A 144,179-nucleotide genomic window follows, 5' to 3' on the forward strand; every position below is an offset into this window, starting at 1 on the left:
AAGATCACTGTGCGCAATCCTTACCCGTTGCCGCTAATTCCAGATTTGTTTAACCAACTAACCGGAGCGAAGTGGTTCTCTAAGATTGACCTTCGTGGGGCATATAATTTGATGCGGGTGAAGGAGGGCGATGAATGGGAGACAGCCTTTAATACCCCAGAAGGTCATTTTGAGTGTCTGGTGTTGCCTTTTGGCCTTACCAATGCGCCTGCGTTTTTTCAAAATTTCATTAATGACATTCTGAGGTCATTGATCGGTAGGAGTGTTATTGTTTATTTGGATGATATTTTGATCTATTCACCTGATCTGGAATCGCATTGGCAGAGAGTCTGCAAAGTTCTACAGATTTTGAGCGAAAACTCACTCTTTGCTAAATTGGAGAAGTGCGAGTTTGCAGTACAGAAAATGAGTTTTTTAGGGTACCTTGTCTCCTGTGATGGGTTTAAGTTGGACCCGGTGAAGGTTCAGGCAGTGCTGGAGTGGCCTAGGCCTGAATGTTTGAAGTTGGTTCAGAGATTTTGAGGGTTTGCTAATTATTACAGAAAATTCATAAATAATTTTTCTGTGATCGCTAAACCTATAACTGATCTCACCAAGAAGGGTTCTAATACTGTCCAACGGTCCTCTGAGGCTGTTAAGGCTTTTGAGCATCTCAAGGTTTAGCTCTGCTCCTGTTTTGATCCAGACGGATGAGACAAGCCATTTCTGGTAGAGGTTGATGCCTCTTCAGTAGGGGTGGGGGCAGTTCTGTCCCAGGAGGGAGAGGATGGGGTGCATCTCTGTGCTTTCTTTCTAAAAAATTTTCGGAGACTGAGCTCAGCTATGATGTTGGGAACAGAGAGTTGCTGGCTATTAAACGCACGTTTGAGCATTGGTGACATTTTTTGGAGGGGGCTAGACATTCTATACGGGTTTTTACTGATCATAAGAATGTGATATATCTGGATGCTGCTAAACGTTTGAATGCCTGTCAAGCTTGGTGGGCACTGTTTTTTGCCCGGTTTCATTTCTCCGTAACATATATCCCTGGGACAAAGAATGTCTCATAGTCTCTCTCGAGCAGTTAATACTGAGAAGGAGGAATGTGTTTTGCAGAAAGGGGTGGTGGTGGCAGCATTAGGTTCTGAGTTGGAGAGTAGCATCCTAGAGGCCCAGAATGCTGCACCAACTAACACTCCGTATGGTAAATTATTTGTGCCTAGAACCTTGCAGAGAGCTTTGTTTGCTGAATGTCATGAGTCTTGGTTGGCTGGTCATCCAGGGATTTCAGAAACTAGAAAGTCGATAGGTCTAAGTTTCTGGTGGCCAGGGTGGCAAAGAGAAATCATCAAGTGGGTGCGTCAGGTACTGTGTGCCCTAGGTCGAAGGCCTCACATGCCCCGGCTGCAGGGTTGCTGTGCCCTTTGGAGGTTCCTAGTTCGCCATGGTTACATCTTGCTATGGATTTTATCACCGAACTGCCGGTCTCTGAGGCTTTTTCTGTCATCTGGGTTGTTGTGGACCGGTTTAGTAAGATATTTCATCTGGTCCCGTTCAATAAATTACCCTGCGCCAAGACTCCAGCTAAGGCATTTGTGAAAGAGATTGTCAGGCTCCATTACGTTCCCATGGACATTGTTTCCGATAGAGGACCATAGTTTGTGGCTCACTTTTGGCGTGCTTTTTTGACAGATTAAAGGATCATTTGTCACAAGTTATCATCCAGAGTCCAATAGACAGACCGAAAGGAAGAACCAGGACGTCGAGCGGTTTTTGAGATGTTTTGTAGCAGACAATCAGGAGATGTGGTCGGAATATCTACCACTAGCTGAGTTTGCTCTTAATAATCATACGTCTTCCTCGGCTGGGTGTTCTCCTTTTTTTTTGCTGTACAGGGAGTCATCCATCTTTCGGTCCATTTTCAAAGATTGGGGCAGCGGTGCCTGAGGAGGAGAGTTTTTCTGGAAATTTGGACAGGGTTTGGACCAATGTATGCCATAATCTGAATGAGGCAAATAGGAGGTCAAAGAAATATTTTGACAAGAAAAGAAGGGAGGCATTGTTTGCAGTTGGGGACATATTCTGGTTGTCCTCTAGGAATCTGCGTTTGAAGATTCCTTCTAAAAAACTGGGGCCTAAGTTTGTTGGACCCTTCAAAGTGGTTCAGGTTCAGGTTGTCAACTCAGCAGCGGTGAGATTAGACATCCCCTCGTCCTGGAGAATTAATTCAGTTTTTCATGTATCTTTACTGAAGAAAGCTGACACACCAGATAAGGAGGCGATGCCGACTGTTCCTCCAGTTGATAAGGATGGCGAGTTTGAGATTTCACGCATTCCAGGCGGCACAGAGGAAGGTTGCAGTATCTCGTGTCCTGGAGGAGTTTCGGTCCTGAGGATAATTCCTGGGTGAAAGCTGAGGACGTCTCGGCCTCAAGGCTGATTAAGGATTTTCACAGGAGATTTCCGAATAAGGCTCGGCCAAGAGGATCAGGAGGATCCTCGTAAAAGGGGAGGTACTGTTAGAATCTGTTTTGTTTTTGACCATCCGCCATCTTGTTGTGGTTTTCTGGCTGCTGGTCTTTTTCCCCTGGTGCTGGCTTGTCTTAGGTCAGGTGATTGTATCACCCTTTATTACCCAGCACCTGCCTCCAAGTCCTTGCTGGACAACGGTGTTAATCCGCAAGAGTTCTGGCTAGGTGCTTTGATAGCTTTCAGTGTTTGATATTGTGCAGTTTTGGTACCCCCTTTTCTGCTATCCTTAGTTTCTGTTTTCTGTTGGTTTCTGCAGTCTTCTCTGCATTTTCTATTAGGAAGTGACCTGTTTTTATACCCAGTCCTTAGATCTTTTAGGGACCTCCTTCCCCCTATCTATAGGTCTTCGCTTGAGATTAACCTAGGATCGTCGGTGGGTCTATTCGCAAGGAATGGGTCGCCCACTCCATCGTAGGGTATCAGCTTAGTCTCAGTGCAGGGTCAGTTTTCCCTGTTCTATCCTAGTTCTGTGTTGCAGTTCCGTAACACTGCAAAACCATAAGTAAGACACTAGGTGAGAAGGAGACAACTGTTGGTACAATAGTAAGAAAATGGAATAAATACAAAATGACTGTCAATCGACATTGATCTGGGGCACCATGAAATATCTCACCTCGTGTGGTATCCTTGATCATAACGAAGATGAGAGATCAGCCTAAAACTACACAGGGGGAACTTGTTAATGATCTCTGTTATGAACTATACTTTTGGGGCTCCCTCTTGTGGTCACTCGCGGTATGGTTCTTGGATCTCTTTCCCCAGGTTTGTAGTCACCTGCTTCGTTAAGACTCTGGGTGTTTCTATTTAAACTTCCTGGAGTCTTAGTCCATTGCCTGGCATCCATGTAATCAGTCCTTGTCTGGTTGCTCTTGTCTACTGGTCCTGATTTTTGCATCATAAGCTAAGTCCTGCTTTCTTGTTTTTTGTTTATTTGTATTATTCTGTTTTTGTCCAGCTTGTTCATAATGTGATTCCTGATTTTGCTGGAAGCTCTTAGGGGTGCTGATATTCTCCCCCCATACCGTTAGTCGGTACGGGGGTTCTTGGATATTCAGCGTGGATATTTTAGTAGGGTTTTTCGCTGACCACATAAGTCCGCTTTCTATATTTCTGCTATTATTTAGTGGGCCTCTCTTTGCTGAATCTAGTTCATACTTACGTTTGTCTTTTCCTCTTACCTCACCGTTATTATTTGTTGGGGACCTGTATCTACTTTGGGGTATTTCTCTGGAGGCAAGTGAGGTCTGTATTTTCTCTGAAAGGGTTAGTTAGATCTCCGGCTGGCGCGAGACGTCTAGAACCAACGTAGGCACGTTCCCCGGCTGCTATTATTTGTGGGCTAGGATCAGGTATGTGGTCAGCTCAGTTACCACCTCCCTAAGAGCTAGTTTTTATGTTTGCAGACTTTGCTGTAGACCCTGCGATCCTCTGCCATTGGGATCACAACAGTATGCCAGGCCATGAATAGTTAATGCATTGCAAGTGGGATTAAAAGAAAAAGAGAAGTTCTGAGTTTTTTTTTTTCTTCCTTCCCCTTTACCTCTGAATGGCTTGAAACTTTGCTGCAGACATGAATGTGCAAACTCTGATTACTGGTGTGGATCAGCTTGCTGCTCGTGTGCAGAGCATTCAGGATTTTGTTATTGGCAGTCTTATGTCAGAGCCTAAGATTCCTATTCCTGAGCTGTTCTCTGGAGATCGATTTAAATTTAGGAATTTTAGGAATAATTGTAAATTGTTTCTATCTTTGAGACCTCGTTCATCTGGAGACTCAGCTCAGCAAGTTAAAATTGTTATCTCCTTCTTGCGGGGCGACCCTCAGGATTGGGCTTTCTCATTGGCGCCAGGAGGCGAATATTGATGCGTTTTTTCTGGCGCTCGGATTGCTTTATGAGGAGCCCAATCTTGAAATTCAGGCAGAGAAGACTTTGCTGGCTATTTCTCAGGGCCAGGATGAAGCCGAAGTGTATTGCCAAAAATTTCGGAAATGGTCCGTGCTTACTCAGTGGAATGAGTGTGCTCTGGCCGCAAATTTCAGAAATGGCCTTTCTGAAACTATTAAGAATGTGATGGTGGGCTTTCCCATTCCTACAAGTCTGAATGATTCTATGACGCTGGCCATTCAGATTGATCGGCGTTTGCGGGAGCGCAAATCCGCTAATCCTTTGGCGGTGTTGTCTGAACAGACGCCTGATTTGATGCAATGTGATAGAATTCAGACAAGAACTGAACCGCAAAATCATAGACGTCTGAATGGGTTGTGTTTTTACTGTGGTGATTCTACACATGTTATATCAGCATGCTCTAAACGCCTAACAAGGTTTGTTAGTCCTGTCGCCGTTGGTAACCTGCAGCCTAAATTTATTTTGTCTGTGACTTTAATTTGCTCATTGTCTTCCTACCCTGTTATGGCGTATGTGGATTCAGGTGCTGTCCTGAGTCTTATGGACTTGTCGTTTGCCAGGCGCTGTGGTTTTGTCCTGGAGCCTTTGGAAAATCCTATTCCTCTTAGAGGAATTGATGCTACGCCATTGGCGGAGAATAAACCGCAGTATTGGACACAAGTGACCATGTGCATGACTCCTGAACATCGGGAGGTGATTCGTTTTCTTGTTCTGCATAAAATACATGATTTGGTCGTTTTGGGTCTGCCATGGTTACAGGCTCATAATCCTGTTCTGGATTGGAGGGCTATGTCTGTGTCAAGTTGGGGTTGTCAGGGAATTCATTGCGATTCCCCGTCGGTGTCTATTGCTTCCTCCACTCCTTCAGAAGTTCCTGAGTTTTTGCTTGACTATCAGGATGTGTTCAGTGAGTCCAGGTCCAGTGCTCTTCCTCCTCATAGGGACTGTGACTGCGCTATAGATTTGATTCCTGGTAGCAAGTTTCCTAAGGGACGATTATTTAATCTGTCGGTACCTGAGCATGCCGCGATGCGTTCTTATATAAAGGAGTCTTTGGAGAAAGGACATATTCGTCCATCCTCTTCCCCTCTTGGTGCGGGATTCTTCTTTGTGGCCAAGAAAGACGGATCTTTGAGACCTTGTATAGACTATCGGCTTCTGAATAAAATCACGGTTAAATTTCAGTACCCTCTGCCACTATTGTCGGACCTGTTTGCTCGGATTAAGGGTGCCTGTTGGTTCACCAAGATAGATCTTCGTGGTGCGTACAACCTTGTGCGCATTAGGCAGGGAGATGAATGGAAAACTGCATTTAATACGCCCGAAGGTCATTTTGAGTACTTGGTGATGCCTTTTGGGCTCTCTAATGCCCCTTCAGTGTTTCAGTCCTTTATGCATGACATCTTCCGGAAGTATCTAGATAAATTTGTGATTGTTTATCTGGATGACATTTTAGTTTTTTCTGATGATTGGGATTCTCATGTAAAACAGGTCAGGATGGTGTTTCAGGTTCTGCGTGATAATGCTTTGTTTGTGAAGGGCTCAAAGTGTCTCTTTGGAGTGCAGAAGGTTTCCTTTTTGGGTTTTATCTTTTCCCCTTCTGCTGTGGAGATGGACCCAGTCAAGGTCCGAGCTACTCATGATTGGACTCAACCCACGTCTGTTAAGAGTCTTCAGAAGTTTTTGGGTTTTGCTAATTTCTACCGTCGTTTTATTGCTAACTTTTCTAGCGTTGTTAAACCTCTGACGGATATGACCAAGAAAGGTTCTGATGTCGCTAATTGGGCTCCTGCGGCCATTGAGGCCTTCCGGGAGCTGAAGCGCCGGTTTACCTCGGCGCCTGTTTTGTGCCAGCCTGATGTCTCACTTCCCTTTCAGGTTGAAGTGGATGCTTCTGAAATTGGTGCAGGAGCTGTTTTGTCGCAGAGAGGCTCTGGTGACTCTATAATGAAACCATGTGCTTTCTTTTCCAGGAAGTTTTCGCCGGCTGAGCGGAACTATGATGTTGGTAATCGGGAGTTGTTGGCCATGAAGTGGGCATTTGAGGAGTGGCGTCATTGGCTCGAGGGAGCTAAGCATCATGTGGTGGTCTTGACTGATCACAAGAACCTGATGTATCTCGAGTCTGCTAAACGCCTGAATCCTAGACAGGCTCGTTGGTCATTGTTTTTCTCCCGTTTTGACTTTGTGGTCTCATACCTGCCTGGTTCGAAAAATGTGAAGGCTGATGCTCTCTCTAGGAGCTTTGTGCCCGATTCTCCTGGAGTCTCAGAGCCGGCTGGTATTCTTAAAGAGGGAGTGATTTTGTCGGCCATTTCTCCTGATTTGCGACGTGTGTTGCAGAGATTTCAGGCTGGTAGACCTGACTCTTGTCCACCTGATAGACTGTTTGTTCCTGATAAATGGACCAGCAGAGTTATTTCCGAGGTTCATTCCTCGGTGTTGGCGGGGCATCCTGGAATTTTTGGTACCAGAGATTTGGTGGCTAGGTCCTTTTGGTGGCCTTCCTTGTCACGGGATGTGCGTGCTTTGGTGCAGTCCTGTGGGACTTGTGCTCGGGCTAAGCCTTGCTGTTCTCGTGCCAGCGGGTTGCTTTTGCCCTTGCCCGTCCCGAAGAGGCCTTGGACACACATTTCCATGGATTTCATTTCAGATCTTCCGGTGTCTCAGGGAATGTCTGTCATCTGGGTGGTGTGTGATCGTTTTTCCAAGATGGTCCATTTAGTGCCCTTGCCTAAGTTGCCTTCCTCTTCCGATCTGGTTCCTTTGTTTTTTCAGAATGTGGTTCGTTTGCACGGCATTCCTGAGAATATCGTGTCTGACAGAGGATCCCAGTTTGTGTCCAGATTCTGGCGATCTTTTTGTGCTAAGATGGGCATTGATTTGTCGTTCTCGTCTGCCTTTCATCCTCAGACTAATGGCCAAACGGAGCGAACTAATCAGACGCTGGAGGTTTATTTGAGATGTTTTGTTTCTGCGGATCAGGATGATTGGGTGACCTTCTTGCCATTGGCTGAGTTTGCCCTCAATAATCGGGCTAGTTCCGCTACTTTGGTTTCGCCATTTTTCTGCAACTCTGGTTTTCATCCTCGTTTCTCCTCGGGTCATGTTGAGCCTTCTGACTGTCCTGGGGTGGATTCTGTGGTTGATAGGTTGCAGCGGACTTGGAATCATGTTGTGGATAACTTGAAGTTGTCACAGGAGAAGGCTCAGCGTTTTGCCAACCGCCGCCGCGGTGTGGGTCCCCGACTTCGTGTTGGGGATTTGGTTTGGTTGTCTTCTCGGTTTGTCCCTCTGAAGGTTTCCTCTCCTAAGTTTAAGCCTCGCTTTATTAGTCCTTATAGAATTTTGGAGGTCCTTAATCCGGTGTCTTTTCGTTTGGATCTTCCTGCGTCGTTTGCCATTCACAATGTGTTCCATAGGTCTTTGTTGCGGCGGTACATTGTGCCTGTGGTTCCTGCTGTTGACCCTCCTGCTCCGGTCTTGGTTGAGGGCGAGTTGGAGTATGTGGTGGAGAAGATCTTAGATTCTCGTCTCTCTAGACGGAGGCTTCAGTATCTGGTCAAATGGAAGGGCTATGGTCAGGAGGATAATTCCTGGGTGGTCGCCTCTGATGTTCATGCGGCCGATTTGGTTCGTGCCTTTCACGCTGCCCATCCTGATCGCCCTGGTGGTCGTGGTGAGGGTTCGGTGACCCCTCCTTAAAGGGGGGGTACTGTTATGAACTATACTTTTGGGGCTCCCTCTTGTGGTCACTCGCGGTATGGTTCTTGGATCTCTTTTCCCAGGTTTGTAGTCACCTGCTTCGTTAAGACTCTGGGTGTTTCTATTTAAACTTCCTGGAGTCTTAGTCCATTGCCTGACATCCATGTAATCAGTCCTTGTCTGGTTGCTCTTGTCTACTGGTCCTGATTTTTGCATCATAAGCTAAGTCCTGCTTTCTTCTTTTTTGTTTATTTGTATTATTCTGTTTTTGTCCAGCTTGTTCATAATGTGATTCCTGATTTTGCTGGAAGCTCTTAGGGGTGCTGATATTCTCCCCCCATACCGTTAGTCGGTACGGGGGTTCTTGGATATTCAGCGTGGATATTTTAGTAGGGTTTTTCGCTGACCACATAAGTCCGCTTTCTATATTTCTGCTATTATTTAGTGGGCCTCTCTTTGCTGAATCTAGTTCATACTTACGTTTGTCTTTTCCTCTTACCTCACCGTTATTATTTGTTGGGGGCCTGTATCTACTTTGGGGTATTTCTCTGGAGGCAAGTGAGGTCTGTATTTTCTCTGAAAGGGTTAGTTAGATCTCCGGCTGGCGCGAGACGTCTAGAACCAATGTAGGCACGTTCCCCGGCTGCTATTATTTGTGGGCTAGGATCAGGTATGTGGTCAGCTCAGTTACCACCTCCCTAAGAGCTAGTTTTTATGTTTGCAGACTTTGCTGTAGACCCTGCGATCCTCTGCCATTGGGATCACAACAGATCTCAAGGCAGCTGGGACCACAGTCACCACGAAAACCATTGGAAATACATTACGCCGTAAAGGTTTAAAATCCTGCAGTGCCAGTAAGGTCCCCCTACTCAAGAAGGCACATGTGCAGGCCCGTCTGAAGTTTGCCAATGAACACCTGGATGATTCTGTGAGTGATTGGGAGATGGTGCTGTGGTCAGATGAGACAAAAATTGAGATCTTTGGCATTAAGTCAACTCACCATGTTTGGAGGAAGAGAAATGCTGCATATGACCCAAAATACACCGTCCCCACTGTCAAGAATGGAGGTGGAAACATTACGTTTTGGGGGTGTTTCTCTGCTAAGGGCACAGGACTACTTCACCGCATCAATGGGAGAATGGATGGAGCCATGCACCATAAAATCCTGAGTGACAACCTTCTTCCCTCCGCTAGGACATTAAAAATGGGTCGTGGCTAGGTCTTCAGCAAGACAATATCCGAAACATACAGCCAAGGCAAAAAAAGGAGTGGCTCAAAAAGAAGCACATTACAGTCATGGAGTGGCCTAGCCAGTCTCCGGACCTTAATCAAATAGAAAACCTATGGAGGGAGTTGATGCTCTGAGTTGCCAAGCAACAGCCTCAAAATCGTAATGATTTAGAGATGATATGCAAAGAGGAGTGGACCAAAATTACTACAAAAACGTCTGACTGCTGTGCTTGCCAACAAGGGTCTTGCCAAAAGGAATAAGTCTTGTTTGCCAGAGGGATCAAATATTTATTTCTCACTGCAAAATGCAAATAAATGTATAGAATGTATACAATGTTATTTTCTGGATTGTATTTTTCATATTCCATCTCTCAATGTTATAATTAACCTACACTTAAAATTATATACTGTTCATGTCTTTGTCAGTGGGCAAACTTACTAAATCAGCAAGGGATCATAGATTTGTTTCCCCCACTGTATGTGTGTGTCACTGACATCTATATAGTTATGTATTCTATGTGTATATATCTATTCTATTATAACCTGTCACGCTGTCATTTTACTGTACACGGCACATGGTGCGTGTGTTTGTGTGTGTTGAAGAATATTTCCTTTGAAAACAATGTGTAAATGACAGAATTGCTGTATGTAAAAACTCATGTTAAAATCGCATCACAGTCAGATAGCAATCACACTGCATTCGGATGTAAATCGGTTTAGGCATGGTTTAATTAAGATCTATTAAGGGTACTGTCTCACAGTGGCACTTTGATCGCTATGACGGTATGATCTGTGACGTTCCAGCGATATCCATACGATATTGCTGTGTCTGACACGCAGCAGCGATCAGGGACCCTGCTGAGAATCGTACGTCGTAGCAGATCATTTGGAACTTTATTTCGTCGCTGGATCTCCCGCTGTCATCGCTGGATCGTTGTGTGTGACAGCGATCCAGCGATGCGTTCGCTTGTAACCAGGGTAAACATCGGGTTACTAAACGCAGGGCCGTGCTTAGTAACCCGATGTTTACCCTGGTTACCAGCGTAAACGTTAAAAAAAACAAACAGTACATACTCACATTCCGGTGTCCTTCAGGTCCCTTGCCGTCTGCTTCCCGCACTGACTGACTGCCGGCCGTAAGGCAGTGGCACAGCACAGCAGTGACGTCACCGCTGTGCTCTGCTTTCACTTTACGGCGGAACTCAGTCAGTGCAGGAAGCAGACGGCAAAGGACCTGAAGGACACCGGAATGTGAGTATGTACTGTTTGTTTTTTTTTTACTTTTACGCTGGTAACCACGGTAAACATCGGGTTACTAAGCGCGGCCCTGCGCTTAGTAACCCGATGTTTACCCTGGTTACCCAGGGCCTTCGGCATCGTTGGTCGCTGGAGAGCTGTCTGTGTGACAGCTCCCCAGCGACCACACAACGACTTTCCAACGATCACAGCCAGGTCGTATCGCTGGTCGTGATCGTTGGAAAGTTGCAGAGTGTGACAGTACCCTAAAGGAGTCTGTGTCATTATTTCAAACAAAATACTATATTCTGGCTGTGTCTTTATTTACCATATAACTATAGGATTAGTAATGGATACAGATGGGAAAAAAGTATTTAGTCAGCCACCAATTGTGTATGTTCTCCCACTTAAAAAGATGAGAGAGGCCTGTAATTGACATCATAGGTAGGCCACAACTATGAGAGTCAAAATGAGAAAACAAATCCAGAAAATCGATTTGTTTTGGCAAGATTTATTTTGTAAATTACAGTGGAAAATAAGTATTTGGACATTAACCCCTTTACCCCCAAGGGTGGTTTGCACGTTAATGACTGGGCCAATTTTTACAATTCTGACCACTGTCCCTTTATGAGGTTATAACTCTGGAACGCTTCAACGAATCCTGATGATTCTGACATTGTTTTTTTCGTGACATATTATACTTCATGATAGTAACAAAATTTCTTTGATATTACTTGCATTTATTTGTGGAAAAAAATGGAAATTTGGCGAAAATTTTGAAAATTTTGCAATTTTCCAACTTTGAATTTTTATGCCCTTAAATAACAGAGATATGTCACACAAAATACTTAATAAGTAACATTTCCTACATGTCTACTTTACATCAGCACAATTTTGGAACCAAAATTTCTCGTTTTTACGCCACCATTTGACTGGAATTGAGATGGGACACCATGTCGCGTTTGGAGAGCCACTGATGTGCCTAAACATTGAAACCCCCCACAAGTGACACCATTTTGGAAAGTAGACCCCTAAGGAACTTGTCTTGATGTGTTGTGAGAGCTTTGAACCCCCAAGTGTTTCACTACAGTTTATAACGCAGAGCCGTGATAATAAAAATTCTTTTTTTTTTCACAAAAATTATTTTTTAGCCCCAGTTTTGAATTTTTCCAAGGGTAACAGGAGAAATTGGAACCCAAAAGTTGTTGTCCAATTTGTCCTGAGTACGCTGATACCCCAAATGTGGGGGGAACCATTGTTTGGGCACATGGCAGAGCTCGGAAGGGAAGGAGCACCGTTTGGAATGCAGACTTAGATGGATTAGTCTGCAGGCATCACATTGCATTTGCAGAGCCCCTAATGTACCTAAACAGTAGAAACCCCCACAAGTGACCCCATATTGGAAACTAGACCCCCCAAGGAACTTATCTGGATGTGTTGTAAGAGCTTTGAACCCCCAAGTGTTTCACTACAGTTTATAACGCAGAGCTGTGAAAATAATTTTTTTTTTCACAAAAATTATTATTTAGCCCCCAGTTTTAAATTTTCCCAAGGGTAACAGGAGAAACTGGACCCCAATAGTTGTCCAATTTGTCCTGAGTATGCTGATACCCCATATGTGGGGGGGACCACAGTTTGGGCGCATGGCAGAGCTCGGAAAGGAAGGAGCACCGTTTGGAATGCAGACTTAGATGGATTGGTCTGCAGGCATCACATTGCATTTGCAGAGCCCCTGATATACCTAAACAGTAGAAACCCCCAAGTGACCCCATATTGGAAACTAGACCCCCCATGGAACTTATCTAGATGTATTGTGAGAACTTTGAACCCCCAAGTGTTTCACTACAGTTTTTAACGCAGAGCTGTGAAAATAAAAAATCATTTTTTCCCACAAAAAGGGTATTTTAGCCCCCCAAATTTTTATTTTCCCAAGGGTAACAAGAGAAATTGGACCCGAAAAGTTGTTGCCCAATTTGTCCTGACTACGCTGATACCCCATATGTTGGGGTAAACCCCTGTTTGGGCGCACGGGAGAGCTTGGAAGGGAAGGAGCACGGTTTTACTTTTTCAACGCAGAATTGGCTGGAATTGAGATCGGACGCCATGTCGCGTTTGGAGAGCCCCTGATGTGCCTAAACAGTGGAAACCCCCAATTCTAACTGAAACCCTAACCCAAACACACCCCTAATCCTAATCCCAACCGTAAATGTAATCCAAACCCTAACCCTAACTTTAGCCCCAACCCTAACCCTAACTTTAGCCCCTACCCTAACCCTAAATTTAGCCCCAACCCTAACTTTAGTCCCAACCCTAACTGTAGCCCCAACCTTAGCCCTAACCCTGGCCCTAACCCTAACCCCAACCCTAACCCTAGCCCTAACCCCAACCCTAGCCCTAACCCTAGCCCCAACACTAACCCCAACCCTTGCCCCAACCCTAACCCTAGCCCTAACCCTAATGGGAAAATAGAAATATATACATTTTTTTTAATTTTATTATTTTTCCCTAACTAAGAGGGTGATGAAGGGGGGGGGGTTTGATTTACTTTTATAGCTTTTTTTAGCGGATTTTTATGATTCGCAGCTGTCACACACTAAAAGACGCTTTTTATTCCAAAAAATACGGTAGTTTTTGCGTCTCCACATTTTGAGAGCTATAATTTTTCCATACTTTGGTCCACAGAGTCATGTTAGGTCTTGTTTTTTGCGGGACGAGTTGACGTTTTTATTGGTACCATTTTTGGGCATGTGACTTTTTTAATCGCTTTTTATTCCGATTTTTGTGAGGCAGAATGACCAAAAACCAGCTATTCAAGAATTTCTTTTGGGGAGGCGTTTATAACGTTCCGCGTTTCGTAAAATTGATAAAGCAGTTTTATTCTTCGGGTCAGTACAATTACAGCGATACCTCATTTATATCATTTTTTTATGTTTTGACGCTTTTATACTATTTTATATAAAAAATAATTATTTTTGCATCACTTTATTCTGAGGACTATAACTTTTTTATTTTTTCTTTGATGACGCTGTATGGCGGCTCGTTTTTTGCGGGACAAGATGACGTTTTCAGCGGTACAATGTTTATTTATATCCGTATTTTTGATCGCGTGTTATTCCACTTTTTGTTTGGCAGTATGATAATAAAGCGTTGTTTTTTGCCTCGTTTTTTTTTTTTTTTTTTTTACCGCGCTCACTGAAGGGGTTATCTAGCAGGACACTTTTATAGGTGGGGTCGTTACAGACGCGGCAATACTAAATATGTGTACTTTTCTTTTTTTAGATAAAGAAATGTATTTATGGGAACAATATTTTTTTTTTCTTTATTTAGTTTTTTTTTTTTACACATCTGAATATTTTTTTTTTTACACTATAACATTGCCCCATTGAGGCATCATGTTATAGTGTCAGATCGCTGATCTAACTCTTTGCACAGCACTGTGTCAGATCAGCGATCTGACATGCAGGGCTGCAGGCTTACCAGCGCTTGCTCTGAGCAGGCGCTGGTAAGCCACCTCCCTGCAGGACCCGGATGTAGCCCCGCCCCGTGAGCGCGGCCTATCACATATGACATACTATCCCTTCGGTGGTCATACGGGCCCACCCCACCTCGACGGGATAGTACGTCATATGTCAGAAAGGGGTTAACAAAAGTTCATCTGAATATTTTGTTATATATCCTTGATTGTCAATGACAGAGGTCAAACGTTTTCTGTAAGTATTCACAAGGGTGGCACACACTGTTGGTGGTAAGTTGGCCCGTTTCTCCATGCAGATCGCCTCTAGAGCAGTGATGTTTTGCGCCTGTCGCTGGGTAAAACGGTGTTAGGGTTGGCGGAACTCACCGAGTATAAATATATGTAATAATAGGTGCGTTCGCAACCCGGGGTCCACCGTGCAGGAGAGGAACCTGCCGCTAGCAATTGGCGGCACTATATAACGGTATTAGCGAACTCTGTTACTTCACAGAATCGCTAGGATAGGCAAACGCTGTGCCCTGTTAACCTCACAGAGGAACACAGCTACCAAACAGAGCAAAACTGTGGTCATGCAGTCAGCATAGCACACAAACAACTTCTCACTGGAGGTGCCGGTATTCTAGGGGCTTATTTCAGCCAAGATCTGAATCCAAACACACAAAACTCCTCAGCAGTGGTGCCGGTATTCTAGGGGCTTATTTCAGCCAACCCTGACCACATGCAAACATGACCACACAGTAGCAAGGCTCAAAACATAGGTTGATACTAGTGTATGGTCGTGCAGCCATGCAAACCTTTTATTGCTGTAGCAGACAAGGACCTTCCTGGTGGTCCAATAGGAGCTGCTACAGGACCTGAGCATGTGACCCCAGACCTCCAATGGGAGGTCATCCCGTGGGCATGATCAGTATGGGAAAAGCGGGACTTAGTCCCAGAAAGACTTCCTCACTGCTGAACATTGCTGGCTACAATGACAGAGCCTGGAAGGGCAGGAGTAACCAGTCGTCCAGTATCAGCCTGAGCCAGACGCTGGGACCGACGTCTCCGCTGAGCAGGCTCCACTGCAGCTGGAGAAGAATGGGAGAGCAGCAGACATGGTTCAAGATTCCCCCTGTGCAGCGGCGGGAACTCAACACCTAAGGCTACTTTCACACTAGCGTCGGGCCGAGGTTCCCAACGCTAGTGTTGTCTCCGCCGCACAACAGGGGCAGCGAATGCATTTTTCCAGCGCATCCGCTGCCCCATTGTGAGGTGCAGGGAAGTGGGGGCGAAGTTCCGGCCGCGCATGCGCGGTCGGAAAAAGCGGACCGTCGTGAGCAAAAAACGTTACATGTAGCGTTTTTTGGTCCCGACGGTCCGCCACAACACGGCGCAACCGTCGCACGACGGTTGCGACGTGTGGCAACCGTCACAATGCGTCGCGTAATGTTAGTCTATGGGGAAAAAACGCATCCTGCAAGCACTTTTGCAGGATGCTTTTTTTCGGCAAAACGACGCATTGTGGCGGATTGCAGTTAATGCTAGTGTGAAAGTAGCCTAACACACAGACTTTCAACTCCCTCCAAAGGTTTTCTATGGGGTTGAGATCTGGAGACTGGTTAGGCCACTCCAGGACCTTCATATGCTTCTTAGGAAGCCACTCCTTTGTTGTCCTGGTGGTGTGCTTGGGATTAATATCATGCTTAAAGACCCATCCACGTTTCATCTTCAATGCCCTTGCTGATGGAAGGAGGTTTGCACTCAAAATCTCACGATACATGGCCCCATTCATTCTTTCATGTACACAGATCAGTCGTCCTGGTCCCTTTGCAGAGAAACAGCCTCAAAACATGATGTTGCCACCCCCAAGCTTCACAGTAGGTATGGTGTTCTTTGGATGCAACTCAGCATTCTGTCTCCTCCAAACATGACGAGTTTTGTTTCTACTAAACAGTTCAACTTTGGTTTCATCAGACCATATGACACTCTCCAAATACTCTTCTGGATAATACAAATGCTATCTAGCAAACTTCAGACGGGCCCGGACATGTACTGGCTTAAAGGGAACCTGTCACTCCCTCAGGCGTTTATAACTAAAAGAGCCACCTTGTGCAGCACTAATGCTGCATTCTGACAAGGTGGCTCTTTTAGTTATGATGCCTGCACACGCTGAAATAAACCTTTATAAAATGTGCCCCCTCATACCCTGAGGCCGTCCCAGGGGGCGGGACTTTCCTTCCTAATCAGACGCAGCACAGCCGTCACTCCGGGCCTGTGCGCGACGGGCGCCGCCTCCTCTATGTTGCATTATCGTCCCCAGCTCCTGCGCTGTAAGTACGAAGGGCAGCGCAACTGCGCATGTCCGAAAAAAAAACTTATTGCGCAGGCGCCGAGGACGATAATGCAACAAGAGGAGGCGGCGCCCGACGCGCGCAGGCCCGGAGTGACGGCTGTGCTGCGTCTGATTAGGAAGGAAAGTCCCGCCCCCTGGGGCGGCCTCAGGGTATGAGGGGGCACATTTTATAAACGTTTATTTCAGCGTGTGCAGGGAGCATAACTAAAAGAGCCACCTTGTCAGAATGCAGCATTTGTGCTGCACAAGGTGGCTCTTTTAGTTACAAATGCCTGAGGGGGTCTGGCCCTGCAGGATCTGAGTCCCTGGTGGTGTAGTGTGTTACTGATGGTAGCATTTGTTATCTCTATGCAGGTCATTCACTAGGTCCCCCCGCGTGGTTCTGGGATTTTTGCTCACCGTTCTTGTGATCATGTTGACCCCACGGAGTGAGATCTTGTGTGGAGCCCCAGATCGAGGGAGATTATCAGTGGTCTTGAATGTCTTCCATTTTCTAATTATTGCTCCCACTGTTGATTTCTTCACTCCAAGCTGGTTGGCTATTGCAGATTCAGTCTTCCCAGCCTGGTGCAGGGCTACAATTTTGTTTCTGGTGTCCTTCGACAGCTCTTTGGTCTTCACTATAATGGAGTTTGGAGTCAGACTGTTTGAGGTTGGGGATAGGTGTCTTCTATACTGATAAGTTCAAACAGGTGCCTCAAAAATGCATAAAAAACGCAGGTGACTTGCATCAAATCCTGAACAAACACTGGGCAATTCCTGATCGTGTGCACATACCCTAAGGCTACTTTCACACTAGCGTTGTTTGCTGTACGTCGGAATGCGTCGTTTTGGAGAAAAACGCATCCTGCAAAGTTGCCCGCAGGATGTGTTTTTTCCCCATAGACTTGCATTAGCGACGTATGGCCACACGTCGCATTCGTCGTGCGACGGATGCGTCGTGTTTTGGCGGACTGTTGGCACAAAAAAAGTTGCATGTAACTTTTTTGTGCGTCGTGTCTGCCATTTCCGACCGCGCTTGCGTGGCAGAAACTCCGCCTCCTCCCCGGAACTCACAATGGGCAACGGATGCGTTGTAAAACTGCATCCGCTGCCCCCGTTGTGCTTAATTAACACACTGTCTGTCGGGCCGACGGTTTGCGACGGCCCGTACCGACGGACTACTGTGAAAGTAGCCAAAGACTAGACAGCGAGTCTGGGACAGTTGCCCATGGCAACCAGCAACAGCTGCTGTCAATTTCCAATAGCAGCTGTGACAGCCCAGTGGTTGTTATGGACAACGGCGCAGACGAGAACACAGAAAGTCTCTTCCCATAACCAGACAGAAGCCTTCCTCAGCTTCCACCCCGTCACGTCTGACGTTATACACCCATGTTGTTCGTCTCCGTCCCTGCTGCTCGCTCCTGACCAGCCACTACCTCATACAGGTGTCCGCTTGTGATAGACAGCTGAAAAGACCAATCAGCAGGCAGCTGGCAGAGCAGCGCGCCAATCAGCGAAAGGTAAACGCTGTGGTGGAATGATAAGCCGCGGGAGCGGGCGGCAGCTGGCAGTGCGGGCGCGTTGTCCGGCCGCGGATCATTCAGCATTACCTGCGTCTGATCAATGAACCTGGTGACCGGCAACGCTAGGGGGCGCTGTGCCCTTATTTAATTAGCCCCCTCCCCGGTACTCGCGTGCTAGGGTCTCTGGTACAAGAAGCTGCAGAGAATACAGCCATGGCGAGGAGAGCGGTCACCGGGGAGGATTTCTCCTTCGTCAGTCCTGTGGTGAAGTATCTCCTCTTCTTCTTCAACACGCTCTTCTGGGTGAGTTGTTGTTATTCTGCTCTGGACGTGTGTATGGCCCCACATGCCATGGGAGTACCCACATTCCTGGGCACAGCTCGGGCACTACAAGTCCTAGAAAAGCTCTGCCGTGTGACTGTGTCCAGGGCTGTGGGCAGTGGGGTGGCCACTGTCTATTCACAGTGACACTGCTGCCAGTTCCCAGGAGAGCTGTCCATAATGTACGATCTGTCTGTACTAAATCTGCCTGTAATCTACAATATCTCTACTGTACGATCTGCCTGCACTGTACGATCTGCCTGCACTGTACCATCTGCCTATACTGTACCATCTGCCTGTACTGTACCATCTGCCTGCACTGTACCATCTGCCTGTACTAAATCTGCCTGTAATCTACAATATCTCTACTGTACGATCTGCCTGCACTGTACCATCTGCCTGTACTGTACCATCTGCCTGTACTAAATCTGCCTGTAATCTACAATATCTGTACTGTACCATCTGCCTGCACTGTACCATCTGCCTGTACTGTACCATCTGCCTGTACTAAATCTGCCTGTAATCTACAATATCTGTACTGTACCATCTGCCTGCACTGTACCATCCGCCTGTACTAAATCTGCCTGTAATCTACAATATCTCTACTGTACGATCTGTCTGTACTAAATCTGCCTGTAATCTACAATATCTCTACTGTACGATCTGTCTGTACTAAATCTGCCTGTAATCTACAATATCTGTACTGTACGATCTGCCTGTACTAAATCTGCCTGTAATCTACAATATCTGTACTGTACCATCTGCCTGTACTAAATCTGCCTGTAATCTACAATATCTGTACTGTACCATCTGCCTGTACTGTACCATCTGCCTGTAATCTACAATATCTGCACTGTACCATCTGCCTGTACTAAATCTGCCTGTAATCTACAATATCTCTACTGTACGATCTGCCTGTACTAAATCTGCCTGTAATCTACAATATCTGTACTGTACCATCTGCCTGTACTGTACCATCTGCCTGTACTAAATCTGCCTGTAATCCACAATATCTCTACTGTACGATCTGCCTGCACTGTACCATCCGCCTGTACTAAATCTGCCTGTAATCTACAATATCTCTACTGTACGATCTGCCTGTACTAAATCTGCCTGTAATCTACAATATCTGTACTGTACCATCTGCCTGTACTGTACCATCTGCCTGTACTGTACCATCTGCCTGTACTAAATCTGCCTGTAATCTACAATATCTCTACTGTACAATCTGCCTGTACTAAATCTGCCTGTAATCTACAATATCTGTACTGTACCATCTGCCTGTACTGTACCATCTGCCTGTACTGTACCATCTGCCTGTACTAAATCTGCCTGTAATCCACAATATCTCTACTGTACGATCTGCCTGCACTGTACCATCCGCCTGTACTAAATCTGCCTGTAATCTACAATATCTCTACTGTACGATCTGCCTGTACTAAATCTGCCTGTAATCTACAATATCTGTACTGTACCATCTGCCTGTACTGTACCATCTGCCTGTACTGTACCATCTGCCTGTACTAAATCTGCCTGTAATCTACAATATCTCTACTGTACAATCTGCCTGTACTAAATCTGCCTGTAATCTACAATATCTGTACTGTACCATCTGCCTGTACTGTACCATCTGCCTGTACTGTACCATCTGCCTGTACTAAATCTGCCTGTAATCCACAATATCTCTACTGTACGATCTGCCTGCACTGTACCATCCGCCTGTACTAAATCTGCCTGTAATCTACAATATCTCTACTGTACGATCTGCCTGTACTAAATCTGCCTGTAATCTACAATATCTCTACTGTACGATCTGCCTGCACTAAATCTGCCTGTAATCTACAATATCTCTACTGTACGATCTGCCTGTACTAAATCTGCCTGTAATCTACAATATCTGTACTGTACCATCTGCCTGTACTGTACCATCTGCCTGTACTAAATCTGCCTGTAATCCACAATATCTCTACTGTACGATCTGCCTGCACTGTACCATCCGCCTGTACTAAATCTGCCTGTAATCTACAATATCTCTACTGTACGATCTGCCTGTACTAAATCTGCCTGTAATCTACAATATCTGTACTGTACCATCTGCCTGTACTGTACCATCTGCCTGTACTGTACCATCTGCCTGTACTAAATCTGCCTGTAATCTACAATATCTCTACTGTACAATCTGCCTGTACTAAATCTGCCTGTAATCTACAATATCTGTACTGTACCATCTGCCTGTACTGTACCATCTGCCTGTACTGTACCATCTGCCTGTACTAAATCTGCCTGTAATCCACAATATCTCTACTGTACGATCTGCCTGCACTGTACCATCCGCCTGTACTAAATCTGCCTGTAATCTACAATATCTCTACTGTACGATCTGCCTGCACTAAATCTGCCTGTAATCTACAATATCTCTACTGTACGATCTGCCTGTACTAAATCTGCCTGTAATCTACAATATCTGTACTGTACCATCTGCCTGTACTAAATCTGCCTGTAATCTACAATATCTGTACTGTACCATCTGCCTGTACTGTACCATCTGCCTGTACTAAATCTGCCTGTAATCTACAATATCTCTACTGTACGATCTGCCTGTACTAAATCTGCCTGTAATCTACAATATCTGTACTGTACCATCTGACCTGTACTAAATCTGCCTGTAATCTACAATATCTCTACTGTACCATCTGCCTGTACTAAATCTGCCTGTAATCTACAATATCTCTACTGTACCATCTGCCTGTACTGTACCATCTGCCTGTACTAAATCTGCCTGTAATCCACAATATCTCTACTGTACGATCTGCCTGCACTGTACCATCCGCCTGTACTAAATCTGCCTGTAATCTACAATATCTCTACTGTACGATCTGTCTGTACTAAATCTGCCTGTAATCTACAATATCTGTACTGTACGATCTGTCTGTACTAAATCTGCCTGTAATCTACAATATCTCTACTGTACGATCTGTCTGTACTAAATCTGCCTGTAATCTACAATATCTGTACTGTACCATCTGCCTGTACTGTACCATCTGCCTGTACTAAATCTGCCTGTAATCCACAATATCTCTACTGTATGATCTGCCTGTACTGGACGATTATGTCTCTGTACAAAATCTGCCTCTAATCTACAATCTATCTGTATTGTACAATCTCTGTATATGTATGATCTGTCTGTATGATCTGCCTGCAGTGCATAATATGTCTGTATGATCTGCCTGTACTGTGCGATCTGTCTGTATCATCTGTCAGACTCCACTTTGTGAGCACATACCCTCAGAGGATATCCACATATGGCTCAAGAATGACAAAATCTGTCTGTATTACATGCAGTATTCAGACCTTGTCACGAATTTGCCCCATATGTTCACCCAGTTATCTTATAGCTTCTCATAAAGCACCTAATTATTTCTCGCTTACAATTCACCTGTAATTATGAGATATGGAGTTTATTAGCTCAGATCACTTAAATGCAATCTAATTGCTAATAAGAAACTGTTCCTAAAGGTACCGTCACACTGAGCAACTTTCCAACAAGAACGACAGCGATCCGTGACGTTGCAGCGTCCTGGTTAGCGATCTCGTTGTGTTTGACACACAGCAGCGATCAGGATCCCGCTGTGACATCGCTGGTCAGAGCTAGAAGTCCAGAACTTTCTTTCGTCGCTGGATCACCCGCTGTCATCGCTGGATCGGTGTGTGTGACACCGGTCCAGCGATGTGTTCGCTTGTAACCAGGGTAAACATCGGGTTACTAAGCGCAGGGCCGCGCTTAGTTACCTGATGTTTACCCTGGTTACCATTGTAAATGTAAAAAAAAAAACCAGTACATACTTACATTCCCTTGTCTGTCACGTCCCTCGCCGTCAGCTTCCCGCACTGACTGTGAGCGCCGGCCGTAAAGTAAAAGCAGAGCACAGCGGTGACGTCACCGCTGTGCTGTGCTTTACGGCCAGCACTGACACAGTCAGTGCGGGAAGCTGACGGCGAGGGACGTGACAGACACCAGAATGTAAGTATGTAGTGTTTTTTTTTTTTTTTAACATTTACAATGGTAACCAGGGTAAACATCGGGTTACTAAGCGCGGCCCTGCGCTTAGTAACCCGATGTTTACCCTGGTTACCCGGGGACTTCGGCATCGTTGGTCGCTGGAAAGCTGTCTGTGTGACAGCTCCCCAGCGACCACACAACGACTTACCAACGATCACGGCCAGGTCGTATCGCTGGTCGTGATCGTTGGTAAATCGTTTAGTGTAACGGTACCTTAAGATGGGAGTGCACCCACTGACCTCTCCGGGCTCCATCCTATGGCATGTCCCCCACTGTGCCCAGGGTCGCCGGTGATGAGCATGTGTGACAGATGGACTGCATGCAACTCTGACTATCCTTTCACAATGGAACCTGATGGACCTCAATGTAATCCAGTGGGTCTATTGGGCACTAGTTATATGTGTCATCCAAGTCTTACCTTAGAATTCCTTTTGCAGATTCTCACAAGTATGCTTGTTGTAATTTTTCCAATCTTATTACTGGAAATATCATATACTATCCTTTAGTTATAAAGTGTGTAGTATTACTATAGTGTTCAACACTGACATATAGCAATACTATACTCTTCAGTTCATGAAGGAATGTGCAGAGAGTTTGTAGTTTTCAAACAGCTTTTACCTCTACTCCAGAGAGACAGCTCGTCTGCCCGTCATCCTCGGCACCTCTTAGGCCTGTCCCACACGTCCAGATATTTCCGGTACCGGAGAAATTGGTACCGGAGTTATCCGTGTCCGTGTGCTCACGTAGGCCATCTGTGTGGCACACGTGCGGCAGCCGTGTGCCGCCCGTGTGCCGACTGGGTACCACACGGACCGTGCAAGAGACAGCGCTAGAGATAAGCGCTGTCCCCTGCATCTGGTGCTGAAGCCGGTATTCATTCCTTCTTCCCAGCAGCGTTCGCTGGAGAGAAGGAATGAAAAATCATTGTTTTTTTTTTTTTTTTTTGTGTTTAAAATAAAGATCCTTGTCACCACCCCCCTCCCACCCCCGGTGCGCCCGCTGGAAATAAAATACTCACCCAGCTCCCTCGATGCTTCCTCTCAGTTGCGCAGCTTCTTCCTGTATGAGCGGTCACGTGGTACCGCTCATTACAGTGATGAATATGCGGCTCCACCCCTATGGGAGGTGGAGCCGCATATTCATCACTGTAATGAGCGGCACCACGTGACCGCTCATACAGGACAAGCTGCGACGCTGAGAGGAAGCATCGAGGGAGCCGGGTGAGTATTTTATTTCCAGCGGGCGGCAGCACATGGGGTGGGAGGGGGCTGGTGACAAGGATCTTTATTTTAAACACAAAAAAAAAATAAAAAAACAATGATTTTTCATTCCTTCTCTCCAGCGAATGCTGATGGAGAGAAGAAATGAATGGCGGCTTCAGCACCACAAGCTGGGGGCACAGCGCTTACTGTAGCGCTGTCTCCTGCACGGCACACGGACAGCATCCGTGTGCGGTACGTGTTTTACATGGACCCATTGACTTTAATGGGTCCGTGTGATACGTGCGCTCCCACGAACACTGACATGTCTCCGTGTTTTTCAAACGGACACACGGTCCGTGAAAACACGCTGACATGTGCAGAGACACATTGATTTTAATGTGTCTATGTGAATCAGTGTCTCCGGTACGTGAGAAAACTGACACCTCACGTACCGGAGCCACTGACGTGTGAAACCGGCCTCAGGATTAGTAGACCCAGTGTCATCGTTATGGCATGACACACACATGACACTGTGCCAGGCCTAATGACCAGAAGAGGTGCCAAGAAAGCTGGCCGGCAGTAGGAGGGCTCTGGTCCAGCAGTCACGGATTATTGACATGGCCACTGAACTCGACTCTAGGGGTAAGTTTACACAGGGCGTTTTTGCTGCTTTTTTGCTGTGTTTTTATGCTAATTTTCAGCTGCTTTTTACAATACCAGCAGAGCCTATGAGATTTTAGAAATCTCATGCACACACATTGGTTTTTTGTGTGATCAGTATTTTGTGCTTTGCTGTGTTTTTTAGACATAGAGCATGTCACTTCTTTCAGCGTTTTTGCTGCGTTTTTTCACCCATTGACTTGAATGGGTGTTGAAAAAAACAAAGCAAAAACGCAGGTATCATTTGCTGAGTTTTTGCTGCTGAAAATCCAAGGATATTAGCCTGGACAAAGAGAAAGAAAAACGCAACAAAAAAACTCACCTAAACCTGCATTTTTGACGCGGCTTCTTTCCTGCCAAGAAGATCAGGTTTTGCTGCAGAAAAAAAAAGCAATAAAAATGTCCTGTGTGAACTTACCCTAGTATTCAACCATACAGTTATACTTCAGTAAGGCTCAAATAGCCGAGCGGTCCTCCTGGAAAGGTATAAGGGTGTGAGTCTTTAGTTAGAACAGGGCAATGTAGAGGATCCCTGGAGTAGTCACTTTGCCTTTAGAGGGAATCTGTAAGAAGGCTTAGGCTAGGTTCACATTGCGTTAATGGGTGATCGCTAACGGACAGCGTTGCACGGCAAAAATGTTGCAATTAACGCCGTGCAACGGGTCCGTTAGCGCACCCATTGACAGCAATGTAAATTTCGCCTGCAGCGCATCACTAGCGCGTGCCTTTTTCGGCTCGCGCTAGTGATGTGCCGTTCTTCTGTGACGCGCCTCGGACGCTGCTTGCAGCGTCCGCGGCGCGCCCGAGGTCCGTTCCCCGCTCTCGCAGATCGGGGATCTGCGAGAGCTGGGACGTTAACGTGACCCCTGAACGCGGCCCCTAAATAAACATTGCGTTAGCGCAATCCGCTAGCGCTAAACGGATTGCCCTAACGCAATGTGAACCTAGCCTTAGGCCTTGTTCACACGATCCTTTTTTTTGCTGCGGATTTTTCAGGTCCTGATTTTGAGAACCCGCAGTGAAAATCCGCGGTGGTTTTCCACTGCGGTTTTTTGTCCTGTTTCTACTGCGGATTCCACTGTGGGTTTCCAACTGCAGTTTCCTATTGGGGCAGGTGGAAACCTGCTGCGGAATCCGCAGAAAGAAGTGACATGCTACTTCTTTTTTTCCGCAGAAAATCAGCGCGGATTTTCGAGCGGAAAAAAGGATCGTGGGCACAGCGGATTTTGTTTTCCATAGGGTAACATTGGACTGTACCCTGCATGGAAAACGTCTGCGGATCCGCAGCTGCAAATCCGCTGCGGATCCGCAGCAAAAACCGCAGCGTGTGAACATAGCCTTAACCCTCCTAAGCCATCTATATGGGCATGGAGGTCCTAACACATTGAAAAAATGATACTTTTATATCAGCGATCTGATGTCTTATTCCAGAGAAATCCATGTTGATCCTTTTGATTCTCTTTAATGCCATTACATATGGTTACATATCAACGCGCTGGAATAATTTTTGTGGCATTTCCCTTCTATATTGTGTGAGGAGATTCCTTCCAAATGGCCTCATGAACATCATGCTGGAAGCCTCTATTCTCCACCTTCCAAGGAAGCATCCTGCTCATTGCAGGTACAACTCCATTTTCTGCCATCACTGTAGTTGGACTTCGATTTGCTGGAAGGTCTGCCAGAGGAAAGCACATGTATATCAAGTGCTACTTCTTAGGCCAGGGTGACAGTAGCGTATAGCATCCAATACGAAATGCTAATGACCCTCAGCACCAGCCCTGCTACGAGCGTGAGCCGAGTGTCAGTGCTCTGTGCTCCGATCCTCAAATGCAACACAGATGCGAAGGAGACAGAGAAAGCAATTTCTCCATCTCCTCCATTGCTGGCATCTGCGGTAATCACACTGCACTTGGATGACATCTGAGTGCAGTCTGATGTTTCACGAGTTCCCATAGACTTGAGTAAGTGCAGTCCGATTCTCGGAAGCACTCGCAGCATTCGTCGATTGTTTTCTCATGCCAAATCGCAGATCTGAGCTGCCCCATAGAATAACACTGATCTGAGTGGTATGCAATGTTTTATCACATAGCACTAGGCCATGTTCTATGCTCGTGTGAGCCAGCCCTTAGAGTAGGTGCCCATGAATGTTTTCTCTCCATCTGAGAAAACAACTCCAATTATTCTGATCAGAGTGGCATCAATTTTTCTTGGAGGTGTATACAAAAAAACAGGTTCTCCACTTTCTCCATTCTGTCAGTCAGTGAAAATGGGGACTGCACTTGTATGTCATCCGAGTGCGGTCCAGTGTTTTTCACTGACCCATAGACTTGCATGGATCTAACCTAAAATGCCTAAGTTCCCACCATTTCAGAAGGCCTGTGCCAGAAGCCCCCCACAACATGTCACCCATCTAATAGGACAATACTAGACGGCCACTTACAGATGAAAGCAGCAAAGTAATAATCACATATTAACAAATGTGCACATATCTGCATAACTTGCCATGGCGGTGACAGTGACACAACAGGGGGAGGACGGCTGACTTCCACACTATACAAGGTCACGGACGGTATTTTGTTTCTCCCCAAACTTTCGGTCAGGATTACATATTGGCCCAGAGGTTACAGTAATGCCATGGAATATACCAGTGGTGCCGAGAACAGCCAGCGTGTGCAATTAAAATATCAGTGTGACCCAAACCTATCCCCTATAATTAGGCCTCTCTCTAATGACATGCTAATACTGGGGGCTCCAGGCCTGTCCCTGCAGGTGGGAGAACAGAATGACCCTTGTGTGCATTCCGGAAGCACTACTAGGTGTCTCTGCCCTCCTCCGGCCTCTGTCTCTGTCATTCACTTTTCATTTTTCCTTTTTTGACAACAAATTGCTCTAAAATAGAAGAACTCCGCTCACTTCTTCCAACCCCCTCCGGCGATCGTGCCGTCTTCCCTTGAGGGCTATCTGTGGTTTTTACTGGAAACACTCGTACCTATGATATTGTATGGAGCTGTGCACATGTCCAGTTTTTATTAGTCTTCAGAAAAAATTGGAGACCTGTCCGATTTTAGATCCGAGTGTCGGATCGAAATCAGCAATTGAATCTATTGGATTCTCACCAACTGACACAACAGAGAGAGTGGAGAATTTTTTTATTCATCTCCACCTCCGAGAAAAATATGCAACTCAGACCAGAGTCTGATCAGAATAACTGTACTGTTTATCTCAGATGGAGAGAAAGCGGTCGTGTGTACCAACCCTTAGTCTACGAGCAGTCAGCGTGTGACCACCGCAACAAGCACTAGCAGAAAAATACTGGCATAATGTCTCCCATCTCCGAGCGGACGAGCCGGTAGTGCCGATGACACTGATTGGCTGCAGTGGTCCTGTGTAATCTGCTTGTAAGCAAAGGCTGGAAGACCCTTTGGGGCACCAGAACAGGAATACCAGGAGAAGAGGTGTGTAGTCTTTATTTGTAATCTTGTATTATTCTCAGCTATGTTTTTTCTATTGAAAGCTGGATTACTCTTTTAACCCCTTCATGACCCAGCCTATTTTGGCCTTAATGACCTTGCCGTTTTTTGCAATTCTGACCAGTGTCCCTTTATGAGGTAATAACTCCGGAACGCTTCAACGGATCCTAGCGATTCTGAGATTGTTTTTTCGTGACATATTGGGCTTCATGTTAGTGGTAAATTTAGGTCGATAATTTCTGAGTTTATTTGTGAAAAAAAATGGAAATTTGGCGAAAATTTAGAAAACTTCGCAATTTTCACATTTTGAATTTTTATTCTGTTAAACCAGAGAGTTATGTGACACAAAATAGTTAATAAATAACATTTCCCACATGTCTACTTTACATCAGCACAATTTTGGAAAGAAATTTTTTTTTTGCTAGGAAGTTATAAGGGTTAAAATTTGACCAGTGATTTCTCATTTTTACAACAAAATTTACAAAACCATTTTTTTTAGGGACCACCTCACATTTGAAGTCAGTTTGAGGGTTCTATATGGCTGAAAATACCCAAAAGTGACACCATTCTAAAAACTGCACCCCTCAAGGTGCTCAAAACCACATTCAAGAAGTTTATTAACCCTTCAGGTGTTTCACAGCAGCAGAAGCAACATGGAAGTAAAAAATGAACATTTAACTTTTTAGTCACAAAAATGATCTTTTAGCAACAATTTTTTTATTTTCCCAAGGGTAAAAGGAGAAACTGGACCACGGATGTTGTTGTCCAATTTGTCCTGAGTACGCTGATACCTCATATGTGGGGGTAAACCACTGTTTGGGCGCACGGCAGGGCTTGGAAGGGAAGGAGCGCCATTTGACTTTTTGAATGAAAGATTGGCTCCAATCTTTAGCGGACACCATGTCGCGTTTGGAGAGCCCCCGTGTGCCTAAACATTGGAGCTCCTCCACAAGTGACCCCATTTTGGAAACTAGACCCCCCAAGGAACTTATCTAGAGGCATAGTGAGCACTTTAAACCCCCAGGTACTTCACAAATTGATCCGCAAAAATGAAAAAGTACTTTTTTTTCACACAAAATTTCTTTTAGCCTCAATTCTTTCATTTTCACATGGGCAACAGGATAAAATGGATCCTAAAATTTGTTGGGCAATTTCTCCTGAGTACGCCGATACCTCATATGTGGGGGTAAACCACTGTTTGGGTGCACGGCAAGGCTCGGAAGGGGAGGCGTGCCATTTGACTTTTTGAATGGAAAATTAGCTCCAATCGTTAGCGGACACCATGTCGCGTTTGGAGAGCCCCTGTTTGCCTAAACATTGGAGCTCCCCTACAAGTGACCCCATTTTGGAAACTAGACCCCCCAAGGAACTTATCTAGATGCATAGTGAGCACTTATAACCCCCAGGTGCTTCACAGAAGTTTATAACGCAGAGCCGTGAAAATAAAAAATAATTTTTCTTTCCTCAAAAATGATTTTTAGCCCAGAATTTTTTTTTTTCCCAAGGGTAATAGGAGAAATTGGACCCCAAATGTTGTTGTCCAGTTTGTCCTGAGTACGATGATACCCCATATGTGGGGGTAAACCACTGTTTGGGCGCACGGCAGGGCTCGGAAGGGAAGGCACGCCATTTGGCTTTTTGAATGGAAAATTAGCTCCAATCATTAGCGGACACCATGTCGCGTTTGGAGAGCCCCTGTGTGCCTAAACATTGGAGCTCCCGCACAAGTGACCCCATTTTGGAAACTAGACCTCCCAAGGAACTTATCTAGATGTGTGGTGAGCACTTTGAACCCCCAAGTGCTTCACAGAAGTTTATAACGCAGAGCCGTGAAAATAATAAATGTGTTTCCTTTCCTCAAAAATATTTTTTAGCCCAGAATTTTTTATTTTTGCAAGAGTAACAGGAGAAATTGGACCCCAAAAGTTGTTGTCCAGTTTCTCCTGAGTACGCTGATACCCCATATGTGGGGGTAAACCACTGTTTGGGCATATGCCGGGGCTCAGAATGGAAGTAGTGACGTTTTGGAATGCAGACTTTGATGGAATGGTCTGCGGGCATCATGTTACGTGTGCAGAGCCCCTGATATGCCTAAACAGTAGAAACCCCCCACAATTGACCCCATTTTGGAAACTAGACCCCACAAGGAACTTATCTAGATGTGTGGTGAGCACGTTCAACCCCCAAGTGCTTCACAGAAGTTTACAACGCAGAGCCGTGAAAATAAAAAATCATTTTTCTTTCCTCAAAAAAGATGTTTTAGCAAGCACTTTTTTATTTTCACAAGGGTAACAGGAGAAATTGGACCCCAATATTTGTTGCCCAGTTTGTTGTGAGTATGCTGATACCCCATATGTGGGGGTAGACCACTGTTTGGGCATATGCCGGGGCTCGGAAGGGAAGTAGTGGCATTTGAAATGCAGACTTTGATGGAATGGTCTGCGGACGTCACATTGCATTTGCAGAGCCCCTGATGTGCCTAAACATTAGAAACACCCCACAAGTGACCCCATTTTGGAAACTAGACCCCCCAAGGAACTTATCTAGATGTGTGATGAGCACGTTCAACCCCCAAGTGCTTCACAGAAGTTTACAACGCAGAGCCGTGAAAATAAAAAATCATTTTTCTTTCCTCAAAAAAGATGTTTAGCAAGCAATTTTTTATTGAGCCCCTGATATGCCTAAACAGTAGAAACACCCCACAAGTGACCCCATTTTGGAAACTAGACCCCCCAAGGAACTTATCTAGATGTGTGGTGAGCACTTTCAACCCCCAAGTGCTTCACAGAAGTTTATAACGCAGAGCCGTGAAAATAAAAAATAATTGTTCTTTCCTCAAAAATTATGTTTTAGCAAGTAATTTTTTATTTTTGCAAGGGTAACAGGAGAAATTGGACCCCAACAGTTGTTGCCCAGTTTGTCCTGAGTACGCTGGTACCCCAAATGTGGGGGTAAACCACTGTTTGGGCGCACGTTGGGGCTTGGAAGGGAGGGAGCACCATTTGACTTTTTGAACGCAAGATTGGCTGGAATCAATGGTGGCGCCATGTTGCGTTTGGAGACCCCTGATGTGCCTAAACAGTGGAAACCCCTCAATTCTAACTTCAACACTAACCCCAACACACCCCTAATCCTAATCCCAACTGTAGCCATAACCCTAATCACAACCCTATCCCCAACACACCCCTAACCACAACCCTAACCGCAACACACCCGTAACCCTAATTCCAACCCTAACCCTAATCCCAACCCTAACCCTAATCCCAACCCTAACCACAACTGTAACCCCAACACACCCCTAACCCTATCCGTAACCCTAACCACAAGCCTAATCTTAACCCTATTTCCAACCCTAGCCCTATTTCCAACCCTAACTCTAATTCCAACCCTAACCCTAAGGCTATGTGCCCACGTTGCAGATTCGTGTGAGATTTTTCCGCACGATTTTTGAAAAATCTGCAGGTAAAAGGCACTGCGTTTTACCTGCAGATTTACAGCAGATTTCCAGTGTTTTTTTGTGCGGATTTCACCTGCGGATTCCTATTGAGGAACAGGTGTAAAGCGCTGCGGAATCCGCACAAAGAATTGACATGCTGCGGAAAATACAACGCAGCGTTTCTGCACGGAATTTTCCGCACCATGGACACAGTGGATTTGGTTTTCCATAGGTGTACATGGTACTGTAAACCTGATGGAAAACTGCTACGAATTTGCAGCGGCCAATCCGCTACGGATCCGCGGCCAATCCGCTGCGGATCCGCGGCCAATCCGCTGCGGATCCGCGGCCAATCCGCTGCGGATCCGCGGCCAATCCGCTGCGGATCCGCGGCAATCCGCTGCGGATCCGCAGCCAAATCCGCACTGTGTGCACATGCCATAACCCTACCCCTAACCCTAACCCTACCCGTAACCCTACCCCTAGTTCTAACCCTAGTTCTAACCCTAACCCTAGTGGAAAACGAAAAAAAAAAAAAAAAAAAATTTCTTTATTTTATTATTGTCCCTACCTATGGGGGTGATAAAGGGGGGGGGTTTATTTATTATTTTTTTTATTTTGATCGCTGTGATAGAACCTACCACAGCGATCAAAATGTACTTGTAAGGAATCTGCCGGCTGGCAGATTCGGCGGGCGCACTGAGCATGCGCCCGCCATTTTGGAAGATGGCGGCGCCCAGCGAGGAGACGTACGGACACCGGGAGGATCGGTAAGTATGAAGGGGTGGTGGGGGGGTGGATCGGAGCACAGGGGGGGTAATCGGAGCACAGGGGGGGTGAATCCGAACAAGGAGGGAGCGGACAGGAGGACGGGGGAGCCGGCAGGTGGACGGAGGGGACCGGACCCCATAACGGAGGACTGGGGGGGGCGATCGGTGGGTGTGGGGGGGGGTCACTTCAGTATTTCCAGCCATGGCCGATGATATTGCAGCATCGGCCATGGCTGGATTGTAATATTTCACCAGTTTTTTAGGTGAAATATTACAAATTGCTCTGATTGGCAGTTTCACTTTCAACAGCCAATCAGAGCGATCGTAGCCACGGGGGGGTGAAGCCACCCCCCCTGGGCTGAAGCAGCACTCCCCCTGTCTCTGCAGATCGGGTGAGATTGGAGTTAACCCTTTCACCCGATCTGCAGGGACGCGATCATTCCATGACGCATACGCTGCGTCATAGGTCGGATTGGCACAGACTTTCATGACGCAGCGTATGCGTCAAAGGTTGGGAAGGGGTTAATATTGTTTTTACATTGTAATAATAATAAACGTGTCATGGATGTAGATACATTACCGGTATATGTAGAAAGTAATGAGAAATACATGGGTACTGTATCATTTGGTCACACTTGGGGGTGGGTATTTCTGAACAAGTAAATGCAGTTGATAGCACAAATTCATTGAAGAATTGAGAAATTCATATTTTTTTTTCAAATATTTATTACATTTTCAGACCATGGAAATGAATTGTGTAATGAAGATAAAATGCAGAGTCCATGAAATCCAAAATAATAATAAAAAAGGCAGATAAGGGACCGTCACCCTACGTTGTCCGCTAACCTCATCCCTACCTGTCAGCGGAGGTTAGTACCCTCTTGAAATGCGCCCCCGCTCCCCATCCTCTACTGAATGGGGTTTGGGAGCCTAAGGCTAGGTTCACATTGCGTTAGGGCAATCCGTTTAGCGCTAGCGCTTGCGGATTGCGCTAACGCAATGTTTTTGTAGGGGCCGCGTTTAGGGGTCGCGCTAACGTCCCTGCTCTCGCAGATCCCCGATCTGCGAGAGCTGTGAACGGACCTCGGGCGCGCCGCGGACGCTGCAAGCAGCGTCCGCGGCGCGCTACAAAAGAACGGCACATCGCTAGCGCGAGCCGAAAAAGGCACGCGCTAGTGATGCGCTACAGGCAAAATTTACATTGCTGTCAATGGGTGCGCTAATGGACCCGTTGCACGGCGTTAATTGCGACATTTTTGCCGTGCAACGCTGTCCGTTAGCGATCACCCACTAACGCAATGTGAACCTAGCCTAACACATGACATGCTGCATGGAGGGGGCTGAATCATTCATTGCCACTGGGCGAGACCTCCACCCATAACTGGACATTGTATCCAGAGCATGCACCAGGCACTTTATCAATAAGACCGGTTTGACATTTGCGGTTGTGTCCGCAGCATTTTGGACTCATACATCCACATGCGTCTTGATTTCATATCTTTAACATTGTAGACGCAGGTGCATACGTTCGCCTGCATTCGCTTACACATTCGTCTTTTTGCGGCCGGGCACGGCTAACGCGCCATGTTGCAATTATTGAGGCGGCAAATTTCCATCAAATATGTGCAGGCATGCTCATGCGGATGAGTGCATTAAAAACCGCATTACTGTCTATGGGAACGCATGCACGCGCATGTCTTTGCGTATGCATGCGTTCGATGCGCTTGCGTACTTTGGACTGCGCATGTCCAGGAACTGATTTAGACACGCCCGTTGAGACACGCCCTACTGGAAATGTCAAACGCATGCGCATAAAAAGCATGTAAAAGCGCATTCAACCGCTGCGGGTTTTTTGCCGTCATGCGTAAGCTGGTGCAGATAAAAAAAACCGCTGCGTTATCATGCGTTTGCAGTTGCGGACGATACGCTGCGGACTCAACCGCAAATGTGAACCTAGCCTAAGAACACCACTATTTTCATGAGCTATGTGACCTAATGTGTTCATATATTCTATGCTTAATGAACTTGTATAGTATGTACTCCTGATGAGCCAATTGTGAAGAAAACCGCGTAGCATGCTTCATACATGTCTTGTGAGTTTAGTGTAATTTGCTCATCTATTGTGGATCTATTGTGTTTTATTAAGAGATGTCACTTTGTGATACCTATCTCAAACAATATAGTTCTACCAGTGTTCTTTTTTCAGCACATCTATTACTTTGCAACAAGATGATTTTGGTATTGTTACCTTAGTATAACTTGCTACATCATTGAATACTGAATAACCGGTATATAGAAAAACCTATGGTTACCAGCCTTCTGGGGTATGCCATTCAACGCTGCATATCTAATGTAGCTTTGCTGCAATTGTTTTACCACCAGCTGTATACATACCGTACATTTTGTATAGTGGCATGATTTTGGTGCTGAATTTTAGTCTGTCTATCTAGATCATTGTCCAGAATCAATGTTTGGCTATTTAGCATCCCCATATAACATGTATACAAGTTTTTTTACTCTCCCTGATGTGTCATCCTATTAGGGTCTCATAGTATCCTTCAGGGAGAGGGGGCGCCATTTCCTTTTCAAGAGGGTACTAACCTCCGCTGACAGGTAGGTCGAGGTTAGTGGACAGTATAGGGTGACGGCCCCTCTCGAACTACTTGCCTTTTTTATCATCACTTTGCATTTGGTCACATTTTTGGGGGGATTTTTGTATTTCTGTATATTTTTATATTGATACCAATAAATAGTGATTTTATGTGTACGATCTGTGAACATATCAATGTTTCTCTATAACGGCCCCTGGATGGGTCCTAGCACTGTTGATTCTTCTTTCCTCGGAGGTGAGAACAATATCAGATGACCATGTATTCTAGCTGTGTAAGTGATACCCATGGGATCATTGGGTTTTGGCCTCATTTTTTGTCATTGCATTGTTCTTATGTACCAGTTACTACGGTAAATATTTTAAATGAAGTTTACTCCATCATCATATTCCTAAGAAGTAGCCTTAGGCCGGGGTCACATTGGCCTGTGTGAGAGAATCGGGGATGACTATGCAAATGACTCTTGGCTCATGCTCTGTCAGAATCTGATCCGAGTGTCAGTGCTCTGTGCGCCGACCCTCTCGCATGAGAGAATTGCAGCACAGGTGGGGAGAAGACGAAGAAAGTAATTTCTCCATCTCCTCCACTGTCGGCATCCACGGTAATCTGACCACTCAGATAACATCCAAGTGCAGTCCAATGTGTCACTCACACCCATAGACTTGCATGGGTGCCTGTGATCCAATTCTCGGAGGCAAGCACAGCATGAGAAAATAATCACAAATCTGAGCTTCCCCATAGAATAACACTGGTCTGCGTGCTATCCAACAAAACATCTCATAGCACTCAATACCCTTATGTGAGCGAGCCCTTAAACTGTAAATTATTTAAGGTAAATCCAGAGAGTTAAATTCCCCTAATTATAATGGCGATCTATATCTCTTGAATGTAAATGGTGTTTCTGCAACAGGAAAATTCTGGGCAAATATTTGACCTAGTCACAAATCAAAAATAGATGCAACTTACAGTGTTTTGAAAAAGTATTCATACTAGTGATGAGTGAGTGTACTCGTTGCTCAGGTTTTCCGGAGCACGCTTGGGTGATCTCCAAGTATTTATGACTGCTCAGAGATTTCGTTTTTTTGTTGATTTCAGCTGCTTCATTTACAGCTATTAGCCAGCCTGAGTACATGTGGGGGTTGCCAGGGAATCCCCACATCTAATCAAGCTGGCTAGTAGTCGCAAATCATATAGCTGCGGCAAGGAAAACAAAATCTCCGAACACTAACAAATACTCAGAGACCACTGAGCGTGCTCGGGAAAACCCGAGCAACGAGTACCGTATATTCGCTCATCACTAATTCATACCCTTTGAACCTTTTCAATTTTTTTTTCACTTTACACCGACAAAGTTAAATGTATTTTATTGGGATTTTATGAGAAATACCAACACAAAGGAGTGAGTATTTGTGAAGTGTAGAGGAAATGATACATGGGTTTTCTAATGCATTTGTATCTAGCCCCCTGTAGTTTGATACCCCTAAATAGTGACCTTTTGCCTCCAGAAGTCACATAATTAGTAAATTGAGTCCCACTGTGTGTCGTTTGTTCTCTGTATAACTACAGCTTGCCTGCAAAATGCCTACGAGGTTTGTTTGAGAACATTAGGGGTCTTACCAATACATGGCCATCCTCCTAAACTTACATCCCAAGCAAGAAGAACACTAATTAGAGAAGCAAATGAGAGGTCCATGGTCAGTCTGGAGGAGCTGCAGAGATCCACAGTTCAGGAGGTAGTATCTGGACAAGATAACTATCATGTTCCCCACAAATCTGATCTTTATGGAAGAATGGCAAAAAGAAAACTGATTTTAAAAGTAAGCTATAAGCATTTGCAGTTTGTAAAAAGCCAGCTAGCATGTGCAAGAAAGTGCTCTGGTCACATGAGACCAAAGTAGATCTTTTTGGTCTAAATGCAAAATGCTGTATGTGCGTAGGAAAATTAACCATGGAAACAACATCCCCACAGTCAGACATGGTGGCAGCATCATGCTGTTGGGTGCTTTTCTACAAAAGGGACAGAGAAGCTGATATGAGGTAATGGGAAGATGGAGCAAAATACTGACAATCCTGGAAGAATACCTGTTAGAGGCTTCAAAAGACTTAAGATTGGAGTGTAGGTTCACTTCCACCATGACTATGACCCTAGATATACTGCTCGAGCTACAGTATAATGGAAGGGTTTGTATTAAAGCATATTCATGTGTTTGAATGGGCCAGTCACAGTCTAGAACTAAATCCCGTTGAGAATCTGAGCTCAGACGGTCCAATAAAGTATTGACTCTGAAGAGGGGGAGTGGACAGAAAGGGGAACGGAATAAAAATGCATGTCACAATTTTCAGATATATATATATATATATATTTTTATCAAATTTAGAAAACCATGTATCATATAATTTACACTTCACAAATACTTGCTACTTTTTGTTGGTTTATCACATAAAATCCCAATAAAATACATTTACGTTTGTGGGTTTAACATGAAAAAATGTGGAAAAGTTCACTATATGATATGATATACGATATGAATACTTTCTCAAAGCAATGTATTTGCACTGGTTCTTCTCAGAAATATTGAAGGTTACAAAAACATGGCAGTAGTTTTAGGTAACTTTTCAGAATGGGAGGGGATAGAGGTTTTGCATCCATGTCTGCTGAAACTGAAAACTGCAGTGTTAAGCTTATTCTGAACAGTGTTGTCTGTAAGAATTGATTAAACTATACCGTAGGTCTGCTGCCTATAAAGAGGACCTTTCACCAAATTGTACAGGCTGAACAGGATACATAATGTTGTATTGGCTGCAAAGCGGAATAAAATGTGTTAGTAGAAAAAACAATGTCACATCTCCGCTAAGGAGATATTAGCAGTCAAGTATTTGGCACCTAATGAATTAACTTTAATTAAAGTGTAACTGCTGTTTTGATTTATATATCATAATTCAATGACACGTGAAAATAAGCAACTTTGTAATATATGTTATCAGAGAAATCTGCTTCTTTATCTACCAGAATTGATCAGTTATTATCAAAATTAGCAATTTTGAGGTACAGGATAAATATATCTTTGTACCATGTTAGCCAGTAGATAAAACAAAAAAAAAAAAAAATTAACATTGGAAAGTATTCAGTGGTTTATAACTTTTTTTTTTTTTAAAGAGAACCGGTCTCCAGAAAAAATGACATTAACCTGCAGATATGGGGTAATCTGCAGGTTAATAACCTGCCCGGTGTCTGCACTTAGACAAACGCTGGGGGGAGAAAATTAACTTTATTCATTTCGGCAGCGTTTGGGTTTCAATCAGGGGGGCGATGCAAGCGCTAGTTCATTCACTGCTTGGTGGCTGGGGCTGAAACGCTGCCCGGGGGAATAAAGTTTATTTTCTCCCGCATTTGGGTAACCCGCAGATTATCTCTATATCTGCCGGTAAATGGTGTTTTGTTTTGTTTTTCTGGTGACATCCAAGAAGTATCTTTTCTACTTGCGGAGACTGATGCTAAGTATGCCGAGATGAGGAGACTTATAGCCGCAATGCTCCTCTGGGAAATATGCAAACTGTATCTTCTGAGAGGGAGAGAACTAGAAGTCCTCAAGGCTTAGTATAACGCCAAATCTGAAGAGTACAACATTTATACACAACAGGACCTCTATGACACTGCCACTCAGAAACATTATATAAACATTTCATCTTATAAATATTTGTCTCAGAAAAGTCGAAAATGATCTTGCTCAATGTCACAGGATTAAAAAAAACTGGCTGTACCTTCAATAAGGACTAGAATTAATGCAGAGACCTCTGTGTACGTGGGCTGAATGCTAATTAACTTTAGTAGTTACAGAGGGTTCTATCACATTTGGGAAGTAGGCTAAAGGTTTGGAAACATCCAGCCCCAAGTCACAAGTCCCTGGTTAATGATTTGCAGCTTGGTCTGTGCTTTGGTGCGGTTGATGCATTGCTGAGCTCTGGATTCTGCTCAAAAATCTATATTAAACGGGTATTCTGACGTTGTCCCTTGAGCTGCTCAGAACTATCCAGTCTCCTTAGTGTTTCTTTTAGGTTCTAGCAGGGCGGGCACTCCTCCTCGAGTGACAGTTTTGGTGAATAGTAATACTGTAATATTAGTAGAACTGTAGAGCTCCGCACAAGTTGTTCTGTAACACATGCAGCTGGCAGTGGTTTGTTCGTATTCTATCACTGTATTTCCGTATGTAGCAGTGCAGGTAAACAAGCACACATCTCCGGACAGTGAGAGCAGTGATGCCGTAGGGTGCTGGGATCACAATTCTACACTGGATTGATAAGGGCAAAATTTATAAGAGCAGCTCAGTTAGCGGAGGGGGATGGAGGTGAGCAGCTAACTACTGTATATAAATCCATGTCTTGGAGAGCTGATGGAGATATTAAAAGTTAAAGGAAACCTGACAGCTGATACACACTGTGTGACCAACCCGCAGTGTGTATCAGACACTGTATGATTTCCGCCAGATATGTTTCACTCTGAAAAACATAATTAGCTGCTGAGGACCTAGCGGTCATATTGGATGGAAGGTCCTTGAAAGGATTTTAAGGATCTAAGCTGTTAGTTGAAGGACAGTTAAGTTAGTAGTCACTAAAATATTACCTTTGCTACACCAGAAAGAAAGCAAGAGATAAGGGAGAAAAAGAAGTGTCTCCGGAATATATAAATATAAAGAATAATAAAATACTGATTGGGGCTTGATGTAAGTCTCCAAATATAATAGAAGTGACAGAAAATATCCTCAGAAAGCAAATACTGTAGATGAGGGATCAAATCAGGTAGAATCTATTATTATGGGGGACTTAAACTACCATGGTATAAATTGAGAAGCAGAAACCTGCAGGTCCATCAAATGAAACAGGCTATTGATAATAATAGAACCTGTGCTCAATATACACCCTATGGGAATAAGAAAAGCTAGAAATAGGAGGAAAATGATGTGGAAAAGTAGAGCAGTAAAGGGCGCAATAAATGACAGAAAGAAAGCCTTTACCGTAGATAAGTATAGCAAGAGGTTAGTGGCGGAGTATTAAATAAGTATATAGACAAGAATAAATTGTGTATAAAAAATAAAAAAAATCAAGGCAGCAAATATTGAGACAGAGAGACTCATTGCCAAAGAAAGTAAAAAGAATAACAAAATATTCTTGAGGGGACTCAATAAGTATAGTGTTGTGGCCCCCTCAAAAATATGGGTAACATGGTGGAAGAGTATGACGGAAAGAGTGTTTAAGAGATGCTATCCAGGAGTATTTCACTAAAAATAGCCTCATATCCCAGCATCAACATGGGTTTATGAGGGAATGGGTTCTGTCAAACTAATCTCATAAGGTAGGACCAGGTTTAAGCTGTTTATGTTGTCTATCGGAGAATTTTCAAAGGCATTTGATACAGTGCTGCATAAGAGGCTGGTATATAAACTGAGAATAATGGGAAATGGGGGAAAATGTGTAATTAAGTTAACAACTGGCTAAGTGATATAAAATGGAGGATGGTTATTAATGGAGCACACCCTGATTGGGTAACATTTAACAGTGCAGTACCTAAGGGTCTGCATTGGGACCTCTTCATTTCATTAATGACCTTGTAGAGGGCATACAAGGTAATATTTCAGTATTTGCTGATGATACTAAACTTACTAATAACACACTGAGGAGGATAATTTAATATTACAGAGGGATTTATGCAAGCTGGATAGTTGAGCTGCAATTGGAGTTTAAAGGGAACCTGTCAACCCCGCAACCCCCTTCCCCAGGCGTTTTTAACTAAAAGAGCCACCTTGTGCAGGACTAATGCTGCATTCTGTCAAGGTGGCTCTTTTGGTTTGGGTCCCTGCCAACGCTGCAATAATCGCTTTTATAATTTGTCCCTGATACCTTGAAATAGACCTGGGGGCATGTATTTTACCCCGGACAGAAACGCCTTCCAGCCGTCACTCAGGGCCTCTGCGCGTCGGGCTCCGCCTCCTCTGCCTTCATTAACGTCTCACACGGGGGCTCCCGGATTTACCGCCTTGTCAGTGACCACCACGGTGCGTCCCTCGCTTGCCAGACGACCTTCCGCGATCGGAGCAGCAGCCGCAACAGCGACCACTTTGAGGAAGTGAACACGCAGCAGTCGCCCGTGTGTTCTGCTGCGGCCCCGGTGCATGCGCTGTAAGTTTGTTGTTTTTTTTTTCGGGCATGCGCAGTCTGCGCTGCCCTTCGAACTTTCAGCGCCGGGGCCTCAGCAGAACACACGGAGTGGTCGCTGTTGCGGCTGCTGCTTCAACCGCGGAAGGTCATCTTGGAAGCGAGGGACGCACCGCGGTGGTCACTGACAAGGCGGTAAATCCGGGAGCCCCAGTGGGACGTTAATGAAGGCAGAGGAGGCGGAGCCCGACGCGCAGAGGTTCTGAGTGACGGCTGGGAGGCGTTTCTGTCCAGGAGAAAAGACATGCCCCCAGGTCTATATCAAGGCATCAGGGACAAATTATAAAAGTGAATATTTCATCAGTGGCAGGGACCCGAACTAAAAGAGCCACCTTGACAAAATGCAGCATTAGTCCTGCACAAGGTGTCTCTTTTAGTTAAAAACGCCTGGGGGGGTGACGGGTTCCCTTTAATGTAGATATATGTAAAGTTACGCACTAGGTGCAATTAAATAAAATACATAATCATGTAGTAAATTGTAAAACTCTGGGTAAAACTGACCCTGAAAAAGCCTAGGGTTATACTGGTTTACAGTAAACTCAACTTCAGTGACCAGTACCAGACCAGCATATGTAATCATGAGACGCGTTAGAAGAGGCATAGATGCTACTGACAAAAATATAGTTTTATGGAGCTCTCTACCACATGAAGTTGTAATGATTGATGTACTGAAAAAGTACAAGTTGGGCTGGAAAATACGTTTGTCAAAAAGTAGAATATTAAGCGTTATGGGTACTATATTCTGTGATTGGACATTGATCTTAATCCAGGAAACTAGTCTGATTGCCACATGTACAGTCATGAAGTAATGTTTCGCTTAATTTGGGGCAATTATCTTTCTCACAGGGCTTTTGCTTTCCTCTGGATCAATATGTTAGGAATAGATTATACTCGATGGCCTTCTGTCTCATTTCAACCTTAAAACTATTAACTATACACACATTATTATTAATGACACACTTGCGTCATAAGAAAACTCTTTGGAGCTTTTTATAATGAAAATGACTGTTCCTGTAGACCATGTACTGGCTGCCAGGAACTATATTTCATTAATCTGTTTTATGTCTTTCCAGGTAATTTCCATGGTGATGGTGGCTATTGGAGTCTATGCACGGCTAATGAAACATGCCGGTAAGCTCATTATGTGCTCTTCCTTGCTTCCTAACGGAATGTGAAGAATAAAATACACATACTCTAAGACGGGAAACTAGCTAAAGACTATTGAGCACTACTAACGTAAGATATATTAGATGGTGGCCCGATTCTTACGTATCGGGTATTCTAGAATATGTATGTATGCATGTACGTCGCGCTTAGCACAGCCACGTAGTATATAGCACAGCCACGTAGTATATAGCAGCCACATAGTATATAGCACAGCCCACGTAACACACAGCCACGCAGTATATAACTCAGCCCACGCAGTATATAACCCAGCCCACGCAGTATATAACCCAGCCCACGCAGTATATAGCACAGCCACGTAGTATATAGCACAGCCACGTAGTATATAACACACTATATAACAGCCCACGCAGTATATAACACAGCCCACGTAGTACATAGCAGTATGGGCACCATATCCCTGTTAAAAAAAAAAAAAAAAGTAAATAAAAGATATATACTCACCCTCCGGCATCCAGCGAAGCTGTGCCGATGCGCGCGATGCTGCCGCCAGCTTCTGTTCGCAGTGATGCATTGCGAAATTACCCAGATGACTTGGCTGTCTCGCGAGACCGCTAAGTCATCTGGGTAATTTCGCAATGCATCACTGGGAACTGAAGCTGGCAGCAGCATCGTGCACATCGGTGGACGGCGGAAGGTGAGAATAGCACAATTTTTTTTTTTTTTATTATTTTTAACATTATATCTTTTTACTATTGATAGGCAGCATCAATAGTAAAAGTTGGTCCGCGATGGGGCGACACACTGGCGCTGACTGGAGGGGAGTAGGGAGGGGGCACTGACTGGAGGAGAGTAGGGAGGGGCCAATTTGCGGCTGGACTAAGCCTAAGACTATAAACATAAGGATGAATGACCTCGGGGAGATCAAAACATCCAACACTGCGGAGACACCATCACATGTTTCTCAACGCAGTGATCCAGAACACTGCCCCCATCCCATGTGATGGTGTCTCCGTGGCTTTTCTACATGCATTTGCATATTTCCCATAAACTTTTTCACCACTCATGGTTAATGGTTGGGTGAAGCCATTTATTGTCCAACTATTGTGTTTTCTCTTTTTAAATCATAATGAGAACCCAAAACATCCAAATTAGTATAGTAATTTATATTAGTATAAATATATTTAAAAAGAAAGGAATTTTAAAGCATAACTGTCAATTATATTTTTTTATTAAATCGAGTACACATGAAAATAAGAAAATTTGTAAAATTCTCAATTCACAGGTAAAATCTGTATTCAGTGAAAACAGATTATTACATTACTAAGAGAAATTGTAACCAGTAACAACTGCCACCTCCTATGTAGATTATTCCGTTTTCTCCTATCTCAGTAAAGGGAAAATGTCTTCACTGAATACAGATTTTTTTACCTCAGAATTGAGAATTTTGAAAATGACTGATTAGTTGGTGGAGAAAGAAGCAGATTTCTCTGATAAGATATATTACAATATAATATATAGACAACAGAATATAACTCCAAGTAAATCAAACTTCTGTGAAATCAAACTGTCCACTTAGGAAGCAACACTGTGACAATCAATTTCACATGCTGTTGTGAAAATGGAATAGACGAAGGAAGGAAATTATTGGCAATTATCAAGACACACTCAATAAAGGAGTGGTTCTGCAGGTGGGGACCACAGACCACACCTCAGTACCAATGCTTTCTGGCTGATGTTTTGGTCACTTTTGAATGTTGGTTGTGCTTTCACACTCGTGGTAGCATGAGACTGACTTTACAACCCACACAAGTGGCTCAGGTAGTGCTGCTCATCCAGGATGGCACATCAATGCGAGCTGTGGCAGGAAGGTTTGCTGTGTCTGTCAGTGTAATGTCCAGAGGCTGGAGGTGCTACCAGGAGACAGGCCAGTACACCAGGAGACGTGGAGGGGGCCGTAGGAGGGCAACAACCCAGCAGCAGGACCACTACCTCAGCCTTTGTGCAAGGAGGAACAGGAGGAGCACTGCCAGAGCCCTGCTAAATGACCTCCAGCAGGCCACAAATGTGCATGTAGAACCTACAAAAGAGTCCTGGGAGCCACCCAGGGGCCTCCCCCCTCAAGGGCTAACACTAAGAAAACCGAACATACTAACAAGTACTAAAGGGTTGGATTTGTTGTAAAATCTAAAATAATAAAGTATTAAAGTTGACAGTGCACATCAATCCAAACTGAGCAAGGGGGAGCTACAAATTCAATATTTTATTATAGAAAAACATAACAGCATCAATAAATACAGAGACAGCAGTACAGAGTGGCAGAAAAACACAGCTAGATGGTGAGCGCCTCAGGTGGTAGAATAGGCGCAAAAAAGATAACACATATAACCCCCCGCTGCTCAATCCGCAACAAGCAGAGCTGCCAGTATCAGGGCTGCATAAAGTGACAGTGAATTTTTATTCAATAGTCTAGCATAAGACCGCAGCCACACAAAGACGCCTCCTGACGAAGCCAAGGCGGTGAAACGCGCGTCGAGGCTCTCCACACCCCGCTGCATGCCCGCACTGTGCTGCTGCCATGACCTCCCAAGGTAATATGAACTAGTCTGATTTGGCATCTTGCCCAGCACCTTGCTAGTTGGTTACTGCTCTTTACTACATCTATTTAAGATTTAGGCACATAGTGCCTTTGTGTGGCTGCGGTCTTATGCTAGACTATTGAATAAAAATTCACTGTCACTTTATGCAGCCCTGATACTGGCAGCTCTGCTTGTTGCGGATTGTGCAGCGGGGGGGTTATATGTGTTATCTTTTTTGCGCCTATTCTACCACCTGAGGCGCTCACCATCTAGCTGTGTTTTTCTGCCACTTTGTACTGCTGTCTCTGTATTTATTGATGCTGTTATGTTTTTCTATAATAAAATATTGAATTTGTAGCTCCCCCTTGCTCAGTTTGGATTGATCTGTACTGTCACATTAATACTTTATTATTTTAGATTTTACAACAAATCCAACCCTTTAGTACTTGTTAGTATGTTTGGGTTTCACAAATGTGCATGTGTCTGCACAAATGGTTAGAAACAGACTCCATGAGGATGGTTTGAGTGCCCGAGGCCCACAGATGGGGTTATGCTCACAGCCCAACACCGCGCAGGACGCTTGGCATTTGCCACAGAACACCAGGATTGGTATATTCGCCACTGGCGACCTGTGCTCTTCACAGATGAAAGCAGATTCACACTGAGCACATGTGACAGAGTCTGAAGATGCAGTGGAGAGCGATCTGCTGCCTGCAACATCCTTCAGCATGACCGGTTTGGCAGTGGGTCAGTAATAGTATAGGGTGGCATTTCTTTGGGAGGCCGCACAGCCCTCCATATGCTCACCAGAGGTAGCCTGACTGCCATTAGGTACCGAGATGAGATCCTCAGACCCCTTGTGAGACCATATGCTGGTGCGGTTGGCCCTGGGTTCCTCCTAATGCAGAACAATGCCAGACCTCATGTAGCTGGAGTGTGTCAGCAGTTCCTGCAAGATGAAGACATTGAAGCTATGAACTGGCTCGCCCATTCCCCAGACCTGAATCCGATTGAACACGTCTAAGACATCATGTCTCGTACCATCCACCAACGTCACATTGCACCACAGACAGTCCAGGAGTTGGCGGATGCTTTAGTCCAGGTCTGGGAGGAGATCCCTCAGGAGACCATCTGCCACCTCATCAGAAGCATGCCCAGGCATTGTAGGGAGGTCATACAGGCATGGGGAGGCCACACACACTACTGAGCATCATTTCCTTGTCTTGAGGCATTTCCACTGAAGTTGGATCAGCCTGTAACTTCATTTTGCACTTTGATTTTGAGCATCATTCCAACTCCAGACCTTCGTGGGATATTAGTTGTGATTTACGTTGATAATTTTTAGGTTTTTCTGTTCTCAACACATCCCACTATGTAATGAATAAAGATTTACAAGTGGAATACTTCATTCAGTGATATCTAGGATGTGGGATTTTAGTGTTTCACATATATATATATCTAATATATAAAGCTGAATGTGTGTGTGTGTGTATGTATGTATGTCCGGGATTGGCATCTGAACCGTAGCAGCTACAGCCACAAAATTTTGCACAGTCACACGTCTGGACCCCGAGAGCGTCATAGGCTATGTTGTGAGGTGAAATTTTAACCCCGCGCTTTCCAATTCACCAAACAATTTTGCCCCTATCTACATAATGGGGAAAAAGTGAAAGGAAAAGTGTTGGAGGCGTCGCAGCTACAGGCACAAAATTTTGCACAGTCACACGTCTGGACCCTGAGAGCGTCAAAGCTATATTGTGAGGTGAAATTTTAACCCCGCGCTTTCCAAGTCACCAAACAATTTTGCCCCTATCTACATAATGGGGAAAAAATGAAAGGAAAAGTGTTGGAGGCAAATTAACAGCTGCCAGATGTGAACAAGGGGGACTTAAAGAATGACAGCGATGGCACCAAAGAGTATATACTGTACAGTTGCTAAGGTGGGGCCCCAACATGGGATAATCACACCACCACGGGGATATGAACACACACACAAAATGCGCCACACACTACCACGTGCTCGAACACATATACCACCCTCAGTGCACATTTCACCACACATACACCAACCTCGCCACATAAAAGTAGAAACACAAAAGTCGCCGCTCAAAACTCGCCACGCGCAAAACTCTCCACATGCAAAACTCGCCACACGTGCAAAACTCGCCACACGCAAAACTTGCACACGCAGAAAAATTGCCACACGCAGAAAAATTGCCACATGCACAAAAGTTGCAACACATGCAAAAGTTGCCTCACACAAAACTTGCACATACTCAAAAGGCACCACACATAAAACTCGCCACGCGCAAAACTCGCCATGCGCAAAACTTGCTGCACACAACTTGCTACACTAACCTGTCACATGCAACTCGACACACAAAAAGTTGCTACACGCATGTCGCCACACAAAACTCATCTCACAAAAGTCCCTACATGCATGTCGCCACACGCAACTCAACACACACAACTTGACACACGAAACTCGCCCTAAAACACACACAAGTCTGGTATCCTTCAAAAATAAAAATCTGATTAATAAGCAGACAAACTACAAGAGCAACAAATGTACCATATAGGAATCCGGCAGCTGTCAGTCACATGACCAGTCTATTATGTGTATGTGTGAGCTAATATATACTGCCAGGGGGTGGGCTTACTGTTGGCTGGGGATTTATCAGGCTGCCATTTTAGCTTACAAATACTGAGGTAAAAATACTGACCAAATAACGTGTGAACGAGGGCTAATACAGGAGGAGATGGCATACAGCTATATACTATATACAGGAGATGACACACAGGTATATACTATTTACAGGGGAGATGACACACAGGTATATACTATATACAGGAGGAGATGACACACAGATATATACTATATACAGGAGAGATGACACACAGGTATATACTATATAGAGGAGGAGATGACATACAGGTACATACTACATACAGGAGGAGATGACATACAGGTATATACTATATACAGGAGGAGATGACACACAGGTATATACTATATACAGGAGCAGATTACCTACAGGTATATAGTATATACAGGAGGAGATGACACAGGTATATGCTATGTATAGGAGGAGATGACATACAGGTATATACTATATACAGGAGATGACACACAGATATATACTATATATAGGTGAGATGACACACAGGTATATACTATATACAGGAGATTACATACAGGTATATCTAATATATAAAGCTGAATGTGTGTATGTATGTATGTGTGTATGTCCGGGATTGGCATCTGTACCGTCGCAGCTACAGCCACAAAATTTTGCACAGTCACACGTCTGGACCCCGAGAGCGTCATAGGCTATGTTGTGAGGTGAAATTTTAACCCCGCGCGTTCCAATTCACCAAACAATTTTGCTCCTATCTACATAATGGGGAAAAAGTGAAGGGAAAAGTGTTGGAGGAAAATTGACAGCTGCCAGATGTGAACAATGAGGACTTAAAGAATGAGAGCGATGGCGACAAAGAGTATATACCGTACAGTTGCTAAGGTGGGGCCCCGACATGGGATACTCACCACACACGGGGATATGAACACAAACACAAAATGCGCCACACACTACCACGTGCTTGAACACATATACCACCCTCAGCACACATTTCACCACACACACACACCAACCTCGCCACATAAAAGTCGAAACACAAAAGTCACCACTCAAAACTCGCTACATGCAAAACTCGCCATATGCAAAACTAGGCTCACGCAAAACTCGCCACACGTGCAAAACTCACCTCATGGAAAACTCACCTCATGCAAAACTTGCACACACAGAAAAATTGCCACATGTACAAAAGTTGCACCACATGCAAAAGTTGCCTCACACAAAACTTGCACATACTCAAAATGCACCACACATAAAACTCGCCACGCGCAAAACTCGCCATGCACAAATCTTGCTGCACACAACTTGCTACACTAACCTGTCACATGCAACTCAACACACAAAATGTTGCTACACGCATGTCGCCACACAAAACTCATCTCACAAAAGTCGCTACATGCATGTCGCCACACGCAACTCAACACACACAACTTGACACATAAAACTCGCCCTAAAACACACACAAGTCTGGTATTGTCCTTCAAAAATAAAAATCTGATTAATAAGCAAACTACAAGAGCAACAAATGTACCATATAGGAAATACGGCAGCTGTCAGTCACATGACCTGTCTATTATGTGTATGTGTGAGCTAATATATACTGCCAGGGGGGAGGGCTTCCTGTTGGCTGGGGATTTATCAGGCTGCCAATAGCAACCAATCACAGCTCAGCTTCTATTTTGCTACAGTTAATTAACCTGAGCTCTGATTGGTTAATATAGGCAACAAAGACATTCTCAGTATAACAAAGCTAATATATGTTGTGAAATGCTTCTATTTGCTTAGTTTTTGCCTTTTAATAATTACATTTCTATCTATTTGTTTTGTGGTTTTTGTGTGCAGAATAAATTTTTGTTAACACATTCTATTTTGCTAACAGCAGTCATTAACCCGGGCGAAGCCGGGTAGTACAGCTAGTATATATATATATATATATATATATATATATATATATATATATATATATATATATATACATACATACATACATACATACATACATACATACATACATACATACATACACACACACACACACACACACACACACACATATATATATATATATATATATATATATATATATATATATATATATTAGTACAGACCAAAAGTATTTTCATGACTATGAAAATTGTACATTCACACTGAAGGCATCAAAACTATGAATTAACACATGTAGAATTATATACTTAACAAAACAGTATGAAACAACTGAGATTTAGTCTTATATTCTAGGTTCTTCAAAGTAGCCACCTTTTGGTTTGATGACTGCTTTGCACGCTCTTGGCATTCTCTTGATGAGCTTCAAGAGGTAGTCACCGGGAATGGTTTTCACTTCACAGGTGTGCCCTGTCAGGTTTAATAAGTGGGATTTCTTGCCTTATAAATGGGGTTGGGACCACCAGTTGTGTTGTGCAGAAGTCTGGTGGATACACAGCTGATAGTCCTACTGAATAGACTGTTAGCTACTTTTTCTTGCCATAATACAAATTCTAAGTAAAGAAAAACGAGTGGCTATCATTACTTTAAGAAACGAAGGTCAGTCAGTCCGAAAAATTGGGAAAACTTTGAAAGTGTCCCCAAGTGCAGTGGCAAAAACCATCAAGCGCTACAAAGAACCTGGCTCACATGAGGACCGCCCCAGGAAAGGAAGGCCAAGAGTCACCTCTGCTTCTAAGGAAAAGTGTATCCGAGTCACCAGCCTCAGAAATCGCAGGTTAACAGCTGCTCAGATTAGAGACCAGGTCAATGCCACACAGAGTTCTAGCAGCAGACACATCTCTACAACAACTATAAAGACGACACTTTGTGCAGCAGGCCTTCATGGTAAAATAGCTGCTAGGAAACCACTGCTAAGGACAGGCAAGAAGCAGAAGAGACTTGTTTGGGCTAAAGAACACAAGGAATGGACATTAGACCAGTGGAAATCTGTGCTTTGGTCTGATGAGTTCAAATTTGAGATCTTTGGTTCCAACCACCATGTCTTTGTGCGATGCAGAAAAGGTGAACGGATGGACTCTACATGCCTGGTTCCCACCGTGAAGCATGGAGGAGGAGGTGTGATGGTGTGGGGGTGCTTTGCTGGTGACGCTGTTGGGGATTTTTTCAAAATTGAAGGCATACTGAACCAGCATGGCTACCACAGCATCTTGCAGCGGCATGCTATTCCATCCGGTTTGCGTTTAGTTGGACCATCATTTATTTTTCAACAGGACAATGACCCCAAACACCTCCAGGCTGTGTAAGGGCTATTTGACCAAGAAGGAGAGTGATGGGGTGCTACACTAGATGACCTGGCCTCTACAGTCACCAGACCTGAACCCAATCGAGATGGTTTGGGGTGAGCTGGACCCCAGAGTGAAGGCAAAAGGGCCAACAAGTGCTAAGCATCTCTGGGAACTCCTTCAAGATTATTGGAAGACCATTCTCGGTGACTACATCTTGAAGCTCATCAAGAGAATGCCAAGAGTGTGCAAAGCAGTCATCAAAGATAAAGGTGGCTACTTTGAAGAACCTAGAATATAACACATATTTTCAGTTGTTTCACACTTTTTTGTTAAGTGTATAATTCCACATGTGTTAATTCATAGTTTTGATGCCTTCAGTGTGAATTTACAATTTTCATAGTCCTGAAAATACAGAAAAATCTTTAAATGAGAAGGTGTGTCCAAACTTTTGGTCTGTACTGTATGTATGTATGTATAATAAATAAATATTATATATATATATAATATATATATATATATAATATTAGTGGTGTAGTGACCCCTGTGGCAGCTAGGGGGTGCTGTGTGTGTGCACTGCAAGATGCACTTGGAGGCATAATTGTGACGAAACAAAGTCCGGCAGTGTTGTAAATGGCCGGTATGTGTCGCAGAGGTGCTCTGCGCTGTAAGCCCAAAATGATATGGTTATGCTGGGACTTATAGTTCCACAAGAGTTTGTTATGTTTACTTATAAGGGCGGGCTTATAGGGTTAGCTGGTGAGCTGGGCGGGACTGGCTAACCACACACTCCCATCTAGGGGAGTGGTGATTACTATATAATGTGACTAAGGGATGGTCACATGGTCTTGGAGTCTGGACCTGTATGGTCTATGCCGGAAGGTCCTGGAAGCCTGTGTTGGAAGTCCTAGAGAGTAGGATTCCTGAAGAGCACATGGCAGAGCTCTGGACCTAGTACATGCCGGTGTGTGGAACGGATGGAGATCCGTGTGTGATACTGACCGGGGTCAGTGAGAAACGTCTGAAGGATACCTCTGTGGAGGAGAGGTATCCGAGAAACCTGTGCGGCACCAACAGGTAACGGGAAGGAACCGTGTGATACTGACTGGGGTCAGAGAGAGAGACATTGTGTGTGGGGCACCTCTGAGGCCAAGAGGTGTCCAGGAACCCGTGAAGGTTGCCAACGGGTAACGGTCTGAAAACCGTGTATGATGCTGACCGGGGTCAGAGACGAACTGTGGTAAAGCTGAATATATGCAGACTGTGTTCAAACTGTTACCAAGTTCCTGTGGATGTGGTTTATGTTGTGAGAAATAAACCTAAAAGACTGTGTTTTGATAGAAAACCGTGCCCGAGTGCGTTATTCCTATGCCAAGCGAGTGTCCCCCAAGACACGTAGTAGGCGCTATGCTACAAAATATATATATATATATATATATATATATATATATATATATATATTACATATACATATATATATATGTGTATATTATATATATATATATATATATATATATATATATATATATATATATATATATATATATATATATATATATATATATATATATATATATACTCACCGGCCACTTTATTAGGTACACCATGCTAGTAACGGGTTGGACCCCCTTTTGCCTTCAGAACTGCCTCAATTCTTCGTGGCATAGATTCAACAAGGTGCTGGAAGCATTCCTCAGAGATTTTGGTCCATATTTACATGATGGCATCACACAGTTGCCGCAGATTTGTCGGCTGCACATCCCAAAGATGCTCCATACAAGGCAGGATGGATCCATGCTCTCATGATGTTTACGCCAAATTCTGACCCTACCATCCGAATGTCGCAGCAGAAATCGAGACTCATCAGACCAAGCAACGTTTTTCCAATCTTCTACTGTCCAATTTCGATGAGCTTGTACAAATTGTAGCCTCAGTTTCCTGTTCTTAGCTGAAAGGAGTGGTACCCGGTGTGGTCTTCTGCTGCTGTAGCCCATCTGCCTCAAAGTTCGACGCACTGTGCGTTCAGAGATGCTCTTAGGCCTACCTTGGTTGTAACGGGTGGCGATTTGAGTCACTGTTGCCTTTCTATCAGCTCGAACCAGTCTGCCCATTCTCCTCTGACCTCTGGCATCAACAAGGCATTTCCGCCCACAGAACTGCCGCTCACTGGATTTTTTTTCTTTTTCGGACCATTCTCTGTAAACCCTAGAGATGGTTGTGCGTGAAAATCCCAGTAGATCAGCAGTTTCTGAAATACTCAGACCAGCCCTTCTGGCACCAACAACCATGCCACGTTCAAAGGCACTCAAATCACCTTTCTTCCCCATACTGATGCTCGGTTTGAACTGCAGGAGATTGTCTTGACCATGTCTACATGCCTAAATGCACTGAGTTGCCGCCATGTGATTGGCTGATTAGAAATTAAGTGTTAACAAGAAGTTGGACAGGTGTACCTAATAAAGTGGCCAGTGAGTGTGTGTATATATATATATATATATATATATATATATATATATATATATATATAATATATTATTAGTACAGGGTTGGTCATTTATATGGATACAACTAAATAAAATGGGAATGGTTGGTGATATCAACTTCCTGTTTGTGGCAAATTAGTATATGGGAGGGGGAAAGCTTTTCAAGATGGGTAGTGGCCATTTTGAAGTCGGCCATTTTGGATCCAGCTTTATTTTTTCCAATGGGAAGAGGGTCATGTGACACATCAAACTTATTGAGAATTTCACAAGAAAAACAATGGTGTGCTTGGTTTTAACATAACTTTATTCTTTCATGAGTTATTTACAAGTTTATGACCACTTATAAAATGTGTTCAAAGTTCTGCCCGTTGTGTTGGATTATCAATGCAACCCTCTTCTCCCACTCTTGACACACTTATAGCAACACCGCAGAAATGCTAGCACAGGCTTCCAGTGTTCATTGTTTCAGATGCTGCACATCTCGTATCTTTACAGCATAGACAATTGCCTTCAGATAACCCCAAAGATAAAAGTCTTAGGGAGTCAGATCGGGAGACCTTGGTGGCCATTCAACTGATCCAATCCATTTTCCATGAAACTGTTCATGTAGGAATGCTCGGACCTGACACCCATAATGTGACAATGGCTCCTGCAGTGCATCACTAAAGAGGCACCGGAGTTCGTTCTCTCACTTTACGGCACCGGTGCTTGAGAATTTTCTCACACAGTGTTGCCGGTGACAGCATGAATTCAGGTGACCTCTCTCCCGGTGGCATAGGATTACTTCCGGTCAGTACATCGCCGGAGGCCCTGTAGAACGGTCACATCTCCCAATGTCACTATTCTACAGGAGACATTGTCGTGGGACACTCGTTATTAAATGGATTACATCGGAACAGGAAGTATACTGTTGGTTTATTTATTTTTTATGCAGGCGATCGAGGGCGTCGGGGATTAGGTGTTTGTGAGTATGTACTGTATGTGTATATGTGGGGGTTTTTTTTGTTTTATTTTTTTACTACAACACAGTAGCCGGATGATGGGACTACTACTGTCCCATCATCGGCTAATGCTGTCACTGTAGCAGACATAGCCGGATGGGACTAGTAGTCCCATCGGACGATGCTTGCCTACTCACGCACACACCAGCAGACCCCCCGCAGACACACACATACATACAGACACCCGTACACTGACACGCACATCTTCCCCGCTCACATATAGTCTCTGCCCACACACTCTTCCTCCTCCCTATATGCAGCATTATTTGCATGCAACTCCGCAGTAAAACCGCAAATCTTTTTACACCTGCAGTTTTGCTGCGGATTTTACTGACTCAATGGAAGTGAATGAGTGCAGAAACGCTGCAGATCCGCAAAAAGAATTGACATGCTGCGGAAAATAAAACGCTGCGAATCCGAACAGATTTTTTCGCGGCATGTGCACACCAATTCTTGATTTCCCATTGACTAACATTGGTAGTGCACTGCATTGCGGATTTGATGCAATTCCGCGCGTCCAAAAATGCTGCGGATCCGCATCAAAATCTGCAATTCGTGCACATAGCCTTATACTATCTAGCTGGTCAGCTCTGTTATTTAAAGAGTTGGTTAAGTGGTGACAGTATGACTAATGGAGAAGCTCGTATTTTGCAGTTTTTGAATAGGAATTCAGTATAGGCAATACTGGAAGGGTCCTATAAACCACCACAAGGCTTATTGCTTGCGCATAGATTTGTGGCACAGATTTGGAAGGAAAGTAAACATATTTTGAAATTCACTGATCAAGTAGGTGGGATAATCCCGAGTTTCCACACCTTAAAATATTACAAGATCCAACATTCTGGAAAAGTTATTGCATAACAACATTTGATAAAGTTTTAGAAAATGAAACTTTATTAACATCCGATCAGATTCATACAAAATATGGTGTTCATCACAGGGACTTTTATAGATGCCTGCAAATGAGACATGCTATGACGTACCAGTTTCCACATCCTCGGATGCAAATATCGAGATACCCGCTAATAGGTGTACTCACTACTCAGGACCCCGTAGGTGTGATATCAACACTTTACACCTTTTTACTGAACTCCAAAATTGCATCAACTCAACTAGACAACTGGCAACAACTGATACCATCAATGACTGAAGAACACTGGAGTGATGCTTTGGAGGCCCACATGGTGGTATCACCAACCGCGGATAACAAATTAATATAGTTATATATCTTTCATGAGTCTTACCTAACCCCATATAAATTATATAAATATGGCAGATTAGCTTCTGATGGGTGTCACAGATGCCGAGAATAATTGGGACACTGATTGTGTGCCAGAGCTCTGTGTATTGGGAATTGTGGATGAGGAAATGTGGCCACACTACGATAGAATACTTCTCTGTGAGACTTTATTCCTTGCCAGGAAGGCAATATCACTGAGCTGGATGGGGCATCTACTGGCAATCCATGGAGGAAACTTGTGAATGATATAATACTGTATGAAAACATAGTGTCACAATACAGCTGTCGGGTGACCTGGGAACAGGGGCTCCTTCCCTGTCCCTAACACTAGGGGGCGCCCTACCTCACCCTGGGATACTTCTGAAGGTGAAGTTGCTGGGCCTCCACCGGTGCCTTATCTCCTGAGTTGACCCTCCCATCTGTGCCTTATCTCCTGAGTTGACCCTCCATCTGTTCTCTTCCACCACCACCACCAGTTGTTGCTTTTCAATAAAAAGAGTTTACAAAAAATAATGTATTGATATTCTTATGCTAACACTGTGTTTGTAACTCCTCTACAGAGGCTGCTATGGCATGTCTTGCTGTGGACCCTGCTTTACTCCTCATAGCGGTTGGCGTTTTAATGTTCCTTATTACATTTTGTGGATGCATTGGGTCTCTACGGGAAAACATCTGCCTTTTGCAAACGGTGAGTTACGCTGACCAAGAATTTCATTTTAAAATGCACAGCCTATAAGAGAAGCAATCAGCCTTCTATAGGCCACAGACTTGTGTGGTTTATTGCTTTTCTTTCTTTCTTTTTTTTTTTTTTGCTTCTATATTGTCAACCTCTCTTCTATAAACAATGTTTTTAGAGGGATTTTCCTAAGGTTGCCAGTTATTCCCTATCCATAGAATGGCAAATAACTTACTGATTATGGAGGGTTTCATCACTGCAATCCCAGTGATCCTGAAAATAGTGACTTTGCAGAACCTCATTTTAATGGAGCAGAAGCTAAGCATCCGTAGTACAGTGTTGGCTATTTCCAGCACTCACATAGATAATGAATTGAGCAGAGGCCGAGCATCTGTAGTACAGTGTTGGCTATTTCCAGCAGACACATTGATAATTAATTGAGCAGAGGTGTGCATGCTTGACTTCCCCTACATTCAGCCCAGCTTTCAAATCTCCGCTCAGGGGATTGCTGGGTCAGGCCCCCAGCAAACAGAAAGTTATTCTCTATCCTATGAAATATGGAATAACTTTTACTCTTGGAAAATACTTTTTAATCATGTATTAAGTTTACTCTGAAGCTTCATTTACGCTATTTTATACCTGTTATTAGAGACAAATTCTACAATTTAATGGGCCCTGTACTGCAGCGGGAGCACCCTATGCAGTGATGAGGCAGTGACCCAGCAAAGTTCCAACACAAAAGTCTCTTTAATGTTCAACTTACAATAACACAGCACGTGATATCCTCTGGATCACAGCAGGGAACCGTATCCTCTGGATTACAGTCACTAAACACGCCAGTCTACTTCTGACTAGTTACCGTGGGCGAACTCACCACTGCGTATGCTGTGGGTGCCAGGCTTCTCAGCTGCCTTGGCTGTTTGGCTCCGCTGGCCTGTGTTGCCTCACACAGGTGGAGCGCTTCAAAGCCTTCTGCTCTGTACTCCTCCAAACACCAGACTGACACTTAACCTGACACACCCAAACCCTATACTGCAGGGTTTTTAGCTAGCAACCTGTGGCCTTCAGCCACATGGAAAGCCCAGCCAGGAATGAAACGGGCTGCACCACTACCGTCCTGTAGTCCGTTTTAAAACACAAAAGCCCAGAGCAGGTTTTTCCTAAGTCTGCCTTGGACAAATAGCATGTCCAAGACCTATACTCACTTTAGTCTGCTTTGCAACCACTGCTACACCTGTGACTACAATGCACTCATCCTGGGGGGAACACACAGCAACCCCTACCTGTAACACCAGTCACTGCCTCACAGCCCTTTTAAATATATAACATGTACAAGGATCTTTAATCCTGTCTATAAATTCCATTTATATTAAATTAATAGTATCACATATATTGTATTTAAAGGGGTTGTCCGCTATTCGGATAAGCCCACCTCAATCCCTACGTTTCTGACCAGTAAAATAGTAACACTTATCTTTACCTCCAGTGTCACACTGTCACCCGATCCCTGAGGCCAAGTAGTGCTGGCTTCACTGTTCTCTCCTTCAGACAAATCTGACATCCGGAGGAAGTGATAGAGTATCCACAGCTACTAGCTAATAGTTTTTTCAGGTGACTGGTTCCCTTTTAGGTAAGTATATTGATGTCACTAAAGCAAGTCACACTATAGTAATGGACCCGTAGTGACAAACGCCAATACTATACAGACGTATACGTTTAACTTAAAACAGATAACACTGCAGTAGGTTATCACGGCGCAAAAACATTATAATGTCACACCTAAACTGACACCATTCAATAACTTGTGCAATGTTGAATGATCTTAACCTTCTGTGACACTTTATAAAGATTATCTAACTCATCAATATGGTGCATTATGTGTCAAGGTAAACTTTTCTACATCTATATAAAATAAATACAACAGATATAAAGAAAAACAAGATCATAATAATACTGTAGATATTCTTATTATGCAGACAGCCATCCCCACCTGAATCGCGTTTCGCATTTACTGGGGGAGGTTGCACTGATATACTTACCTACTTTACAATCCATATGTACAGTACTCTCATTATACTGGTAAGGGCTCTTTCTCACGTCCGTGTCTCCAGTATGAGTGATGACAGTTTTCACACATACCGGAGACACATACACACACACACACAGACCCATTCAAATGAATGGGTCTGTGCACGTCAGTGTGTTTCCACGGACCGTGTGTCCGTGGGCAAAACACGCTGACATGTCAGTTTTTTACTGTCATCACGGGTCGTAAAACATCCTGCACATGTGCGCACGGAGAACACAGATGGATGTAATCCGTGTGACGCGCCCTGGCGCCAGGTAAGAAGTGCTACAGTAAGCGCTGTTAACAGGCATCGGGTGCTGAAGACGGCTCTCATCATTCTCCCTTGCTCTGCCTGCGATCAGCGCGAGCAGGGGAGAATGATGAGTTGTATTCAATGTGGTCACAATGACAGCAGGCAGCGGCTGATGGCACTATTACTCCCATCAGCCTACGCCTGCTGCCGCTAATAACAATGACAGTAGAAGCCGCAGCTTGCACGATAATAAATGGAAAACCCAGCGTGGCTTTCCCTCTATTTTCTATAAACAGCCAGGCAAAACTCACAGCTGGGGGCTGCAAGGCTAGTTATCAAGAATAGAGTAGTCCCCAACGCTGTTTTTTTTAACTATTTAAATAAATAATAAAAAAAACGGTGTGGGTCCCCCCCCCATTTTTGACAACCAGCCTTGCTACAGCTGACAGTTGGGCGCTGGTATTCTCAGGCTGGTAAGGGGCCATTGATATAGCCCCCCCCCCCAGCCTAAAAATAGCAGCCCGCAGCTGCCCAGAAAAGGCACATCTACTGTTCCTACTTGCCCTGTAGCGGTGGCAAGTGGGGTTCATATTTGTTGTTTGATGTCACCTTTGTATTGTCAGGTGACATCAAGCCCACGGTATAGTAATGGAGAGGTGTCTGTAAGACACCTCTCCATTACTAATCCTATAGTTGTATGGTAAATAAAGACACAGCCAGAATAAAGTCTTTTTATTAGAAATAAGCCAAAACACAGTTTTCCATTTTTATTTAAAAATAATAAACAGTTATACTCATCTAACGCCTAATTCCACTGAAGCCCTCATCTCCTGTAATAAAACTAAAGTAAAAAAACAGCAATATCCCTCACCTGTCCATTGTTCTGTCCCACATCGTAATCCATGTCTGGGGTATAAATAGTTTTCAACCTTGAGGGTGCAAAGATGCAACCGTCCAGGCTGATAACCACTGGTGAATGAGCTGCTGCGAACACAGCATCATTGACCAGCGGTGACATCATCGAGGTTACCTCCAGTAAGTGAGCCTGCGTTCCCAGCAGGGCTGAACTGTGGTGACCTCAGCACCGTGGAAAAAAGCCAGTGATGAGGTCACTGCAGTTCAAGCTCAGTGACTACGTAGCAGATCACTGTGGAAGGAGGGGTTGCTGGCAAAGATGATGAAAATCAAAGCAAAACTGGTTTGCTTCATTCTTTTTTTTTATGAAGATAAAAGATATGGAAAATTAGAAATTAATAAAAAAAATTGTAAACAATAACGTAAATAACAAAATAAAAACTGAAGTTAAACAATAGATTACAGACATTCTGGGATAATGATTTGTTTTACTTGTAGATTATTCAACCGAGCTCTATATCATAACAACATAGAGGATTATAGGAAGAACAAAACATTATCTTCTGTCTGCTAAAGATAGCCCCTCCACAGTATAAGGGTATGTGCACACGTCAGGATTTCTTGCAGAAATTTCCTGAAGAAAACCGGAAATTTTCTGCAAGAAATCCGCAATTTTTTTTTTTTGCGTTTTTTTTAGCATTTTGCAAGCGAAATTGGCTTGCAGAATGCTAAAGTTTTCCAAGCGATCTGTAGCATCGCTTGGAAAACTGACTGACAGGTTGGTCACACTTGACAAACATAGTGTTTGACAAGTGTGACCAACTTTTTACTATAGATGCTGCCTATGCAGCATCAATAGTAAAAGAATGTTTAAAAGTAATAAAAAAAAAATGGTTATACTCACCTGCAGACAGCCGATCTCCTCAGCGGCGTCCGTTCCTATAGATGATGTGTGTGTGCAGGACCTTCGATGATGTCGCGGTCACGTGAGCGGTCACATGACCGGTCTCGCGACCAATCACAAGACCGCGACGTCATCGCAGGTCCTTCACACACACCAGCTATAGGAACCGAAGCGGCAGCATGCACCTGAGAGGCGGGACGACTGCGGGGCCCGTCGAAGGTGAGTATATCACTATTTTTTATTTTAATTCTTTTTTTTTAACCAATTATATGGTGCCCAGTCAGTGGAGGAGAGTCTCCTCTCCTCCACCCTGGGTACCAACCGCACATAATCTGCTTACTTCCCGCATGGTGTGCACAGCCCCGTGCGGGAAGTAAGCAGATCAATGCATTCCTAGGTGTGCGGAATCCCCGCAATTCCGCAAATTTAATGAACATGTTGCTTTTTTTTCCGCGATGCGATTTTTTTCGCAGAAAAAAATGCAACATTTGCACAAAAAATGCGGAATACCCTGAAAATAATGGGAGGCATGTGTTAGCGTTTTTTTCGCGTTTTTATAGCGAAAAATACTGAACGTGTGCTCATGGCCTAAGACTGTGCTTGTATACTCCAACTCCCTTTCTCACCAGTTTAGTCCAATGTCTCAGCCTCTTGATCAGCTGAGATTATCTGTTTCTGCAGTTGCTCTGCAAAAATATCCATAATGACTTCTCTAAGTTCTCCAATCTTCACCTTCAGGGCATTTTTTTCTATGATCATCATGCCCATTTAAGTTCCTTATTTTCTTCTTTAGCCTGATCAAGTCCTAAAACTTTCTGTCTCAAGACGTTTTGCTCTTCTTCATGCATCTTGATCTCCAGATTTTTATCTATCTAGCATTGTGTTCCTTCAAGAGTTTAATCAGCTTTTCCATGCCTTCTGATTCTTTTTTTTCAACTGATATCTTTAGTTTGAATTCTTTATTGATCATGGTAGTCTTTTCATTATCATCAGCTTTTAAGCATTTATGTTAACTCATATACACTTTGAGTGACGTTCAGGTGGTTTACCTTTTTTTTTTTTCTCTTGTTGAACACTTTCGTTCTGCATCTGGGTTTTATTTTATTGGCCAATGTGTAGTTTTCAGGCTTACACTAACTTTGGTTATTTTCACAGAAATAATCTGACCACTTTCAGTTTTCTCTTCTGTTTTTTTTTTTATTTCCAGAGATGTCAGCACATCATCTTTTGGATCCTTTGTGAGGTTCTGTTTCTGCAGATCCATAATTCATCCTGGATGTCTGTTCATCTGACATCAATGTCATCTGTGGATATAGTTAGTCATTGCGTCTATATGAGTAGTGTCTCACCTGTTCCCTTATTGTGTTGAAAAGATATAAATGTTTATCACCTTGGAATTTAACAGTGAGTCCTTTTACCTGACATTCGCCCGAAACACCGTGTCTGCGAATTGAGATACTGATTTGGCTTTTATCCTAAGTCATATTGCACGACTCGTTAGAGGGTTGATTGTGACTTGTAGGATCGCTACTTCCAACAGGTGGCGCTATAGAGTTAAGTCCTCTTTTTCTCAGAAGAGGCAATTTGCATATTTAATTTCCCAGAGGAGCATTGTACGGCAAATAAGCCTCCTTACCTTGACAAGCCAGAGATGGTATGTCACTCTCCATAAGGAGAAACGATACCCCTTAGACCCCAGTCCAGAGCCTCTCACCTAGCCAAATCAGTTCTCATGCTTCGCACTGACGAGGGCCAACAGCCCGAAACACCGTGTCTGCGAATTGAGATATTGATTTGGCTTTTATCCTAAGTCATATTGCACGACTCGTTAAAGGGTTGATTGTGACTTGTAGGATCGCTACTTCCAACAGGTGGCGCTATAGAGTCAAGTCCTCTTTTTCTCAGAAGAGGCAATTTGCATATTCGCTTTTCTGAGAGCTGTTCTTCTTCTAGACTGAGAACATATATATTTTACTGGTATGGATCAATTCTATTTTTGCTGTGTTGGGGCACCATCCGAGAATTTCCAGCCGGTACTGGTAACAGCTGATCGGCAGGAGTTATTGATGGCCTATATTTCCCCATAGATCTCCAGCTTACCTTTTTTGTGGCCTGCATCTCCTTATCTTTACTAAGTCTCGTTTTGTACCGTTGCGTTTGCAGAAATACCTCGTTGTTTAGGCTGGATCTCCCATGCAGCTTTTGCAGTGTTCCCATGACTTATAATGGATCTTATCGGTGTATTTTTCTTGTCCTATTCCTGGTTATTAATTTGTAGTACCAAAAACAAGTCATCTCTGGACAGTAATATTTCCACTTTAAACTGCCATGACAGATAATTGTCATTATTCATTTTGGCTGTTGTACATTTCAGCTCTGAGCTGCTACCCTCTTTTCCTTTTTTTACTTATAGTATATAAGAAATATATAGTATATTAATACTGAGTTCTTTACTTGATATAAGAAATGAGAAACTGTGGAAGAGGGCTTCAGTCTGATCGCCAAGCTGTACTGTGCTCGTTCTGTGTCATTCCGCACTGTGCAATAATGAATTTCTGTATTTGGGACATACCTGTATATTGAAACTATTATCTGCATAATCCAAATATGGAGGACTAGAGGAAGATCATACAAAAAACGAGGTTATACAATATACAACATCTTTAGCAGAAAGTGCCATCTGCTGTGTGCTAAAGATAGCCCTTCCACAGCATAAGCCTGCAGTTGTTGTATACTCCCAACACGTATAACAGGCATAGTCTTTCGTCCATATTACAGCCACATGTTCCAGCCAAACCTATGTGGGTCTTAAACAGCATCATATATGACAATGCATATATTTCGGTCATAAAACGCACTATTATTCCATTATACTTTTTTTCTGTTTGTTTGACTCATGATTTTGACTTCTAAATACTGATGCTAAATACTACAAAACAGAATAAAGTAATTACTGTGTTTTTAAAATATGCACATATTATATTCGCCCAGACTTCGATTGCAATTCTTAAATACCAGCCCTGTATGGTAGAAAAATAAAAACATAAGTATAACTAAGTTCACATAAGTATGACAAAAAAAAAAATCTCGAAAAAAAGCAAATTTTTTTTATGCAATCTGAATACAATCCTTATGTCCGTATTTTACATCTGCATAAAATATCTTATAATATCTATCTAAAAATCAGATTCCATACAGAACATCCATATTGTATCCGGTTTTTATAATATTCTAGATGGTGGCCCGATTCTCGGGTATTCTAGAATATGCATGTCCACGTAGTATATTGCCCAGCCACGTAGTATATTGTCCAGTCACGTCGTAGTATATTGTCCAGTCACGTCGTAGTATATTGTCCAGTCACGTCGTAGTATATTGCCCAGCCACGTAGTATATTGCCCAGCCACGTAGTATATTGCCCAGCCACGTAGTATATTGCCCAGCCACGTAGTGTATTGCCCAGCCACGTAGTGTATTGCCCAGCCACGTAGTAAATTGTCCAGTCACGTAGTAAATTGTCCAGTCACGTAGTATATTGCCCAGCCACGTAGTATATTGCCCAGCCACGTAGTATATTGCCCAGTCATGTAGTATATTGCCCAGTCATGTAGTATATTGCCCAGTCATGTAGTATATTGCCCAGCGACGTAGTATATTGCCCAGCCACGTAGTATATTGCCCAGCCACGTAGTATATTGCCCAGTTACGCAGTATATTGCCCAGTCACATAGTATATTGCCCAGTTACGTAGTATATTGCCCAGCGCCGTAGTATATTGCACAGTTACGTAGTATATTGCCCAGCGCCGTAGTATATTGCACAGTTACGTAGTATATTGCCCAGTGACGTAGTATATTGCCCAGCCACGTTTGTCACAGGTTAAAAAATAAAAAATAAACATATACTCACCTTTCCGAGGGCCCCTTGTAGTCCACGGCAGCTTCTGGTCCCAGGGTTGGTCTGAGCGCAGGACCTGTGATGACGTCGCGGTCACATGACCGTGACGTCACGTCGGGTCCTTTCCGCGCAGGCGCGCAGGACTTGTGATGACGTCGCGGTCACATGACCGTGACGTCATGGCAGGTCCTTCTGCCATACCATCTTTGCAACCGCAACCTGCTACGGAAGATGGCGAGCGGCTCAGCGGACTACAGAGGTTGAGTATAGCAGGTTTTTTTTTTTATTTATTATTTTTAACATTACATTTTGTACTATTGATGCCGCATAGGCAGCGTCAATAGTACAAAGTTGGGGACACACATGGTTAATAGCGGCGGTAACGGAGTACGTTACCCGCGGCATAACGCGGTCCGTTACCGCCGGCATTAACCCTGTGTGAGCGGTGACCGGAGGGGTGTATGCGGGCGCCGGGCAGTGAGTGCAGGGAGTAAGGAGCGGCCATTTTTTTTCCGGACTCTGCACGTCGCTGATTGGTCTCGCCAGCTGCCTGTCATGGCTGCCGCGACCAATCAGCGAACGAATAACCGTGACAGACAGACAGAAGGACAGACAGAAAGACTGAAGTACCCTTAGACAATTATATAGTAGATTGCCATTATTATTGTAGAAACTGTCATTGATCATGGACATGTTGATGTATAAACACGGATGCCACATGGATTTCATACTAACCTAAAATACTGATGTACGGATTTTACATGGATGGAATACAGATGACAATACGTTGAAAATCATCCAAGGTTGCTGTATGAAAATCAATCAAATTTTCATATTCTCGTTTGCCCTCAGCCTAAGGGCTCATTCACATCACTGTATGTTCGGTCCATGTGCTGTCTGTGAAATATGCTAATTATACTAATTGTCTCAACTGACGGCGTGCGGTGTGCGCACTTTGATGACTGTAATCACTTAGAGTGACTGTAGGTTTTTAGCCAACCCCTTTAAAAGTTGCAGTGGAGATGAGATGAGAAGCCGCATGAAAGCCAAAAACACATGTTGTTTTACCACAATCTGCCTTGGTAAATTACCAATTTGCAAAACTATGTAATTGTACAGATGAAATACTCTTATTTTACGTGTTTCATCTGTAAGCAAAACACGGCCTATTACCGCATCATAAAACCTCTGCAAGTCTCAGTAATGCCACATGCATTTTTTTTTTACTTTAGATGCTGTTTTTAACTGCACCTCTAATAGCAATGTCTGAATGCCTCCTCACACTAAGTAAAGTTGGCAGTGACACACTGTAGGAACACTATTCATCTTTTGACAATTGGAATAGTGCCAGCCAGTTGTCATTTTTTTCATACATTAAGCCTATGTGCACACGTTCAGGATTTCTTGCAGAAATTTCCTGAGCAAAACCGGACATTTTCTGCAAGAAATCCGCATGCGTTTTTGACGCATTTTTTGCGCGTTTTTGACACACTTTTTTTCCGGAGCTTCCCAATGCGCAAAATTTATGAACATTCTGTGTTTTTTACCACGATGCGTTTTTTTTCACAGAAAAAAAAACCGCATCATGTGCACAAAAATTGCGGAATGCATTCTAAATGATGGGATGCATAATGTATGCGTTTTTATAGCGAAAAAACACGAAAAAAATGCAACGTGTGCACACAGCCTTACAGTAGGAATAACTGAGGAGCAGCAGAACGCTCTGTAACCTAAGGCTGTGTGCACACGTTCCGGATTTTTCACGTTTTTTTCGCTATAAAAACACGAAAAAAGCGCTCACATTAAGCATCCTATTTAAAAGAATGCAATCCGCATTTTGTATGCACATGCTGCGTTTTTTTACCTGAGCGGAAACGCCTTCCGGAAAAAAACCCAGCATGTTCATTAATTTGCAGAATCGCGGGGATTCCGCACACATAAGAATGCATTGATCCGCTTACTTCCCGCATGGGGCTATGCCCACCATGCGGGAAGTAAGCAGATCATGTGCGGTTGGTACCCAGGGTGGAGGAGAGGAGACTCTCCTGCAAGGACTGGGCACCATATAATTTAAAAAAAAAGGGAATTAAAATAAAAAATCGCGATATACTTACCTTCCGATGGCCCCTGGAGTCCTCCCGCCACTCAGCGGTGCACACGGCGCCTTCAGTTCCCCGGGATGTTGTGTGCGAAGGACCTGCGATGACGTCACGGTCACGTGACCGCAACGTCATCGTAGGTCCTTCGCACACAGCATCTCAGGGAACTGAAGGCGCCGCGTGCACCGCTGAGGAGATCGGTACGCCGGAAGGTAAGAATAACCTTTTTTTTTTTTTTAAATTATTTTTAACACTCTATCTTTTACTATTGATGCTGCATAGGCAGCATCAATAGTAAAAAGTTGGTCACACTTGTCAAACACTGTTTGACAAGAGTGACCAACCTGTCAATCAGTTTTCCAAGCGATGCTACAGATCGCTTGGAAAACGCTAGCATTCTGCAAGCTAATTAAGCTTGCAAAACGCTAGTGTTTAGCGGGAATACGCCTGCCAATTCCGCATGCGTTTTACCCGTGGCACAGTTGCAGAATTGCCGCGGAAATGTCCGTGGCAATTCTGCAACGTGTGCACTTAGCCTAATTGTTTATTTTCATAGGGACTAAATGTATTGACTAACACAGACATGTCAGGACAATATCGCCTCCATTTAATACTGGATTTACACATCATATTTTATGTTTGTATTCACATTACTTTTTGTTTGCCTTGATAACATATTCTAAGTATTTTTTTGCACATAATTATAAATAAATGTTATTTGTTGATTTTCTCTACAGTTTTCTATATGTCTGACATTGGTGTTTCTACTGCAGCTGTCCGCGGGCATAGTAGGCTTCGTCTATTCTGACAAGGTGATGTTTAAAAGTAAATATATTTAATTGCTTTGGAATTTATATTTTTAAATTGTTGTTATTGGTAATTAGACCAATGAATCTCTTCTATTCTTGAAGAAATATCCTCAGGAAAGTTTCAGATGGGTGATCAAAGATGCCATGGCACTCAGGAACTAGCAGAGCTCCGTACATTGCGTATTGGCCATGAAGGGTACTGTAAGCTTTCTCCCATTCACTAATATGAGAGAGAGCTTGCAGTACCATTCACGGCCACTACACAAGGACGGAGTTGTGCCACTTCCGGTTGGCCTTCAGTTAGCTGATTGCTGTGGGCGCTGGAATGTTGGTCCCCCACTGATCTGATATTAATGACTTATTCTAACGTTAGGTCATCAATATTTCAGTCCTAGAAAACCTTTTAATTCTCCATATTCTGGGCTAGTACCACATTTATGTGTACAATTGAACTAAACAAGTAAAATACTTGTTAAATAGCTAAAACTAGTCATAAATCATGCAGAATTCAGATCACAATTTCCTGAGAGCTAAACAAAAACTCCCCATGACTCACTTGGCATAGGATTGCCTCCATCTGGTCCTTGGCTGTAAGGTGTGTGATCAGAGAGATGCTGATTATTTGGCAAAGGTGCTTGTCCTTCACCTAAATTATAAATACGGTAACTACCGTATTTCATAGAATGACTTTATTATTCTATAGGTTGGTGAAACCTCTTACCTGCCGCTTTAAGACGTGTACGTATACAACCCCTGGCAAAAATTATGGAATCACCGGCCTTGGAGGATGTTCATTCAGTTGTTTAATTTTGTAGAAAAAAAAAGCAGATCACAGACATGGCACAAAACTAAAGTCATTTCAAGTGGCAACTTTGTGGCTTTAAGAAACACTAAAAGAAATCAAGAACAAAAAATGTGGTAGTCAGTAATGGTTATTTTTTTTTTTAACCAAGCATAGGGGAAAAATTATGGAGACACTCAGTTCTGAGGAAAAAAAATATGGAATCATGAAAAACAAACAAACAAAAAAACACTCCAAAACATCACTAGTATTTTGTTGCACCACCTCTGGCTTTTATAACAGCTTGCGGTCTCTGAGGCATGGACTTAATGAGTGTCAAACAGTACTCTTCATCAATCTGGCTCCAACTTTCTCTGATTGCTGTTGCCAGATCAGCTTTGCAGGTTGGAGCCTTGTCATGGACCATTTTCTTCAACTTCCACCAAAGATTTTCAATTGGATTAAGATCCGGACTATTTACAGGCCATGACATTGAACTTGTGTCTTTTTTCAAGGAATGTTTTCACAGTTTTTGCTCTATGGCAGGAAGCATTATCATCTTGAAAAATGATTTCATCATCCCCAAACATCCTTTCAATTGACGGCAAAACAAAAGTGTCCAAAATATTAACATAAACTTGTGCATTTATTGAAGATATAATGACAGCCATCTCCCCAGTGCCTTTACCTGACATGCAGTCCCATATCATCAATGACTGTGGAAATTTGCATGTTCTCTTCAGGCTGTCATCTTTATACATCTCATTGGATCGGCACCAAACAAAAGTTCCAGCATCATCACCTTGCCCAATGCAGATTTGCGATTCATCACTGAATATGACTTTCATCCAGTCATCCACAGTCCACGATTGCTTTTCCTTAGCCCATTGTTTTTTTCTGTTTAGGTGGTAATGATTGCTTTTGTTTACCTTTTCTGTATGTAAATCCCATTTCCTTTAGGCGGTTTCTTAAGGCCCCGGCACACATAGCGATTTACCAACGATCACGACCAGCGATACGACCTGGCCGTGATCGTTGGTAAGTCGTTGTGTGGTCGCTGGGGAGCTGTCACACAGACAGCTCTCTCCAGCGACCAACGATCAGGGGAACGACTTCGTCATCGTTGAAACTGTCTTCAACGATGCCGAAGTCCCCCTGCAGCACCCGGGTAACCAGGGTAAACAACGGGTTACTAAGCGCAAGGCCGCGCTTAGTAACCCGATGTTTACCCTGGTTACCAAAAAAAACAAACAGTACATACTCACCATCTGATGTCCGTCAGGTCCCTTGCCGTCCGCTTCCTGCTCTGACTGAGCCGCTGTACAGTGAGAGCACAGCACAGCAATGACGTCACCGCTGCGCTCTGCTCTCACTGTACGGCCGGATCTCAGTCAGAGCACGAAGCAGAGGGCAAGGGACCTGACGGACATCAGATGGTGAGTATGTACTGTTTGTTTTTTTTGGTAACCAGGGTAAACATTGGGTTACTAAGCGCGGCCCTGCGCTTAGTAACCCGATGTTTACCCTGGTTACCAGTGAAGACATCGCTGGATCGGTGTCACACACACCGATTCAGCGATGTCAGCGGGACCTCAACGACCAAAAAAAGGTCCAGGCCATTCCGACACGACCAGCGATCTCACAGCAGGGGCCTGATCGCTGGTACGTGTCACACATAGCGAGATCGCTACTGAGGTCGCTGTTGCGTCACAAAACTTGTGACTCAGCAGCGATCTCGCTAGCGATCTCGCTATGTGAGACGGGGCCGATACAGTTCTGTCACAGTTTGACTTCAGTTCCCACCCATTCGTTCCTCATTTGTTTTGTTGTGCATTTCCTGTTTTGGAGACCTATTGCTTTAAGTTTCCGGTCTTGACGCTTTGATGTCTTCCTTAGTCTACCAGTATGTTTGTCTTTAACAACGTTCCCATGTTGTTTGTATTTGGTCCAGATTTTAGACACAGCTGACTGTGAACAACCAACATATTTTTCAACATTGCGTGATGATTTACCCTCTTTTAAGAGTTTGATAATCCTCGCCTTTGTTTCAATTGACATCTCTCGTGTTGGAGCCATGATTCATGTAAGTCCACTTGGTGCAACAGATCTCCAAGGTGTGATCACTCCTTTTTACATGCAGACTAACGAGCAGATCTAATTTGATGCAGGTGTTAGTTTTGGTTATGAAAATTTACAGGGTGACTCCATAATTATTCCTCTATGCTTAGTTAAAAAAAAGTAACCATTACTGACTACCACATTTTTTTGTTCTTGATTTCTTTTAGTGTTTCTTTAAAGCCAGAAAGTTGGCATTTGATATGATTTTAGTTTTGTGCCATATCTGTGATTTGCTTTTTTTTGTACAAAATTAAACAACTGAATAACAATAACATCACTAAAAAGCTTTGGCAAGTATCGAGATTTGCAGAACGGCGTTGGAAGAAAACGCATTCACAAGATGATTTCACTGCACTCAAACAAGCAACACTGGCATTCAAATCAGCTCTCACCTCTGCTAAACAGGCCAACTTCACAACCCTCATATCTTCCTTATCCCACAACCCCAAACAGTTGTTCAACACTTTTAACTCTTTCCTCCGCCCACCACTGCCCCCTCCGACTTCCCTAATCGTTGCCGAGGACTTTGCCTCGCACTTCAAAAATAAGATAGACCAAACAAGGCAAGTCTTTGTTGTCCAACCACCACAACCCCTTTGTATGAGAGACCAATGCCCAAACCCCATAACTTCACTCTCCAAAATCTCTGAAGGGGAGCTTGCTCATCTTCTCTCCAAATCACACCTCACCACTTGTGCACTTGACCCCATCCCATCCCACCTCCTCCCCAACCTCACCACCACACTAATCCCATCCCTAACCCATCTCTTCAACCTTTCACTAACTTCTGGTACCTTCCCCTCTGCCTTCAAACATGCCACAATCACACCTATCCTCCAAAAAGCCATCCCTTGACCCAAGCGGTATGTCCAGCTATCGCCCCATATCTTTGCTCCCATTTGCATCCAAACTCCTTGAGCAGCACGTCCATGCTGAACTTTCCTCTCACTTTGCATCTAACTCTCTCTTCGACAACCTACAATCCGGCTTCCGCCCCCACCATTCCACTGAGACTGCCCTGACCAAAATTACTAACGACTTATTTACAGCCAAAGCTAACCGACAATTCTCTATACTCCTCCTCCTAGACCTGTCCTCTGCCTTCGACACAGTTGACCACTGCCTCCTACTACAGATCCTCTCTTCCTTTGGGGTCAAAGACCTTGCCCTATCTTGGATCTCCTCATACCTTGCCAACCGCACATTTAGCGTTTCCTACTCCCATACTACCTCTTCATCTCGCCCCCTCTCTGTTGGTGTCCCTCAAGGCTCTGTCCTAGGACCCTTACTCTTCTCAATCTATACACTCGGCCTGGGACAACTCATAAGGTCCTATGGCTTCCAGTACCATCTATATGCTGATGACACTCAGATCTACCTCTCTGGCCCAGATGTCACCTCTCTGATCTCCAGAATCCCAGAGTGTCTATCAGCCATATCCTCCTTCTTCTCCTCTCGCTTCCTCAAGCTCAATGTGGACAAATCTGAACTAATTATCTTTCCTCCATCTCGCATATCTTCCCTACCTGATCTATCTATCAAAATAAATGAAATCACACTTTCCCCTGTCCCCAAAATCCGCTGCCTCGGAGTAACCCTTGACTCTGCCCTGTCCTTCAAACCGCACATCCAAGCTCTCGCCACCTCCTGTCGCCTCCAGCTCAAAAATATTTCCAGAATCCGTCCTTTCCTCATCCCACACTCTACCAAAATGCTTGTGAATGCCCTAATCATCTCCCGCCTTGACTACTGCAACATACTCCTCTGTGGCATACCTTCTAACACTCTCGCACCCCTCCAGTCCATCCTTAACTCTGCTGCCCGACTAATTAATCTCTCTTCTCGCTACACTCCTGCTTCCCCTCTTTGCAAATCCCTTCACTGGCTCCCAATTTCTCAGCGTATCCAGTTTAAATTACTAACACTGACCTACAAAGCCATCCATAATCTTTCTCCTCTGTATATTTCTACACTAATCTCTCAATATCTTCCCTCACGTAATCTCCGGTCCTCCCAAGACCTCCTCCTCTCCTCCACGCTTATTCGCTCCTCACCCAATCGCATCCAAGACTTCTCCCGAATATCACCCATCCTCTAGAATTCAGTGCCCCAACACATCCGGTTATCCACTACTTTTGGATCCTTCAAAAGAAACCTGAAAACCCATCTCTTCAAAGAAGCTTACAGCCTGTAAAGACCACACAGCCACCTCAACACCATTGGAGCTACTGCAACCCTCGACCTACTGTCTCCTTCCCCATAATCCTGTAGCATGTAAGCCCGCAAGGGCAGGGTCCTCTTCCCTCTGTACCAGTCTGTCATTGTTAGTTTTGTTTACTGTAAGTGATATTTGTATTTTGATGTAACCCCTTCTCATGTACAGCACCATGGAATTAATGGTGCTATATAAATTAATAATAATAATAACTGAATGAACATCCTACAAGGCCGGTGATTCCATAATTTTTGCCAGGGGTTGTATTAATGTGCAAAACTTGGAGGAACGTCTTGAGTAGATTGTGGGCCAAATGATAAAGTTCAAATTATCATCACTTTTGATTACATTATTTTTAGTTTTTGTTAAAAGTGCGATATTTTGTGATAACACACCAAATTTTGTCCCCGATACATTGAGACTGGCATTTTGTAAGCAAAAACATTTTGCAACTTTTCAAACCATTTTATGCCAGTTTTCTGGTGGAACTTGCGGGGCTGGAAATAAGTGGGTACATATCCATCCTGCCTATGGTCGAGAAAGGGAGAGAACTTTTTTTTTTTTAGTTAACCTGTTTCAAAGCATAATTCTTCATCAGGACAAACCACAATGATAAAGTACAGCTTACAAGTTGTGGATATAGTGCGCAATATCAGTTGTCCATATATACCCACACTTATTTCCTGCCTCGCAAGTACCCAGTACCCTACTTTCCAAGCTGATATAGGGGTTGTGACTCTTCTAACCCCAAAAATGAGCATAAATCACTTTTTATCTCCCCTTATTCCACCCATATAAGACACTACTGCGCTTATTGTCTATCCAGTTTTGTACTCGTTCAGTTTTCTGTCATAAATACTTTGATGAATCTGGGCCTTTGTTCTAACAGTGGAAACTTCGGTGGAGGATTGTGGGATCCTGCACAGCATGACGGGATCCCATAACCTGGAATTTCAAAGTAGAATTTTGCTAGTCACTACTTTTTAGAGAATTTTTTTTTCTTTTATATTTAGTAAAATTATCTTTATGCGGCTGCCCATTGTTTTCTTAGCAGGGTTTTCCCACAAACAAAAGTTAATTTTAATCAATAATTTCCACCATTGGATGTGTTTAAGTAAAATGTTCCTGTGCTGAGACAATCTTATACTTGTGCCATTGCTGTGTAATGGCTGTGTCTGACCGTACAGGAACATGGACTGATCATACCACAGTTCCTGGGCGGGGGAGGAAGCATAAGAGTATACAGAGATTACAGCATGAGATCACAGCTGATTGTTTCTGTGAGGTAAAACATTTTCCTGCCTGTTTTTAAACAGGGTTTTACTTCAAAGAAAGACTCATTTGCGATCCCGTGCTGTAATGTCTGTATACTTTTTTTTTTTTTTTTTTTTTTTAACCACAGATTTTTTTTTTCTACCAATTTGAACGTACCCTTAAATACTGTGTATTGACTTATATCTTCACTAAGTACTGGAATATTCTGAGAATTTTTTAAAACAGTATATTCAGAATTGGCTTTGAAGCGACCCTAGAGCTGAACGTGGCTACATTTCTTATGTGTAGTCACCATACCTGATGACTTCCATCTGCCTCCCTTTGCCTCCTCTGCACAGATTGGGGTTTCATTTCTCCTGCTTTCCTATGGCCACTGCAGTGGTAAATGTAAGCCATGTAAATGTAAGATTGGAGAGGCAGGGGAGGCATGGTTTACATTTACCACTTCACTCCACTTGTCACTAGTGAGCGGAGGTCATCAGGTAAGGTGACAACACATGAGAAATCTATAGTCACTTTTCAGTCCCAGGTTGGAGAGTCACTTAAGTTTGCTAAACAGGCTTTCCCATATTGTACATCTATGTCATGTCCACGACATCTATCTAAAAAAACGGCGCCATTGCCAGTGGAGAGATGGGCAGAATTCTCATTAATTTCTTACGGAACTTCGATGAGCTCTCGACTAACAGCAGTGGGCGACGAGGCCCCATTGTGAGGATAGATGTCATAAATGTATGTTGCATATTCATTTACAGCTTCATTACCAATAACATATTAATGTTTTCCACTTATATATACATTTTTGTCCAAAAACTTTGTCTAACACTGATATGATAACATCCCAACATGCAGCATATTAGTTCACAATTATTTTCCCAAAAATGAATATTTGTCTATTCCATATTAAACATCTCCTATGTGACTTGTTCTATTTTGTGAAAAACAAATATGAATTTTTGACTTAAAGCTAGGCCCCTTCTTCATGCATACAGTTCATGGATAAACACAGCTGTGGAGTGGATATTCTGAGCACAAAGAACAGATGTGCAATATCCAAAATACCCTCTGTGTCATTTAATGGGGTGTTTTGTGTACAAGCTAAAATTTATAGCTACAGAATAGTCTCCTCAATTATCAACCTCATGTAAACAAAAGTAGGCGAGAGACAAAGATGTCAACTTTTGGGCCAGAATATCCAAAGGGGAGAATGCTCAGAAGTGAGGGGAAACAACTGAATACACTTAGTTTCTCTCATTTCTGTTTAGGTTGTGTTCACATTGTGGCTTAACCTTCTGTAACTCTGTCGAGATTTAAGTTTCTTACATCTAAAACCCTGGAAAATGGGATGCTGGATGTTTGTTCTGATGGGGCCATTGACTCTAATGTTGCAGACTGAGTCACTATGTGCTCTGTCGGACATTTTCAGCAGTACCCACCTATTTCAGGCAGGCACCAAAACTTGGTTGACTGCATTTTGATGCTCACCTGACAAATTATTTCCAACAGAGTACATAATGACCCCATCAGCACAAACATCCAAAACCCATTTTCCAGGGCTTCAGACGTAACCCCTAACCGGGCCATTGACATTAGGCTAAAGCACATGTGGACATAGACTGGATAAAAGCAACTATTTGTAATCTATGTGAAATTATCTGTAGTCCCATTGTAAGGTTTGAAAATAAATTTAGAGCTTACTTTTGAACCTTATTATTATGATTTACAGGTGCTTCTCACAAAATTAGAATATCATCAAAAAGTTAATTTATTTCAGTTCTTCAATATAAAAAGTGAAACTCGTATATTATAGAGTCATTACAAACAGAGTGATCTATTTCAAGTGTTTATTTCTGTTAATGTTGATGATTATGGCTTACAGCCAATGAAAACCCAAAAGTCATTATCTCAGTAAATTAGAATACTTTATAACACCAGCTTGAAAAATGATTTTAAAATCTGAAATGTTGGCCTACTGAAATGTATATTCAGTAAATGCACTCAATACTTGGTCAGGGCTACTTTAGCATCAATTACTGCATCAATGCAGCGTGGCATGGAGGCGATCAGCCTGTGGCACTGCTGAGGTGTTATGGAAGCCCAGGTTGCTTTGATAGTAGCCTTCAGCTTGTCTGCATTGTTGGGTCTGGCGTTTCTCATCTTCCTCTTGACAATACCCCATAGATTCTTAAGGTCAGGCGAGTTTGTTGGCCAATCAAGCACTGTAATACTGTTGTTTTTGTACCTGGGTATTGGTACTTTAGGCAGTGTGGACAGGTGCTAAGTCCTGCTGGAGAATTAAATTTCCATCTCCAAAAAGCTTGACGGCAGAGGGAAGCATGAAGTGCTCTAAAATTTCCTGGTAGACGGCTGCGCTGACTTTGGTCTTGGTAAAACACAGTGGACCTACACCATCAAATGACATGGCTCCCCATGTGTCAATGACTGCCTTCTAGACATCTGTCAAGTCAGCAGTCTTCTCCATAATTGTGGAGCCTACTAAAACAAACTAAGGTACCTTTTTAAAAGCTTAGGAAGCATTTCCAGGTGTTTTTGTCAATTAGTCTAATTTACTGAGTTGATGACTTTTGGGTTTTCATTGGCTGTAAGCCATAGTCCTCAACATTAACAGAAATAAATACTTGAAATAGATCACTCTGTAATGATTCCATATAATGTATGAGTTTCACTTTTTGTATTGAAGAACTGAAATAAATGATCTTTTTGATGATATTCTAATCTTGTGAGAATCACCTGTACTTCTAGATATAAGACTGTTTGCTTCTTTAGTCACAGCAGGTATTACATGTATGAAATAATGAAAGTAAATATGAAACTATAAAAGAACCCTGCAGGTATGACAAACACATCAATAGGCCCAAATTCACCTGACATACTGTAGAGCAAAAGGGTAAAAAATAGTGATGAGCGAGTGTACTCGTTGCTCGGGTTTTCCCGAGCACGCTCGGGTGGTCTCCGAGTATTTGTAACTGCTCGGAGAGTTAGTTTTCGTTACCTCAGCTGCATGATTTACAGCTGATAGACAGCTTGAATACATGTGGGGATTCTCTAGCAACCAGGCAACCCCCATGTCACAGGGTCCTTCTCTGATACCACACAATCAACAGAACAAGAGAAGAGTGAACAATCCCAAGACCTTTATTTAGGCAAAAACACGAAAGGTCCAAATACGATCCACCAGACAAAGGATAAGATAGTCCAGAAGCTGAATGCAGTTCAGTAAGGCTTCTTTCACACTAGCGTCGGGCTCGGCCCGTCGCAGTGCGTCGGGCCGAGGTTACCGACGCTAGCGTTATCTCCGCCGCACAACGGGGGCAGCTGATGCATTTTTCCAGCGCATACGCCGCCCCATTGTGAGGTGTGGGGAGGTGGGGGCGGAGTTCCGGCCGCGCATGCGCGGTCGGAAATGGCAGTCCGTCAGCAGCAAAAAACGTTACATGTAACGTTTTTTGCTGCCGACGGTCCGCCACAACACGGCGCTACCGTCGCACGACGGTTGCGATGTGTGTCAATCCGTCGCAATGCGTCGCTTAATGTTAGTCTATGGGGAAAAAACGCATCCTGCAAGCACTTTTGCAGGATGCGTTTTTTCGGCAAAACGACGCATTGCGACGGATTGCAAAAAACGCTAGTGTGAAAGTAGCCTAACCGGTTAAATGTCCAAGGAGATGAGAATCCAATAATCCAGCAGAGGATAAAAAATGGTCCATATGCTTCCCCTTCTCTCTGACGTGCTGTGTTCACATCATCATTCCACATAAGACTGACCTCTCTGCTATTTTAAGTCTCCCTCCTCATTCACAGGTCAGGAGGGGGAAGGTTGCAAGGGCTCATTGTTTCAACAAGCTAGGTCAATATGTCATTAGCATATTAGCAAACAATACTGTACTGTGGGGGCTGATATCAGATGGCAGCAACAGCCATTCATCAATTAGCAAATAACTCCTTCTACAAGAGAACACCATGAAAATAGAATTAGAACTTACCGGTAATTCTCTTTCTAGGAACCTTCCACGACAGCAGTATTGGAGGATGTCTCCCCGCCCTAATAGGGGACAGGAACAGAAAGAGGTTAAATACCCCTCCCCTTCCTGCAACCACCAGTGTTTTTTTCTGGACACAGTAGCATGTTTAGTTACCACTTAAGTGCAGGAAACATTTAATACATAAATCAGATAGGGAGGGAAATTAGTGCTGTCGTGGAAGGTTCCTAGAAAGAGAATTACCGGTAAGTTCTAATTCTAATTCTATTTTCTCTAGTCACCTTCCACGACAGCAGTATCGGAGCAATACCAACCGCTAATTTCTTTAGGGAGGGACAACAGCCTGGAGAACTCGTCTGCCAAACGATAGGTCCCTATTGAAGTTGAGCCTGTAGTGCCTGGTGAATGTATGGACTGACGACCAGGTGGCGGCTCTGCATATCTGCTCTGAAGATGCGCTACCCCTCTCTGCCCAGGAAGTTGAGACACGGGTGGAGTGTGCTTTTAGAGAAGCTGGAGGAGTCAGATTCTGGGATGAGTAGGCAAGGCTAATGGCCTGTTTAATCCAATTTGCTATTGTACTTTTGGCTGCCTTCTTGCCTTTATTTCGCCTTGACCACTGGACGAATAGATTCTGATCCACCCTCCAACTTTCTGTCTGTTGAAGGTAGAATAGGACCACTCTACGGACGTCCAGGGTATGGAAGACTTCCTCTTTTGGATTAGATGGATTCGGACAAAAAGAGGGTAAGATGATCTCTTGATTTCTATGGAATTCAGAGACCACTTTAGGCATAAAGGAAGGATCTAATTTCAGGACTATGCTGTCCATAGTTACGGTCAGGAATGGCTCCCGGATTGATAAAGCCTGTATCTCCCCTATACGCCTGGCGGTAGTGATAGCCACCAGAAAGACTGTTTTTAGGGTCAAGATTTTTAAGTTGGAGGCTGAAAGAGGTTCAAAAGGGTCACCGGTCAGACCCTTTAGGACCAGATTCAAGTCCCACGGAGGGGTGTGGATGAGACGTCTTCTTGTTGCTGAAGCTATAAACCGTTTGATCCATCGGTGATTTGCCAGATCTTGGTCAAAGAAAGACCCGAGGGCCGACACTTGGACCTTTAGGGTACTTGGTGAGAGTCCCATCTCCAAGCCCTTCTGGAGGAATTGAAGGATTTGAGTAATCTCTGGGTTAAACGGATCTGGTTTGTTCGGAAAACACCATGAAGAAAATTTCTTCCATATTTTCCCATAAATGGCATTAGTTATCGGCTTCCTACTTTTTTGTAGGGTTTCAATCACGTCTTGAGAGAGCCCTCTGGCTTTCAGGATCTCGGCTTCAGAAACCAGGCTGCTAACTTCAGCTTGTGCAGGTCTGGATGAAATAGAGGACCCTGTTGAAGAAGGTCGCGTCTCTGGGGAAGCAGGATTGGACCTTCTAGGCACATGTCTGTTAACGCGTTGAACCAGCTTCTTCCTGGCCACAATGGGGCTATCAGAATCGTTGAGACTTGATCTATCCGGATTTTCTGCAATGTTCTGGATAGCAATGGGATTGGCGGGAAGGCATATGCTAGGGTAAATTCCCAAGGATGGGAGAATACGTCCAGCCCTTGAGTCTCGTTTGAGGTGCTTAGGGAGAAAAAGGTGTCTGACTTTGTATTCTTGTAAAATAACTTGGCACACACGTGAACTGATGCTAGTGTGGTTTAATAAAAGAGTACATACAAACGTGTATATGTACTCTCTTTTATTAAACCACACTAGCATCAGTTCACGTGTTTGCCAAGTTATTTTACAAGTTTATATGGTTTGGGCACCTACTTGCGCACCACCCTCAATAGTAGTGCCTACGGTTATTTTTCATGACTTTGTATTCTGTCTGCTGGCGAACAGGTCCACCTCGGGGGTTCCCCACCTCTGGACCAAGGATAGGAATACCTCCTGGTTTAGGGACCATTCCCCCAGGATGAAAGTCCCTCCTGCTGAGGTAATCCGCCTGGGAATTGTCCAGTCTCTTTATATGTACTGCAGAGATGGACAGGAGGTGTTTCTCTGCCCAGGAAAAAATCCTTCCAGCAGTTAACTTTAGGCTTGAGTATCTCGGGCCCCCTTGGTGTCGGAGATAGGCGACAGTGGTCATATTGTCGGACATCACCCGTACATGGTGACCCTGGACGAGGGCCGATGAGGCTTTTAGTGCTTCCTCCACTGCTTTTAACTCTCTCAGATTTGAGGAACTGCATCTCATATCTGGGGACCACAAACCCTGAAAGTGGGATTTCTCGATCACAGCACCCCAACCTCTCTGACTTGCGTCTGTTGTAAGTACTCGGAGAGGAGTCTGATCCCAGCTGACTCCCCGCTGTAGGTTTCGGGGGTTCCGCCACCATGAGAGGGAGGATCTTACATGAGTGGGAAGAGGGATCCTCCTGGATAAAGCCATCTGGTGTCCTCTTGAATATGCCAGGATGTGAGATTGAAGAATCCTTGTATGGGCCTGGGCCCAGGGGACTGCCTGGATGCATGATGTTAGAGAACCCAGAATTGACATAGAGTCTCTTAGAGTTGGGAATTTCTGGTCTCTGAATCTGGAGATCTTGTGGACAAGATCGATCCGACGGTCCCTGGGTAGGAAGGACATTCTCTTCTCTGAGTCCAGAAGAACTCCTAGAAATTTCTTCTGTGGAGATGGCCGGAGATCTGATTTTGCCAGATTCGGAATCCACCCGAGAGACGTTAAAATATTGAGAACCTTCGTCACGTCCTGATTGAGGCGAGAAGCTGATGGGGCAATGAGGAAGTCGTCCAAGTATGGAATGACGCAGACCCCCTGTTGTCGGAGAAAGATTATTACTTCCAACATGATCTTGGTGAAGACCCGTGGAGCTGATGATACTCCGAAAGGAAGGACATTGAACTGGTAATGGCTGATCCGTTTGTTTTGGGAAATGGCGAACCTGAGGAACCTCCTGTGGTCTGGATGTATTGGCACATGGTAATATGCGTCCCTCAGGTCCAATGTGGCCATTACCCAGTTCTGTCCAATCAGTGGGATTGCTGATCTGATAGATTCCATCTTGAATCTTCGATATCTTATCACCTGATTTAGAGGTTTCAGGTTTACGATGATACGGTGTTTCCCTGAGGGTTTCTTCACCAGAAAGAGATGGGAGTAATGGCCTTCTCCTCTTTCCCGATGTGGTACATGGGAAATCACTTTTTCCCGGAGCAGGCTTAGAATATCCGACCTCAGAGTCTCCTGAAGTTTTGGAGATTGTGGAGAAGTGATCGTTAGATGGTGAGGAGGAGGACTCTCGAATTCCAATTTTAGGCCATCCTGTATGGTACGCAGGACCCACTGATCCCTGGTGATCTCCTGCCACCTGGAGAGAAAATCCGAGAGTCGACCCCCGACCTGGGAGCAGTCATTGCTTTTCAGAGGACTGCTGGGGCTGGGGTACCATGATGTTTCTGGCTTTCCCACCTTTGGGGTAGCTCCATCGTCCCGTTTTGCCTTTTCCCCTATAGTTCTGTTGGGGTGGTTGTTCACGAGGGGGACGAAAAAAACGCTTCCTCTGGTTCCTTTGTTCTGGAAGGACCTTCTTTTTGTCTGAAGCCTTGTCCAGGATGTCGTCCAAGGCTGGTCCAAAGACATGATGGCCTTGGAAAGGAATACCACAAAGTTTGGACTTTGAGGTAATGTCTCCTCCCCAAGACTTAAGCCACAGAGCCCTCCTAGCTGAGTTTGTAAGGACAGCGGATCTATCGGCTACCCGAACTGATTCCGCGGAAGCGTCCGCGAGGAATCCGGTTGCTTTTTGGAGCAAGGGGAGAGAATTAAGGATGTCCTCCCTGGATGTACCTTGTACAAGGTGGTTCTCTAAGGTACGAAGCCAAAGAAACAACGATCTGGCTACACATGTTGAGGCCACGTTGGATTTCAATAAGTTAGTTGAGGTGTCCCAAGATTTCCTCAGTAAACTCTCAGTTTTACGATCCATAGGATCTCTCAGCTGGGAGGAATCTTCGAAGGGTAGGGCCGTTTTCTTAGTTACCCTTGACACCTGAACATCCACTTTGGGCATATCAAATAAAGAACAATCTCCCTCAAGGGGAAAGCGATTTTTAAACTCAGATGGGACGTTCAGCCCCTTTTCTGGCAGGCTCCACTCCTGGAGGATAAGGTTCTCGATGTTCTCATGTATGGGGAATCCCTTTACCGACTTAGGTTTCAGACCCCCGAACATATTATCCTGCACGGAATGGCCCTCTATCTCCTCCTTTACCCCCATGGTGCCTCTCACCATGGAAATTAACTCTTCCAAATCTTCAGAGGAGAAGAGGTATTTTCTACTATCAGATTTGGGAGTAGAAGTAGAAGTAGAACCCTCATTTTCCCAGCTATACTCTGACTCAGGCGAGATACATACCTCGGGTTCAGAGTCTGAGGCTACCCGGCCCAATTTCCTTTTCTTAGGAGGGGGAGGCTGCGGAGTCGGGGCTTGAGAGAAGGTTGCCATAGAGGACTGAACCTCCTGCCTGATGAGGGTTCTGATGCTATCCATTAAAGAAGGCTGTTCGCTACGCAGCACTTCGTCTGTGCATGGTTGGCAGAGCTTCTTTTTGTACGCTGAGGGGAGCTTGGCTGCACAAGCACCACACTTGCGGCTGGGCTTCCTAGTGCCAGTGACCTTGTCTACCTGGAACGAGAGAGAGAGGTGGACTGAGCTGCTTAAATTTAAAAGAATGGACAGCAAGGGACATCATCCCACTACTTACAGTAGAGGGGTGCGCGCTGGGCTCTGCAGGAGCAGAGTGTAAGGGTTTGTAGCCGTCCATAACGTCAGAGGTGCAGTCACAGACAGACGTCTTACTAGGAGGCCTCCCCAGTCAGGAATAAGTAGTCTTACCGAGATTCCAGCGAGTTTGGTGCTCCTCCCCCTCGATAGTGTCCCTGGGGGGTTCCGAGACGCCCGCCCTGGCCGCCACTGATGTTCCCAGGCTCAGGACGCCGGCCGGCACGCGCCAAAGCTCCAGTTCGAAAAACCGGAAGTCCCTTCCGGCGCGCGCGCGCCAACCCCAGCAGCAGCGTGGAGGGAGGAGGAAGCCGGGGAGCTGCAGGAGGACCCCGGAGCACTACACCGCTCTGCATTGCCACCCGAAAGTGGCGCAGGAAGAGCGGGCGGAGGTCCCAAGTCACGCGGGGACCGCGGAGATGGGAGCAGTCTGGAAGAGGAGGAGAGCGGAGCTCCCGACCGCGACTGCCCGGCTGTCAGGTAACCAGTACTCCCGTTCGCCGGCCACGGCAGCACTATCGGAGAACCTCTTCATGCCCCATAGGGGACAGGAAAAACACTGGTGGTTGCAGGAAGGGGAGGGGTATTTAACCTCTTTCTGTTCATGTCCCCTATTAGGGCGGGGAGACCCTCCGATACTGCTGTCGTGGAAGGTGACTAGAGAAAATAAGTAAAATCGACATATACACAAAAATGTTACCCACATAGCATATCACACCATCACACCCCACAGTACTCAGGCTGGCTAACAGCCGTAAATCATGCAGCTGGGTCAACAAAATCTAAATCTCCGAGCAGTTACAAATAGTCGGAGACCACCCGAGCATGCTCGGGAAAACCCGAACAACGAGTACACTTGCTCATCACTAGTAACAATGTTTTGAATTTTTGACTTTCAGGCTCCATATCTCACCATATACTACAGCTTCAAATGTGAGACTACCATCATTTTATAGACAATCATCTTGGTTAGGTCAGTGATTTGAATGGAGAAGAAGCCATGGAGAAGACTTCCCAACAAAAGAGAAATCAGCTTATCATTAGCAGTCTCTTGGCCAAGAAAATTTTAAAATTGCATCTTGAGAGCACCATGACAGTAGGAAGAGTACAAAATAATGTCCATCCATCCGGTCAAAATTCAAGAGGTGAACGTCCAGGCAAAATATCGGAGTCAACTAGTCGGCTCATCACAAGGTCTATCAGATGGATCGTATGCTTCGTAATAGTGAGATTGCAGACGTCTATGCAAAGACCGTGCCATGCATGTGACACAAGTCTGGAATAGTGGTTTGGAAAAAGGTGAGGAAGCTTTGACTTCATATTAATAAGAAGTGTCAGCTTGAGTTTGCAAAAAAAGTACAAAAAGTGGACAGCAGCAGATTGTAAACAGGTGATTTGGAGCGATAAGATGAAAGTTACCGTATTTTTCGGACTATAAGATGCACCGGACTATAAAGCGCACCCAGGTTTTAGAGGTGGAAAATAGGGGAAAAAAATATTTGAAGCAAAAAAGTGTGGTAAAATATTTAATAACATACTATTATATGTGGTGTTATTATATATAATAGTATGTTATTATGTTGGAAGCTGCGGGACCAGTGTGGTGTCTGTGAAGTACTATATGAAGATGCTGGAGGGTGAGTATAAGAATGGGGGCACAGGGCTTATATTGAAAGCGCCACTCCAGCACTGCAAAATAACACTGGAGTGCTGCTTTAAAATCCCATGGGAGAACTATAACTCCCAGCATGTCCTGCAGATCCTATGACATGCTGGGAGTTATAGTTCACTAAAGGAGTGGCAGAGTGCTTTATTGTGTTTTGGAAAGACTAACCTCTTAATTGTGGCAGCCAGCCACACTGTGGTGAGGTAAAAACATCCCATGACTGCACACACAGAGCCCTCCCTCTTATTGCCTTTCCACAGCACAGGTAATGGAAGCCAGCAGATTCTAGTGTTGGAGTCTGAAGGACCTGTGATGATGTCAAGAAGAGGGAGGGCTCTGTGCTGCCATGTGATGCTCCAGCCCGCCCACTTCTGACATCATCACAGGTCCTCCTTGTGCACACTGCACAGCACTCAGCTCCAGCCCAGGAAGGTACCAGCGATCTCCTCTCCCCCAGACCCTGCTGCTGCTGCCTCCTCCTCCCCCGGACACACGGATCTCCCCAGCTGCTGCAGGAATCAGCGCTGAGGAAACCATGTGTGTCCCTGCTTAAGTGCAGTATTCATTTGCTGCTCCCCGCTCACCTCTCAGCTGATAGGTGGGCGGGGAGTAGCTAATGAATATTCACTGCACTTAATCATCTGGACCACATGGTTTCCCCAGCAGCTGATTCCCGGCAGTGGGGACATTTTTCTGCCTCCTGAAGTGGGATAACATTGCGATCCCACTCGCTGCTGCCCCCCTCCCCACATGCTACATCCCTACCATAAGACGCACCCACACTTTCCTCCCAAATTTGGAGGAAAAAAGTGCGTCTTATGGTCAGAAAAATATGGTAATAGGCTAGACTTTGATGGGTGCAAATGGGTCTGGAAGAAACAAGAGAAAAAGGAGCTAATGATCGATATGCGGTTGTTTCACAGCCAAATGTATTGAATACTTGACCAGGATTGATCGATAGTGGTTTCAATAGTGAGCTATATAATAATAATAATAATAATAATATTTTTTATTTATATAGCGCCAACATATTCCGCAGCAGTTTACAATTAAGCGGGGGCATGTACAGACAAATTCAATACGAGTTAAGACAATTTAAACAGTGACATTAGGAGTGAGGTCCCTGCTCGCAAGCTTACAATCTACAAAGAAATGGGGGGGACACGATAGGTGAAAAGTGCTTGTTATTTCAGGTCTGGCAATTATAATAAATAGGGATTTTCATAAAAGCTGCATGATCCGGTCATCAGCCCGTGTGTTTAAGTGCAATAGTCAAGTATCAAGTGCAGTTATCATGAGCATGGAGGGTGTGGAGACAGATGAATAGTAGGGTGCAGATTTAGAATAATATTTGGAAGGAGGGGACAGGGCAAAGTTAGTTTACTGAGTAGTTGATGTGGTAGGCTTGTTTGAAGAGATGGGTTTTTAAAGCGCGCTTGAAAAGGTCGGGGCTAGGTATCAGTCTGATCTATATGTGAGTATCCTTCAAGACTAGTTACTTTGTACACTCGAGTACAATGGGTATAAAAAGGATGACATGGTATTTCAGCACGACAACGACCCGAAGCATACATCAAGATTGTCGAAGAAATAGTTCAGTGACAATGAAGGAGAGCTGCTGGATTGGCCCCCACTGTCCCCAGACCCCAACCCAATCGAATATGAAGGAAAAGCTGTATACATTCCCAAGTGAGTCGACCAGTATGCACCATCTTTGGGAAAGTATAGAAGAGATCTGGGATCAGATTTTGGTCGAGACATGCTTGAATCCAATCAAGAGCATGCCCAGAAGGATTCTGGTAGTGTTGAGACAAAAGGTGGATTTACAAAATACTAACAAAATAATAAAAAATAAAATTTTTATTTTTTAGGAGCAAAACCGTAGCAATGCAGTGACATGACAAGACTCTAATCATATGCTAAATAGTTTCACGTCAAATCTATGTATGAGATATCCAAGTTGATTGTCTATAAAATGATGGTAGTCTCACATTCGATGCAGTAGTTGATGGTGAGATATGGAGCCTGAAATTCAAAAGTTCAAAACTTTGTTACCCTTTTGCTTGTTAGTGTAGGCCAAAAAAGTATTCCTCAGGCTTTTACACTTCGGCATTACTTCTGCATTCTTTTTTTACTGTATATAAAAGCACAATATACTGTGCTTGTCTATCCTACGGACCACCATGAAAACCGTATAACAATTTTTTTATTTACCATTGGGGCTTATGGGTGCTGTGGGCCACTATGAGTCTCTAAGTTTATAGTGATTGCATATTGACGCATTGGTAATTTTTTGTTCTCTTAAAGGCTCGTGGTAAAGTGAGTGAAGTGATTAGTAACGCAATTGTTCACTACAGGGATGACATGGACCTACAAAATCTCATAGACTTTGGGCAAAGGGAGGTAAGATACATTTTTATGGAGACAAGCGTAAATGATTGTCAAAAATATTGATCTTATACATGTCTCTGGTTCAGACTTTTCATATGTACAGTGGGGCAAAAAAGTATTTAGTCAGTCAGCAATAGTGCAAGTTCCACCACTTAAAAAGATGAGAGGCGTCTGTAATTTACATCATAGGTAGACCTCAACTATGGGAGACAAACTGCGAAAAAAAAATCCAGAAAAACACATTGTCTGTTTTTTTATCATTTTATTTGCATATTCTGGTGGAAAATAAGTATTTGGTCAGAAACAAAATTTCATCTCAATACTTTGTAATATATCCTTTGTTGGCAATGACAGAGGTCAAACGTTTTCTGTAAGTCTTCACAAGGTTGCCACACACTGTTGTTGGTATGTTGGCCCATTCCTCCATGCAGATCTCCTCTAGAGCAGTGATGTTTTTGGCTTTTCGCTTGGCAACACGGACTTTCAACTCCCTCCAAAGGTTTTCTATAGGGTTGAGATCTGGAGACTGGCTAGGCCACTCCAGGACCTTGAAATGCTTCTTACGAAGCCACTCCTTCGTTGCCCTGGTGGTGTGCTTTGGATCATTGTCATGTTGAAAGACCCAGCCACGTTTCATCTTCAATGCCCTTGCTGATGGAAGGAGGTTTGCACTCAAAATCTCACGATACATGGCCCCATTCATTCTTTCATGTACCCGGATCAGTCGTCCTGGCCCCTTTGCAGAGAAACAGCCCCAAAGCATGATGTTTCCACCACCATATTTTACAGTAGGTATGGTGTTTAATGGATGCAACTCAGTATTCTTTTTCCTCCAAACACGACAAGTTGTGTTTCTACCAAACAGTTCCAGTTTGGTTTCATCAGACCATAGGACATTCTCCCAAAACTCCTCTGGATCATCCAAATGCTCTCTAGCAAACTTCAGACGGGCCCGGACATGTACTGGCTTAAGCAGTGGGACACGTCTGGCACTGCAGGATCTGAGTCCATGGTGGCGTAGTGTGTTACTTATGGTAGGCCTTGTTACATTGGTCCCAGCTCTCTGCAGTTCATTCACTAGGTCCCCCCGCGTGGTTCTGGGATTTTTGCTCACCGTTCTTGTGATCATTCTGACCCCACGGGGTGGGATTTTGCGTGGAGCCCCAGATCGAGGGAGATTATCAGTGGTCTTGAATGTCTTCCATTTTCTAATTATTGCTCCCACTGTTGATTTCTTCACTCCAAGCTGGTTGGCTATTGCAGATTCAGTCTTCCCAGCCTGGTGCAGGGCTACAATTTTGTTTCTGGTGTCCTTTGACAGCTCTTTGGTCTTCTCCATAGTGGAGTTTGGAGTCAGACTGTTTGAGGGTGTGCACAGGTGTCTTTTTATACTGATAACAAGTTTAAACAGGTGCCATTACTACAGGTAATGAGTGGAGGAAAGAGGAGACTCTTAAAGAAGAAGTTACAGGTCTGTGAGAGCCAGAAATCTTGATTGTTTGTTTCTGACCAAATACTTATTTTCCACCATAATATGCAAATAAAATGATTAAAAAACAGACAATGTGATTTTCTGGATTTTTTTTTCTCAGTTTGTCTCCCATAGTTGAGGTCTACCTATGATGTAAATTACAGACGCCTCTCATCTTTTTAAGTGGTGGAACTTGCACTATTGCTGACTGACTAAATACTTTTTTGCCCCACTGTAAATGGTTCCTTTATGTAAACCAATGCTATTCACCTGCAGATATCGTGATAAAATTCAGGTTAATAGCTTTCAAAATCCACACTGCTGCCGCACTGAAAACCCAGCGGCCAGGTGGAAGTGTATTTCTCTTGGCAGCCTTCGGTTTTCAGTCATAGAGGAGCAGCTGCTGTTACTGCTCATTACATGGTGAGCGGTGGCTGACTGACAGCCAGCTGAGCACTGATGCACTGTCGAGCCGGCTGTCAGTCAGTGCCTGGGCGGGATTTCAGCTGCCAAACACTGTTATTTTACCCCAGATAAGGGCCAATCAGAGACTTGGTGGCTTTCACTGGGGTGCCAGTCCCTAATGTTCACAGCAGGGAGCCAGCTCTTTGTGTTGGATCTTTCGCGAACGACTCCTCACTAGTACTGAGAGGCGACTCGAAGCACCGAACGCGCCTCCATGACTGGAAGCAAGAGGCTGCCTGGAGAAATAAACTTCATTTTTCTCCTGGCAACCGAGCTTTCAGTGCTTTAGAATGCTATTAACCTGCAGATTAATATTGTTTACATGACACGTTCCCTTTAAATATAGTATGATAAAATACAATATAAAATATTCTGCTAAATCAACAAAATTATTCATATATATAGTGAGGATGTTATAGTGGTTGGCTGTCCACCTTTACAACCATGTTTAATTGTTCTAAAGCCTATAAAAAAAAATTAGCAAAAATGTAGTCTTGAGTAAAAATGGTTCTGTTTTTTTGTGTATACAGCTCCAGTGCAGACGTATGTCACTACTTATAGACTGCATATAAACCATGTGTAATCTGCTCCTGTAGGCTTGTGTTACTTTCTTCCACCTGTCCCCACTCCTCCATACAGATAGTAGAGCAGGGAGAAGATGAAAAGACACAAGACATAACTGCAGGGAAAGTAGAATATCCCATGACTCCCATTACAATACATGGATTGTTTGTTTAGTGCTGTGAGAATTGGTGTCCCCCAAATGGAGAATAAAGATCCAAGCTAACTACTCCCTTTATATGCAGATACCTAAAGCTTTTTTACTTAGTGATCTTGTCTTATATTTTCCCTTTCTATCAGTTTAATTGTTGTGGGGGAATCTCTTATAAAGACTGGTCCCAGAACATATACTTCAACTGTACCTCTGAAAACCGAAGTCGAGAACGTTGTTCTGTACCCTACTCCTGCTGCCTCTACAGTAAAGATGAGGTAGGAATTTCCCGAAGTAAATCGAGAGGAATCTTTGAATTATGGTTGTTAAAATATATACAGTAAATACACTATGGACCTGATTCATGAATGTGTTTACGTCAGCCTACTAGCGTAAAACACCTTCATTTGTCGCAACTTTTTTGTGGCATTCTAAGTGGCTAAGCCCACCCATCTAAGCCATTAAAATAAACACTGTCTGAGTGGCATAAATTTTAACAGTAATGCGCCCCAGTTCATCACTGGAGTACAGTACGTTTCTGGCATAGGTGCTCGCCATGTGAGAGATGAACCTAATACATTAAGTGAATCGCGCTTCAGTAAGCCCATTTATTAAGACTAGTGATATATTCTAGGAATTCACTTTCACTCACTCAGGCAGCGCTTCAGGATGGCACAGGCAGCATGTTTTTAATCAGATGGGAAGATTTATTTTAGTCCATAAGTGCAATGATTCTCCCAGCAAAACAGAACCACACTTGGTCAGGTTCTTCCAGACTGACCAAAGTCCCAAAGGTGTTTCCACCTCTACACTCAGGCCACTATGGAGCAGCTCAGCTAACAGGCCTAGATTGGAGATATGGTAGCAGCCAGTCCCACCCAGCTCTCCCAGCTGCTCCTAAAACCTGGACCCAAATCTGGGCTCATTAAATAAACCTCTCAGCACTATTAGTGCTGTAGCCTTGTCTCTGGGTTTTACCTCCCCTCGGAGACACATATACTCCATCCAGGACTTATCCAGCTGCCATCTTACAATATACTAATATATACCTAGTAAATGATTTAAAATGCAGTTCTGCAGATTAGCTTTGTCCTAGAGGTCACATCTAGTGTACAGTATAACTACAGTTGCTATATAACATACTATAACTACAGTTACTATATAACATACTACACCTAGTGTGCAAGGAGCAGATAATATGAGGTCATGGTTGTCTTATTGAAGCTTCATGAGAACTTTTTTTATTTTTTCAGAAAATTTCCACGTAATCATTTTGCAAGTTTACCTGCATATCCCTTAGGCAGCATGTGCAAATGTATGTAAATTATGTAATATCTACCTATTTGTAGCCATACTGCCTTCAGCATAGTTCATTGTTCTTTAATACATTATGCAGACATCTTGATCATCTCCTATTTCCAGTAAGCAATAGGCAGATAGTGCTGCATACTTCTAGATGTGAGAGCAATAAACCACCTATTCTGGTACTGCGCACAAGGAGGAAGTCATTCATCTGTTAAGTATCATGTCATGCTGTAATACTTATATATAATCTCTTGTAGGCTGTCGTGAACACCATGTGTGGCTTTGGCGTGCAGACGCTCAATTATTTAGAAGCAGAAGAGTTTATACACACAAATGGCTGCATTGACAAATTGGTTAACTGGCTGCATAGTAACCTTTTCTTGCTTGGAGGGGTTGCACTAGGACTTGCTATCCCACAGGTACATTATATACATTATATTACACTTACGTAAGACCTTGTACTTATATTCTCTACTGTTATAATCACGTATTACTAGAAACTTGATATAATGATTTCTGAGCATCACAATACACATTTTGTCTTAATGTAAAATAACCCTTAACATGAAATATTTGTGGTTCACAAGGTCATTTTACGTGCGATTAATGTAACATTCCACCTCTACCAAGACAGATACTACTGCAATTTTAAAACATAGGCACATTGTGATCTTAAAGAATATCTGTCACCAGGTTTCTGAGAGCAGCATAGTGTAGAGACTGAGACCCTAGTTCCAGTGATGTGTTACTTACTGGGCTGCTGGCTGTAGATTTAATCAAATAACCTCTATCCCCAGGAGATTATCACTTGAGGACTAGTAAACCTGCTGCCAAGTAGTCCTCTATATTCATGAGTTGTGTATAACACCATACCCATCATAACTGATTGACACATGACAGCTTTTTGCCTATGCACAGTGTATACAGAAAGCTGTCAATCAGTGGTGTGGGCGGAGTTATACAGAACTCAGAATTTAGAGAACTGCTAGATCTGCAGCAGATAAAACCGTGATTTTATGACAATGACAGCCTATTGGTGGAGGAACATGTGACCAGACCCGTCGATCAGGTTTGCCAATTGAAAACCTCACATGGGAAAACTGCTTTCCTGTTGGAGGAGACTGATGGACAGGCCTGGTCACATGCTCCTCCACCAGCAGCCATTTTATGGCCCGGAGAGCTGTGCAGTCTGTGAGGAAAGCTGCACTAATAAGAGCAGAAGAACCTGTTATACCTGTATAATAGTGTCACAAAATCATGTCGACAACGCATAACATAAATTTAATGTGGCCAACCCCCTGAATTCATTCTACAACCATACAGTAGACAGTGTAATACAGCAGCTATACTAGACAAATGGTGCAAAATTTTGAATCCAACCCAATTGCAAAAATGGTTTTAAACCGCAATTTGCATGCATTTAAGCAAGAAAAAAAATTCTCCAAAAGATGGACAACCCCATAAGCTTCTACATTGTGCTTTTGGTAGAGAACCTATTCAAGATACTAACACTTTTCTACTCTGAAGTTTTTGGGATTCTATCAAAGCTGGTGAGATGGTTGGAAATCCCATGCCTGGGCATTTCTTTTGATCTCACCAGTGCTGATAAAAGTAATTAAACTTTCATTTTTTTTCATTATTTTGTCCAGCATTGAAAATTATGAAATGTTGCAAATCACTTTTAATAGCCGATTTGTCTTCATTCTTTTAAACAAAAATTAAAGGTATGTGCCTTCTAAACCCCTGTTGTTCCGATTTGCTGCCTTTAGTTGCATTGATATCAGAAGATACTCATTTGGAATACAAATGATGGCAAAAAAAGGGTCGGATCAGCACTAGTGATGAGCGCACGTGCTGGGATAAGGTGTTATCCGCGCATGCTTGGGTGCTAACAGAGTGACTATGGCTTGCTCAAGAAATTAACAAGCAATATAACCTAACAAGCAGGCAATCCCCTGCATGTATTGCAGCTGTCGAACAGCCGCGGGGACGGAACACACTTTTTGAGCTCCCCGAAGACACTCAGCACCCGAGCATGCTCTGATAACACCTCATCCAGAGCAGGTTGGCTCATCACTAATCAGCACCTGTGTCTCCCTAACAAAGGAGATAAGCTGCTTATTGTTAGGAAGAGCTGAGGTTTGGAAGCCACTTAAAAAAATTTTTTTTCCAGGAATGAAGGCAAATCCCCAAATAAAAGGATTTGTAAAGTGTCAATGAACTTTGTCCAGCATGGAAAGTTATGAAGAAAAAAAACGTTATTCTTTAAATCGATATTTACAAATAACATAAAAATAATATCTGCAGTATTCTCAGGTTGTTTTAGAACCTTATTTCAATGCATCCCTTGATACAGGAACTGGAAGCATGTTAAATACTCTTGGTCATTTTTCTCTGTTCTTTATTTTTGTTTTGAAACAGCTGGTTGGAATTCTCCTATCTCAGGTTCTGATTAACCAGATCAGAGACCAAATTAAACTCCAAAGTTACAACCTTCAGCACCGGTCAGACCCTTGGTACTGACAGAAGGCTAGGCGTATGCGGCCAACACTGCTCTGAGCACAACAATGCAGCGGGCCAGGAACCTGAATACAGTGTGAGGAGCCGCCAGAACCAGTGCGTAGAAGAAGCAGCAGCGGAAAATCGGTCAGCAGCAGAAGCAGTGTTAATTGTTGTTTTTCGTTGTCTTATATTAGAAGGACTTAAAATTACCTCTTGAAGCTGAAGCCAAGCCTTTATACTGTTACAGTGATCTCTTTGGCTAGATTATATATTTAACTCTCAGACCATAGAGCTTATATATGGAAGTGTTCTTGGCTTAGTTACAGTATTTCTGGTACTCAGATGTGAAATAGTATTAATGCTATACACATAATTGCCTTAAAACTCAATGAATTCCATTCTGCTAGGGACAGCATTCAATGAGCGCTGATCTACCAGTGAGAAGTGGTGAACGACCACATATAATTTCAAAACCATTTTGAATTAAGATACGCTAATTGTGGTGGGAGTAGGTGCTTAACAGTTGGGGCAACCTGTGCAGACACACAGGAGCCCAAGAGATAAGGGGGTCCACTGCCACCTCCATAGCAGAGAGCAGCTTCTGTCGCCGGCACATAAAGCACTGTAGTATGATGACTAGTGATGAGCGAGTGCACTCATTGCTTGGGTTTTCCCGAGCACGCTCGGGTGGTCTCTGAGTATTAGTGCTCGGAGATTTAGTTTTCTTTGGTGCAGCTGCATGATTTACATCTGCAGGACAGGCTGAATACATGTGAGAAATGCCTGTTTGTTAGGGAATTCCCACATGTGTTCAGGCTGTCCAGCAGCCGTAAATCATGCAGCTGAGGCCAAGAAAATTAAATCTCCGAGCACTACAAAATACTCGGAGACCACCCGAGCATGCTCAGGAAAACCCAAGCAAGGAGTATATTCGCTCATCACTAATGATGACCTGTTGACTAGTCAGACTACTGATGGTTCTTGCACAGAGACTCTCTTCTGTCTGTCTGCCCCTGATTGTGATGTAACCTCATTAAAAGTTAGCATTATATTAAAATGTATGATTTCCGCAAGATAATCCAATCATCTCATGCATATGATGGGCCCCTAATTTCCCCCAACAAATTTTAGTGAGGTAGAAAAGGGTAAGGCAGTTTGAATTGAAACACTTGAACCATTTCTACTTATGCTAGATAGGTTACTGCCAAAGGTGTTCGCTGAGCTGAACTTTCATGTGCATGGGGATGTCTCAAGAAATGACTGTTGGCCTAATGAGCCCAAATCCCGACAATAGACAGCTGGCGGCCGAAGCATCGGCACCTATCTCACCTGACTCTCCCATACACAGGAGCACTGCTTCTGTGTTCTCTATTCGAGAACCACTGCCAGACATCTCTAATGGTGGCTTATATCAGGGAGAACAAAAGGATTTACAGTCTGAAAATTGGACATATGGGATCTTAATCCCCTTATCATCTGTTGAAGGCCTCCATCATTGGACTGTTGGCTGAGTCCATCGATATCGGCAAAATCAGCAAACTTTAGTCTGATGTGTATGGGGGGCCTTTAGACTGACAGCAATTTAATGTGTGTAATCTTTATATGCAAGCTTTCCTCTTGCCTCTTTGTGAACTCTAGGAAATTACATATGCAACTGCTCTGCATAGAAGGAGTATAAAATGGTGAAGTGATGTTATCTACTCTTCTGCTCTGTCATTTTTCTACCAGTCCACCCACAGCTGGTGTCACCATTTCTGGAATAGTGCCTAATCACAGTAGCCATACCAAGGACCAGGAGGTTAGATTGAATATATCTAATTGATTAGAGGGACAACTATAAATTCTATATTCTCCTGTTACAATAGCAAGACATCATATTACCATTGATTGTAGTTTGATATGATCATATCTATCAGAAATTTGTTTTATTGTTGTTTAAGTGTTAAATTATTTTTTATGTGTACAATAATCTGAGATTAAAGTAAAATCTTTATACATTGTATAAAAAGTGGATCATATATACGGACATCAGGGACCACCAATTTGTAGTTACAGATGTTTACAGTAGAAAAATGTTTCTTGCAGACTTCATGATTATCAGCATTTTGTCACCAAAGTATTTTCCGCATAAATTCACAAAGTGTGTGCCTTTTGCTAAAAAATATACATTTCCAGTAGGTGTAAGTGCTCTGTATTTGTCAGGGTAAGCAGTAAGATTCTGGAGAGCTTAAAGGATCCAGATAGCCCTACACAGAAAACCTCTGAATCGCTGCATCCCTGCTCTTCACACCACTTTCCGACTTTGTTAAGAGAACCACATTTCTGATGTTATTAGGTTGGGGAATAAACTGAGGAATAAAATGTTTGCTACAGCAACTTGTCATTTTGGTGAGATGAGAGGATTGTTGGTAGGGGTAGAGGATTGAGGATTATTCATTTTTTGTTACATACAAAAGTAAATTGTGTGTGATTATACATGTACATAGAATTAAATGTGAAAGTAAGTGACTGCAGGCAGATTTGTACATTCTATATACAGTTCAATCATGATCTGTCTTATCCCATTATTGTGAGATCTTATCATGAGAAAGGTAATGGTTTTTCCTTTGGAATAATTTGATAATGGTACTCCTGTGTGTCTTACCATAGTGCCCCCTGCTGTTCTTTTGATTCTCTTATGGGAATCCCAGTTCTTCTGATAGAGCTTTTTGGTTGCACAAGCTCATTAGTTCTGTCCCAACCGTCAGACCTTTACACCGTCAGCAACCTGAATTCTGCTATTGCAGGCATCTTCAGACTAGGAGTGAATTCTTACACCAGTACTGGACACATTATCTGGACATTCTGTAAGAGAAAATAATGAACAGCAGGGGGCGCCATGACAAACATGTAATTACATTATCCCAAAATAGGAGCATTTTGTTATTTTTTTAATCCTAGGACAAGCCCTTTAAGGGGAACCTGTCTTTGCATTCATACTATCTGAACGACCGGCAAATTTAATCAAGATGCTTTCTGCATGATTGCAGACTGGTATGTTTTACTCTGAAACGCTCCAGCGCCTCGGAGAGAACAGACATGGAAAATCTTCTCTTGTACACACATAGCGAGAGACCTGTCAGTCTTGGGGAGCGGGTCAGGGAGAAGCTTGTTGGGGATTGCATTGGACTTGTCAGTGAAGAAAGATAGTCTCTGGATGGCTATACAAAGTATGTGTGATGTGGCTGCAGTGCAGTATAGTGCAAACTTTCACCAGGGGGTGCTGGCGAGGGAAGAGAGACCTCACATTCACAATGCAACAACACTGAGCAGCTGCACAGGTGTCACAGGTAACAAAAGAGTGGTCAGACGAGCTGAGTCAGAACCTGACAGGAGCAGAAGTACCAGAAGTAACAGCAAAAGCACGTAGTCAGAGACAAGCCAGAAGTCAGACCCAAACGGGAGCGCGGGATCCAAAACGTGAGACGTAAGACGAAGTCTGGGTACAAGCCAGAGAGTCAAAGCCGGTTGGGGAACGTGGTATCAGAGATGGAAAACAAGAGGTGGGGGTCAGAGATCAGGCCAAGTCATACACTGTAGGGAAACCACCAGATGAACACTAAATCAGGGATAGGGAACGGGTCTAAGACAAATACAAGAAGTCAGAGGCAGAAGGATCACCAGGGTATACGGGTCAGCTGCACTAGCCTGGAAGCATGAACTATCACTAACGCTGGCCAGAAGACTGCAGAGGACTTAAAAAGCCCAGCCAGCTCCAAAACGAGGCCGAGGGGATTAACCCCCGCATGACCAGTCCAGAGAGAGGATAGCAGAAAAGAAACCCCGAACTGGATCATGACAGTATGTCTGAAATGCTGCTGCGTCTCAGAGTAAAATATACCTGGCTACAATTGTTCAGGCAACATCAATCTGAAGAAAGGTTCCCTTTAACAATAAAACTGTCTATAAATATTAGATATTTTGGGGAGATCCTGGTGATTTGAATGGATCTGTCATCAACCTAATGTCTGTGGAGACTCCATACCATCTTCACCTTCAGATTTAACCTGTTATCTAGGGGTGAAGGAAGCGAAGATATGAGAAGCATGGTCTTCATCCTGTAGAGCTGCTAATTACAAAAAAAATCCTAATATCTATTGTTTTGTTAGTGTCAGTATTTTTCTTTTCAAATAAAAAAAGTATATTGTCTTAGAGAAACAAACAGCCCTACAGTCTGAAGAATGACCCAAAAAAAAGCTTTCTGTGTGTATGAGCTAGGGATATTAGCGTTAACATCAGTCACACCTGCAGAAGTCTAAAGGGACTATCTAACAAATAAAAAGTGGCCTTATACTAGTCTCGACACGGGATCAAACAGCTCTGTTTGATGAGACGTGACATTAACATCTGACTCTGCCCCCATAGGTGTAAGCTCCCATAGATGGCATTCCTTATGGTGGAAGGCAGTCCTCCCCATTTTAGCTACTTACCGGCCATTCCGCCTGGACTCAACTACTGCATAGCAGGGGGCGACCTACTAAATAGAAGAGTACGATTCTGCAGTGATTGCTAACTGAGCTGTGCAAGAATAATGTGCATAGAGGACTGCCTCCCCTCAAGGAAGGGTGCCAAGCAGGGAGTGGGATCTATGGGGGCCAGGTCAACTGCTGCTTGAATGTCTTAATATAGATGTCCTCCACGTATCATATAAATACCATAGTTATAATAAAGATGTATTCTTATGTGGCAGAGAAGCCTTTAGGCCCCCACCAGTGTGTGGATACCCCTCTAGGTCCATAGTACATCACCTCTGTGAAACTGCATGTTCAGTGGAGTGGAGTCTGCCATAAATGGCAGACCTAGACTGAATTACGGTATATTCGTAATGAGCTGAACTGAAGAATCCTAGTTTCAAAATAAACCTCTCATTATTTAATGGTTAGTGTACCTTGACTTTTTCTAATGTAATGCTTCCATGAAGCAAGTGCCTATCCAAAGTTACTACAAAATGTGCATATAATTTTAACTGAAGGGCTCCACTCACAGATCTGACCTTTTTATGTCATGTGCTTAACTGTGTATTTTTGTATGTTGCAAAATAACTTATTTTCTTATGCTTTTGTAATTTTTTGTGTTTGTAATTTGGAACATTAATGTTTGAATATTAATTGAATGTGGACTGTATGTATTACCGTACTTGTAATAAATGCATTGTAGAAATAGAATTATTGTAGGGTAAAGTATAATATCATGTAGTGACATTATTTGTCTCACTAGGATATTTTAAAATATTTAGAATGGAGCGTCCTCAGTGGTTGATACCTTTTAATGGCTAGCTGAAAAGATGGTCGCAAATTGTTACCATCTTTTCTGTTAGCCATTAAAAGGTATCATCCACTGAGGACGCTCCATTCTAAATATTTTTCTATCCACTGGCTAACACGGTACCAAGATATATATCTTTCCTGTAGGATATTTTAAGACACTTGAAAATATTTGCCGTATAATAATTTGAGCTAAAGTGTGAATACTTTTTAAAATGAGGATTAAAAAAAAAAGACATATAATATTATTATGATTTATTTATTTTTGGAGCACTATTGATTCCATTGTGCTGTACATAAGAAGGGGTTACATACAAGACACAAATAGAAATTACAGTCTAGAAACTAACAATGACAGACTGGTACAGAAAGGAGAGGGCCCGGCTCTTGCGGAAAGGATATAGACACCTTTTGGGGGCTTTTTTTTTTCACCTACATATATGGCTTTTTTATCAAAATAATTTCTGGAATTGTGTTTTATAACAAAAAAAAATTAACTTCTCTTCAAAATGTGCTATTTGCCTTCTGTAGCCTGGTTCTTCTGAGCTCCTATCAGCAGATTTTGAGCACTTGAAAGTTGAACGAGCTGAGAAGAGCGTAGAAGAAAGAAGATAAGGGTTATTAACTTTGTTAAATCATTTTGAAGCCAGAAATAGACAACGCAACTAAGAGGCTATAAAAGAAAAATGGCACATTTTTAATGAAAGGCAAATGTCTAATGAAAACCAATCACAACATTTTTTAAGGCAAAACTGCATACAGGCAAATTAAAAAAAATCGCCTTGAAGGTGTCCATGTCTTTTAAGGGTTAGACTAAAAAAGTCTCTACTTGGACCTTCTTTAGTCATGATGAACCTAAACGGATTTGCTATGTGGTGAACTAAGCTTGATTTACTAGAACACCAGGAGGACTGAACGTTATTACCATAAAAAAACATTCTAGTGTATGGTAGAACTGATTTATTAGGGTGACATAGGTAACATTTTTATCTGAACTGGTTGATATGAGACCCTCCATTTGCAAATTCCGAATGCAGGTATCATTTTTGACAGCCCAAGCCACATTTTGATAATCTCACATGCTCAAGAACATTAATGCCTTTCTGCACAGTAATGCTACTGGCTCACATATCTGGGGGGATCTCTCCACTACAGGTTGAGAAATAGTAGTCACCATTATTCAGTGTATTAGGAGAGTTATTCCTTCATAGTCAATGTTTTGGCTTAAAATGCCATTCATTTCTCATTGGTGGTTTGGGATTTTCTAATTCTTAGAATGAAGGGAGCAAATCACTAATTAAAACCTGTGCCCCCTCCACAAGTTTTTCCTCCACAGCAATGCTCATGTGATATTCAGAAAATTGCAACCCAGATGGCTAAGAATGCCACTATGTCGCAGAAATATTGACGGGACCTTGACTCTTGAGTGAAACTCCACAACAGGTCAGAACAGCAGCCAGCAAGGAGAGGTTAGTATTATTTTTTTCTTAATGTTTAGAGCATTATATGAGGCCAATCATATACTGGAGCATTATACTGTATGTGTCCCAGCATTAAATGGAGCATTATATGGGACCCATAATATACTGGTGCAATATATGGGGCCCATCATATACTGTTTGGAGCATTATATGGGGCCTATTATGTATTGAGGAATATGTGGGGCCCATTATTCTGTATGGAGTCATATATGGAGCTCATTATTCTTATTGGGGCAATATATGGGGTCCATTATACTGTATGGAGAAATATATGGGGCTCATTATACTGTATGGAGCAATATATGGCGCTCATTATACTGTATGGAACATTATGTGGGGCTCATTATACTATATAGAGCACTATGTGGTACCAATAATACTGTATGGAGGACTATACTGTCTGGTTTCTGAGCTGTTGTAGAATTTACAATAGATAGCACTCATGTAATGTAAGAAGTACCGTAAGTGAAATATTTGGCATTGTACTATACCTATATTTCTCTGCCGTATCTGTGCATCATGAATCGTGGTATGTGTTAAAGGGGCCCACTGAGACTCTTTCGCCTGGAGCCCACAAAAACCTGGAGCCAGCCCTGGTTGGGCATATCAATTTGTGGGACTTTGGTTTGTCGGCTAGGTCAGAAGTCCCTGGCCGCTAGACGAGAGACTCACAAATCAATTACTTTTTGTGATCCACAGCATGGCTTTTGACTAGAGAGTCTGGTGCAATGTCATCTGCGATAGGCTACAGTGATGACGTCCATTACTCCCATTGGGATGAGACAGGAGTCAGTAGGACAAGCTTTGTTCCCCTCAAACCCTGCTGATTCCTGTCTCACTCTAATAATATACTCTTTCTTTTCATGTACAACAACTTTGCCATTTGTGTCAGGCTATTTGATTCTTGTAGGAATGTTATTTTATGTGAAGTGATAAAATGCCAGCTTAATACTTAGGCAGACATATGCACTGGCACATTAGCTACATTATGCTCTTCACTCCACTTTCTTTTCTTTTACTCAGCCTATGAATGGGACCTTATATAATTGCCACTCTCACACATTAACCAGCCATTATTTAATAGCCAGCTTTTACTAATGACTTTGTAACCTTCCTAATTATACATTACTATTTAGGCTATTGCCCTTTTGCTGGTTATTTTATATAATTGATTACAGGTCTGGTTATTTTGACACCTCCACTAGGCTATTTGTATATTAATGCTGTGTTTTCTCCCCCTTTTTTGGAGGTCTTTGCCCTTTCTTTTAATATTATATGTTTTTATGTTTGTAATTTAAAAAATATGATGTTTTTATATTACTTTTGGCTGGAATCTCTTCTCAGCTAATGGCTATGTGCTGTAAAGGATCATGTTGTGTCAATGATGACATCCAGGTTGGCACAATATCATCTGTGCATTAGACAGCTGTGATGAAGTCATGTCGGCCCATCTAATCAAACGGTGCAAAGAGGATGTCAGGAGGTATAAGATTCGAGAGTCTAGAGTATCAGCAAATACTTGAGGCAAATGTACACTCAGCCACCTGGAAGCTGCGCATGGGACATACTTGAACGTTCCAACATGGCAACGATCCAAAACACAAGACCAAGTTGACCTGTCATTGGCTACAGCAGAACAAAGTGAAGGTTCCGGCGTGGCCATCTCAGGCTGCTACACTGGTTTCCCAGGTGATGAATATGGGTAAGGGTAGTTTGTGGTGCATTTAAAATGTTCATTGTTCCCTTAAAGTGCCTTACACATGTTGTCTAGGAGGTCTTATATGACTCCCTGGTCTTTTGGCTCTGTGTACTCTTTATATATTCCACATGGTCTTCTGTGGAGTTTATTTGACATTTGGTGAGCCTTAGACTGTGTGTGTTTTGCTGTCTTTACTCTGATGTATAATATTATTGGAACACCCATTGTTGGGTAGCACATGCACTTTATTTTAATTTTGATGCGGCTATTTACTACCCCGCCACTAGAATATTGGTGGATCCAGTGTTTGACACCTAGGACATTTACTATCTAACTTTATCTTCAACAGATTATTACTATTTATATATATGTATTGTTATTGAATAAAATTGATATTTATTTTATTCTGGGACTTTTCGTGCTCTCTTTTTACATATTTGGTATGGTTCCATTCAGAATTATCCGATCTATCAAAATCTAAAATAAATTAATCCGATCGGTAAACGGCGTAGCTAGAAAAAAATCACGCCGGAAACTTCTTGCCCCCGCAACATTGCAATAAGAGGCGATTAAAACATATCTTCCCCAAAATGTTATCAATAAAAACGTCAGTTCAGGGCGCAAAAATGAAGCCTTCACCCAGACCCAGATCACAAAAAATGAAAACGTTATGGGTCTCAAAAATTGGCGACAAAAACAAAATTTTTCTTTACTAATTTCCAAATTTTTTTCAACACCTAAATAAAAAGGAAACTATAAATTTTTGGTATCTGCATACTCATAATAATGTGAAGAATCATATTGTCAGGTCAGTTTTACCATTTAGGCTACTTTCACATTTCTGTCTTTCCTCTGCCGTCGCAATACGTCGATTTTTGAAAATGCAGGATCCTGCAAAAAAATTAGCAGGATCCTGCATTTTCCCATAGACTTGTATTAACGACGTATCGTGACGGATGGACACACGTTTCGTCCGTCGTGCACTGGATCCTGAGGAATGTGACTGGCCGTCTTTTGCAAAAAAAGTTCAAAGGAACGTTTTTCTGTACGTTGCATCCAGTGTTTCAGACTGCGCATGCCCAGCAGGAAATCTCGCACTCACTCTCTTTCCTCACCCAGAATACAGACGGAAATGTGAAAGAACAATCTTCCGTCGGTACGTCGCGCCGACGCTTTGTGATGGGCGACTACCGACGGAAATGTGAAAGTAGCCTTAGTGAACATGGTAAAGTAAAAAAACAAACAAAAAAAAAAACAATTGTGGAATTGCACTTTTTTGCAATTTTAACAAACTTGATTTATTTTCCCATTTTCCAGTACACTATATCTATAATATAACGCTGGGAGATCGCGGTATGCGTAAGCACTGAACGCACACCGCGATCTCCAACGGAGAAGCAGGGACGAGCCAGGAGGGTGAGTATGTTATATTTACCTGTCCTCCGTTCCACTGCTGCGCAATGCTCCGTCCTCCTCCTCTGCCTGCGACGTTCAGTTCAGAGGGCGCGATGACGCGCTTAATGCGCGCCGCCCTCTGACTGAACAGTCACAGGCAGAGGACCCCGGAAGACAGAGAGGCGCGCATCAATGGAACGGGGGACAGGTAAATATAGCACGTGCCGGGGGCCTGAGCTAGCGGCGACTCCGACACCTGACCCCCACAGAGCGCCGGTGTCCCCGCCTGCTCAGGCCCCCGGCACTCGGCGTCCAGCACAGCCACACACAGCCGCCCGCACTCACCACAGCCACGCACAGCTGCCCGCATTCACCACAGCCGCCCGCACTCACCACCGCCACGCACAGCCGCCCGCACTCTCAGCACCGCCACGCACAGCCGCCCGCACTCTCAGCACCGCCACGCACAGCCGCCCGCACTCTCAGCACCGCCACGCACAGCCGCCCGCACTCTCAGCACAGCCGCCCGCACTCTCAGCACCGCCACGCACAGCCGCCCGCACTCTCACCACCGCCACGCACAGCCGCCCGCGCTCACCACCGCCACGCACAGCCGCCCGCACTCACCACCGCCACGCACAGCCGCCCGCACTCAGCACCGCCACGCACAGCCGCCCGCACTCTCAGCACCGCCACTCACAGCCGCCCGCACTCTCAGCACCGCCACGCACAGCCGCCCGCACTCTCAGCACCGCCACGCACAGCCGCCCGCACTCTCAGCACCGCCACGCACAGCCGCCCGCACTCTCAGCACCGCCACGCACAGCCGCCCGCACTCACCACCGCCACGCACAGCCGCCCGCACTCACCACCGCCACACACAGCCGACCGCACTCAGCACCGCCACGCACAGCCGACCGCACTCACCACAGCCACGCACAGCCGCCCGCACTCACCACAGCCACGCACAGCCGCCCGCACTCTCAGCACCGCCACGCACAGCCGCCCGCACTCTCAGCACCGCCACGCACAGCCGCCCGCACTCTCAGCACCGCCACGCACAGCCGCCCGCACTCTCAGCACAGCCGCCCGCACTCTCAGCACCGCCACGCACAGCCGCCCGCACTCTCACCACCGCCACGCACAGCCGCCCGCGCTCACCACCGCCACGCACAGCCGCCCGCACTCACCACCGCCACGCACAGCCGCCCGCACTCAGCACCGCCACGCACAGCCGCCCGCACTCTCAGCACCGCCACTCACAGCCGCCCGCACTCTCAGCACCGCCACGCACAGCCGCCCGCACTCTCAGCACCGCCACGCACAGCCGCCCGCACTCTCAGCACCGCCACGCACAGCCGCCCGCACTCTCAGCACCGCCACGCACAGCCGCCCGCACTCACCACCGCCACGCACAGCCGCCCGCACTCACCACCGCCACACACAGCCGACCGCACTCAGCACCGCCACGCACAGCCGACCGCACTCACCACAGCCACGCACAGCCGCCCGCACTCACCACAGCCACGCACAGCCGCCTGCACTCTCGGCACCGCCACGCACAGCCGCCCGCACTCTCGGCACCGCCACGCACAGCCGCCCGCACTCTCGGCACCGCCACGCACAGCCGCCCGCACTCTCGGCACCGCCACGCACAGCCGCCCGCACTTTCGGCACCGCCACGCACAGCCGCCCGCACTCTCGGCACCGCCACCCGCACTCAGCACCACCACGCACAGCCGCCCGCACTCTCAGCACCGCCACGCACAGCCGCCCGCACTCTCAGCACCGCCACGCACAGCCGCCCGCACTCTCAGCACCGCCACGCACAGCCGCCCGCACTCACCACCGCCACGCACAGCCGCCCGCACTCACCACCGCCACACACAGCCGACCGCACTCAGCACCGCCACGCACAGCCGACCGCACTCACCACAGCCACGCACAGCCGCCCGCACTCACCACAGCCACGCACAGCCGCCCGCACTCTCAGCACCGCCACGCACAGCCGCCCGCACTCTCAGCACCGCCACGCACAGCCGCCCGCACTCTCAGCACCGCCACGCACAGCCGCCCGCACTCTCAGCACAGCCGCCCGCACTCTCAGCACCGCCACGCACAGCCGCCCGCACTCTCACCACCGCCACGCACAGCCGCCCGCGCTCACCACCGCCACGCACAGCCGCCCGCACTCACCACCGCCACGCACAGCCGCCCGCACTCAGCACCGCCACGCACAGCCGCCCGCACTCTCAGCACCGCCACTCACAGCCGCCCGCACTCTCAGCACCGCCACGCACAGCCGCCCGCACTCTCAGCACCGCCACGCACAGCCGCCCGCACTCTCAGCACCGCCACGCACAGCCGCCCGCACTCTCAGCACCGCCACGCACAGCCGCCCGCACTCACCACCGCCACGCACAGCCGACCGCACTCAGCACCGCCACGCACAGCCGACCGCACTCACCACAGCCACGCACAGCCGCCCGCACTCACCACAGCCACGCACAGCCGCCTGCACTCTCGGCACCGCCACGCACAGCCGCCCGCACTCTCGGCACCGCCACGCACAGCCGCCCGCACTCTCGGCACCGCCACGCACAGCCGCCCGCACTCTCGGCACCGCCACGCACAGCCGCCCGCACTCTCGGCACCGCCACGCACAGCCGCCCGCACTTTCGGCACCGCCACGCACAGCCGCCCGCACTCTCGGCACCGCCACCCGCACTCAGCACCACCACGCACAGCCGCCCGCACTCTCGGCACCGCCACGCACAGCCGCCCGCACTCTCGGCACCGCCACGCACAGCCGCCCGCACTCTCGGCACCGCCACGCACAGCCGCCCGCACTCTCGGCACCGCCACGCACAGCCGCCCGCACTCTCGGCACCGCCATGCACAGCCGCCCGCACTCTCGGCACCGCCACGCACAGCCGCCCGCACTCTCGGCACCGCCACGCACAGCCGCCCGCACTCTCGGCACCGCCACGCACAGCCGCCCGCACTCTCGGCACCGCCACGCACAGCCGCCCGCACTCTCGGCACCGCCACGCACAGCCGCCCGCACTCTCGGCGCCGCCCGCACTCTCGGCACCGCCACGCACAGCCGCCCGCACTCAGCACCGCCACGCACAGCCACCCGCACTCAGCACCGCCACGCACAGCCGCCCGCACTCAGCACCGCCACGCACAGCCGCCGGCACTCAGCACAGCCGCCCGCACTCAGCACAGCCGCCCGCTCTCAGCACAGCCGCACTCGGGCAGTAGAGCCGGAGAGAGAAAGATGAGAGCAACATATGGCAGAATGGAAACAGGAACAGGCAGAATGGGTGCAGCACATTACAACAGAATGGGGGCACAGGATGGGAGCAGCACATGGTAGAATGGGGGCGCAGGATGGGAGCAGCACATTATTATTATTATTATTATTATTATTTATTGTTATAGCGCCATTTATTCCATGGCGCTTTACATGTGAGGAGGGGTATACATAATAAAAACAAGTACAATAATCTTAAACAATACAAGTCATAACTCGTACAGGAGGAGTGAGGACCCTGCCCGCGAAGGCTCACAGTCTACAAGGGATGGGCACATGACAGAATGATTGCGCACGATGGCAGCAGCACATGACAGAATGGGGGCGCACACATGACAGGATGGGGGTGCAGGATGGGAGCACATGACTGGATGGGGCGCAGGATGGGAGCACATGACAGAATGGGAGCAGCACATGACAGAATGGGGGCACAGGATGGGAGCATCACATGACAGAATGGGGGCACAGGATGGGAGCAGCACATGACAGAATGGGGGCACACACATGACAGGATGGGGGTGTAGGATGGAGCAGCATATCACAGGATGGGTGATGGGGCGCAGGATGGGAGCACATGACAGGATGGAGACACAGGATGGAGCAGCACATGATAGGATGGGGGCACAGGATGGAACAGCACATGACAGGATGGGGGCGCAGGATGGAACAGCACATGACAGGATGGGGATGCAGGATGGAGCAGCACATGACAGGATGGGGGCGCAGGATGGAGCAGCACATGACAGGATGGGAGAGCAAGATGGGAGCAGCACATACCAGGATGGAGACCATATATCAATATAAATGCTCGCCACCCGGGCGTAGAACGGGTTCAATAGCTAGTAGTAAAATAAACAAGCAAAAGCAAGTCCTCATATGGCTATATTGATGGAACAAAAAGTTATAGCTTGGATGAAAAAACAAAATTAAAAAAAAACAAAACAGAAAATCGCCACATATTGAAGGGGTTAAGTATACTTTTTTTTCCCTTCCCATGGATCTGGAAAATCAAATTACCCGTAAGTAATTATCATTTTTCCCCCATTAGAGGGATTGGCGATGACAGTCATACAACTTTTCAGCAACATGGATATTTTATTATTGATGGCAGACCAAGGAAAAAATCCTAAGAAGGCACAGTACTGAGTTGCTGTAAAATCATTTATTGTAGTAGCAGTTCTGTGTATTGAACGTCTAGAGGGCACTAGCACTTCACAGAGAGACAAAGTGCAGTTTTTATCCTGGAATTGAGGCCCGCGCTTCCACCCTTTCCTGTAGCCTGATACTACAGGTTTAAAGAACTGGCGTTTATATGTGAGTCACACAAGATGAGACCAGAGAAAAAGCAGGTAGCTGGCAGCAAAGTCTAAGGGCATGGCAGGACAGGTTTATAAGCTACACTCATGCACACTGCTGTCTGTTTTCAGCTCCGGTGGCTTCTTACTATCTAATTTTCTCAGTTTTTATCAATTTTATAATGCTTTATTTTTTTAACTTTTCTTGCAAACAGTAGCACAGGCCCATAGGCGCTCCAGATACTGCTCACTTGGACTTCTTATAAAATCAGGAGGCATGCGGAGGTACAGTGTCTACCCATATTAGGTTATGGCTGCAGTACTGAGGATCTGTACAAGACCCATAATGCAGCAATGCTGCTGAGGCTTTGAGTATCAACTGCATAGATTGGGGATCCCCAACCTGTAGCTTGGGAGCCACATGTGTCTCGCGGGTCCATATAATGTGGCTCGCGCCTGTCAGTTTGATGCAGTGACACCAGGTCTAGTAAGTTGCTCAGAGGAAGTCTCCAGATGGATGCTGCTATGGATGCACATATACAGGCAGTGGGAATAAATATGGCAGCAGGAGAATGGATGCTACTAGTTAGAATGGTGATTAAAGCTTCATTCAATAGTGTTGGGAGTGTCCTTGATGCAAGAATACGAAAAGGGGGTAAAGTGCAAACACTTGGGTGCAAACAAACCACCTGTAATGGATGGGGGTACATGGTCTTGGTGTGCTTTCTGTGGGTAAGTTTTGTTAGTCATTATACTGTCAATGGGGGACCACTGGATGTGACTTGTGACTATCTCTGAGTTGAATGTGGCTCTCAAGGTAACAACGGTTGGGGACCACTGGCATAGATCATCAACTGAACAGCAGATTTTTGATCTTCTTTACAGAGAATCTGTCACCAGAAAAAATGCTTTTAACCTGCAGATATGGGGTCAATCTGCTGGTTGATAGCGTTAGTAACCTTCCGGGCACCTGCACTTAGCCGAATGCCCTGGGGAGAAAATTAACTTTATTCCCCTGGCAGCGTTCAGGTTTCAGTCACAGGGGTGGCACTGGTTCAGCCACCGCTCTGTGTATATATAGCGGCGGCTGTAACTGCACCACCAGCACTGACTGACACTGGCTCTGCATTACCGTCAGCTGTCAGTCAGGAACAGGGGCGCAGTGAATGAACCCACACCAGCGCTCCTCTGTGACTGGAACCCCGACTCTGCCAGGAATGAATCAAGTTAATTTTCTCCCTGCAGTATTTGGCTACATATGGGCGCCGGGCAGGTTAGTAATGCTTTTAACCTGCAGCTTAACCCTATATCTGCAGGTTAGTAATGTTTTTCTGGTGACAGGCTCCTTTTAACCCTTAAAGCAGGTTTTCCTAAGGCGCTGCGACAATTTCTATGTTATGCTAAGCCACTTCCGTAACCTCGCCTAGTTCTATATATGTGCCCACACGGAACGTTGCTGCTAGTGAAGCCTATTAGGGTATGTTTCCACAGTCAGTAAACGTTGCGGGTTTGACTCTGCGTTCATCTCCACTATGCGTGCAGGAATGCCTCTGGCTTCCCTACGGAGACTGACATGCAGCATGTCTTTCGAGACCGCAGCATGTCAATTTATCTTGCGGAGACGCTCTGTCTCCGCAAGATAAGTTTCCCTTCCAATGTATTAGGCGCGGTGATTCCTCACGGGTCAGTGAACATATGCGGAATCACCTGCGTTCAAAAGCCAGAAGCACTTTGGACGGAGGGAACATGTGCTGCGTCCAAAGCGCTGCCGGTTCCTGACCGTGGAAACATACCCTTAGTGCTCCCACACAAGACCGTGCCACTTTCATGACGCCCACAATGCATAGTATGATGCCACCATAGTACATTCCCCCATACAGTGTCATGTCCCACAGCTCACATTATAGTGTTTTCAGAGCCCACATAAGCCGTTCCTTAGAACTCCCCACACAGTATGCTGCTTCCCACAGTTCACCACAACCAGACAGTATGATGCCTATCTTGGAGTGTCACAACATTTTTTTTTTACATAGAGTGCCATTTATTCCTCATCGCTTTGCAGACATCATCACTATCCTCATTGGGTCTTACAATCTAAATTCCCAATGAGTATGTATTTGGAGTGTGGGAGGAAACTGGAGCACCCGGAAGAAACCCACACAAATGAGATGCCCACTTAACATCTACTAATGTCCCGAGTCCCCTAATGTACAGCTGCTTTATATCAATTATGATGGGCCCACAGCTCCCTATACACAGTATAATTCAAAAACAGCTCCTCTATAAACAATATGTTCCCAAAACTGCCCTCAACACAGTGAAATGGACCCACAGTTCCCCTATGCACAGTACGGTGGGCCCGCAGCTGCTCTACACATACTGTAGTATGAAGTCTCCACCGCTCACCCTAAACACTGTATAATTACCACCACAGTAGCCCTTAGCCCCCACATTGGCTCACAAACTGTATAATGGTCCCCATAATAGCCCCCAAGCTATAAAATGACCACCACACATTGGACCCACACTGTATAATGGGCTCTGTATTAGGTCGGGATCACACATGCAAGAAATACGTCCGAATCTCGCATGTTAATACCCGGCATTGCCGCCGTCACTCAGGAGCGGAGTGTGCGGCCGCATAGCAATACATGGAGCCGCTCCTGAGTGACTGCGACAATGCCGGGTATTAACATGCGAGACTCGGCCGTATTTCTCGCATGTGTGATCCCGGCCTTAGTCCCCAAACTGTATAATGGCCCCCACATTAGTCCATAAGCTGTATAATGGCCCCTGCATTAGTCTCTAAGCTGTATAATAGCCTCTGCATTAGTCCTCAAGCTATATAATGGCCCCTGTATTATTATTATTATTATTATACATTTTTATAGCACCATTTATTCCATTTCGCTTTACATGTGAACGGGGCAAATATAGACAAGTACAATAAACATGAGTAATACAAGGCACACACAAGTCCCAAGAAGAGATATTTATTAGTCCCCAATCCATATAATGCCCCCTGTAGTAGTCCTCAAGCTGTATGATTGATGACCCCCGAATTAGTTCTCAAGCTGCATAATGGCCCTTGTATTAGTTGCTATAATGTTTGAGGGAAAATGGTGACACAAACCAAATTTTATTTTTTTTTACACACATGATTTTTTTTTCTCCATAGAAACTGGGGTGCCAAGGGCCCACCAGTAACATTGACTTTGGGGGCCCACTTTTCACCTGCATGCAAATATTACACTACCCTCTTTCACAAATTTGCCTATATCTCCATATAATAATAAACTGGGCAGTAAGGTAAATGAATGATGAGATGCTGCTTTTTTCTATACTGAGTGTATCAAGTGAATGATACCAAGTACTGCCCATACAGTGTCTGCACAGGGGCCCACCGGGGGATTCCCCTGTTCCCCTATGGGCCAGGCCGAGCCTGTACACATTTGGTATTTCCTTAATTGTACTAACCTGGAGAATCATAATTCATAGTAATTTCTACCACAGAATGTATGCTATAAAAACAAAAATTGCGGAATTGCATTATTTTCACAATTTCATAGCACTTTAATTTTATTTCTCTTTTCCAGTACATTTAATGTTGAAACAAGTTGTGTTATTCAAAACTATAACTTGTTCTGTATAAAAAAAAAAAAGAAACTAAACAAAAGCCCTCATTGCTATGTCAGCGGAAAAGTAAAAAAGTTATGGTTCTTGAAAGAAGGTGAGCAAAAAAAAAACCAAACAAACAGAAAAGCAAAATTAAAACTTGGCTGTGGAAGAAAGGGGGTTAATCATCAGTAAGGTTTGTAATTTAGCTTGGGCCTTGCCCAGTCCTATCACTTCTAACCATCTCACCTGGATTAACATACCACTGAGGTAAAAAGGAAATTCTCATACAGGGAAGTGTATCCTGATCATTTTCTTAAGGCCCCGTCACACTTAGCGACGCTGCAGCGATACAGACAACAATGCCGATCGCTGCAGCGTCGCTGTTTAGTCGCTGTGTGGTCGCTGGGGAGCTGTCACACAGACCGCTCTCCAGCGACCAACGATGCCGAAGTCCCCGGGTAACCAGGGTAAACATCTGGTTGCTAAGCGCAGGGCCGCGCTTAGTAACCCGATGTTTACCCTGGTTACCAGTGTAAAATGTAAAATAACAAACAGTACATACTCACCTTCGTGTCCCCCGCCGTCCGCTTCCTGCACTGACTGAGCGCCGGCCCTAACAGCAGAGCGGTGACGTCACCGCTGTGCTGTGGTTTCACTTTACGGCCGGCAGTCAGTCAGTGCGGGAAGCAGACGGCAAGGGATCTGACGGACACCGGAATGTGAGTATGTAGTGTTTGGTTTTTTTTACATTTACGATGGTAACCAGGGTAAACATCGGGTTACTAAGCGCGGCCCTGCGCTTAGTAACCCGATGTTTACCCTGGTTACCAGTGAAGACATCGCTGAATCCGTGTCACACACAACGATCCAGCGATGTCAGCGGGACCTCAACGATCAAAAAAAGGTCCAGGCCATTCCGACACGACCAGCGATCTCACAGCAGGGGCCTGGTCGCTGCTACGTGTCAAACATAGCGAGATCGCTACTGAGGTCGCTGTTGCGTCACAAAACTTGTGACTCAGCAGCGATCTCGCTAGCGATCTCACTTAGTGTGACGGGGCCTTTAGAATGCCTCACGGCAGGCAGCATGACATGTCTACATGTGCCGAATAGAAGCAATAGTTGAGGAAAACTATTAAACTGGGTAATATATAAAGTTTCTTATTTAACAAAGAGTTAAAATATTGCAGCATGACTAAACTGTGAGGGTGGGCACTGGGCCTCTGAGATGGAGGAGGTACTGGGAAGGGATGCAGAGAAGACCACACACAGCCTCCTGCTCTTGGTCCTAATCCTCTATGTTTGGAGCAAGCAGGGCAGAAAGCAGCCAAGAGAAGGAAAAAGAAAAACACCCATGTTACCCCACACTGCCAGTGCAGAAGAAATACTTTTTGGGCTGACTTTCACCCTTGCAAATGGCAAGAATGTAAGGAATTCTGCAAAGAGAGCAGAAAAACAGCCACGCATTATTATAGATGAATGTTTCTTAGCACCAGGTACACAGCACTTCGCTGAGCGCCAGAAATCACAGATTTAACATTATAGCTTTTTATAGCATTATAGCTTCTTACTTTACTGAGGAAATTACATTCTGGATATTTTCCGATATGTGTTCACATCTCCTTCACGTGGTGGAAACTATGCCTTCACGTGTGCCCCTTTTCTAATGAGCGAAAATCTCGACATGCTTTATTGTACATGTAAATGCCAAATAATCTGATTAACATAACGAGTACCTATGTTTGGCAGTCTTGTGTTAATGAACATGGTAATGGACGTTGTAGCGGCATTGCTGGCACCAGGGCTGCCATCATGGCATTATTGCCCTGACTGGCGTATAGGGACCTGTGAGCAGAGGGGTGCAGGATGGAGACAGATGGGGCAGGATGGGACATCACATGGGGGCAACATATGGGGCAGGATGGGAGAACATATGGCTAGAGCCAGTAATGAGACACAAGGGGGCCAGGATGGGGGATATTATTACTACAGTGATGTATTTTATTTTTTGAGGATACTGTTTTCAATGGGGGGTCCTGTTACTGTGCAGAGCGACATTATGTTGACTTTTTTCTTCATTTGGTGTAGTATAGAAGTTGGGAAAAAATTAAGTAATGTGCTCTGCAAGCAGTGCTCTGGATAACTGTTATTTGCTGTAGAGATGAATCCTGGCTGAAAGAAGTGATGGCGGTCTGTGCTGGATGAAGATGAAAAGCGAAGATGAATGACTTTACCTAGAGACATCATTGGTGAGCCAGAGTATTACATGTACATGCACACTATACACTGTATAATATATACAGAGTGCTTGTGTGCAATGTCACCAGTGATCACTGTATTACCTGTACACTATATACAGTGCTCGTGTGTATAATGTCACCGGTGATCACTGTATTACCTGTACACTAACACTGTATACAGAGCTCCTGTGTACAATGTCGCTGGTGATCACTGTATTATCTTACACGGACACTGTATACTAAGTACAGATCTCCTGTGTATAATGGCACTTATGGTGATATTAGTATTGTGGGGGTTTTTTTTATTAACCCCTTCATGACCCAGCCTATTTTGACCTTAATGACCTGGCCATTTTTTGCAATTCTGACCAGTGTCCCTTTATGAGGTAATAACTCAAGAACGCTTCAACGGATCCTAGCGATTCTGAGGCAGTTTTTTCGTGACATATTGGGCTTCATGTTAGTGGTAAATTTAGGTCAATAATTTTTGCGTTTATTTGTGAAAAAAATGAAAATTTGGCGAAAATTCTGAAAATTTTGCAATTTTCAAATTTTGTATGTTTATTCTGTTAAACCAGAGAGTTATGTGACATAAGATACCGTAGTTAATAACTAACATTACCCACATGTCTACTTAACATCAGCACAATTTTGGAAACACATTTTTTTTTTTTTGCTAGGAAGTTATAAGGGTTAAAATTTGACCAGCGATTTCTCATTTTTACAACAAAATTTACAAAACCATCTTTTTTAGTGACCACCTTACATTTGAAGTCATTTTGTGGGGTCTATATGGCTGAAAATACCCAAAAGTGACACCATTCTAAAAACTGCACCCCTCAAGGTGCTCAAAACCACATTCAAGAAGTTTATTAACCCTTCAGGTGTATCAACAGCAGGAGAAGCAACATGTAAGGAAAATTACAGCAACAATTTTTTTATTTTCCCCCGAAAGTTGTTTTACAATTTGTCCTGAGTACGCTGATATCCCATATGTGGGGGAAATCACTGTTTGGGTGCATGACATGGCTCGGAAGGGAAGGAGTGTCATTTGACTTTTTGAATGAAAAATTAGCTCCAATCTTTAGCGGACACCATGTCGCGTTTGGAGAACCCCTGTGTGCCTAAAGATTGGAGCTCCCCCACAAGTGACCCCATTTTTTGAAACTAAACCCCCAAGGAGCTTATCTAGATGTATAGTGAGCACTTTGAACCCCCAGGTGCTTCACAAATCGATCCGTAAAAATTAGAAAGTATTTTTTTTTCACAAAAAATTTCTTTTAGCCTCAATTTTTTCATTTTCACATGGGCTACAGGATAAAAGGGATCTTAAAATTTGTTGGGCAATTTCTCCTGAGTACACCGATACCTCACATGTGGGGGTAAACCACTGCTTGGGCACACGGCAAGGCTCGTAAGGGAAGGAGCGCCATTTGACTTTTTGAATGAAAAATTAGCTCCAATCGTTAGCGGACACCATATCGTGTTTGGAGAGCCACTGTGTGCCTAAACATTGAAGCTCCCCCAGAAGTGACCCCATTTTGGAAACTAGACCCCTCAAGGAACTTATCTAGATGTGTGGTGAGCACTTTGAACCCCCAAGTGCTTCACAGAAGTTTATAATGCAGAGCCATGAAAATAAAAAAACATTTTTTTTCCTCAAAAATTAGTTTTTAGCCCGCAATTTTTTATTTTCACAAGTTTGTCCTGTGGGGTAAACCATTGTTTGGGCGCATGGCAGAGCTCGGAAGGGAATTAGTGATGTTTTGGAATGCAGACTTTGATGGAATGGTCTGCGCGTGTCATGTTACGTTTGCAGAGCCCCTGATGTGCCTAAACAGTAGAAACCCCCAATAATTGACCCCATTTTGGAAACTAGAGCCCCCAAGGAACTTATCTAGATGTGTGTTGAGAACTTTGAACCCCCAAGTGCTTCACAGACGTTTATAACGCAGAGCAGTGAAAATAAAAAATCTTTTTTCTTTCCTCAAAAATTATTTTTTAGCCCTCAATTTTTTATTTTCACAAGGGTAACAGGAGAAACTGAACCCCAATAGTTGTTATCCAGTTTATCCTGAGTACGCTGATACTTCATATGTGGGGGAAAACCACTGTTTGGGCACACGTCTGGGCTTGGAAGGGAAGTAGTGACGTTTTGAAATGGAATGGTCTGCGGGCGTCACATTGCATTGCAGAGCCCCTGATGTACCTAAACAGTAGAAACCCACCACAAATGACCCCATTTTGGAAACTAGACTCCCCAAGAAACTTATCTAGATGTGTGGTGAGCACTTTGAACCCCCAAGTGCTTCACAGAATTTTACAATGCAGAGCCGTGAAAATAAAAAATCATTTTTTTCCCACAAAAATAATTTTTTAGCCCCCATTTTTTTTTATTTTCCAAGGGTAACAGGAGAAATTAGACCCCCAAAGTTGTTGTACAATTTTTCCTGAGTACGCTTATGCTCCATATTTTTGGGTAAACCTCTGTTTTGGCGCACGTCGGGGCTCGGAAGGGAGGGAGCACCATTTGACTTTTTGAATGCAAGATTGGCTGGAGTCAATGGTGTCGCGATTGGAGACCCCTTGATGTGCCTAAACAGTGGAAACCCCTCAATTCTAACTCCAACACTAACCCCAACACACCCCTAATCCCAACTCTAACCATAACCCTAATCCCAACCATAATCCTAACCACAAGCCTAACCCTAACCCCAACACACCCCTAATCTTAACCCTAATTCCAATCCTAACCCTAAGGCTATGTGCCCACATTGCGGATTCGTGTGTGGATTTTTCCGCACTGTTTTTGAAAAATCCGCAGGTAAAACGCACTGCATTTTACTTGTGGATTTACCTTGGATTTCCAGTGTTTTTTGTGCGGATTTCACCTGCTGATTCCTATTGAGGAACAGGTGTAAAACGCTGCGAAATCCGCACAAAGAATTGACATGCTGCAGAAAATACAATGCAGCGTTTCCACACGGTATTTTCCGCACCATGGGCACAGCGGATTTGGTTTTCCATAGGTTTACATGGTACTGTAAATGTGATGGAAAACTGCCACAAATCCGCAGCGGCCAATCCGCACCGTTTGCACATAGCCTAATTCTAACCCTAATTCTAACCCTAATTGCAACCCTAACCCTAACTGCAACCCTAATTCTAACACTAACCCTAATTGCAACCCTAACCCTAGTGGAAAAATAAAAATATATTTTCTCTATTTCATTATTTTCCCTACCTATGGGGATGATAAGGGGGGGCTTTATTTACTATTTTTTTTGTTTTGATCACTGTGATAGGTTCTATCACAATGATCAAAATGTGCCTGGAATGAATCTGCCGGCCGGCAGATTCAGTGGGCACACTGTGCATGCGCCCGCCATTTTTGAAGATTGCGGCGCCCATCGCTGAAGATGGACGGACATCGGGAGGGACACCGGGACTGGACTTGGTAAATATGGGGGATGGGATCGGACAGCGGGGGGGCGGAGTGGAGGCCGGGGGCAGGCAGAGGGCAGCGGAGGACAGTACGGAGGGGAGGAAAGACTGATAGCGGCGGCAGATTGCCGCTGTCAGTCGGTGGCGGGGCAGATCGCGGTCTCCAGCCATGGCCGATGGTATTGCAGCATCAGCCATGGCTGGATTGTAATACTTCACCAAGTTTTATATGTAAAATATTACAAATTGCTTCGATTGGCTGTTTTACTTTCAACAGCCAATCAGAGCGATCGTAGCCACGTGGGGGCAAAGCCACCCCCCTGGGCTGAAGTACCACTCCCCCTGTCCCTGCAGGTCGGGTGAAATTTTAGTTAACCCTTTCACCCTATCTGCAGGAACGCGATCCTGCCATGACGTCACATAGGCGTCAGAGGTCGGATTGGCACCGACTTTCATGACGCCTTTGTGGCGTCACAGGTCGGAAAGGGGTTAATGATCAGTATTGCAGTATTCGGTCACTGTGGTGGTAATATGTGGTCTGGCCATGGTGCAGTGGTATTTGTCCCTTGTATGTGATATTGGTCATTTTAAAAATTGAAAAATAAAATAAATAAAAATATATCTAAATTGTATTGGATATTTTAACTAATGTTTAATAAGTTACAGTAGAGTACGGCCCGGCCAAAAGAGTCTTACATTGTTGAGGTGGTGAATTAAAAAATCTTTTGGCCAAAACAAAAGCTGCTGGCTATGTATGTGATCTCTTGATGGGAACTGTTAATGTGTGATTGGTGAGGATGTGGTGCAGAAGTGGAGTTTTTCCAAGAGAGGGAGGTGGGACTGTGTACGGTTTGAGGGGTGGATTCTGGGCAGAGCCTCAAGGGGACTCCGAAAATTTTGCCAGTATGAGGCCATGAAATTCCTAGTGGCAGCCCTGGCTGGCACCAGCCATCCTATCAGGAGTAATACCAAACCCAGGTCACACTTGCATTTCTTTGCCTCTAGCAAGTATATTAGTGGGAAGTAAGTTGTGGGTGTAATGAAATATATGCCACATCACTCATCTCAGGCACAGCAGCATGATGTTACCTCTGACAGTGATATCATCAGCCAAAGCCAGTGTTCTGCACAGTTCACCTTTTCCACCTCCATATCATCAAATGTTATTCATAGCAGAATTTCACTTACAGGAATGGCACTTGCACATCTGTTCTGACTTTTAGTTCCCTAAACCGCAGCACTCTGGCGCTAACAAAGAAGCTTCATTAAAACAACTTATGTCAGTTGATTTATTGGAAGAGATGAATAGTCAGCCATTGTATTTGTATGACATGGGGCTGAAGGACTGTGTCGCCGGTTCTGTGAGTAGTGTTGGTAGGAACACTAGCAATGGAAGTAGAGCATTGAACCAAAGTAAATCTTGAGGGGGCAGAGGCAACTTTCGGTGGAGTCCAGGATGAGTAGGAATTATCGTGAGCAACATTGCACAAAATAGTCTGCTCTACAGATGGGCAAAGTATCTTATGCTCCCTGCATAGCAAACATCCTGAGTTTAGTTGTACAATATTTCTTAAAGAAATATACTTACCTGTTTGAGGAACGTGGTGGCTTTGTTTAGATAAGCGTCTGTTCAGGTCAGAAATTTTTACATGGCAATGCATACCCGTCTAGCTTTGCCCGATTTGTGACCATACAACCCAGTGGAAATTGATTCTGCAAATGAATGCATGTGCAACCTAAGCTCATGATGGGTGCCTGCAGCCTTCCTTCTGAAGCCCTTTGAAGAGGCTAAAAAATATGTCAATAGGGACAATTGTGGCATCAAGGATGTCATCTTTCTTATACATGTTGCTTGCCAACCTGTGACTGTTGTTGATCCTCAAGGTTTAAGTTACTTGCAGCTTGATATAGAGGATTTGGAGAAGAAGAAAGAGGCGCAGCAGCAGGTAGATGGTGGGGGACATTGAATGTCAGACTGTTCCCCTTCCTGGCCATCTCAGACTGAAAATAAGGACGATGCTAACCATGATGACCAACAAGCGGCCTGCTTCCCCTCTTGGCATCTTGACATCACCGCAGTTAATAAAATAGTGAAGGAGGGAACCGCTGTCTCCTCCTACCATTCTACCATGTGTATGGGGGAGACAGCAGATGCAATGATGTCAGCAAATACGTCTGTTGTGGGGAGCATCAGTGCACACAGCAAAGACCGGAGCAGAGCGCTGGGAGAACCCATGCAAGGTTAGTTTAATAATAATCCAGTCTGGGTTTTGAGTCCTGTCTACCCTTTTCCTGGGCTGATCTTGTCAAGGGTTAACTTTGGGAGTATATGTGGGGGCTCATTCTGTATATAGGGGACTGTGTCTGGTTTATACTGTATATGGGGGCTATATGAGGGCTCATACAGTATATGGGAAATCTGTGTAGGTTCATACTGTATATAGGGAGGATATGTGGGAATACTTTATAGAGGGGGATTGAATGGAGGGTCATACTGCAGCTGAGGTCACACTGTGGGGGCTCATAGTGCATATAGGGAGGTTGTATGAGGGCTCATACTGTATATATGGTGGGCTATATGGGAGCTCATACTGTATATAGGGAAGCTATGTGGAGGTTCATACTGTATATAAGGATGCAGGATCTCAGACTGTAATGGGGGCTATTTGGGGCTCATGCAGTGAGGGCTCATACTGGATATATGATATGTGGGGGCCCATTCTATATATAAGGTGATTGGTGGCTCATACTGTATATAGGGGGACTGTATGGGGGCTCATATTGTATACTGGGGGCTATGTAATGGCTCATATTGTAAATATGGTTATGTTGGAGCTTATACTGTATGTGTAACATCCCTGCCAGCATCACTGCATGGCTTCCCATCTCTCATGTTACTCACCACTCCGGGCCATGCTGTGAGTTCTGTCCTCTGCCGGCTCCATGCTCTGGGCCTCATGTCCTTGCTTGCTGCATACTTCCTGGCTGTATGCCTAGAGCGGTGGCCCTGACACTTCCTGGTTCCTATAGAGACAATGTGCACCTTCCTAAGGTGTCTCCAGCCAATTGCCAAGAGGCCTCAGGTACTTAAGGCATCCCCACCAATAGGGGGATGCCTGAGCAACAAACTCTGTCAGTCTGTACTTTGCTGCTGAGCTGCCAGATCCTGTCCTGTTTTCCGCCTTTCTGGGGGCTGCATACCCAGACCCGTTTCTATATTCCGCCTCCCTGAGGGCTGCATGCGCAGGCCTGAATCCTTGTCCTGTACTCGTTCCCGTGTCTGTCCTTGTCTGAACTTAGTCCTATACCCGAACCTGTTTTGTATTCTTGTTTTTAGCCTTCCTTACCCTGCTGTGTTTATCTTTGTTCCTACTCCTCTTGCTTGCAGATCCCATATTAGTACCTGCCTCTATCTTGTTGTCGCTGCACAACGATAGAGTCCCTGGTGTTCACTTTATACTTCATTGCAAGTACTTGTGTTTCTCGGTTCCTCCCTCTCTTAGCCTCTGCAGCTCTGCTCTGCTCTCCGCTCCACACCCTGCGGCTCCGCTCTGCTCTTCGCTCTGCACCCTGTGGCTCCGCTCTGCTCTTCGCTCTGCACCCTGCGGCTCCACTCTGCTCTCCGCTCCGCACCCTGCTGCTCCGCTCTCCGCTCTGCCCCCTGTGGCTCCGCTCTGCTCCACAACATGCAGTTCTGCTCTTCTCCCGTTGCGCACCTTGTGATTCTGCTCTGCTCCCGTTCCACACCTTGAGGTTCTGCTCTGCTTTCGTTCTGCACCTTGCAGCCCAGCTCTGTTCTTGTTCCGCTACCTGCAGTTCCTGTCCCTTTAGTCTGTACTGGCTCCTACCGGTTCCAGTCTGAACAGGTTCCTACCTGCTCCCTTTTCCCACTTGTACCTGCCTGTATTCTTGTTCTACACGAACCAGTTCCAGTCCCGCTAGCCGTGCCCGCCTGCCTGCCAAAAGTGCCAGCCGTGCACACCTGCCTGTCAAGAGTGCCTGCCTGTCTTGCCCGCCTGCCTGCCAAGAGTGCCAGCCGTGCCTGCCAGTCTTGCCCGCCTGCCTGCCAAGAGTGCCCGCCTGCCAAGTGTGTCAGCCGTGCCCGCCAGAGTACAAGTTGTGCCCGTCTGTGCTTGCTCGCACCTTCTACTAGGGTTCAGTCCCTCGGTGGGATCAGCTGCCACAGCCAGACATCACCCTGGAGTGGCACCTGGCAGATACCTGCCGCAAAAGCCTGACCTCACCATCAGAGGCTCCAGTGAACACCCAGGTAGCTGCTTAGTCACGCCCCTTCCAGGGTACTCTGGTTTGTGGCACAGTGGGGCCACAATTCCTTGCTCGCGCCACCCAGTCGGGGCGCGAGCGATACAGTATGTGGGGTGGGCTACATGGGAGCTCATGCTGTGTATAGGGAGGCTATGTGGAGGCTCATACTGTATACAGGGGATACTCGGTGTATACAAAAGGCTGTGTATATATAGGGGCAGTGTGTTGGCTCATGTAGGGCAGGCTGTGTGGGATCATACTGTATATGGGAGACTCTGCTTGGGCTCATTAAATAAGGGGCTGTGTTTGGACTCGTACAGTAGATAGGGGGTGTCAGGATATTTAATTCTGCTCAATATTAAGTGATAATATTATTAATTGTATCAAATAATGATCATTAAAATGTTAATATTAATATTAAGCTCAAATAATTTCAGCCTATTGGTACAACCTCCACAATAGACCGTGAAGGTCTCTCAGGTGGCCGCTCAGGAAAAGTTCATTGATTAACTCTGCAATAGATCAATCCCTTAGAGTATGGCATCTGATGGATCAATCTCTTTCAGAATACAACATCCAATGGACCAACCTTTCTTTCAGAGTATGACATCTGAAGAGAATTTTTCTTTTTTTAAAGTATGGAATCTAAGGAAGCAATCTCGAAATCAAAGTATGCCATCTGAAGGAGAAATCTCCCAGAGTATGGCAGCCGATGGATCAATCTCTCTTTCAGAGTATAACATTTAGGGCTCCTTTTCACTTGCGAGACATACGGCTGAGTCTCGCAGGTTAAAACCCTCTTCTGGCGCCGGCACTTGGGAGTGGAGCGTGCAGCTCCATGTGTTGCTATGCGGCCGCACGCTCCGCTCTGGAGTGCCGGTGCCAGAAGAGGGTTTTAACCTGCGAGACACGCACTTATGTCTCGCAAGTGAAAAGGAGCCCTTAAGGGAAGAATCCAAGCATGCCAACTGATGAAGCAATCTCTTTCAGAGCATGGTTTCAGAAGGAGCAATCTTTTGCTCGTAGTATGGCTTCCAATGGAACATATCACTTTTTTTTCTGTGAGACATTAAAACTCTGCATGCCTTTGGGTGCTGTAGTAAAGTTCTGTAAAATCCACAGGTTCAATTGAGTTTTATGCCATTAATTTCCAGGTGCTCTTCGATGTAGAGCCAATGTTCATCTGATACTTATTTGAATGTTATCATGCTTCTTTCATTAAAGTTACGGTATATGTTTTATATTGTTTGCTCATAGATCTGATTGTTTTCTATAAAACTTGTCATGTGGCATATAGTATATTGACGCTTTTCATGATATTCAAATTCAGTATGTGGAGTCCGGAGTGTGAGACATTCCATCACTCCTACACTTGGAACTAATATACACTGTGCATTGCATCTCTGGTAGGTCTTTCAGGGTGTTCCTGGCAACTCGGTTTATGACAGTTAACTATGTCTTGGTTCCTGAACTTGCCAAGCAGCTTTATAGTGTTGGCCAGAAAACACAGCTCCTGATGTTCCTGGCATGTATGGGTGTGGTTAGTATTTTTAGGTGGTTAGTTGTCTTTTTTAAACTTGCTAAAGGCATCATTTCAAGATGAGACATAAAAGTTGTAAATTTTGCATCTATGAGGCAAGTTTTATGGCTGTATTTAGATAAGGGAACAAGTATTTTGCTGTATTTGCTGAAACATTAATGAATGAATACATTTATGAAAAATATACTGCGTATTTATACAGCTCTGGCAAAAATTAAGAGACCACGGCAAAATTTTCAGTTTGTCTGACTTTTCTCTTTATAGGTATATTTTTGAGTAAAATGGAAATTGTTCTTTAATTCTATAAACTACTGACAACATGTCTCTGACAGGCTTTCCTTTGTAGGGAATATGTTGTATTATATGGCATCCATTCACTTGAACTGCTGGCAGAACAGGAGTAGCTCTACAAGAAAAATAAAAGGTGACATAAAACCCAGAACACTTAATACAACAGATACCAAAGTAAGATGTTTCATCAGGAGCAGAGAATCCATTTTCCATAATAGGTTTATTTTTTAACACCTATAGAACAATGAAATAAGGGTTGTGAAAGTGCGTAACAGTTCATAGACTTCAGTATAAACATTTATTGATCAATTGTTGTTTAATGGCGTGTTTACACAGGCAGTAAATGATGCGCATTGACGATCTGTAATAGATCAGTTACTACTCATAGGATGCCATTTTTCTCGGCAGAGTGAGTCTTGTTTACACAGGACAATGTGCTGCCGAGAACTATGATAATCGAGTGTTTTGCTCGTTCATTGGGTGATCAGCAGCCTGTTTCCACTGAAACATTATCATTCATGATTATCTTTCAGTGTTTCACACAATGCTAATGTTTTGTGTGGATCTTCTTTTGAGCCGTGCTTTCCTGAAAGCCTGAGTGATGTAATAAAGGGGAGTGCAGGCGTTCACATTAGTCCCTAAAAAGGTCATAGTTTCATTAAGAATATTAATGGAGATATAAACAGTCTGTAGAAAAAAAAAATTCAGACTCACTACTTGTTTGTCCTGTTTAACCCCTTCCCGACCTGTGACACAGCGTATGCGTCATGAAAGTCTGTGCCAATCCGACCTGTGACGCATATGCTGTGTCACAGAATGATCGCGTCCCTGCAGGCGTTAACTCCAATTTCACCCGACCTGCAGGGACAGGGGGAGTGGTACTACATCCCAGGGGGGTGTGAGGGGGGTGGCTTCCCCCCCCCCCCCGTGGCTACGATCGCTCTGATTGGCTGTTTCACTTTCAACAGCCAATCAGAGCAATCTGTAATATTTCACCTATGAAAATTGGTGAAATATTACAATCCAGCCATGGCCGATGCTGCAATAGCATCGGCCATGGCTGGAGACCCCGATCTGGCCCCCCTACCGACTGACGGCGGCGATCTGCAGCCGCCGTCATTGTTCCCTACCCCTCCGTCCTGTCCTAAGCGCCTTCCTCTCCCCTCCGACCCTCCCCCGTCCTCCCCTCCGCCCCCCCCCCCCCGCTGTCCGATCGCACCCCCCATACTTACCTAGTCCCGGTGTCCCTCCCGGTGTCCTCGGTCTTCTCGCATGGGCGCCGCCATCTTGGAAAATGGCGGGCGCATACGCAGTGCGCCCGCCGAATCTGCCGGCTGGCAGATTCGTTCCCTGTACATTTTGATTGCTGTGATAGGTTCTATCACAGCGATCAAAATAAAAAAAATAGTAAATAAACCCCCCCCTTTATCACCCCCATAGGTAGGGACAATAATAAAATACAGAAAATATATTTATTTTTATTTTTCCATTAGGGGTAGGGGTTGGGTTGCACTTAGGGCAAGGGTTGCATTTAGGGCTAGGGTTGCACTTAGGGCAAGGGTTGCACTTAGGGCTAGGGTTGCACTTAGGGCTAGGGTTGCACTTAGGGTTAGAATTAGGGTTGCAATTAGGGTTAGGGTTAGAATTAGGGCTAGGGTTGGAATTAGGGTTAGAATTAGGCTATGTGCACACGGATTTGGCTGCGGATCCGCAGCGGATTGGTCGCTGCGGATTCGTAGCAGTTTTCCATCACGTTTACAGTACCACGTAAACCTATGGAAAACCAAATCCGCTGTGCCCATGGTGCGGAAAATACAGCACGGAAATGCTGCGTTGTATTTTCCGCAGCATGTCAATTCTTTGTACGGATTACGCAGCGTTTTACACCTGCTCCATAATAGGAATCCGCAGGTGAAATCCAGACAAAAAAACACTGGAAATCTGCAGTAAATCCGCAGGTAAAGCGCAGTGCGTTTTACCTGCAGATTTTTCAAAAACGGTGCGGAAAAATCCGTACACAAATCCGCAACGTGGGCACATAGCCTTAGGGTTAGGGTTGGAATTAGAGTTAGGGTTGGAATTAGGGTTAAGACTAGGGTTAGGGGTGAGTTGCGGTTAGGGTTGGGATTAGGGTTAGGGGTGTGTTGGGGTTAGTGTTGGAGTTAGAATTGAGGGGTTTCCACTGTTTAGGCACATCAGGGGGTCTCCAAACGTGACATAGTGCCACCATTGATTCCAGCCGATCTTGCATTGAAAAAGTCAAATGGTGCTCCCTCCCTTCCGAGCCCCAACGTGCGCCCAAACAGTGGTTTACCCCCACATATGGGGTACCAGCGTACTCAGGAGAAACTGGACAACAACTTTTGGGGTCAAATTTCTCCTGTTACCTTTGGGAAAATAAAAAATTCTGGGCTAAAAAATTATTTTTGAGGAAAGAAAAATTATTTTTTATTTTCACGGCTCTGCGTTATAAACTTCTGTGAAGCACTTGGGGGTTCAAAGTGCTCACCACACATCTAGATAAGTTCCTGTGGGGGTCTAGTTTCCAAAATGGGGTCACTTGTGGGGGAACTCCAATGTTTAGCCACACAGAGGCTCTCCAAACGCGACATGGTGTCCGCTAATGATTGGAGCTAATTTTCCATTCAAAAAGCCAAATGGCGTGCCTTCTGTTGTGATTCGGTTCGTGGGCTCCCCCTGTGGTCTCTTGTGGTACTGGTGTCCTGCAAGCTTTGCCTTCTCAGTTCACCTGTTCCTATCAGGATGTGGGAGTATCCTATTTAACCTTGCTCCTCAGTCATTCTAATGCTGGCCATCAATGTATCCAGAGTGATTCTGTTGCATGTTCCTGCTCCCAGTTTTCTGCTCAGCTAAGTTGGACACTTTAGTCCTTAAGTCTATTTTTGTATGTTTTGTCCAGTTTGCACTTATGTGAATCTCTGCAGCTGAAAGCTCTTGTTGGGCTGAAATTACCACTCCGGTGTCATGAGTTGTCACATGAGTTAAGGTAATTTCAGGATGGTGTTTTGAAGGGTTTTGCAGCTGACCGCGTAGTCCTCTGTTGTATTTTTCTGCTATTTAGTTAGCGGGCCTCTCTGTGCTAAATCTGCTTTCATACTACGTGTGTCTTTTCATCTGCTCTCACCGTTATTATATGTGGGGGGCTGCTATCTCCTGTGGGGACATTCTCTGGAGGCAAGCCAGGACTGTGTTTTCTTCTACCAGGGGTAGTTAGTTCTCCGGCTGGCGCGCGGCATCTAGAGACAACGCAGGAATGCCCCCTGGCTACTTCTAGTGTGGTGTGAAGGTTTAGCATCGCGGTCAGCTCTAGTTTCCATCACCCGAGAGCTTGTCCGTTTATTCTATGCTTCTGATGTTTCCTTGCCATTGGAAACCATAACAGCCTTCCCTTCCGAGCCCTGTCGTGCGCCCAAACAGTGGTTTACCCCCACATATGGGGTATCAACGTACTCAGGACAAATTGGACAACAACTTTCGTGGTCCAGTTTCTCCTTTTACCCTTGGGAAAATAAAAAAATTGTTGCTAAAAGATCATTTTTGTGACTAAAAAGTTAAATGTTCATTTTTTCCTTCCATGTTGCTTCTGCTGCTGTGAAACACCTGAAGGGTTAACAATCTTCTTGAATGTGGTTTTGAGCACCTTGAGGGGTGTAGTTTTTAGAATGGTGTCACGTTTGGGTATTTTCAGCCATATAGAACCCTCAAACTGACTTGAAATGTGATGTGGTCCCTAAAAAAAATGGTTTTGTAAATTTTGTTGTAAAAATGAGAAATCACTGGTCAAATTTTAACCCTTATAACTTCCAACAAAAAAAAATTTTGTTTCCAAGATTGTGCTGATGTAAAGTAGACATGTGGGAAATGTTATTTATTAACTATTTTGTGTCACATAACTCTGATTTAACAGAATAAAAATTCAAAATGTGAAAATTGCAAAATTTTCAAAATTTTCGCCAAATTTCCGTTTTTTTCACAAATAAACGCAGAAATTATCGACCTAAATTTACCACTAACATGAAGCCCAATATGTCACGAAAAAACAATCTCAGAATCGCTAGGATCCGTTGAAGCGTTCCTGAGTTATTACCTCATAAAGGGACACTGGTCAGAATTGCAAAAAATGGCAAGGTCATTAAGGTCAAAATAGGCTGGGTCATGAAGGGGTTAAAAACACACAGGACTTTCACAGAATTTCAAAGGGAGATAGTAATCATGTTTTACATAGTATTAACCCCTTCCTGACATCCGACGTACTATCCCGTCGAGGTGGGGTGGGCCCGTATGACCGCCGACGGGATAGTACGTCATAGCCGATCGGCCGCGCTCACGGGGGGAGCGCGGCCGATCGCGGCTGGGTGTCGGCTGCATATCGCAGCTGACATCCGGCACTATGTGCCAGGAGCGGTCACGGACCGCTCCCGGCACATTAACCCCCGGCACACCGCGATCAAACATGATCGCGATGTGCCGGCGGTGCAGGGAAGCATCGCGCAGGGAGGGGGCGATGTGATCGCGTTGCTGCGAGGGTCTTACCTCCCTCCCTGCCTGCTCCTGCAGGGAGGGAGGTGGCTTCACAGACGCCTGCTCAGAGCAGGCACTGTGAAGCAGCCTGTACTTCTCGCAGATCGGTGATCTGTCAGAGTGCTATGCAAACTGGCAGATCACCGATCTGTATTGTCCCCCCCTGGGGCAAAGTAAAAAAGTTAAAAAAAAAATTTCCAAATGTGTAAAAAAAAATAAAAAAAAATATTCCAAAATAATGAAAAAAAAAAAAAATATATTATTCCCATAAATACATTTCTTTATCTAAATTAAAAAAAACAAACAATAAAAGTACACATATTTAGTATCGCCACGTCCGTAACGACCCAACCTATAAAACTGCCACACTAGTTAACCCCTTCAGTAAACACCGTAAGAAAAAAAAAAAAAACGAGGCAAAAAACAACGCTTTATTACCATACCGCCGAACAAAAAGTGGAATAACACGCGATCAAAAAGACTGATATAAATATCCATGGTACCGCTGAAAACGTCATCTTGTCCCGCAAAAAACAAGCCGCCATACAGCATCATCAGCAAAAAAATAAAAAAGTTATAGTCCTGAGAATAAAGCGATACCAAAATAATTATTTTTTCTATAAAATAGTTTTTATCGTATAAAAGCGCCAAAACATAAAAAAAATGATATAAATGAGATATCGCTGTAATCACACTGACCCGACGAATAAAACTGCTTTATCAATTTTACCAAACCCGGAACGGTATAAACGCCTCTCCCAAAAGAAATTCATGAATAGCAGGTTTTTGGTCATTCTGCCTCACAAAAATCGGAATAAAAAGCGATCAAAAACGGTCACGTGTCCGAAAATGTTACCAATAAAAACGTCAACTCGTCCCGCAAAAAACAAGACCTCACATGACTCTGTGGAGCAAAATGTGGAAAAATTATAGGTCTCAAAATGTGGAGACGCAAAAACTTTTTTGCTATAAAAAGCGTCGCTGGTTTCACACTTCCGTTTTTGTCTGCAGCGTTTTTTTGCACAAAAAAACGCATGCGTTTTTTCCCTATATTTAACATTGAAAACGCATGCGGTTTTTTTGTACGCGTTTGGTCGCGTTTTCAAACGCATGCGGTTTTTTTCTGCATGCGTTCATTTTCAGAAATACAACCTGCAGTATTTTCTTGCGTTTTTAAGCACATGCGTTTGTTTGCGTTAAAAACGCATGCATTTTTATCGAAAAAAAAACAGAAAACACACTGAAAAGCCACCCACCACCATCAAGGTGATAAAGGGATCCAAACCCTAACCCTAACTCTACCCCTAACCTCACCCCTAACCGTTTAATGAACATTTTCTGACAGTCATAGTGCCACGTATTTCAGTGCCACGTATTTCAGTGACACGTATTTCAGTGCCATGTATTTCAGTGCCACGTATCACGTATTTCAGTGCCACGTGTTTCAGTGCCACGTATTTCAGTGCCACGTATCACGTATTTCAGTGCCACATATTTTAGTACCACGTATTTCAGTTGCACGTATTTCAGTACCACGTATTTCAGTGCCACGTATTTCAGTGCCATGTATCACGTATTTCAGTGCCACGTGTTTCAGTGCCACGTATTTAAGTGCCACGTATCACGTATTTAAGTGCCACGTATTTAAGTGCCACGTATTTAAGTGCCACGTATTTAAGTGCCACGTATTTAAGTGCCACGTATTTAAGTGCCACGTATTTAAGTGCCACGTATCACATATTTCAGTGCCACGTATTTAAGTGCCACGTATTTAAGTGCCACGTATTTCAGTGCCACGTATTTCAGTGCCACGTATTTCAGTGCCACGTATTTCAGTGCCACGTATTTCAGTGCCACGTATTTCAGTGCCACGTGTTTCAGTGCCACGTATTTCAGTGCCACGTATTTCAGTGCCACGTATTTCAGTGCCACGTATTTCAGTGCCACGTATTTCAGTGCCACGTATTTCAGTGCCACGTATTTCAGTGCCACGTATTTCAGTCACGTTTAGGGTTAGGGTTAGGGGTAGGGTTAGGGCTAGGGTTGGAGGTAAAGTTAGGGTTGGGGCTAAAGTTAGGGTTGGGGCTAAAGTTAGGGTTTGGATTACATTTACGTTTGGATTAGGGTTGGGATTAGAATTATGGGTGTGTCAGGGCTAGGGGTGTGGTTAGGGTTACCGTTGGGATTAGGGTTAGGGGTGTGTTTGGGTTAGGGTTTCAGGTAGAATTGGGGGGTTTCCACTGTCCAGGCACATCAGGGGCTCTCCAAGCGCGACATGGCGTCCAATCTCAATTCCAGCCAATTCTGCGTTGAAAAAGTAAAACAGTGCTCCTTCCCTTCCGAGCTCTCCCGTGCGCCCAAAAAGGGGTTTACCCCAACATATGTGTTATCAGCGTACTCGGGACAAATTGAACAACAACTTCTGGGGTCCAAGTTCTCTTGTTATCCTTAGGAAAATAAAAATTTGGGGGGCTAAAAATCATTTTTGTGGGAAAAAAAAGATGTTTTATTTTCACGGCTCTGCATTATAAACTGTAGTGAAACACTTGGGGGTTCAAAGTTCTCACAACACATCTAGATAAGTTCCTTGGGAGGTCTAGTTTCCAATATGGGGTCACTTGTGGGGGGTTTGTACTGTTTGGGTACATCAGGGGCTCTGCAAATGCAACGTGACGCCTGCAGACCAATCCATTTAAGGCTGCATTCCAAATGGCGCTCCTTCCCTTCCGAGCTCTGTCATGCGCCCAAACAGTGGTTCCCCCCGACATATGGGGTATCAGAGTACTCAGGATAAATTGGACAACAACTTTTGGGGTCTAATTTATCCTGTTACCCTTGTGAAAATACAAAACTGGGGGCTAAAAAATCATTTTTGTGAAAAAAAAAAAGAATTTTTATTTTCACGGCTTTGTGCTATAAACTTTAGTGAAACACTTGGGGGTTCAAAGTTCTCAAAACACATCTAGATAAGTTCCTTGGGAGGTCTAGTTTCCAATATGGGGTCACTTGTGGGGGGTTTGTACTGTTTGGGTACATCAGGGGCTCTGCAAATGCAACGTGACGGCTGCTGACCAATCCATTTAAGTCTGCATTCCAAATGGCGCTCCTTCCCTTCCGAGCTCTGTCATGCGCCCAAACAGTGGTTCCCCCCCACATATGGGGTATCAGCGTACTCAGGACAAATTGGAAAACAAATTTTGGGGTCCAATTTATTCTGTTACCCTTGTAAAAATACAAAGCTGGGGGCTAAAAAAATCATTTTTGAGAAAAAAAAAAAAATTTTTTTCACGGCTCTGCGTTATAATCTGTAGTGAAACACTTGGGGGTTCAAAGCTCTCAAAACACATCTAGATAAGTTCCTTAGGGGGTCTACTTTCCAAAATGGTGTCACTTGTAGGGAGTTTCAATGTTTAGGCACATCAGGGGCTCTCCAAACGCAACATGGCGTCCCATCTCAATTCCAGTCAATTTTGCATTGAAAAGTCAAATGGCGCTCCTTCCCTTCCAAGCTCTGCCATGCGCCTAAACAATGGTTTACACCCACATATGGGGTATCATCGTACTCAGGACAAATTGTACAACAACTTTGGGGGTCCATTTTCTCCTGTTACCCTTGGTAAAATAAAACAAATTGGAGCTGAAATAAATTTTGTGTGAAAAAAAGTTAAATGTTCATTTTTATTTAAACATTCCAAAAATTCCTGTGAAACACCTGAAGGGTTAATAAACTTCTTGAATGTGGTTTTGAGCACCTTGAGGGGTGCAGTTTTTAGAATGGTGTCACACTTGAGTATTTTCTATCATATAGACCCCTCAAAATGACTTCAAATGAGATGTGGTCCCTAAAAAAAAATGGTGTTGTAAAAATGAGAAATTGCTGGTCAACTTTTAACCCTTATAACTCCGTCACAAAAAAAAATTTTGGTTCCAAAATTGTACTGATGTAAAGTAGACATGTGGGAAATGTTACTTATTAAGTATTTTGCGTGACATATGTCTGTGATTTAAGGGCACAAAAATTCAAAGTTGGAAAATTGCAAAATTTTCAAAATTTTCGCCAAATTTCCATTTTTTTCACAAATAAACGCAAGATATATCGAATAAATGTTACCTTTAACATGAAGTACAATATGTCACGAGAAAACAATGTCAGAATCGCCAAGATCCGTCAAAGCGTTCCAGAGTTATAGCCTCATAAAGGGACAGTGGTCAGAATTGTAAAAATTGGCCCGGTCATTAACGTGCAAACCACCCTTGGGGGTGAAGGGGTTAAGGGTCTATTCACACCACAACTAAAGGTGCCGTCACATTAAGCGACGCTGCAGCGATATCGACAACGATGCCGATCGCTGCAGCGTCGCTGTGTGGTCGCTGGAGAGCTGTCACACAGACAGCTCTCCAGCGACCAACGATGCCGAAGTCCCCGGGTAACCAGGGTAAACATCGGGTTACTAAGCGCAGGGCCGCGCTTAGTAACCCGATGTTTACCCTGGTTACCAGTGTAAATGTAAAAAAACCAAACACTACATACTTACATTGCCGTGTCTGTCGCGTCCCTCGCCTTCAGCTTCCCTGCACTGTGTAAGCGCCGGCTCTAAAGCACAGTGGTGACGTCACCGCTGTGCTTTGCTTTACGGCCGGCACTGACAGTCAGTGCAGGAAGCTCTGAGCAGCAGCGCGGACGCCGGGGGACGTGACAGACATCAGAGGGTGAGTATGTAGTGGTTTTTTGTTTACTTTTACAATGAAAAAAACTCAGAAAAAACACATACCAAGTGATAAAGCCTTCCTAATACCCTGTCTGATGACAAATGCACACTTAGCAGGATGCAGCAGGCCTCCACTGATAAAGGCTAGGTGCGGCACGAGTGCAAACTACTTGATAAAAACAACCACCCCTATCCTCCAAACATTGCAGGGGTTGGCTGCCTAGTAGAAAAAATGCACATTGATATGACTCACATAGGACGCCAGTCACACTGATAGGTGTGGTGCACAGTGTCTGGTATACAACCTATTAATGACGCCCCTTGTATTAACAGGCGGGCTGCCCAGCACTATAATATGCAGCACACGGTGACAGACGCCCCCCCAAAAAAAAAAAAACCTAACCAACATAAAAAGGCCTGGCCACATCCTGCAAAAAAGGATATGATATAGTGCAAAAAAATGTATGCATATGATAAACACATACACTATATGAGGTATTGGTTTATTATTTTGGCCAAAACAACGTAAGCCCGCAACCCAACGTCAAGGGTCCCCATAATAATGCGGGTCCTACCACTAATATCATAAAACAGCTAACATAGAAAAAAACTCAGAAAAAACACATACCAAGTGATAAGGCCTTCCTAATACCCTGTCTGATGACAAATGCACACTTAGCAGGATGCAGCAGGCCTCCACTGATAAAGGCTAGGTGCGGCACGAGTGCAAACTACTTGATAAAAACAACCACCCCTATCCTCCAAACATTGCAGGGGTTGGCTGCCTAGTAGAAAAAATGCACATTGATATGACTCACATAGGACGCCAGTCACACTGATAGGTGTGGTGCACAGTGTCTGGTATACAACCTATTAATGACGCCCCTTGTATTAACAGGCGGGCTGCCCAGCACTATAATATGCAGCACACGGTGACAGACGCCCCCCCAAAAAAAAAAAAAAAAAAAAAAAACCTAACCAACATAAAAAGGCCTGGCCACATCCTGCAAAAAAGGATATGATATAGTGCAAAAAAATGTATGCATATGATAAACACATACACTATATGAGGTATTGGTTTATTATTTTGGCCAAAACAACGTAAGCCCGCAACCCAACGTCAAGGGTCCCCATAATAATGCGGGTCCTACCACTAATATCATAAAACAGCTAACATAGAAAAAAACTCAGAAAAAACACATACCAAGTGATAAAGCCTTCCTAATACCCTGTCTGATGACAAATGCACACTTAGCAGGATGCAGCAGGCCTCCACTGATAAAGGCTAGGTGCGGCACGAGTGCAAACTACTTGATAAAAACAACCACCCCTATCCTCCAAACATTGCAGGGGTTGGCTGCCTAGTAGAAAAAATGCACATTGATATGACTCACATAGGACGCCAGTCACACTGATAGGTGTGGTGCACAGTGTCTGGTATACAACCTATTAATGACGCCCCTTGTATTAACAGGCGGGCTGCCCAGCACTATAATATGCAGCACACGGTGACAGACGCCCCCCCAAAAAAAAAAAAAACCTAACCAACATAAAAAGGCCTGGCCACATCCTGCAAAAAAGGATATGATATAGTGCAAAAAAATGTATGCATATGATAAACACATACACTATATGAGGTATTGGTTTATTATTTTGGCCAAAACAACGTAAGCCCGCAACCCAACGTCAAGGGTCCCCATAATAATGCGGGTCCTACCACTAATATCATAAAACAGCTAACATAGAAAAAAACTCAGAAAAAACACATACCAAGTGATAAAGCCTTCCTAATACCCTGTCTGATGACAAATGCACACTTAGCAGGATGCAGCAGGCCTCCACTGATAAAGGCTAGGTGCGGCACGAGTGCAAACTACTTGATAAAAACAACCACCCCTATCCTCCAAACATTGCAGGGGTTGGCTGCCTAGTAGAAAAAATGCACATTGATATGACTCACATAGGACGCCAGTCACACTGATAGGTGTGGTGCACAGTGTCTGGTATACAACCTATTAATGACGCCCCTTGTATTAACAGGCGGGCTGCCCAGCACTATAATATGCAGCACACGGTGACAGACGCCCCCCCAAAAAAAAAAAAAACCTAACCAACATAAAAAGGCCTGGCCACATCCTGCAAAAAAGGATATGATATAGTGCAAAAAAATGTATGCATATGATAAACACATACACTATATGAGGTATTGGTTTATTATTTTGGCCAAAACAACGTAAGCCCGCAACCCAACGTCAAGGGTCCCCATAATAATGCGGGTCCTACCACTAATATCATAAAACAGCTAACATAGAAAAAAACTCAGAAAAAGCACATACCAAGTGATAAAGCCTTCCTAATACCCTGTCTGATGACAAATGCACACTTAGCAGGATGCAGCAGGCCTCCACTGATAAAGGCTAGGTGCGGCACGAGTGCAAACTACTTGATAAAAACAACCACCCCTATCCTCCAAACATTGCAGGGGTTGGCTGCCTAGTAGAAAAAATGCACATTGATATGACTCACATAGGACGCCAGTCACACTGATAGGTGTGGTGCACAGTGTCTGGTATACAACCTATTAATGACGCCCCTTGTATTAACAGGCGGGCTGCCCAGCACTATAATATGCAGCACACGGTGACAGACGCCCCCCCAAAAAAAAAAAAACCTAACCAACATAAAAAGGCCTGGCCACATCCTGCAAAAAAGGATATGATATAGTGCAAAAAAATGTATGCATATGATAAACACATACACTATATGAGGTATTGGTTTATTATTTTGGCCAAAACAACGTAAGCCCGCAACCCAACGTCAAGGGTCCCCATAATAATGCGGGTCCTACCACTAATATCATAAAACAGCTAACATAGAAAAAAACTCAGAAAAAACACATACCAAGTGATAAAGCCTTCCTAATACCCTGTCTGATGACAAATGCACACTTAGCAGGATGCAGCAGGCCTCCACTGATAAAGGCTAGGTGCGGCACGAGTGCAAACTACTTGATAAAAACAACCACCCCTATCCTCCAAACATTGCAGGGGTTGGCTGCCTAGTAGAAAAAATGCACATTGATATGACTCACATAGGACGCCAGTCACACTGATAGGTGTGGTGCACAGTGTCTGGTATACAACCTATTAATGACGCCCCTTGTATTAACAGGCGGGCTGCCCAGCACTATAATATGCAGCACACGGTGACAGACGCCCCCCCCAAAAAAAAAAAAAAAAAAAAAAAAAAAAAAAAAAAAACCTAACCAACATAAAAAGGCCTGGCCACATCCTGCAAAAAAGGATATGATATAGTGCAAAAAAATGTATGCATATGATAAACACATAACTATATGAGGTATTAGTTTATTATTTTGGCCAAAACAACGTAAGCCCGCAACCCAACGTCAAGGGTCCCCATAATAATGCGGGTCCTACCACTAATATCATAAAACAGCTAACATAGAAAAAAACTCAGAAAAAACACATACCAAGTGATAAAGCCTTCCTAATACCCTGTCTGATGACAAATGCACACTTAGCAGGATGCAGCAGGCCTCCACTGATAAAGGCTAGGTGCGGCACGAGTGCAAACTACTTGATAAAAACAACCACCCCTATCCTCCAAACATTGCAGGGGTTGGCTGCCTAGTAGAAAAAATGCACATTGATATGACTCACATAGGACGCCAGTCACACTGATAGGTGTGGTGCACAGTGTCTGGTATACAACCTATTAATGACGCCCCTTGTATTAACAGGCGGGCTGCCCAGCACTATAATATGCAGCACACGGTGACAGACGCCCCCCCAAAATTGGCCCGGTCATTAACGTGCAAACCACCCTTGGGGGTGAAGGGGTTAAGGGTCTATTCACACCACAACTAAAGGTGCCGTCACATTAAGCGACGCTGCAGCGATATCGACAACGATGCCGATCGCTGCAGCGTCGCTGTGTGGTCGCTGGAGAGCTGTCACACAGACAGCTCTCCAGCGACCAACGATGCCGAAGTCCCCGGGTAACCAGGGTAAACATCGGGTTACTAAGCGCAGGGCCGCGCTTAGTAACCCGATGTTTACCCTGGTTACCAGTGTAAATGTAAAAAAACCAAACACTACATACTTACATTGCCGTGTCTGTCGCGTCCCTCGCCTTCAGCTTCCCTGCACTGTGTAAGCGCCGGCTCTAAAGCACAGTGGTGACGTCACCGCTGTGCTTTGCTTTACGGCCGGCACTGACAGTCAGTGCAGGAAGCTCTGAGCAGCAGCGCGGACGCCGGGGGACGTGACAGACATCAGAGGGTGAGTATGTAGTGTTTTTTTGTTTACTTTTACAATGGTAACCAAGGTAAATATCGGGTTACTAAGCGCGGCCCTGCGCTTAGTAACCCGATATTTACCCTGGTTACCATTGTAAAACATTGCTGGCATCTTTGCTTTTGCTGTCAAACACGACGATACACGCCGATCTGACGACCAAATAAAGTTCTGGACTTTCAGCAACGACCAGCGATATCACAGCGGGATCCAGATCGCTGCTGCGTGTCAAACACAACGAGATCGCTATCCAGGACGCTGCAACGTCACGGATCGTTGTCGTTCTCGTTGCAAAGTCGTTTAGTGTGAAGGTACCCTTACAGTGTGCATTGGGGGTACTGGATTTTGTATGTTGGGAAGATGTCCTAACATATACCTGTGAAGGATGCCTCCAAGGTATTGTATTACATAGACAAATGTTTTATGCTGTTTTCTTTTTAATTGTGACCTTTGATAGAACCATGTAGTCAACTACTTAGTGTGCTCTTTGAAATGCAGAATAAAGCACTGATCTATAATTATGGAAGGTGTTGTATATACTTAAACCAAGTTTGATACTAAATACAAAAGTCTCTTCTCGAAACTTTATCATGTTAAAATGTGTGATCTGAGACAAATTTTGGCATACAGTTCTCCAAAATTCTAAGCACCTTCTGAAAGTGCCACTGCTTTACATCGTTAATATCTCTTCTGAAGCACCACCTTAAAGCAGATCTATCACCAGAGTTTACAATGCAAGCTATATACATTACCACACAGACCTAATAAGCAGAATTGATTGAATATGTTCGGAATCTGTCGACGAATCTGAATTTGCCATATTTGTGCCATATTGGTACCCTGTTCGTGCCGAATTTATGTTTGGTGATCAGTTCCAAACATATTTGGTCATTTTTTTTATTCCCATTGACTCCAATTACATTCAGCCGTGTTCAGCGAATATTGCATATACAATATTCAGTGCCGATCGTAATAGGTACTGAGTTGTACAAAATTTGCTCAACTCTACTAATAACTTTATAGATTCATCTAAGGCTAAGTTCACACTCAGGGCCAACGTTCGGTGCAGGTAGACCAGGCCGCTGCCTAGGCCCCCCACTTCCTCAGGTCCCCAGGCAGTGGCCGCTATGGGGTCCCGCGCCGCCCCCGGCCCAGTTGAAAGCAGTGATGGAGGAGAGAGCGTCATATGATGTTCACTCTCCCATCACTCCCCCTCTGCTTGTGACTCAGCGGGCGCATGATGATGTCACTTCATCATGCACCATGCTGCGCCAGCAGTGGATCTGATGAGACTGGAGCAGCGTGGGAAAGGGGAGAGGTAAGTATTAAGTATGTCTGCATTAATATGTGCGTGTGTAGGGGAGACTGCATTATACTGTATAGGGGGGACTGCATTGTAGTGTGTGAGTGTGTGGCTGCATTATACTGTGTGTGTGTGGGAGGCTGCATTATACTGTGTGTGGTGCAGTCTTCATTATTCTGTGTGTGTTGGTGGGGCTGCATTATACTGTGCTTTTGTGGGGGGCTGCTTATATGGTGTGTGTGTGCATTATACTCTTGAGGGGGCTGCATTATACTGTGTGTGGGGGGGCTGCATTATACTTGGGGCTGCAGTATACTTTATGGGGGGCTGCATTATACTGTGTGTTTGTAGGGGGCTGCATAATACTCTAAGGTGCTGCATTATGCTCTATGAGGGCACTACGTTATACTTTGAGGGGCAGGTGCATAACTACAACAGGTGCAGGGGTTGCAATTGCACCCGGGCCCTGGAGCCTAGGGGGCCCTAAAAGTCCCTTTGGCCTATAGAAAAAGACTATTGCTATTAAAGATTTAAAATATTTGGGGGCCCTGTTGGAGCTTTTGCATCGAGGCCCATGAGTTTCAAGTTACGCCACTGATGAGGGGGCTACATTATACTCTGGGGCTGCAGTATACTCTGAGAGGGCTGCATTATATTGTGTGTGTGGCTGCATTATATTCTGGGGGGCTGCAGTATATTCTAAGGGGGACTGCAGTATTCTTTGAGGGGACTGCATTATACTGTGTGTGCATGTGGTGGGCTGCGTTATACTCTGAGATGCTGGATTATGCTCTATGAGGGCACTACATTATACTCTATGAGGGGGCTGCATGATACTTTGTGCGTGTGGGGCTGCATTATACTCTGGGGAGGCTGCATTATACTGTGTGTGTGTGGCTGCATTTTACTCTGGGGGGCTGAATTATACTCTGGGGGCTACATTATGCTCTATGAAGGCACTACATTATACTCTATGAAGGGGCTGCATTACACTGTGTGTGGGGCTGCATTATACTCTGAGTGCACTGCAGTATACTCTGAGAGGGGCAACAGTATACTCTGAGGGGGGCTGCAGTATACTCTATGAGGGGGGCTGCAGTATATTCTATGAGGGGCGCTGCAATATGTTCTATCAAGGGCCATGGTCAGTGCATTATACTATATGTACCATATGGGACTGCATTATACTGTATCGAGGACTATCTGTCCCCATCATTCTTCCTCAGCCGCTGTAAAGAAACTCGGGAACAAGCGTCAAATTACTTCAATATTCTCGATCACGCTCGTTTAACGGCCTGAACGCAGCGTATGTAAATACAACAGAAATGTTTCTGTCTGATGTCGCAATATGTTTGCATTTGGGGCCCCCCTTTAAACTTTTCCACAGGGCCCCATTTTGTCTAAAACTGGCCGTATTCACACTGTTTTTTTGCTTTTTTATGCTACTTTTCAGCTGTGTTTTACTATACCAGCAAAGCCTATGCGATTTCAGAAATCTCATGTAAACACACTTTTTTTTGTCATCACTTCATTCAGCGTTTTTTCAGCGTGTTTCACCCATTGACTTGAATGAGTGGTGAAAAAACACTGAAAAAATGCACCAAAAACGCAGGTATCATGTTTTGCTACATTTTTTATGCCAAAACCTGACTCCATGGAATAGGAATTTTTTTTCAACATTGAACTTTATCAGCATGTACAAGACACAAATCTAGCATACCAAAAGCGCCAAAAAACACATACAAAATTCCACAAGAAAAACAAAGGAAAACATGTTTTTTTACTGCAGCTTCTTTCCTGCCAAGAGATCAGGTTTTGCTGCTGAAAAAACACCTAGTGTGAATTTATCCTTAAAATGGCTCTAATCCTTTAAGAAAGTTTAACTCAATCTCTGTCCTCGTAGCCTGGCAGCTTACTTCTTAGGCTGGAGTCACACTCAGCATAAGACAATACGCTCAGTTTTTTACGGCCGTAATATGGCCGTAATACGGAGAAATGTTCCCAAAATAGTGATCCGTAGGCAGGGTGTGTCAGCGTATTTTGCGCATGGCATCCTCCCTATGTAATCCGTATGTAATCCGTATGGCATCCGTATCTAATGGATTTATGTGCTCAAATGTTCGGTAAAACATATATACAGTATATATATATATATATATCAAAGTCTTAGAAGAAAAAAGTGTAGCAGCACTGACTCATGAGCGAGATCAGATGTGGGATTCAGAGGTCACCATAAGAGCTCAGTATTCTCAGGAGGTGCTCGCATCCAGAAAAAAGACGAGAGTATACAGCAAAAAATAGGAAAGAATGCGGCAACACTCACCGGACCTGTGATTCAGACTTGTCCTTTTATTGAAGAAACTGTGAACACATCTTCACGGCACGGGGGAGACAACAAACGAATGAGGTGAGCGGGGAGAGGACGACGGCCGTTTCACGCCAACACCGGCGCTTCTACGGGTCCACCGTAAAAAGGGTGGACCCGTAGAAGCGCCGGTGTTGGCGTGAAACGGCCGTCGTCCTCTCCCCGCTCACCTCATTCGTTTGTTGTCTCCCCCGTGCCGTGAAGATGTGTTCACAGTTTCTTCAATAAAAGGACAAGTCTGAATCACAGGTCCGGTGAGTGTTGCCGCATTCTTTCCTATTTTTTGCTATATATATCTCTCTCTCTCTCTCTCTCTCTATATCTATCTATCTATCTATCTATCTATCTATCTATCTATCTATCTATCTATCTATCTATCTATCTATCATTGAGACACATATATATATATATTCTGTATTTAGATTTAATTCAGCGCGATATCTGTGAAAAGCCGGTAATTCAATTGCCAGCTTTTCATTTCTCCTTCCCAAACCCGACATGATATGAGACATGGTTTACATACAGTAAACCATCTCATATCCCCCTTTTTTGCATATTCCACACTACTAATGTTAGTAGTGTGTATGTGCAAAATGTGGGCGCTGTAGCTGCTAAAATAAAGGGTTAAATCGCGGAAAAAATTGGCGTGGGCTCCCGCGCAATTTTCTCCGCCAGAGTGGTAAACCAGTGACTGACGGCAGATATTAATAGCCAGGAGAGGGTCCATGGTTATTGGCCCCCCCCCCTGGCTACAAACATCTGCCCCCAGCCACCCCAGAAAAGGCACATCTGGAAGATGCGCCTATTCTGGCACTTGGCCACTCTCTTCCCACTCCCGTGTAGCGGTGGGATATGGGGTAATGAAGGGTTAATTCCACCTTGCTATTGTAAGGTGACATTAAGCCAGATTAATAATGGAGAGGCGTCAATTATGACACCTATCCATTATTAATCCAATTGTCTGAAAGGGTTAAAAAACACACACACGTTATTAAAAAGTATTTTAAGGAAAATAAACAAACAGGTTGTTTTAGTATTTTATTGCTCTCTCAATCCATCCGGAACACCCTCGCTTGGCAAAATAATAAACCAACAATATACATACCCTCTCTGATGAACTGTCAGGTCCCACGAGGTAATCCATCTGAAGGGGTTAATTATTTTACAGGCAGGAGCTGTGCTAAAGCACTCGCTCGTGCCTGTAACCCCCGGGGAATGAATGAAAGCTGAGTGATCTGTACTTACATTGAGTTGCGGTGAGGCGCCCTCTGGTGGATGAACTCATATGAACTCGAGCGTGGGAACTTTTCCATGGCTCCAGTTCATGAGAACATCCACCAGAGGGCGCCTCACCGCAACTCAATGTAAGTACAGATCACTCAGATTTCCTTTCATCACCCGGGCCTTACAGACACGAGCGAGTGCTTTAGCGCAGCTCCTGCCTGTAAAATAATTAACCCCTTCAGATGGATTACCTCGTGGGACGTGACAGACCATCTGACGGTATGTATATTGTTGGTTTATTATTTTGCCAAGCGAGGGTGTTCCGGATGGATTGAGAGAGCAATAAAATACTAAAACAACCTGTTTATTTCTTTAAAATACTTTATAATAACGTGTGTGTGTGTGTTTTTTAACCCTTTCAGACAATTGGATTAATAATGGATAGGTGACATAATTGACGCCTCTCCATTATTAATCTGGCTTAATGTCACCTTACAATAGCAAGGTGGCATTAACCCTTCATTACCCCATATCCCACCGCTACACGGGAGTGGGAAGAGAGTGGCCAAGTGCCAGAATAGGCGCATCTTCCAGATGTGCCTTTTCTGGGGTGGCTGGGAGCAGATGTTTTTAGCCACGGGGGGGGGGGGGGCAATAACCATGGACCCTCTCCTGGCTATTAATATCTACCCTCAGTCACTGGCTTTACCACTCTGGCGGAGAAAATTGCGCGGGAGCCCACGCCAATTTTTTCCGCCATTTAACCCTTTATTTTAGCAGCTACAGCGCCCACATTTTGCACATACACACTACTAACATTAGTAGTGTGGAATATGCAAAAAAAAAAGGGGATATGAGATGGTTTACTGTATGTAAACCATGTCTCATATCCTGTCGGGTTTATGCAGGAGAAATGAAAAGCCGGCAATTGAATTACCGACTTTTCACTAACAGCGCTGCGTATTTCTCGCAAGTCACACTGCTGGTCCGTGTGGAATCCATATTTTTCTCGTCCCCATAGACTTTCATTGGCGATTTTTTTGCGCAATACGTTGACAAACGCAGCATGCTGCGATTTTGTACGGCCGTAGAAAGCCGTATAATACTGAACCGTAATATACGGCTGATAGGAGCAGCCCCATTGAGAATAATTGTGCCGTTTGTTTGCCGAGTTTTACGGACGTAGTTTCTGCGCTCTTACGTCCGTAAAACTCGCTAGTGTGACCCCGGCCTTAGTGTCACTCCTGATGCTGAGATCTCACACTGTTCAGTACAAGTGTCTGTCAGGCAGGCTGAGTGGAAACTGACTACATTTGCTCTTTAGCCTCACTCATAATATGCTAATTTTAATATCAGCATTGTACAGCCATTCTCACATGGATTTTTAAAGTAAGTACTAAGAGATCTATGGAATAATGTATGCAGTTTGTTTTGTAAAATATGGTGATAGATCCATTTTAAATGTACACTGGGTACGGAAAGTGTTCAGACCCCTTTAAATTTTGTTCTCTGTGTCATTGCAGCTGTTTGGTAAATTCTAAAAAGGTCACTTTTTTTCGCATTAACCCCTTTCTGACCTCGGACGGGATAGTACGTCCGAGGTCAGAACTCCCGCTTTGATGCGGGCTCCGGCGGTGAGCCCGCATCAAACCCGGGACATGTCAGCTGTTTTGAACAGCTGACATGTGCCCGCAATAGCGACGGGTGGAATCGCGATCCACCCGCCGCTATTAACTAGTTAAATGCCGCTGTCAAACGCTGACAGCGGCATTTAACCAGCGCTTCCGGCCATCGGGCCGGAAATGAGCGCATCGCCGACCCCCATCACATGATCGGGGGTCAGGGATGCATAAGGATAGTAACCATAGAGGTCCTTGAGACCTCTATGGTTACTGATGCCGGCCTGCTGTGAGCGCCACCCTTTTTTGCAATTTCACCGCACTTGGAATTTTTTTCCCGGTTTCCAGTACACGACATGGTAAAACCAATGATGTCGTTCAAAAGTAAAAGTTGTCCTGCAAAAAATAAGCCCTCACATGGCCATATTGACGGAAAAATAAAAAAGTTATGGCTCTGGGAATGAGGGGAGCGAAAAACGAACACGGAAAAACGGAAAATCCCAAGGTCATGAAGGGGTTAATATACACTCTGCACCCTATCTTGACTGAAAAAATGTATACATTTCTGTTTTGTTTTTTCAAATTTACTAAAAATGAAAAACTGAAATATCACATGGTCATAAGTATTCAGACCCTTTGCTCAGACACTGATTTTTAAGTCGCATGCTGTCCATTTTCCTGTGATCCTCCTTGAGATGGTTCGGTTCCTTCATTGAAGTCCAGCTGTGTTTAATTAAACTGATAGGACTTGATTTGGAAAGGCACACACCTGTCTATATAAGACCTCACAGCTCACAGTGCATGTCAGACCAAATGAGAATCATGAAGTCAAAGGAACTGGCCAAGGAGCTCTGAGACAGAATTGTGGCAAGGCACAATTCTGCAGTACTCAAGGTTCCTAAGAGCACAGTGGCCTCCATAATCCTTAAATGGAAAAAGTTTGGGACCACCAGAAGTCTTCCTAGACCTGGTTGTCCAGCCAAACTGAGCAATCGTGGGAGAAGAGCTTTGGTGAGACAGGTAAAGAAGAACCCCAAGATAACTGTGACTGAGCTCCAGAGATGCAGTAGGGAGATGGGAGAATGTTCCACAAAGTCAACTATCACTGCAGCCCTCCACCAGTCAGGCCTTTATGGCAGAGTGGCTTAATGGAAGCCTCTCCTCAGTGCAAGACATATGAAAGCCCACATAGTTTGCTAAAAAAATGAACGACTCCCAGACTAGGAGAAATAAGATTCTTTGGTCTAATGAGATGAAGATAGACCTTTTTGGTGATATTTCTAAGTGGTATGCGTGAAGGAAACCAGGCACTGCTCATCACCTGCCCAATACAATCCCAACAGTGAAACATGGTGGTGGCAGCATCATGCTATGGGGAGGGGGGGGTGTTTTTCAGCTGCAGGGACAGGACAACTGGTTGCCATTGAAGCAAACACGAATGCGGCCAAGTACCGAGATATCCTGGATGAAAACCTCTTCCAGAGTGCTCTGGACCTCAGACTTGGCTGACGGTTCACCTTCCAACAAGACAATGACCCTAAGCACACAGCTAAAATAACAGAGGAGTGGCTTCAGAACAACTCTGTGACCATTCTTGACTGGCCCAGCCAGAGCCCTGGCCTAAACCCAATTGAGCATCTCTGTTGAGACATGTAAATGGCTGTCCACCAATGTTCACCATCCAACCTGACGGAACTGGAGAGGATCTGCAAGGAAGAATGGCAGAGGATCCCCAAATCCAGGTGTGAAAAACTTGTTGCATTATTCCCAAGAAGACTCATGGCTGTACTAGCTCAAAAGGTGCTTCTACTCAATGTTGAGCAAAGGGTCGGAATACTTATGACCATGTGATATTTCAGGTTTTCTTTTTTAATACATTTGCAAAAATTACTACATTTCCGTTTTTTTCAGTCAAGATGAGGTGCAGAGTGTACATTAATGAGAAAAAAAAAGAACTTTTTTGAATTTACCAAATGGCTGCAATGAAAGAAAGGGTGAAAAATTTAAAGGGGTCTGAATACTT

The 144,179-nt window shown here is 44.5% G+C and overlaps 1 protein-coding gene across 1 annotated transcript; it reads left to right on the forward strand.

The window, feature by feature from the left end:
• Positions 1–17,941: 17,941 nt before the first annotated feature.
• On the forward strand, positions 17,942–92,854 carry TSPAN33 (tetraspanin 33). Its single transcript, XM_077264399.1, has 8 exons — positions 17,942–18,201; positions 41,710–41,767; positions 55,488–55,615; positions 66,417–66,491; positions 85,649–85,744; positions 88,530–88,658; positions 89,943–90,104; positions 92,107–92,854. Exons 1-8 carry the CDS (start codon positions 18,112–18,114, stop codon positions 92,206–92,208), a joined length of 840 nt encoding a protein of 279 aa, XP_077120514.1. The 5' UTR covers positions 17,942–18,111; the 3' UTR covers positions 92,209–92,854.
• Positions 92,855–144,179: the final 51,325 nt, after the last annotated feature.

Source organism: Ranitomeya variabilis, chromosome 5, assembly GCF_051348905.1.
Source record: "Ranitomeya variabilis isolate aRanVar5 chromosome 5, aRanVar5.hap1, whole genome shotgun sequence".
In the NCBI taxonomy this organism is placed as follows: Eukaryota; Metazoa; Chordata; class Amphibia; order Anura; family Dendrobatidae; genus Ranitomeya; species Ranitomeya variabilis.

Excerpts from the sequence above, each read along its gene's own strand:
- TSPAN33 (XM_077264399.1), top strand. The coding sequence starts at position 18,112 with ATGGCGAGGAGAGCGGTCACCGGGGAGGATTTCTCCTTCGTCAGTCCT. Across the intron at positions 41,768-55,487 it reads ACGGCTAATGAAACATGCCG|AGGCTGCTATGGCATGTCTT; the intron begins GTAAGCTCATTA and ends ACTCCTCTACAG. Across the intron at positions 90,105-92,106 it reads TAGGACTTGCTATCCCACAG|CTGGTTGGAATTCTCCTATC; the intron begins GTACATTATATA and ends GTTTTGAAACAG.